The sequence below is a fragment of the Erythrolamprus reginae genome, chromosome 1 (genome assembly GCF_031021105.1).
Source record: "Erythrolamprus reginae isolate rEryReg1 chromosome 1, rEryReg1.hap1, whole genome shotgun sequence".
In the NCBI taxonomy this organism is placed as follows: Eukaryota; Metazoa; Chordata; class Lepidosauria; order Squamata; family Dipsadidae; genus Erythrolamprus; species Erythrolamprus reginae.
Window position 1 is genome coordinate 4,783,820 of NC_091950.1, and position 136,964 is coordinate 4,920,783.

Below are 136,964 nucleotides of genomic sequence, written 5' to 3' on the forward strand. Positions count from 1 at the left end.
AGAACAATTAACCAGAGGAACAGCTTGCCACCAGAAGTTGTAGGTGCTCCAACATTGATTATGCACATTTTAACAGCAGCTAGAATAGCATATGCACAAAATTGGAAGATGAATAAAATTCCAGACGAAAGAGAAATACTACGTAAGATTTTAGATTGTGCTGAAACGAATAGACTTACTTTTAAAACTTAAAGATAAAGAGGAGTGTGATTACTATAAGATTTGGGGAAAGTTTTATGAATGGTTGGAAACTCCAAATATTTGGGAAGTATTTTCTTTTACTTACCTTTGAAGAAATACATGATGATTTAATTTTAATCTATTAAAGACCCAGATGACGAAATAAGGACCAGTGGCAGCATTGGCTAAGGAGATGAAAGGATTAAATTAGATATTGAGTTAAGATGTTAACATGTTTATGTTTTATTATAAATAGAAAAAGGGAATATAAGGGACTGGATTTTATAATACTGTACTGTTATTTGTAGATGAAATATATCTCATGTGTGGTTAATTTTAATTAACTTAGCAAAGAAGAGTACATATTGAAAGTATTATTAGCACTTTTTTCTCTCTCTGAATGTTTAACGTATCTAAGAAATATTATTATTATTTTAAGCATTGATTCTGTGGTTTGCTTTTTTTAAATACATTTTTAATTGAAATTTTCCATTAAACAAAACATATAACATACCATCAAAAAGGGACAACAACAATTACCACAACCAACTTAAACTCAACCAATACAACAAGAGGGGAAGAAAAAGAAAGAAAGAAAGGAAGGAAGGAAGGAAGGAAGGAAGGAAGGAAGGAAGGAAGGAAGGGGGAATTAAAACAAAAATACATATTATACTTATTTCATATTTTATGGGTAGTAAGAAGGAATTAGAGAAACAAAAGACAAAGTCTAAATTTCATTTGTCGTTCGGCTAATGGATTATTGGTATTCGATCATTCTTTGGTTTTTTATTGCGCATGTTGTTTTATTATATGTTGAAATAAAAATAAAGAAAAAATTTATAACACCACCCCCCCCCCCAAAAATAAATATTGGAGGTTTTTTAGAAGATTAGACAGTCCTTTGTCTGAAATGGTGTAGGAAGGGTCTCCTGCTTGAGAAGACACCCAAAGTTCCTTCAATCTTCTCCTCTCCTCTCCTCTCTTCCCTTCCCTTCCCTCCTATCCTATCCTATATCCTATCCTATCCTATTAGAAACATAGAAACATAGCAGATTGATGGCAGAAAAGGACCTCCTGGTCCATCTACTCTGCCCTTATATTATTTCCTGTATTTTATCTTAGGATGGATCTATGTTTATCCCAGTTTAGATTCAGTTCCTGTGGATTTACCAACCATGTTTGCTGGAAGTTTGTTCCAAGCATCTACTACTCCTTCAGTCAAATAATATTTTCTCACGTTGCTTCTGATCTTTCCCCCAGCTAACCTCAGATTGTACTCCCTTGTCCTTGGGTTCACTTTCCTGTTAAAAAAAAAATTCTATTCTTCTATTCTAATTTTTTAAAAAAATTCTATTCTGGCCTCCTGAGGGCCTCCGGGGGGGGAGGGGAAGCTGTTTTCGCCCTCCCCAGGCACTGAATTATGGGTGTGGGCACTTGCGCATGTGCGATAGCTTTTTCGGCACTCAAGGGGAGAAAGGTTCTCCATCACTGTTATAGCATCTCCTGCTTGGACGGGGTTGAGCTAGATGACCTCTCGGAGCCCTATCCCGCTCTGTCCTTCTGTTACTGTTACTTGTGGGTCAGGATGTGATGCAATGCTTTGCCTGTCTGGAATAACCACACAAAGGAGGCTTAAGTGTGCGGTACCACAAACCTTGCTTTAGTCAGCCCCCCCCCCCCCGGGGACAATTGAGGATTCCACCATGGGACGAGCCGTGGCATGCCACGCTACAGCCCAGAGGTTTAAAAAGCTGCACCTCCCGAAACCACATCCTGAGTGTGCGCACGAGTGTGTTTGTGTGCATTTTCTCCCATTAAAATTGTGGTGCCCCCTTTGCATCTCTTGCCAGACGGGCCAAAGGAAGCAGGCGGTTGGCTGCTGAACTGAGTCTTCTCAAAATCCCCCAAGACCCCCCAAGGCAGTGTTTCCAAACCTTGGCAACGTGAAGCTATCTGGACTTAAACTCTCAGAATTCCCCAGCCAGCATTCCAAAGACAGGCTACAAAAATGGTGGAAGGTCTTAAGCATAAAACGTATCAGGAAAGACTCCATGGACTCAATCTGTAGAGTCTGGAGGACAGAAGGAAAAGGGGGGACATGATTGAAACATTTAAATATGTCAAAGGGTTAAATAAGGTTCAGGAGGGAAGTGTTTTTAATAGGAAAGTGAACACAAGAACAAGGGGACACAATCTGAAGTTAGCTGGGGGAAAGATCAAAAGCAACATGAGAAAATATTATTTTACTGAAAGAGTAGTAGATCCTTGGAACAAACTTCCAGCAGACTTGGTAGATAAATCCACAGTAACTGAATTTAAACATGCCTGGGATAAACATAGATCCATCCTAAGATAAAATACAAAAATAGTATAAGGGCAGACTAGATGGACCATGAGGTCTTTTTCTGCCGTCAATCTTCTATGTTTCTACCTTCAAGTTGCCAAGGTTGGGAAACACTGCCCCAAGGCAAGCAGGACCCACCTCTGCAGCCCCATACATCTGGCCCACACGGAAGGGGGGCAGAGAAGACCCCCTTCCTTCCTTCCCCCTTGAATCACTCCAAAAATGTAAGGTGGCTGCTATGCCATCCAAGCCCCCCCCCCATGGCTATTTCTCCCCCTCCCACCTGAAAATAGCTATGGGTGTGTGTGTGGCTTGGAGACTTTTGAACCCCCTAGACAGCCCCCCATTTCCAACCCCTTGCAATGGGGTTGTTTTCTTTGCCGTGGCTGGCCGGGCTCTCCATTGCCAGGGCTATTTGGAAAGCAGCCTTAGCGGTGATATTATTTTGGTCTCAAAGGAGAGCGTTTCCTCTCCTGCCCCAGGCAGAGGGTCCCGCAGAAAAAGGGGATGAGGACTAGAAACACCCTGGAGGAAGAACGTGCACACACACACAAACAGAGAGAGAGAGAGAGAGAGAGGAAGGGGAGGGAGGGAGGGAGGGAGAGACTTCCCCCCCATCCCATTCTAAGAGAGTGGACAGACGTTTTTTCTCCCTGCTTAAAAATTGTATTTGTCGAGAAAACTCTTTCTTTCTCCCTTTCTTTCTTTCTTTCTTTCTTTCTTTCTTTCTGTCTGTCTGTCTGTCTGTCTTTCTGTCTTTCTCCCTCCTTCCCTCCCTTCCTTTCTCCCTTCCTTCCTTCTCTTCCTCTCTCTCTTTTTTCTTCCTTCTTCTCATTTTTCCTTCCTCCCTTCCTTCCCCTTTCCTTTCTTTTCCTTTCTTTTCCCTTCCTTTCTTTTCCTTTCCCCTTTTCTTCTTTCCTTTCCTTTTCCTTTCCGTACCTTCTTTCCCTTTGCTTTCCCTTTTCTTCTTTTCTTTTCTTTCCTTTGGTTTTCCCCTTTCTTCTTTCTTTTCTTTTCTCTTTTTCCTTTCCTTTCCTTCCTTTTCCTTTCCCTTCCCTTTGACTCATTGTGTCCTTGGTTGCCAGAATGCATGGGAGGCGGGTGGGTTTCACAATCCGCCAACTGTGGCTCATTGGAGAATCTGATTTATGACCTGTCCAGGGAGAAAATGGGGCAGACAGCAGGTGGGGGATGTTTATTGAACACTTAATAGTTTTTTAAATTGTCCTTCCTTCTCTGGTACCTTAGTATGATCCTTAATTGCTTTTAAAATAGGAAATAATTACCCATAAACTCTTTAATCATTTTAATAAAACTGAACTTTTATAGCAATGAAAGAAAATCGAGCTACTTGCCTAATCTGTTATCATAAAGAACTGTGTGGATTCAGTGCAAAACCTTAAAATGTGACTGGGCTCTTCAACAAATAATGCTGTCTATCCTTTGTCCTTTTTGTGTCTGTTCAAATAATATGACTTAATCCACTGAAAAAGAGTCCAAGCACCTATTTGGAAACTTATCTTGGTCGGCAAGCCACTCCCACCCAGTCACATGACCTTTAAGCAAGCTGGTCACATGACAGCTACACCACCTCCAAACTGATTTAACTTTTTTATTTATTTTTATTTATTCATTTGTCCAATACACAATACATATGGAAGAGAATAGACATGAAGTAATATATATAAAGATAATATGTAAAAATAGAGGAGAAGATATATGAAAGGGAGTCTACAGAGAGGGGCGGCATACAAATCCAATAAATAAATAAATAAATAAAATATATATGATGTATGAGATAAAGGAAAGACAATTGGACAGGGGATGAAAGGCACACTAATGCACTTATGTACGCCCCTTACTGACCTCTTAGGAACCTGGAGAGGTCAATCGTGGAGAGTCTAAGGGAGAAATGTTGGGGGTTAGGGGTTGACACTATGGAGCCCGGTAATGAGTTCCACGCTTCGACAACTCGATTGTTAAAGTCATATTTTTTACAGTCAAGTTTGGAGCGGTTAATATTAAGTTTGAATCTGTTGCGTGCTCTTGTGTTGTTGCAGTTGAAGCTGAAGTAGTCATTGACCGGTAGGACGTTGCAGCATATGATCTTGTGGGCAATACTTAAATCATGTTTTAGGCTGTTGTTCATAAAATCATACATCACAATGTACTCCCTGTTGGCAACTACTTCACCTTTAACAACAACAACACAAGAGCATGCAATAGATACAAACTAAATGTAAATCGCTCCAAACTAAACTGCAGAAAATATGATTTCAGCAATAGAGTGGTCAACGCCTGGAATTCACTACCGGCCTCTGTTGTTTCCTTCCCCCAATCCCCAAATTTTCAACCTTACATTATCTACAATCGACCTCTCCCCTTTTCTAAGAGGTGTGTAAGGGGCGTGCATAAGTGCACCTTCGTGGCTACCGTTCCTGTCCTAATGTCTTTTTTTATCTTTTCTACCTCTACTTTATACTTATATTATGTTAAACATACTACAATCCAATACCCTTCACTCCTCCACTCGAAATAGAATACCCTATAAGACTAGACTTTCAATCCTGGGCCTAGAAAGTTTAGAACTAAGACGCCTTAAACAAGATCTAAGTATTGCCCACAAGATCATATGCTGCAACGTCCTGCCTGTCGGCGACTACTTCAGCTTCAACCACAACAACACAAGAGCACACAACAGATTTAAACTTAATATTAACCGCTCCAAACTTGACTGTAAAAAATATGACTTCAGTAACCGAGTTGTCGAAGCGTGGAACTCATTACTGGACTCCATAGTGTCATCCCCAAACCCCCAACACTTTACCCTTAGATTATCTACGCTTGACCTATCCAGATTCCTAAGAGGTCAGTAAGGGGCGAGTACAAGTGCACTAGAGTGCCTTCCGTCCCCTGTCCTATTGCTCTCCTATATCTCCTATACCTTTCCTCTATTCCTATATCTCTTCTTCTATTCTTTCATTGATATATTCTATTCCTATATCTTCTTTTCTATTATTTCTTAGATATATTTTACTATGAGTATCTCCTCTACAACCTTCATCATGTATTTTACTATGTGTATATTGATATATACCCACTAAAACCCTCATTGTGTATTGGACAAAATAAATAAATAAATAAATAAAATCAATAAATAAACTATATTTGTATGACAAATAAATAAAATAAAATAAGCCACTCCCACCCGGTCACGTGATCATTAAGCCACACCCACAGAACAAGCCACACCCACAATGTGACTGTAAAAATTTTGCCAGCCCATCACTGATGATTGTCCTGTGTAACTCAAGGCCACTAGACCTGGAGACACGGTGTTTAGGCAGATAAAATCAAGGATTCGAACAATTAGTCAGACATGCCATGCAATCAGGCATCTAATAATAAAGTTAATTTGGCACGCATCCGGCAAGGTTTGGTGGTGCGTGAGCCGGGCAGCATAAAAGGCAGGCGGAAAATCTGGACGGGCAACTTCGCTCCACTCCTTCCCTCTTCTTTCCTCTGCAGACGTCTCCTTCGGTTTGCTCACCTTGAACAGCATCGTTGGAGGAGTCAAGATGTTGCAAGTCTTTTCCTATCTCAGCTCCGAAGTCGACTGGTGCGAAGCCAACTTTGAACACTCCGAATATATTGCTGAATATTACAACTCGGTAATTCCTCCAGATAATGTGGGAGAATCTCTTTGCATAAGGGGTGGGTGGGGGGGTGGATGGTGCGTTTTCTCACCCCTATCTTTGGGGGGGGGGTTGAATTAGGGTGCTGGGTGGGAGCTGCATCATGGGATGAAGGTCTCCTTAAGGCAACTTGAAGATATCTGGACTTCAACTCCCAGAATTCCCCAGACAGCTGGCTGGGGAATTCTGGGAGTTGAAGTCCAGATATTTTATTTATTTATTTATTTATTTATTCATTCATTCATTCATTCATTCATTCATTCATTCATTCATTCATTCGTCCAATACACAAATACATAGGAAGAAGATAGACATGAAGTAATATATATATAAGGGTAAAGGTGAACTTAGAGGAGAAGATATATGAAAGGAAGAAAGTATATAGGAAATATAGGAAAGACAATTGGACAAGGGGTGAAAGGCACACTAGTGCACTTATGTACGCCCCTTACTGGCCTCTTAGGAACCTGGAGAGGTCATATCTTCAAGTTGCCAAGGTTGGGAAACACTGCCTTAAGGAATCCAATATCTCAGGGTTTGCCACAAAGAAGGAGTCAACCTATTCTCCAAAGCACCTGAGGGTAGAACAAGAAGCAATGGGTGGAAACTAAACAAGGAGAGAAGCAACTGAGAACTAAGGAGAAATTTCCTGACAATCAGAACAATTAACCAGTGGAACAGCTTGCCACCAGAAGTTGTGAATGCCCCAACACTGGAAGTTTTAAAGCAGATGTTGGATAACCGTTTGTATGAAGCGTTGTAGGGTTTCCTGCCTCAGCAGAGGGTTGGACTAGAAGACCTCCAAGGACCCTTCCAACTCTGTCATTATATTAAGGGGTTGCCACAAAGACGAGGGAGTCAGAGCTACTCTCCAAAGCACCTGAAGGCAGGACATGAAGCAGTGGGTGGAAACTTAACAAGGAGAAAAGTAAATTAGAACTAAGGAGAAATTTCCTGACAGTTAGAACAATTAATCTGCGGAACAGCTTGCCTCCAGAAGTAGTGAGTATTTAAAAAGATGTTGGATCACCATTTGTCTGAAATCGAATAAGGTTTCCTGCCTGAGCAGGGGGTTGGACTAGAAAACCTCTTCAAGGTCCCTTGCAACTCTGTTATTCTATGTCTCCTATCCTATCATTTTTTTAAAAAAGAATTAACCATTTTTATTTAAATTCAGATGTGCACTCATGTTCGAGGACAGGGACTATCTGTTTTCTTGCAAAATGCTGTTGCCAACATCCACTATAAAACATTAACCTCTCAGCCAACATCATGTTACTGTATAGTAAAGTACAGACATATTCAAGTGCCAAACCAATACACTTCTAATATTACCACAAATATCTCTTTAAAAAAAAATCCTATCCTTTCCATTCCATTCCATTCCTTTTCTATTCTATTCTATTCTGTTCTGTCTGTCTGTCTGTCTATATCTATCTATCTATCTATATCTATCTATCTATCTATCTATCTATCTATCTATCATCTATCCATCATTCCATCTATCCATCTATCCATCTAAGCATCTGTCCATCTATCCATCTATCCAGGAATTTCCTGGTCAACCAGCCCCCATCCTGAGGTCTAGAATCTTGACTTGTCACAGCATTAGCTCTTCACTTTGCTCCAGGGAACAACTTGAATAGTTATTTTTTATTTATTTATGCATTTGTCCAATACACAAATACATAGGAAGAAAAATATATATATATAAGGGTAAAGTGAACGTAGAGGAGAGGGTATATGAAAGAAAGAAAATATATATGGTAAGCGAGAGAAAGGAAAGACAATTGGACAGGGGATGAAAGGCACACCAGTGCACTTATGTACGCCCCTTACTGGCCTCTTAGGAACCTGGAGAGGTCAATCGTGGAGAGTCTAAGGGAGAAATGTTGGGGATTTCCCCTTCTGTGCCAACCGTATGTTTATCAACCTTGGGCACTTTAAGATGGATGGACATCAGCTCCCTTAATTAAAGCCTTAGTAAAACCACACCTGGAGTATTGCATCCAATTTTGGTCACAACAGCACACTCAAAAGTAGGTTGAGACTCTGGAAGGAGTGAGATGATTTATTGGACTGGAGGTTAAAACATATGAAGAACGGTTGCAAGAACTGGACATGGCTAGTTCAATGAAAAGAAGGACCAGGGGAGACAGGATAGCAGCCTTCCAATATCTCAGGGGTTGCCACAAAGAAGGAGGAGTCAAGCTATTCTCCAAAGCTCCTGAGGGTAGAACAAGAAGCAATGGGTGGAAACTAAACAAGGGGAGAAGCAACGTAGCACTAAGGAGAAACTTCCTGACAGTCAGAACGGTTGATCAGTGGAACAGAAGTTGCCTCCAGAAGTTGTGAATGCTGCAACACTGGAAGTTCTTAAGATGATGTTGGATAACCATCTGTCTGAAGTTTTATTTATTATTTTTATTTATTTATTTTGTCCAATACACAGTGAGGGTTTTAGTGGGTATATATCTATATACACATAGTAAAATACATGATGAAGATTATAGAGGAGATACTCATAGTAGTGTAGGGTTTCCTGCCTAAGCAGTGGGTTGGGCTAGAAGACCTCCAAGGTCTCTTCCAATCAAGGAGAGAACCAACCTGGAATTAAGCAGAAAATTCCTAATGGTGAGAACAATCAACCAATGGAACAGCTTGCCACCAGAAGCTGTAGGTGCTTCATCGGGGGAGGTCGTTAAAAAGATACTGATTGTATGATTTTTGTACAAAATGGGTGTGATTGATTTTTAATACAATCAGGGGTTTTAGATATCTATATAATTTTAATTTAATTGGATTAATTTTGTTGTAAATTACTGTTTTCCATATGTTGTGAGCCACCCCACGTCTTCGGAGAGGGGGGGCATAGATATCCAATTTAAAAAAAATAGTTAAAGAGAAACATTATAGTCCATATAACTGTTTTTCCGTTTTATACAATTCTTGTCAATAGGATTGCAAGATTACATACCTATGTTTACGTTCAATATTTCTTATGAATAATTTCTTATTATTAATAATAATAATTTATTAGACTTGTATGCTGCCCCTCTCCGAAGACTCGGAGCGGATGGTATACAGATCTAGGATGTGTTATTTGAACACCCAAATGACACATCCTAGATCGGAATGAATGAAATATTCTCATTGAATACTTTGTTCTGTACAAAGTTGAAGGTGCTGACAACAGCATGTGAAATTGATTGTCCACCAGTGTTGCTTCCTAAGGGGACAGTTTGATTTCACAGAAGTTTGATTTACTGGTGGAAGGTCTTAAGCATAAAAGGTAACAAGAAAGACTTCATGAACTCAATCTGTATAGTCTGGAGGACAGAAGGGAAAGGGGGGACATGATTGAAACATTTAAATATGTTAAAAGGTTAAATAAGGTCCAGGAGGGAAGTGTTTTTAATGGGAAAGTGAACATAAGAACAAGGGGACACAATCTGAAGTTAGTTGGGGGAAAGATCAAAAGCAACATGAGAAAATATTATTTTACTGAAAGAGTAGTAGATCCTTGGAACAAACTTCCAGCAGACGGTAACTGAATTGAAACATGCCTGGGATAAACATAGATCCATCCTAAGATAAAATGCAGAAAATAGTATAAGGGCAGACTAGATGGACCATGAAGTCTTTTTCTGTCATCAATCTTCTATGTTTCTACTTGGGGTTATATTGTGTTGTTTAAGTGTTCCCTTTATTATTTTTTGAGCAGTGTCTATGAGAAATCTAATTATTTTTTAAAACATATACAAAATTAATCCAAATCTTATGCAGTCATCCACATTGATCCAATTCAATCCTTCATATCGGCCGAGGACAATCTTGTGGCTGACAGTCCCCATGTACACAGGCAGAGATAGGCCTTCAGAGCTTTACAGAAGACCAGGAGGGAGGGAGCGGTTCATATCTTCGGAGGGAGTTCGTTCCAGAGGCTGGGGCCACCACAGAGAAGGCTCTTCCCCTAGGCCCTGCCAGACGACATTGTTTTGCCTATGGGGCCTGGAGAAAGCCAACTCTATGGGACCTAACCAGCTGTTGGGATGCATCAGGCAGCAGACCTGGGTAGATCGTTGGAGGCAAGAGGCTGAGTCTCTGTAAACCGCTTAGAGAGGGCTGTAAAAGCAATGTGAAGCGGTGGATAAGTCTCAATGCTATTGCTAAAACTATCCGGGTTACGCAGAGTCTGTGATGGAGCCGGTTTGCAATCTTGTACCTAGGTTTTTGGCACTAGGTGAGGCAAGAGTCTGATTTTACCCCCTTAGCTTAAGACCATAATTTAAGTTGCAAAGCTTCACTGGTGCTCAGCTTTCAAAATCGGTCACTTGAACTAGAGCAGAATGTTCTGGAAATGCTACCACATTTAAATAGGTTCAAGGGTTCAATAAGGTCCAGGAGGGAAGTGTTTTTAATAGGAAAGTGAACACGAGAACAAGGGGACATCATCTGAGGTTAGTTGGGGGGAAAGATCAAAAGCAATGTGAGGAAATATTATTTTACTGAAAGAGGAGTAGATGCTTGGAACAAACTCCCAGCAGACGTGGTTGGTCAATCCACAGGAACTGAATTGAAACCTGCCTGGAATAAACATACATCCATCCTAAGATAAAATACAGGAAATAGTTTTAAGGGCAGACTAGATTTTTAATTGTTTTAGTATTGGATTATGATTATATGCTGTTTTATTGCTGTTGTTAGCCGCCCCGAGTCTGCAGAGAGGGGCGGCATACAAACCCAATAGATAGATAGATAGATAGATAGATAGATAGATAGATAGATAGATAGATAGATAGATAGATAATTAAAAATAAATAAATAAATAAATAATCTAATCTAAATCTAACCTAATCTAAATCAAATCTAGTGTAATCTAATTCTAATTTAGCCGCCCTGAGTCTACGGAGCGGGGCGGCATACAAACCCAATAGATAGATAGATAGATAGATAGATAGATAGATAGATAGATAGATAGATAGATAGATAGATAGATAGATAGATAGATAGATAGATAAATAGACAGACCAGGAGGTCTTTTTCTGCCGGCAATCTTCTATGTTTCTATGTGTCGGGTACAAACTAAGGGGCTGCCAGGGTTTGAATTGTAGAATCCAAGGCTGGGGGGGGGGACTTTGAGGTCTTCTACTCAAACCCCCTTCCCAGGGCTGCAATCCTCAACTCATCTGATCTTTTCTTGGGAATTTCCCCGTGAAGAAGCATAGGTGAGAATAGAAGAGAGTAGAGTAGAATAGAGTAGAATAGAGTAGAATAGAGTAGAGTGGAGTGGAATGGAGTGAAGTGAAGTGGAGTGGAAAAGACTAGACTAGACTAGACTAGACTAGACTAGACTAGACTAGACTAGACTAGACTAGAATAGAATAGAATAGAATAGAATAGAATTCTTTATTGGCCAAGTGTAATTGGACACACAAGGAATTTGTCTTTGATGCAGATGCTCTCAGTGTACATAAAAAAAAAAGATACATTTGCCAAGAATCATGAGGTCCAACACTTAATGACTGTCATAGGGGTCAAATAAGCAATGAGGAAGCAATCAATATTAATTAGAAATCTTAAGGATCCAAGCAACAAGTTACAGATACAGTCATAAATGGGAGGAAATGGGTAATAGGAATGAGGAGGAAAACCTAGTAGTAATAGTAGTGCAGAGTTAGTGAATAATTTGGTAGTGGTGGCAGAATTATTTGTTTAGCAGAGTGATGGTGTTTGGGGGGGGGAACTGTTCTTGGGTCTAGTTGTCTTGGTGTGCAGTGCTCTGTAGCAACATTTTGAGGGTAGGAGTGGAAACAGTTTATGTGCAGGATGCGAGTGGTTAGTAGATATTTCCACAGCCCTCTTTTTGACTTGTGCAGTATACAAGTCTTCAATGGAAGGCAGGATGGCGGCCATTGTTTTTTCTGCAGTTCTGATTCTCCTCTGAAGTCTGTGTCGGCCCTGTTGGGTTGCAGAACGGAACCAGACAGTGATAGAAGTGCAGATGACAGACTCAATGATTCCTGTGTAGAACTGTCTCAACAGCTCCTTGGGCAGTTTGAGCTTCCTGAGTTGGCAAAGAAAGAACATTCTTTGTTGTGATTTATTTATTTATTTATTTATTTATTTATTTATTTATTCATTCATTCATTCATTCATTCATTCATTCATTCATTTATTTATTTATTTATTTATTTAGTCCAATACACAATGAGGGTTTTAGTGGGTATATATCTATATATACATAATAAAATACATGATGAAGGTTGTAGAGGAGATACTCATAGTAAAATATATCTATGAAAGAATAGAAGAAGAGTTATAGGAATAGAAGAAAGGTATAGGAGATATAGGAGAGCAATAGGACAGGGGACGGAAGGCACTCTAGTGCACTTGTACTCGCCCCTTACTGACCTCTTAGGAATCTGGATAGGTCAACTATAGATAATCTAAGGGTAAAGTGTTGGGGGTTTGGGGATGACACTATGGAGTCCGGTAATGAGTTCCACGCTTCGACAACTCGTTTACTGAAGTCATATTTTTTACAGTCAAGTTTGGAGCGGTTAACATTAAGTTTAAATCTGTTGTGTGCTCTTGTGTTGTTGTGGTTGAAGCTGAAGTAGTCGCCGACAGGCAGGATGTTGCAGCATATTAATTTGCTTTTAGTATTGGATTTTATTGTATATTGTTCATGATTGTTGTTAGCCGCCCCGAGCTTTCGGAGAGGGGCGGCATATAAATCCAATAAAACTTAAAACTTAAACTTAAATATATGATCTTGTGGGCAATACTTAGATCTTGTTTAAGGCGTCTTATTTCTAAACTTTCTAGGCCCAGTATTGAAAGTCTCGTAGGGTCTTCTGTTTCGAGTGGAGGAGATGGTTGAGAGGTTAAATTAGGTGTTAGAGAAGGGCCTAAGATTAATGTCTCTGACAGGTCAGGAAATTGCTCTCCATTTTGAGGCTGGCCATTCCTTCTGGGTGAGTCTCCCCTCGAATACAGACCACAATCACAACACATTCCTCCAGGCTTACTCTATGAATAGGAGGAAGTTCCTCCTGAGAAGGAGTCTCGTGCCGTGTTTTCATTCTTCCATTCAGTCTTTGCCAATTCTCGGAGGTTGCCCGGACAAGTTCCTGAAGTTTTTCTTCCTGCCAAGGTTTTCCCTCAACTTCTCCATCCTTCTCCCTTCGAGCCAGATGACTTTGTGCCCGGGGCAGGACTTGAACCCAGAGTTTCTGGTTTCTGACCTGGTGCCAGCAACACTATGCCAGACTGGCTCATCGCATCTCAGCATAACAAACATAACATAAAACATCACATCAGATCAGTGTTTTTCAACCAGTGTGTCGTGACACACTAGTGTGCCGCGAGACATGGTCAGGTGTGCCGCGAAAAAGGAAGCTCAGGTTCTGGTCTCGCAACATTTTGCTGAGAGAGAGAGTGAGAGAGAGAGAGAGAAAGAAAGAGAGAGAAAGAGAGTGTGTGTGAGAGAGAAAGAAAGAGAGAGAAAGAAAAGAGAAAGAAAGAAAGCAAGAGAAAGCAAGAATGAGAGAGAAAGAAAGCAAGAGAGAGAGAGAAAAGGAGAGGAAGGGCGAGAGAGAGAGAGAAATGAACAAAAAGGGGAGGAAAAAAGAGAAATGAGAAAATGATTGAGACAGAGAATGAGAAGAAAGAGAGAGAAACAAAAGAGAGGGAGAAGTGACTCTTGATTTAAAGCATATGATAAAAAGCACCCAAAGAATAAGAGAAAGAAAAAACCCAGCCCTCACCTGTTTTTGGAAATGGTTCAAGAGTGTGTATACACACACACACACACACATACACACACACACGGGTGGGGAGGAGACAGGGATGGAAAAAGAGAGGAGAGTGTCTTGGGGTGTCATTTTGTGTCATTTTGGTTGGTGGTGTGTCCCAGGATTTTGTAAATGTAAAAAATGTGCCGTGGCTCAAAAAAGGTTGAAAATCACTGCCAGATGACAGATCCAGATGACGAAATAAGGATTGGAGGCAGCATTGGATAAGGATTAAAGATTACAGAGATGAAAGGGTTAAATTAGATATTGAGTTAAGAGGTTAAGATGTTTATGTTTTATTATAAATAGAAAAAAGGAATATAAGGGACTAAATTTCATAATATTGTTATCTGTAGATGAAACATATCTCATGTGTATTTAATTTTAATTAACTTAGCAAAGAGGATAAAAAAGTACACATTGAAAGTATTATTAGCGTTTTTTCTTTCTGAATGTTTAACGTATCAAAGAAATATCATTAATTATTATTTCAAGCATTGATTCTGTGCTTTTTTTATTGCTCATGTTGTTTTATTGTATGTTGCAAGAAAAATAAAGAAAAATTTTATAACCCCCCCCCCCCAAAAAATCCCTTCACATCACATCACATAACCATAATATTGAACAGTTGTTGAGACTCTAGAAAAACTGCAGAGAACAGCAACAAAGATGATTAGGGGACTGGAGGCTAAAACAGATGAAGAACGGTTGCGGGAACTGGTCATGGCTAGTTTAATGTTTTTTTAAAAAATTATGTTAGAGTTTTAAAGTCTTTTAGCCATATTAATTGGATTTTTAGATGTATTGTTATGTTGATCTGATATGTTGTGAGCTGCCCCGAATCCTCGGAGAGAGAGGGGACATACAAATTCAATAAATAAATACGTAAATAATGAAAAGAAGGACCAGGGGAGACAGGGTTCCAGTATCTCAGGGGTTGCCCCAAAGAAGAGGGAGTCAAGCTATTCTCCAAAGCCCCTGAGGATAGAACAAAAAGCAACGGGTGGAAGTTGAACAAGGAGAGAAGCAACTTAGAACTAAGGAAAAACTTTCTGACAGTTAGAACAATTAATCAGTGGAACAGCTTGCCTCCAGAAGTCATCAATATTAAGCCGGAGGCAAGACAAGGTAATTAACAGTGGCTTATTCAATTCGGACATGGAAACAACCAGTACAAGCAATACACGAACAGAACAGAACCTGAGCTGCTGACAGCTCATTTATACTCCAGCCCATAATAACTCCACCAATTAACATGCAACATTGTTCCCACCAAGATTTGTCTCTACCCAGTGACAGGAACGCCCAATGGCTGTTCCTTTACTAGTCACTGGGCACAGACATAACCATCAATGCTCCAACACTGGAAGTTTTTAAGCAGAGGTTGGACCTCCATTTGTCTGAAGTGGTGTAGGATTTCCTGCCCAAGCAGGGTTTTTTATTTATTTCATTTATTTATTTTATCTGTCAAACAAGTATTAACCTAACATAAGTAAAAAGTAGTGATAGAAAGGATAAAAAGACATTAGGACAGGGACGGCATTCTGCCGGCGTGTCCCAACCGCCTGTAATTACAGGGTAATTAGTCCAGAAAGACACACACCACACGATAGAAAGAAAACCAAAAGTCTTTATCAACAGAAAAGCAGTCTGGAGGACAGAAGGAAAAGGGGGGACATGATCGAAACATTTAAATATATTAAAGGGTTAAATAAGGTCCAGGAGGGAAGTGTTTTTAATAGGAAAGTGAACACAAGAACAAGTGGGCACCATCTGAAGTTAGTTGGGGGAAAGATCAAAAGCAATGTGAGAAAATATTATTTCACTGAAAGAGTAGTAGATACTTGGAACAAACTTCCAGCAGATGTGGTTGGTAAATCCACAGTCACTGAATTGAAACATGCCTGGGATAAACATATATCCATTGTAAGATAAAATACAGGAAATAGTATAAGGGCAGACTAGATGGATCATGAGGTCTTTTTCTGCCGTCAGTCTTCTATGTTTCTATGTAAAACTCCCTGGTACACACAAGGCACAGGTTAAATGCAATCCAATTTCTCACCCAGTAACTGGGAAAATTGAGTCCAATTCCAAAGTCCAGAAAGTCCACACACAGTCTTGAACAAGGAAACAGCCAAAACCACGATCTTGACGAAACTATGAATCAGATAAACTTCCACAAGGCTAAACCAGCATGCTGTTCTTTTTATCTGTAGCACTAATTACAGCAGCCCCAGCCAACCACAGGTCGCCTCACTTATCTCCTGTAATAATCCTTCAGTTGTTCTCTCCTATGCATCACTCTACGCATGCGTGGATCTGTCATAAGTTCTTGTTCAGAATCCAGGGATGATAAGGATGATTGATCTCCTCCTGGGCTGTCTGCCAAACTCCCCCTTTCCCTGCTACTCACGCTTCCTTCGTCAGAGGAGACTTTGTCGGGAGATACTATCGGAAGCAAAACAGGCCTGTGGCATGTGGATGTTTCCCCCACATCCACCTCCACATTCCTTGGGGCAGGAGCTGGGCCAGAGCCAACCACAACAGACGGTAGGCATGAAGGTGTACTTGTGAACGCCCCTTACAGACCTCTTAGAAAACCGGAGAGGTCGATTGTAGATAATGTAAGGTTGAAGATTTTGGGATTGGGGGAAGAAACAACAGAGTCTGGTAGTGAATTCCACTCTATTGCTGAAATCGTATTTTCTGCAGTCTAGTTTGGGGCAATTTGTATTTAGTTTGTATCTATTAGTGCTCTTGTGTTGTTCTTGTTGACAAAGGTGAAGTAGACCCTAACAGGGAGTACATTGTGATGTATGATTTCATGAACAACAATTAAATCAGTTCGGAGGTGGCATAGTTGTAAATTTTCTAAACATGGTATTTGAAGTCTGGAGGAGTAAGATAATTTGTTATGTGAGGAGGAGTGGAGGACTCTTCTTGTGAAGTATTTCTGGACTCCTTCAATTGTATTAATGCCTGTTATGCAGCATGGATGCCATACAGGTGAGCTGTATTCAAGAATTGGTCTGACAAATGTTTTGTATGCTCTGGTTAGTAGATCAGTGTTTCTAGAGAAGAAGCTACGTAGGATTAAGTTTGATTAAATTCTTCCTTCCTTCCTTCCTTCCTTCCTTCCTTCCTTGCATTTTTTCTTCCTCCCTCCCTCCCTCCCTTTTTCTTCCTTCCTTCCATTTTTCTTCCCTCCCTCCATTTTCCTTCCTCCCTCCCTCCGTCCCTCTTTCTTCCTTCCTTCCATCTTTCTTCCCTCCCTCCCTTCTCTAGTTCAGCAACGTGGCCTTTTTCATCCTGGCTCCCATGATGTTGTGGCTTAACACCGATTACATCAGCTATCGTCCGGTGCCGATTCGGGGTTTCGTCATATTGCAGCTGTTCATTGGTAGGTACCATGAATAAGAACAATAATAATAATTTATTAGATTTGTATGCCGCCCTTCTCCAGAAACTTGGAGCTGCCAGCCCTGCATGGTTGATCAGTCAAACTTCAGCATCAAGAGTGTTAAAGTGTTAAGGAGTGTGCAGAGTAATCTGTTAGTAATCAATCTCTTAGTAAGTAATCAAATATACAAGTACACAGAGGAAACATGGAAATTTTGCAGATATCCAGCTGATAGCCCAGAGATACTAGTAATAATTCAGTAATACAATCCAGATACATTAAGTGTATAAAATTTATTTTTTCAAATGTATTACTGAAGAACAATCCTAGCCATACGCAATTACATGTCAATAACTCTCAATACATATGCAATACCATAAGCCTTACTTGTCCAGCTTACAAATACATAAACCCTCATTTGAACACACAGTTCTTACTACAGCATAGTCACAAAGAGAAGACAGAAATAGCAGAGAGAGAGAAAATCACGCTTCTGGCTCCCTCTTGTGGCAATCCATAACACTAGCGCTTAAAGCAATAGCGTTCTAATACATGTAAGCATACATCGTTGGTTTATTTTACATATTGTCTATGCTGACTAGTTATGTACATACCCTGTTTCCCCGAAAATAAGACGCACCCCAAAAGTAAGGCATGTCAGAGGTTTTGCAGAATTTGCTAATATAAGGCACCCCCCCGAAAATAAGGCGTAGTCAAGTTTACATATGGTACGGTGGAAAAACATACGGTACCATTCAAAGCTGTTCATAGCGGTACCGTAATAATGTGGCATCCCCTGCTGGCCCCTTCCATCGCTTTGTACCGTCCAATACAGCAGACACAATCTGCTGCTGTCTCACCGCCATTACAGCCTCCACTACAGTGCATAGACTGTAGCTCCTCTGGTGGCCGGAAGCTGCAATAGCGGGAGTATACTGTTGTACCATATAAGTGCCGTCATTTGTGTGTGGCTGCCATACTGACAGGTACTGTACTGTAATCAGTGTACTCTATGGTACACTTTCTTTAGGGGTGTCAGCTTTTCTGCCTGTGAATTTGTCTTATTTGAGAAATATAAGGCACCCCCCGAAAATAAGAGGTAGCACAACGTTTGGAGCAAAAATTAATATAAGACAGTGTCTTATTTTCGGGGAAACACGGTAGTACTAACAAAGAGAACTAGTTCCATCTTTATTCTAAGGCTAGATTATTTTCAGGAAGTCCAAAATTTCTGTTGCCAAGCTAGACAGGTGAGCTTTGCCCAGTTTTAAGGCCCTTTCCCGACCCCGTTGTTAAGTGAATCACTGCCGTTGTTCGGTGAGTCACACCATCATTAAGCGAATCCGGCTTCTCTGATGGACTTTGCTTGCTGAAGGGTCACAAAAGGGGGAAATCACTGCAACCGCCATAAATAATGACGGTCAATGGCCAAGCGTCGTAAAACGAAGCGAAGGTCCACCATCTCCCTCAGCAACATAAATTTGGGGCTCAATTGTGGCTGTACGTCAAGGGCACTTTGGAGAAAGGTCGGTCCTTGTTTTATGGCCATCATGGAGCCTGCCAGTTACGGTCATGTCAGGATGGTCCTAAAGCAGGAAGTGGATCGGGTGGGATGGCATTTTTTGTAAAGGACGGGGCCTCACCTGCAGCCCAGGTGCTTTGCTGATGAGGACCTGGCCTGTTTGAGTAGGGGGACTGGACTAGAAGACCTCCCGGGGTCCCTTCCATTAAGTCGCCCCCCTCTTCTCCCCCAGGCATCTTCTCCTTCTATTACCACATGACCCTGAGTTACGCCGGGCAGCTCCTGGATGAGCTCTCCATCCTCTGGACGCTCTGCATCTCCTACGGCTTCTGGTTCCCCACCCGCTACTTCCCTTCCTTCATCAAAAACAGGTAAGGAAGACACACAAACGCACAAAACACACACACACACTGGGAGATGAGGGGCCGAGGGAGCCCGAAAGCTATTGGGCTGAGCAGGCATCCAGCATCCAAGAGGCCAAAGGGCTCCTGCAGTTTTGGGAGTCAAGGAATCAAACCGGCAGCAACTTAGAACGAAGGGGAAGATTTCATGACGGTTAGAACAAGGAACCGACGGAACTGCCTGCCACCAGAAGTTATGGGTGCTCCAAAGCTGGGAGTTTTTAAGAAGAGATTGGACAACCACTTGTCTGAAAGGGTATATAGGGTCTCCTGCCTGAGCAAGGGGTTGACTAGAAGACCTCCAAGGTCCCTTCTTAATCTGTTATTTCATAATTCCATCTGTCTCTATTCTATTCTATTCTACTCTACTTTATTCTATTCCTCTCCATTCCATTCTATTGCTGATCTACTCTACTTTTACTCCTACTCCTACTCCTGCTCCTACTCCTATCCTATCCTATCTTATTCTATTATTCAGAAAGAGAAGGTTGTAGGGAGGAAGAGGAGGAGGAGGAGGAGGAAGAAGAAAATGTGGAAGAGGAGAAGAGGGAGAAGGGGAAGAAGAGGGAGGAGAAGAAAGAAAGAAAGGAAAAAAGAAAAAAAGAAAGAAAGGAAAGAAGGAAGGAAGGAAGGAAAGAATGAAAGAAAGAAAGAAAGAAAGAAAAGGAAAGAAAGAAAAGGAAAGAAAGAAAGGAAGGAAAGGAAGGAAAGAAAGGAAGAAAGAAAGGAAAGAAAGAAAGAAAGAAAGAAAGAAGAAGGATGATGGGGAGGGAGAGGAAGGGCCACTGTCTCCAGGGTCAAGGGCCATCTCTCCCCCCACCCCCAGGGAGCAGTTCCTGACCTTTGTGGCCACGGTGACAGTGACCAGCACCCTCATGTCCTTCGTCAAGCCGGCCCTCAACGCTTACGTCCTCAACTGCGCCGCTTTCCACCTGCTCTACCTGGCCTTCATAGAAGTCCGGAGGTAAGTCAGGGGGCTTCCTTTCAGGGGGGCACTGACCCTTGAATGGAAGATAGGGGTGGGGAGCTGAGATTTGGGCCGTTGCAACTCCGGTTCCTGAGCGAACGGTCGTATACTGAGGACTCCCTGGATTGTGTTGCAAAGTCCTTGCGGGAGGACTGATGCCAGCTGCCACTTAGCAAAGTGAGACCTGTGTGTATGTATGGGGGGGGGAGGTGTCCCCTATTTGGGGGGCAGCCCAGAGCTGGGACTCAGTCTGGGACCCAGTGGGGGGGGGGGCTGCCTGGGACTGGAAGCTCCCCCCCCTGCAGGACCACTGAGCCTTGACCCCCCTTGCGCAGGTGCAACAGCCCGGCAGTCAGGCGCGCGGCATGGACCATGACTTTCTGGTGGGGCATCGCCATCAGCTGCTGGCTGGTGGACAAATTCTTCTGCGGCTTCTGCCAAAGGCTCAACTTTTGCTACCTCCACAGCTTCTGGTAGGAGGGAAGGGGGGAGAGAGGGAGGAAGGAGGAAGGAGGAGGGGGCAGAGAGGGAGGGGGAGGGAGAGGAAGGGAGAAGGAGGGAGGGAGAGGGGGAAAGGAGAGAGAGGATAGGAGGGAGGGAAGGAGGGAGGGAGAGGGAAAGAGTGAAGCGGGAGGAGGAGAGGGAGAGCGAGAGAAGGAGGAAGAGAGGGAGGGAGAGGGAGAGAGAGAGGGAGAAGGAGGGAGAGAGGGAAGAAGGGGGAGAGAAAGGAGAGATGGGAGAAGAAGGAAGGAGAGATGGTAGAGGGATGAAGGAAGGAGGAAGGGAGAGACAGGGAGGGAGAGAGAAGGAGAGAGAGAGGGAAGGAGGAAGGGAGAAGGAAGGAGGAGGGAGAGAAGGAGGGAAGGGGAGAGAGGAGGGAAGGGGAGAGAGGAGGAGGGAGCAAAATAGGGGAGGGAGGGAAGGAGAGAGAGAAGAAGGGAGGGAGGGAGAGAGGGACAGGGAGGGAAGGTGGGAGGGAGGGAGAAAGAGGGAGGGAGTGGGGGAGAGGAAAAGGAGGAAGAGCGGGAAGGAGGAAGGGAGAGTGAGAGAGGGAAGGATGGAGGGAGAGAGAGAGAGGGCAGGGGAGAGGGAAGGAGGAAGTCTCGTGAGTTGGCGGAGGGGATGGTGTGGAAGTGACCGAGGCCCTGCTCCTTCCACCCACAGGCACGTCTTCATCAACATGGCCCTCCTGCACTGCATCACCCTCATCCTCTTCTTCGACATCTACCACGACCTGCCCAGCAGCGAGCCCTCCATGGAGCACTGGCCCAGCAGCAAGTTCCCCATTGCGCTGCCCTACGTCAAGTTCCAGAAGCCCATGAAATGGTGCTAGCGCAGCCCCCCCCCCCGTTGGGTCCTCCAGGATTGAATCTGCAGCTATTTATGGGGCCCTGGGAGGGTCCTGGAAGGAGGCGGCAAGGACCTTCGGCAGGCTGCCTCATCCCCGGCCCCCCATCGCTTGTGCCTCCACCCTAGGTCATCTAGGTCATGAATGTCCCAAAGGGGCTTTTTCCAAGAGCCAACTGGACTTTCTGTTTTTTTTCTTTGAAGACCTTTCGTTCCTCCTCCAAAAAGCTTCTTTGTTCTCTCCAAACTCATATTTAAAGGCATTTTGGTACCTTCAGATGAGAACATAGAATAACAGGGCTGGAGGGGCCTTGGAGATCTTCTAGTCCAACCGCCTGCAGAAGCTGGAATCTCCTCCCACACTGGACAAATAGCTCTCCAGTCCAGTGATGGAGCATCCACAGCTTCTGGTGGCAAGCAGTTCCACTGGTTAATTGCTTCATTCCAGTATACTCTGTTTTAGTTTCCACCCATTGTTTCTTGTCCTGCCTTGGGGTGCTTTGGAGCAGTGATTTTCAACCTTTTTTGAGCCGCGGCACATTTTTTACATTTACGAAACCCTGGGGCACATTGAGCGGGGGCAGGGTGGGGGCTAAAAAAAGTTTGGACAAAAAAATTCTCTCTCTTCCTCCCTTTCGCTCTATTTCTCTCTCCCTCCCTCTTTCTCTGCCTTCCTTCTTTCTCTCTCCATCCCTCTTTCTTTCTCTTCCTTCCTCCCTCTCTTTTTTGCTCTCTTTCTCTCTCCCTCCCTCCCTCTATGTCTTTCTCTCTCTCTCTCCTTCCCTCCCTCTCTTTCTCTCTCTCTCTTGCTTTCTCTCTCTTTCTTGTTCTCTTTCTCTCTCTCTCTTGCTTTCTTTCTCTCTCTGAGCTTCGTGGCACACCTGACTATGTCTCACGGCACACTAGTGTGCCGGGGCACACTAGTTGAAAAACACTGCTTTGGAGAGTAGGTGGCCTCCGTAGATAGCGGAATGCTGCTATCACGCTTCCCCCAAATCCTTCTTTTCATTCAACTGGACTTATCCAATTCAGTTCTTCATATGATTCAGCCTTCACACACACACACACACACACACACACACTGAATCCTCTATGTTGCTCTTCTCTGCACTCTTTCTAGAGTCCTGACATTTATTTATTTTTAATATTGTGCTGTATTCCAAGTGTGGTCTTATCAAGGCATTAGAAAGCGGTACTAACATTACACAGGGTCTTGGTTCTGTTAATGTATCCTTAATCAGAATAGAGCTAGAAGGGACCTTGGAGGTCTTCTAGTCCAGCCCCTGGCTCAAGCAGGAGACCCTATAGCATTTTAGAGAGCTGGCCCTCTGGCCTTTTCTTAAGTATGAAGATCCAGACAGTTACAAATCCATCTGGTGGTGATGCTGTCTTCTCCCACATTTTTCTAGCTTACAGAAAAGTAGGTTGCGGTCTACTTTGTCGAATGCCTTACTGAAGTCTAAGTATCCTGTCTCCACAGCATTTCGCTGGTTTGCGCATTTAGGCACTTTGTCAAAGGAAGAAATTAGATTGGTTTGGCATGATCTGTTTTTAACTAATCCATGTTGGCTACTAGTTAACAACTTTATTTCTTTCCAGATAGTCACAAATCTGTTTGTTGATTCTTTTGTTCCAGTATCTTCCCAGGCAGTTTGTTAAAGTTTTTTTTAAATGTTTTTTTTAAAGCCCATGTCCTAAATGGGGTTGGATTAGAATCCGAAAGGAGTTGGGCAGTTTATAAATCTAATAAATTAAATTAAATTAAATTATGTTTCTATGTTTCTGTTTCTCTGTTTCTATGTTTCTATGTTTCTATAATTAAATTAAAAATTGAATTGAATTGAATTGAATTGAATTGAATTAAATTAAATTAAATTAAATTAAATTAAATTAAATTAAATTAAATTAAATTAAATTAAATTAAATTAAATTAAATTAAATTAAATTAAATGAAATGAAATGAAATGAAATGAAATGAAATGAAATGAAATGAAATTAAATTAAATTAAATTAAATTAAATTAAATTAAATTGCACCCCAGGGAGAAAAGTAGGCAGGCACCCACTTCAAACACAATTAAGAGAAGTTTGCATAGGCAAAGGGTAGGCAAAGTTGGATCTTCTATGACTTGCAGACTTCATACCCCAGAATTCCTAAGTCCGTCATGCTAGCTCAGGAATTCTGGCAGTTGAAGTCCACATGTCATAGAAGAGCCAAGTTGGCCTACCTCTGGCATAGGCCAATTTAAAGGGAGAAAAACTCAAGGAGAAGACCCTATATGAGGCGTGTCAAACTCAAGGCCCACGCGGGATGCTTTTGGCCCTCAATGTGGTTAGATCCAGCCTGAGGACCGTTCTGGTCTATCCAATGTGAAGAGGAAAGATCAGGCCAGTGGGGCTCCAGCCCAGTCTACCCAGTGCAAAGGGGAAACATGCCAGCCCTTTGAGGAGTGTGGTGCCAAACTGGCCACGCCCACCAAATTGGCCACACCCACTGGGCCATGCCGGAGGGCCCCCTGAGGTCAGTCCTGATGGGGCTCTCAATGAAATTTCAGATAATTGACCATTGACCAGGCCATGGCATGCCAGAAACATGACATGAAGCCAAGCTGAAATCTGTGGGATGCAGGTGTTCTGTCCCAGCGATGGGTCCTCCAAGAAATAGGTCCACACACGCAGATTGGATGATATTTAAGCATGTAATTCTAAAAGTTTCAGCATAGCAAGAAATAAGTCGGTTCAGTTTCAGCTGTTCATTATAATCTCACTCCCAAATATTTCCCTTTGGTCATCCATCTCTTATTAACATGACTCACTCTGGGTTGGCAGGAAACAAAGATTCCTCTTTCTCAAGTTGTAATTCAACAACTTCTCCGACTTCTCCGGGTCCCGTCAACTAAACAATGTCAGTGGGCGGGCCCCAGGGGAAGAGCCTTCTCTGTGGCAGCCCCAACCCTCTGGAACCAGCTCCCCCCAGAGATTAGAACTGCCCCCACCCTCCTTGCCTTTCGTAAACTCCTCAAAACCCACCTTTGTCGTCAGGCATGGGGGAACTGAGATATTTCCCCCGGGCGTATATAATTTATGTATGGTATGTTTGTAAGTATGTCTGCTTAAAAATGGGGTTTTCTTAACTACTTTAAATTTTTAAATTGTAAATTATTAGATTTGTTATGAATTGTTTTATTGTGTTGTGAGCCGCCCCGAGTCTACAGAAAGGGGTGGCATACAAATAAATAAATAAATAAATAAATAAATAAATAAATAAATAAATAAATAAATAAATAAATAAATAAATAAAAAATAAATAAATAAATAAATAAATAAATAAAAAATAAATAAATAAATAAATAAATAAAAAATAAATAAATAAATAAATAAAAAATAAATAAATAAATAATAATCCAAGAGAGAGATCCGAGCAGCCGAGTTTTCGGAGAGGGGCGGCATACAAATCCAAATAATAAATAAATAAATAAATAAATAAATAATAAAATAAATTCTGGCACTATTGAACGTCCACAATAGCTTGTCACAAGACAATCCTTATACTGTATAGCCAAAAGGCGTGGCCAAGTGTTCTATAGAGCTAGTCACACATAGATCTTTTCCTGCTCAGCCATTCCTGCCTGCTAATACTTCTGAGCACTCTTGCATCGAGAAGAGGTGCCTCCTCTTCTCCTGAGTCACTTATGGGTACCTCTGAAGGTGCAACAGGCCCTGGTTGGCTTTCAGCCTCTGTCCCCACATCCTCTCCGACCTCCTGGCTCACAGACTCAGGTGCCGTCTCTCGGTCCTCGGAATGTGTGATCAGCTATGCGGGACGCGGACAAACCACAACAGCAGGCAGGATGTAAAACCATGCCCCCCTTCAGTCCACGGAGAAACTTCTCTGCATGGAACCGACCCCTGGGACCCCAAAGGTTGTTTCCAATTGCCCGCCCAGCCCCCTTGGTCCTTCCTTGACTGGTTTCTTTGGTCCTTCTGAACGCGACTCAGAATGTATATAGCACCATATTTAGAGCGGAGGGAATCTGACCCGTGTACAATAAAAGGGAACAAATTTGTGTTTTTTCTCAGAATCAGGAAATACCGTTCTGTTGAAGCTCTCTAAAATTGCATTCGCCTCCCCCCCACTTTGGAGCTTGATGAGAGTGTGGAGCCTGTTGTTGCCCTTGGGGTGTTCTCCAAGACTCTTGCATGGCAATTGATCCCCAAAAATCTCTTTCATCTTGCATGCAATTGACTTGAATTGTCTTGGGAGGGAGGAAGGAAATGGAAGGAGATTGGAACATGCACCATAGAATAATAAGGCTGGACGGGACCTTGGAAGTCTTGTAGTCCAACCTCCTTGCTCAAGGAAGAAAACCTACTATTTCAGGCAAATGGCAGGGAAGGAAGGGAGGGAGGAAAAAGAGAGAGGAAAGAGAGGGAGGGAAAAAGGAAGGAAGATAAAAGTGAAAGAGGAAGGAGGGAGGAAATTTCTCAGCCAGTATTTGTGGACCAACTCCAAGAATTCTCACTTTGGCTGGAAAATTCTGCAAGACCAGAAGTCTTAAAGTTGCCAAGTTTGGAGCCCCAGCCACTGGGACATTACCAAGCCAAGGAAGGCGTGGAGAAGAGGGGTTGGGCTAGTTCAGTGATGGCGAACCTATGGCACGCGGAGCCATATCTGCTGGCACATGCATGTGTGTGCCAGCCAGCTGATCTTTGGCTTGCACAGAGACTCTGGGAGGGCAGTTTTGGCTTCCAGAGAGCCTCTGCTTCCAGAGAGTGGGGATGGGGGAGGGCGTTTTTACCCTCCCCCAGCTCCGTGGAAGCCTTTGGAGACTGGGGAGGGTGAAACACGAGCCTACTGGGCCCACCAGAAGTTGGAAACAGGCCATTTCTGGCCTCCGTGGGGGGAAGGACTGTTTTTGCCCGCGATAGCATGCATCCATACTCTTTCGGCACCCAAAGGAAAAAAGATTCGCCATCACTGGGCTAGATGACCTATAAGGTCCCTTCAAACTATGATAATCTATAATCTGTAATCTGGGGAGGTGTAGCCATTTCTGAAGTTGCTTCAAGGTTTTATTTGGGGGTCCAGTAGAGGGAGGGAGCTTAAGGCAGCCGCAATTTCCGGTCACAATTCAAAGTGTTGGTTATGACCTATAAAGCCCTTCATGGCATCGGACCAGACTATCTCCGAGACCGCCTCCTGCCGCACGAATCCCAGCGACTGGTTAGGTCCCACAGAGTTGGCCTTCTCCGGGTCCCGTCGACTAAGCAATGTCGTTTGGCGGGACCCAGGAGAAGAGCCTTCTCTGTGGTGGCCCCGACCCTCTGGAACCAGCTCCCCCCGGAGACCAGGGTTGCCCCCACCCTCCTTGCCTTTCGCAAGCTCCTTAAAACCCACCTCTGTCATCAGGCATGGGGGAATTGAAATGTCCCTTCCCCTTAGGCTCATAGAATTTATACATGGTATGTTTGTATGTATGAGTGGTTCTTTAAATTGGGTTTTTTAAGATTGTCTTTTAATATTAGATTTGTTTACATTGTCTTTTCATTGTTGTTAGCCGCCCCGAGTCTTCGGAGAGGGGCGGCATACAAATGTAATAAATAAATAAATAAATAAAAGGAAGGTCAGCTGTAATGTCTAGTAATTAATAGCAGAACGGGTAACTGTAAATATATTTTAGCAAAAGCAGGAAATCAATCCATGGCAATTATCGTCCGGTAATTAATCTCAGGCTGAAAGCCAAAAACTCCTTAAATATTTTTCTTTGATCCAGTCTTTAATGACCATGACTCACAATGCCTTGACAGGAAGCCCGGATAGAAAAATTGCATCTTCTTCTTTTGTAATTTCACAGGAATAGTTCACAATCACGATCATCTCCGCCATGTCCCATTGTCGAACATTGACGTCCACAATAGCTCCTCATCAGACACATCCTTATATACCCAAAAGGTGTAGACAAGTTTTCTATAGAGCTACTCAGACATAGATCTTTTCCTGTTCAGCCATTCCTGCCTGCTAATACTCTGCGCACTCTTGCATTGAGAGGAGGCTCTTCCTCTTGTCCTGTCACTCATGGGCTCCTCTGGTTAGCTTTCAGCCTCTGCCTCCACTCTGACTTCCTCGCTATCGGACTCGGGTGCCTGGGATACCAAAACACACCCTTCTCTCAATCCTCACAATCCGTGATCAGCTGAGTGGGATGTGGACAGGCCACAACAATATATAGAAGAGTTGTTAAGTTACTAAAACAGTTGTTAAATGAATCTGGCTTCTGCATGGACTTTGCTTGTCGGAAGGTCGCTGTCAGGCCCAAGGCCATTATGTGAAGTTAGAGACTTTGGGCCTGCCACAATTAGCAGCGATAGAGAAAGGGGAGGGGTGAGAGAGAGAGAGAGAGATTGATAGCACCACACATTCCTTTACACAGAGTCTAAGGTCAAATAATAATAATAATAATATTATTATTATTATTATTATTATTATTATTATTATTATTATTATTATTATTATTATTATTATTATAGAAACATAGAAACATAGAAGACTGACGGCAGAAAAAGACCTCTTGGTCCATCTAGTCTTATTATTTATTGGATTTGTATGCCGCCCCACTCCATAGACTCGGGGCGGCTAACAACAATGATAAAAACAGCATGTGACAATCCAATAATAAAACAGCTAAAAACCCTTATTATAAAACCAAACATACACACAAACATACCATGCATAACTTGTAATGGCCTAGGGGGAAGGAATATCTCAACTCCCCCATGCCTGGCGGTATAAGTGAGTCTTGAGTAGATTAAGAAAGACGGGGAGGGTGGGGGCAGTTCTAATCTCCGGGGGGAATTGGTTCCAGAGGGCCGGGGCCACCACAGAGAAGGCTCTTCCCCTGGGGCCCGCCAAACGACATTGTTTAGTCGACAGGACCCGGAGAAGGCCAACTCTGTGGGACCTTATTGGTCGCTGGGATTTGTACAGTAGCAGGTGGTTTCGAAGGTAGTCTGGTCCAAAGCCATGTAGGGCTTTAAAGGTCATGACCATAGTTCCCTCTAAGCTGAGCAGTGAGCAATCGCTCACTTAAAAATCATCATCAACTCAGAGTTTTCCAAACCTGCCCAGAAGCCGAGAGGGAAAGAGTGAGAGGGAAGGAGAGAGAGAGGAAGAGAGAGAAACAGATAGAAAAAAGAGAGGAAGGAAAAGAGAAAGAAAAAGAATGGGAGTAAGGAAGAGAGAAAGAAAATCAAAATCTAGTTTGAAACTAGCTCAACTATTTAAGTGGCATTTTGATATTGATAGAGTTGCCCTATTATGAGCTCACTGTTATAGACACACAGTACAGTATTTTATTTTGAAATTCTCTGAGGCAAAACAGGGTGGGTTTTTTTTTTGTTTGTTTGTTTGTTTGTTGTTTATTTATTTATTATTTCTGTGCCGCCCAGTCCCGAAGGGACTGCCGCTCAGACACTATACTTTTCCGCCCACCCCCCAAAAAATTAGAGGGAACACTGGTCATGACCAACACATTGAATTGTGACCGGAAACTGATCGGCAGCCAATGCAAGCCACGGAGTGTTGAGGAAACATGGGCGAATCTTGGAAGCCCCACGATGGCTCTCGCGGCTGCGTTCTGCACGATCTGAAGTTTCCGAACACTTTTCAGAGGTAGCCCCATGTAGAGAGCGTTGCAGTAATCGAACCTCGAGGTGATGAGGACATGAGTGACTGTGAGCAGTGACTCCCTGTCCAAGGCGAACCTGGGCAAACGCCCTCCTCGCCACAGCCGAAAGATGATGTTCCAATGTCAGCTGTGGATTGAGGAGGATGCCCAAGTTGCAAACCCTCTCTGGGGGGTTCAGTAGTTTCCCCCCCCCCAGGGTAATGGACAGACAGATGGAATTGTCCTTGGGAGGCAAAAACCACAGCCACTTCGTCTTGTCTGGGTTGAGTTTGAGTTTGTTGACACCCATCCAGACCCCAACAGCCTCCAGGCACCGGCACATCACTTCCACTGCTTCGTTGACTGGACATGGGGTGAAGATGTATAGCTGGGTATCATCGGCGTATTGATGATACCTCACCCCATACCTCACCCCATGAACAAGCCAGTGAATCCCTGCACCAGATTGGTCCATGTGATTACACTTGTGGGTGTGGGGATGTGAGATGAACCTTAACCTGGATGGGGAACGGAAGATAATTTAGTGTCGGAATGACAGCTACGAATCCAACATGGCGAAGCTAATAAATCGAACCTTGTGTGAGAGCACAGGAGTGGAATGTGATTTATTTCTTAGATGCTATTTGGTTCATTGACAGCAAATTCCAACACTGCCATTTTCTTCGAAAACTTGAGCTCCCATCCGTCTGTTCCAGCCACGGACAGAGAGTAACTCAAGAGGAAAAATAAAATTACAGTCGCAAAGTGTTCTGTCTGGGTCCCCCCAGACGCCAACACCAACCAAAAAGAGTATCCAGACACACTGGTAAAAAGCAAAGGCAGTTTATATAATTCAAAGCAAACACAGGTAACAAAAACTGTTCTTACAGACAGGAACACTATGAAGCTTCACAGAGGTTTCACGAAGGCCAGGCAATAAAACAGGATTCTTGCTGGCAAAAACAACGCTGGAGATAATAAAACCCACGCCTCCCCCAAGTCTTCCAGACTTCTAGGCCACAAGCCAAGATCAGAGACGCCTAGAATCGAAGCAAGGTCACAGGACTCCCAGTTGATAACTCTCCACAAGACTGTAAGGGCGGGCCTGCCTTTTCAACCCTGCTGAGGAGAACCACACCCAAACCCAGCTGTTGCCAATTCAGGGATGGAAATACCTTTCTAATTGGCCCCGTCTTTGAGCTGCTCGTCGCTGCCTCATGTCTATTATAGCCTGTGCGTCTTCATCCAATGAATCCAGGCTACTAGCTGGGGAGAGCCCCCCCCGGGGGTCTCAGGCTGCTCTCCCTCCTCCTCTTCCTGACGTTCCTCTCCCCCGTCTGCCTGGTCCTCCCCCTCCTGTTCACTATCCTCCTCCTCTGGACATGGATCCGGCAGAGATCCAGCCGGTCCCTGAGGAGCCTCAGGCTGAATCACAACACAAAGAAGCAATCACGTGACCCTGGGACACTTCGATTGTGTCGTAAATATGACTCAATTGCCAAGTTTTTGAATTTTGCTCATGCAATTGTGGGATGCTGCAATGGCCATAAGTGGTGAAACTTGTACTTTTATGTGTACATAAAATGTTTAACTTTGAAACTCTGGTTCAAATCCAATAATCTCTGGGCGCCTGGTATAAGCAGATTTTTGCATTTTTACTGTCAAAGACGACACACAAGAAAGCGTTTTAGAGATGTAACTGATAAGAGGAAAATATTTGTAGTTCAGAGATGAGGTGTGAGGTCCTTGATAACAATGACAACAGAGTTGGAAGGGACCTTGGAGGTCTTCTAGTCCAGCCCCCTGCTTAGGCAGGAAACCCTACACTACTTCAGACAGATGGTTATCCAACATCTTCTTAAAAACTCCCAGTGTTGGGGCATTCACAACTTCTGGAGGCAAGCTGTTCCACTGGTTAATTGTTCTAACTGTCAGGAAATTCCTCCTTAGTTCTAAGTTGCTTCTCTCCTTGTTTACTTTCCAACCATTGCTTCTTGTTCTACCCTCAGGTACTTTGAAGAATAGCTTGACTTCTTTGTGGCAACCCCTGAGATACTGGAAGGCTGCTCTCGTGTCTCCCCTGGTCCTTCTTTTTATTAAACTAACCATGCCCAGTTCGTTAGTAACAACCTTAGCTATAGCCCTGATGGTATTACCTAGTTGGGTAATGAAACATCTGCAAAAAACCACCAAGCCTAGAGAGCACCAAAAATTCCACAGAAAAAGAAACTCAGATAGTTTATAGTTATAATTTATAGTTTATTAGATTTGTATGCCGCCCCTCTCAGAAGACTTGGGGCGGTTCACAGCATAGCAGTAATACAATACATTACAAATCTAACAATAAAAAATTAGATCCATTTAAAATACATTAATAACATAATAAAACCCCTGGCTATGCAGTCACACACATTCAACCTAATCTATCATGCAGTAAGGCCAAAAATATAATAAAAAGGGGGAAAGATGGTAATTATCCCCACGCCTGGTGACAAAAGTGGGTCTTGAGCATTTTACGGAAGGCGAGGAGGGTGAGGGCTATTTGAATCTCTGGAGGGAGTTGATTCCAGAGGAACGGGGCCACCACAGAGAAGGCTCTTCCCCTGGGCCCCACCTGCTGACATTGTTTGTTCGACGGGACCCGGAGAAGGCCAACTCTGTGAGACCTAATCGTCCGCTGGGATTCGTGCGGCAGGAGGCGGTCTCGGAGATATTCTGGTCCGATGCCATGTAGGGCTTTAAAGGTCATGACCAACACTTTGAATTGTGACCGGAAACTGATAAGCAGGGATTAACACCAGGCAAATAATCAAGCAATACCCTAATCAAGGAACTATCAAGAAAAAAACTGCTCCCCCACCAACACCGACAGGACAACCCATTAGTACATAAACAGAGAGAAAACCCCACATTCCCTACTAGCACCGCACCGGAATATAAAACACACATTAGTTTTTGGGGAGGAAAATAGGGGAAAGAAACTCCTTAGCACGTATTCATCTGGTTGGCGTCCTTGGTCTAGTCAGCTTCAGCACATTATTTTATCCCCTGGCTAAAGGCTTAATTTTTTTTTATTCAGAGAAAGTAACAACGAAAGAGCTTGCAAGCCAATAAGAGCTGGGAACATAATTAGCAGCTGGAAAGAAACATTTGGAGCAAGTAAAGCAATGGAAAAAACCCTGCGAAGACTTGGGGCTTGGAAAACATTCTTCTTTGCAGAGAGTGACAATGAAAGAGCTTGCAAGGTAAGAGCTGGGAACATCGTTAGCACATGGTTAGGGCTGGAAACATAGAAACATAGAAGATTGACGGCAGAAAAAGACCTCATGGTCCATCTAGTCTGCCCTTATACTATTTCCTGTATTTTATCTTACAATGGATATATGTTTATCCCAAGCATCTTTAAATTCAGTTACTGTGGATTTACCAGCCATGTCTGCTGGAAGTTTGTTCCAAGCATCTACTATTCTTTCAGTCAAATAATATTTTGTCACGTTGCTTCTGATCTTCCTCCCTATTAACCTCAGATTGTGTCCCCTTTTTCTTGTGTTCACTTCACTCAAGTTTTATGCTTGAGACCTTCCACCATTTTTGTAGCCCATCTTTCAACTCATTCGATTTTGTCAATATCTTTTTGTAGGTGAGGTCTCCAGAACTGAACACAGTACTCCAAATGTGAACGAAACATTTGGAGAAAGTAAAGCAATGAGGAAAAAAAATCTGCAAAGACTTAGGGCTTGGAAAACATTCTTCTTTGCACAGAGTAACAATGAAAGAGCTTGCAAAGTAAGAGGTGGGAAGATTGTTAGCACCTAGTTAGCTCTGGGGGGGGGGGAGAAGAACAAGGAGAAATAATTTGAGGTTAATTGGGAGGAAGATCAGAAGCAACGTGACAAAATATTATTTGACTGAAAGAGGAGTAGATGCTTGGAACAAACTTCCAGCAGACATGGTTGGTCAATCCACAGGAACTGAATTGAAACATGCCTGGGATAAACATATATCCAGGAAAGACTTAATGAACTCAATCTGTAGAGTCTGGAGGACAGAAGGAAAAGGGGGGACATGATCGAAACATTTAAATATGTTAAAGGGTTAAATAAGGTCCAGGAGGGAAGTGTTTTTAATAGGAAAGTGAACACAAGAACAAGGGGACACAATCTGAAGTTAGTTGGAGGAAAGATCAAAGGCAACGTGAGAAAATATTATTTGACTGAAAGAGTAGTAGATGCTTGGAACAAACTTCCAGCAGACGTGGTTGGTCAATCCACAGTCACTGAATTTAAACATGCCTGGGATAAACATAGATCCATCCTAAGATAAAATACAAGAAATAGTATAAGGGCAGACTAGATGGACCATGAGGTCTTTTTCTGCCATCAATCTTCTATGTTTCTATGTTCCCAGCTCTTACCTTTCAAGCTCTTTCATTGTTACTCTCTGCAAAGAAGAATGTTTTCCAAGCCCTAAGTCTTTGCAGGGTTTTCAGAGTATAAGATGCAGCCAAATTATTAGCCTCTTCCAGGGAAGAAAAAGGTCTGTCTTATACAGTACACCGAAAAATGTACTATGAAGAGAAAGGCTGCTGCCCCATTATATAAACCGAGAGCAAACCCCACACTTTCTATCACCAGTGATGCTGTTACCTAGTTGGGTAATGAAAAGTCTGCAACGAAACCCCCAAGCTCAAGGAATGAACAGAAAGAGAAACCCAGATAAACAAGAATACTGGACAAATAATCAAGCAACGTCCTAATCAATGAAGCACCAAAGAAAAACAAACAAACATTCCTCCACCAACACAGACAGGGCAAGCCACACCTATTAACAGAGAGCAAACCCCACACCTCCTATTAACACTGATGGTGTTGCCTACTTGGGTAATGAAACATCTGCAGGAAAACCCCAATTTAATTTAATTCAATTTAATTTATTTATAAGCTGCCCAACTCCTCCTGGACTCTGGGTGGCATACAACAACTTAAAACAATATACTGTATTTTCCGGAGTATAAGACTCACAATTTTTCCTTCCTAAAAGAGGCTGATAATTTGGGTGCATCTCATACTCTGAATGTAGCTCCCGCCCCCGCCCTAATTAGATGTTAACGGTCTCCACAGCACTTACCTTGCAGGCTCTTTCATTGTTTCTCTCTGCGAATAATGTTTTCCAAGCCCTAAGTCTTTGCAGAATTTTTTTTCATTGCTCTAACTTGCTCCAAATAAGTTTCTTTCCAGCCCTAACCAGGTACTAACAATGTTCCCAGCTCTTACCGGTTTGCAAGCTCTTTCATTGTTACTCTCTGCAAAGAATGTTTTCCAAACTCTGTCTTTGTAGGGGTTTCCCCCCCATTGCTTTACTTGTTCCAAATGTTTCTTTCCAACCCTAAGCAGGTACTAACAATGTTCCCAGCTCTTGCCGGCTTGCAAGCTCTTTCATTGTTACTCTCTCTGAATAAAGTTTTTAAAAAGCCTTTAACCAGGGGATAAAATAATGTGCTGGCTAAGGACGCTAGCCAGATGAGTACCCGGTAAGCAGATTCTTTTCCCCATTTTGCTCCCCAAAAACTAATGCGTGCCTTATACTCCAGTGCATCTTATACTCTGAAAAATATGGTAATAACAATTTAACACACACACACACCAAAATAAAGCATTCATATCTGTTTAGCCGAAGCTAGGTGGTAGAACTCATAGGCCCTAGGCCTGCCGGCAAAACCAAGTTTGCACGGCCTTCCGGAAGGCCAGGAGGGTGGGGATAGCGCGGATCTCTGTTGGCAGTTGGTTCCAGAGAGCTGGAACTGCCACAGAGAAGGCTCTTCCACATGGGCCCACCAACCAACGTTGTCTGGTCGACAGGGCCTGGAGGAGGCCGACCCTGTGGCCCCTAATCGGTTGCTGGGAGGTATGTGGCAGAAGACAGTCCCGTAAGTAGTCTGGCCCTGAGACATGTAGGGCTTTAAAGGTGATAAGCAACACCTGGAATTGCATCTGGAGACCAATTGGGAGCCAGTGAAGCTCGTGGAGTGTTGGTGTGATGTGGGTGTACCTAGGCAAATCCACAACAGCTCACATGGCTGCGTTCTGGACCCGTTGTAGTCTCCAAACGCTTTTCAAGGGTAGCCCCATGTAGAGGGCGTTGCAGTAGTCGAGGCGCGAGATGATATGGGCATGAGTGATGGTGAGCAGAGACTCCTGATCCAAGTAGGATCGCAACTGGTGCACCAGGTGGACCTGTGCAAAAGCCCCCCTAGCCACAGCTGAGAGATGTTGTTCCAGTCTCAGCTGCGGATCTAGGAGGACGCCCAGATTGCGGACCCGTTCTGAGAGGGTTAATATCCCCCTCAAGCTAAGGATGGACGGATGAAATAGTTCTTCAGAGGCAACGCCCACAGCCACTCCATCTTGTCGGGGTTGAGCTTGAGCCTGTTAACTCCCCTCCAGACCCTCACAGCCTAAAGGCACCGGCACATCACCTCCACCGCTTCAATGAATTGATACAGGGTGGAGATGTAAAGTTGACTATCATCAGCGAATTGCTGGTACCTCACCCCATGTTGCCAGATCATCTCACCCAGCGGTTTCATGTAGATGTTAAATAGGAGAGGAGAGGGGACCGACCCCTGAGGAACCCCACAGAGGAGGGGCCTAAGGGTAGACCTCTGTCCCCCCACCCCAAGACCGTCTGCAACCAATCGGAGAGATAAGCGGAGAAGCCCTACAACACGGCGCCTCCTACTTCCATCCCCTCCAGTCCTCTGCAAGCCCAGAACCCAACAAGGACGCCTATAAAGATGCCACTGATTGAAAGGGCAACACATTCAAAAAACAAGACCCAGAGTCCCATGGGGATTGGGCTCCCTCCCTGGAGACCCCTCTCTGGAGACCCAGAAAGGGCCGGCCCATGGACCGACTCTAACTGTCACACCAGAGCTTCGAGTAGATGGCCAGGGCGGTCATCTTGTCTTTTTTGGACTGTCCCTGCAGGTTTCATGGATGTGGGGAGGGGGATACACCTCAGATTTGGGGGGCGTACTCTTGATTCTTCCCTTCCGTAGACTCTTGGAACATCTGAAGGAGGACAATGGGTGCTCTGGACCTTCTGCCCATACCCCTGAGTCCCTTTGCCCCACCTTGGTTCTTTCAATAACTTTTTTGGGGGGCCCTTCTGCCCCCCCCCAGCCCCTTCCTCTCTCCCCCACCCACCCATCTGCCCCACAGGGGTCAAGGGATGCAGAACCTTAAAGGACCCACCTGGAACCCGTTCCTGAGTAACCATGCAAACAGAAGAAGGGAGCCATGGCAACGGACTCCAGGAAGCCACGCCCCTCCCTCCACGGGGGTCCAGATGGGAAGACGGGTCCTTCAGCCCCCAGAAGGAGCATGCAGCAGCCCAAAGTCTTCTATCCCCAGCACGAGACCTACACCTCTCGACCCTTAGAGCGACCTGACGGGCAGCAGCACAACCGAGGCTTCCCGGCGTTTGTCTTGCCCGAAAACCTTGCCTCTGTAGGTAGGCATCCCTTCCTCGACCCATAGCTGGAGTGACAGCCCTGGGGAGGGCTCGTCTGTGCCTTCCTTGGCTTGGACCCTCTTCTAGGAGGGCTCCAGGCCCCATTGCAACTTCCTGGACCCACCGGACTTGACCGAGGTCCCCCTGGAGCCCTCAGCTGCTGCCCTGACGAAAGGAATGAATCTGTTTTATGGGTTAATCCCCCTCCTGGGTTCATTCTCAATGGGGCCTCCTTGCTTTCCTGCCCTCCTTGAAGAGGCAGGGGTGCAACCCCTTTCTTTCACTGCTTGGACCCCATTTTTTAACCCAATTGGCCCACTATTATAATAATAATTAATAATAATTTATTAAACTTGTATGCCGCCCCTCTCCGAAGACTCGGGGCGGCTCAAAACAATTATAATGCTTTAATTTAAGTTTGGGTTGTAAGCGAAGGTTGCAAGTGCTATTCCAAATTGCTCACCCCACTTAAGGTCTTGGTAAGGCCACACTTGGAATCCTGCATTCAGTTTTAGTCGCCACAATGCAAAAATGATGTTGAGACTCTAGAAAAAGTGCAGAGAAGAGCAACAAAGGTGATTAGGGGACTGGAGGCTAAAACATAGGAAGAATGGTTGCAGGAACTGGGCATGGCTAGTTTAATGAAAAGAAGGACCAGGGGAGACAGGATAGCAGTGTTCCAGTATCTCAGGGGTTGCCACAAAGAAGAGGGAGTCAACCTATTCTCCAAAGCACCTGAAGTTAGAACAAGAAGCAATGGGTGGAAACTAAACAAGGAGAGAAGCAACTTAGAACTAAGGAGGAATTTCCTGACAATCAGACTGGTTGATCAGTGGAACAGAGGTTGCTTCCAGAAGCTGTGAATAAGGGTCATTTATTAATTATCATAAATTTAAATGACTTTAAATAAATTTAAATACGTAACTTTGAATGTTAATTCAAACAGACTAAGGACCTGCAGAGCCAAACTAACGGGGCGGAAATTCCTACCATAACATTCCTTGGCAACATTGGGCAATGAACTCCTTGCTGAACCAGGTGGAGGTACCACCTTCACCTGGATCAAACCACGCCCCTTCGTCGTGTGGGAGGAATTCACCCTCCAATCCCCGGGGGAGATTGGATCCGGTGATTCCCAACACTGGAAGTATTTAAGCAGATGTTGGATAACCATCTGTCTGAAGTTGTGTCAGGGTTTCCTGCCTAAGCAGGGGGTTGGACTAGAAGACCTCCAAGGTCCCTTCCAACTCTGCTATTATTATTATTATTATTATTATTATTATTATTATTATTATTATTATTATTATTACTTTGAGAACAATTGGGGGAAAAAACAAGGAACAGAAGGCTACATCAACTGAAGGTTTCTCACCCCTGCAGAAGTTTGCAAGAAGTTTTGTGTCTCCTTCCAAGTCTCATTTTTTGGAAGGGTGGAAAAGAGGTGGTAGGAAACCATCTACATCCTGGGGGAAGGGGCATCTTAAACCACCACTACCACCACTCTCACCTACAAAAAGATATTGATAAAATTGAACAGGTCCAAAGACGGGCTACAAGAATGGTGGAAGGTCTTAAGCATAAAAGGTATCAGGAAAGACTTTATGAACTCCATCTGTAGAGTCTGGAGGACAGAAGGAAAAGGGGGGACATGATCGAAACATTTAAATATGTTAAAGGGTTAAATAAGGTTCAGGAGGGAAGTGTTTTTAATAGGAAAGTGAACACAAGAACAAGGGGACACAATCTAAGGTTAGTTGGGGTAAAGATCAGAAGCAACGTGAGAAAATATTAGATTAGATATTAGATATCAGATTAAATAAATATTAGGGTGGTAGATTTGCACCATTGCTGCCAAGAAAGTATCCATCTGGACCCTTTGCTCTCAACATTGACCCCTCTTCAAATCCCCTGGTGGGATGCAGGGTTTGGGCGGTGTTTTAAGATGCCCCTTTATCCAGGAGGTCGTTGGTTTCCTATCACGCCTCTTCCACCCTCCTAAAATTTGAGTCTTGGCAGGAGACACAAAAGTTCTTGCAAACTTCTGCAGGGGTGAGAAACCTTCAGCTGATGTAGCCTTCAGTTCCATCTTTTTCTTCCAGTTGTTCTCAAAGTGGGGTGGCCAATTTGAAGTAGCATTTACAACGTTCGTTTACAACCCAAACTTAAATGAAACCGTTATAATAGGAGGCCAGCGGTGTCAAAAATGAACTTCAGAAGGCCTGGTCGAGCTAAACCAGGATTCGCCACCCCTAAATGCTTCCAGGTACACTTAACATCCGAAACTTACACTGCTTAAAATGGGAGTCCAGGGTTTTAAAAACTCAACCAGAAGCGGTAAACGAGGGGAAGCCACCAATCCTGGCTTAATCGAAGGAACCCGGAAAGTGGCTGAACCGTCTTGTGTTGTCGTTACAGGAACGCCCAGTTTGTACCACCCGCCCAGTCAAGATCTATGCGCAGCACCCCCGGCAGGTAAATCTGACAGTCTCAAAATGGGTGAACAGTGCAGTCAGGCGGTAGGGAAAGCAAGTAGGAGGCTTGGCTGCATAGCTAGAGGTATAACAAGCAGGAAGAGGGAGATTGTGATCCCACTGTATAGAGCGCTGGTGAGACCACATTTGGAATAATACTGTGTTCAGTTCTGGAGACCTCACCTACAAAAAGATATTGACAAAATTGAACGGGTCCAAAGACGGGCTACAAGAATGGTGGAAGGTCTTAAGCATAAAACGTATCAGGAAAGACTTAAAACCCTGCTGTTCTGTTCGGGTCGTATGCGACCTGAAGCCAAGTTTGAGTCCCTGTAAAAAAATTTCCCTGCATATCTGAAACTTGAAATTTCATGACTTTTCATCATTTCAGGGGTTCTCTCTATGAGAATTTTTTTTGGGGGGTGGGGGGCTTAGTTTTTGCTGGGCAAAAAAAGTTACAAATCTTCTGTTCGGGTCACATACGACCCGGACCGAAAACTCTTCATTTGAAGTGCTTATGTTTGGTCAATTTGAAAACCTTTTTCACTTGGAAAGTAGTCTGAACATTTCTGCACACAATGATATGAAAATTGAAATGAAAAAAGTAAATCTTATTGGTTTATTTTGCGGATATAATGCATGCCCCCCCCCCCGTTTTTGTGAATTTTTTTCAATTTATGGATAGTTTTGCTTGCAAAATCCATTCTATTTTACTAAAGTTGGTGTGGGATTGGTAGCTTGAACATTTCTAAATATAAGAAAAATATAAAGGAACTGAAAAAAATGAATCCTATTGGTTTTTTAACATCAGAAATAAGCCCCTTCCCCTCGGCTGCTTGCATCCATTTTCACTTTTTATTTTTTTATGCTCCAAATCCGAAATATTCTTTAAAATCTTAGGCATTCATTTACTCAATTTAACAATGCTGATCATCAAAAAATATTTTTGGGGTGGTGGCTAATTGTTTTCTGGGCAAAAAAAAATCATCACTACGAGTCTGTTTCTGTTCGTATATGACCGGACCAAAAATATTTTTTTTAGGTACTTGAATTTGATCTTTTTGAAAACTTTTTCAACTGGAAAACTAGTTTGAACATTTATGAACATAATGATATGAAAATTGAACTGGAAAAATTGAGACTTATATTTTTATTTTGATCAAAAAGCCCCTCCCCCCATCCTTTCTGAATGTTGTGTCAATTTCTATTTTTTAAGGCTACAAATCCCTAAGGAATTTCCCCCCAAAAGGTTTGATATACTAAATTGAACAGTCCTGAACATAAGAAAAATATAAATGAACTGAAAAAAATGGTTCTTATTGGTTTATTTTTGCCACAAAAGGGCCACCCCCCCTCGGCCTTGCTGTGTGCCATTATTGTCACTTTTTATACATATTTGGCTAGAAATATTTGGAATATCCTTTTGAAACAATCCTGAACATAAGAAAAATAGAAATGAACTGAAAAAAATGATTCTTATTGGTTTATTTTTGAATATAAAACCATGTTGTCTTATACTCGAGTTATAAGCCGACTCGAGTATAAGCCTATTTGAGTATAAGCATGGGGGCCCATTTATGTGCAAAATAAACCAATATGCATCAATTTTTCCAGTTCAATTTTCATATCATTATGTTCAGAAATGTTCAAGCTACCAATCCCACACCAACTTTAGTAAAATAGAATGGATTTTGCAAGCAAAACTATCCATAAATTGAAAAAAATTCACAAAAATGGAGGGGCCGTGCATTATATCCGCAAAATAAACCAATAAGATTTACTTTTTTCATTTCAATTTTCATATCATTGTGTGCAGAAATGTTCAGACTACTTTCCAAGTGAAAAAAGTTTTCAAATTGACCAAACATAAGCACTTCAAATGAAGAGTTTTCGGTCCGGGTCGTATGTGACCCGAACAGAAGACATGCAACTTTTTTCGAACAGAACAGCAGGGTTTTAATGAACTCAATCTGTAGAGTCTGGAGGACAGAAGGGAAAGGTGGGACATGATTGAAACATTTAAATATGTCAAAGGGTTAAATAAGGTCCAGGAGGGAAGTGTTTTTAATAGGAAAGTGAACACAAGAACAAGGGGACACAATCTGAAGTTAGTTGGGGGAAAGATCAAAAGCAACATGAGAAAATATTATTTTACTGAAAGAGTAGTAGATCCTTGGAACAAACTTCCAGCAGACGTGGTAGATAAATCCACAGTAACTGAATTTAAACATGCCTGGGATAAACATAGATCCATCCTAAGATAAAATACAGAAAATAGTATAAGGGCAGACTAGATGGACCATGAGGTCTTTTTTGCCGTCGGACTTCTATGTTTCTATGTTTTTGTGGTGCGTAGAAAGTGGCCATTGTGGTGGAGTGGTGTTTGTGCACCACAAGGAGACAGGTTACAAGCGGTGTGCCACAAGGGTCTGTTCTGGGTCCTATTCTTTTTAATATGTTTGTGAGTGACATAGGGGAAGGTTTGGTAGGGAAGGTTTGCCTATTTGCCGATGACTCTAAAGTGTGCAATAGGGTTGATATTCCTGGAGGGGTCTGTAATATGGTAAATGATTTAGCGTTACTAGATAAATGGTCAAAGCAATGGAAACTGCAGTTTAATGTTTCCAAATGTAAAATAATGCACTTGGGGAAAAGGAATCCTAAATCTAAGTATTGCATTGGCAGTTCTGTGTTAGCAAAAACTTCAGAAGAGAAGGATTTAGGGGGTAGTGATTTCTGACAGTCTCAAAATGGGTGAGCAGTGTGGTCGGGCAGTAGGAAAGGCAAGTAGGATGCTTGGCTGCATAGCTAGAGGTATAACAAGCAGGAAGAGGGAGATTGTGATCCCCTTATATAGAGCGCTGGTGAGACCACATTTGGAGTACTGTGTTCAGTTCTGGAGACCTCACCTACAAAAAGATATTGACAAAATTGAACGGGTCCAAAGACGGGCTACAAGAATGGTGGAAGGTCTGAAGTATAAAACGTATCAGGAAAGACTTAATGAACTCAATCTGTATAGTCTGGAAGACAGAAGGAAAATGGGGGACATGATCGAAACATTTAAATATGTTAAAGGGTTAAATAGGGTTCAGGAGGGAAGTGTTTTTAACAGGAAAGTGAACACAAGAACAAGGGGACACAATCTGAAGTTAGTTGGGGGAAAGATCAAAAGCAACATGAGAAAGTATTATTTTACTGAAAGAGTAGTAGATCCTTGGAACAAACTTCCAGCAGACGTGGTAGATAAATCCACAGTAACCGAATTTAAACATGCCTGGGATAAACATATATCCATTGTAAGATAAAATACAGGAAATAGTAAAAGGGCAGACTAGATGGACCATGGGGTCTTTTTCTGCCGTCAGTCTTCTATGTTTCTATGCTGGCTTGTCCCCTTTTTGTTTTTGCCCACCATCGTGGTTATCGTCTCATCTCCACAAAGTTTTCATCCACCGCAGTTGAAATCCACTGGCGCAACATTTTATGGGCTTTGTGGAGGGGGTGCATAAAAGCGACCATTATGGGATGGATACATCCATTCACAGAGCTTGCTGCCCACTATAACCCTCTCGGCCTAACCGTTTTTGGAGGCGGGTGTGAACAGTGAATAAAAGTAGATGTGATGAATGGGTGAGCAAAACCAAAAAAAGAGGAGGGGGAGGATGGAGGACAATAGTTACTAGTGTAAAATCCAGATGTGGAACCAGACGGGAGGAAAAGGAAATTGGAAAAGGAAATTTGTAAAAAAAAAAAAAAAAGTTATTTGCAGGAAAATGGAGAAAGTTGGACAGGAACTTTTTGGGGTCCTGAGGATGTGGGGGAGGGGTTGAATCACCCTCCCCATTTTGGAGACAGAGCTGTGCTCACCCCATCTCAGGGAAAACATCAGGATCATAAATGTTCCTCTAACGCACAAAATAAATGATGGATGTTGCAATTAACTCCCGCCACCTATCTATCCATCATCTTTCTTTCTTCTCTCTCTCTCTCTCTCTCTCTCTCTGTATCTATCTATCTATCTATCTATCTATCTATCTATCTATCTATCTATCTATCTATTTCTATTTATCTTCTATCTATCCATCCATCTATTTTCTATCTATCTATTATCTATCTATCTATCTATCTATCTATCTATCTATCTATCTATCTATCTATCTATCTATCTATCTATCTATCTATCTCTATCTAATCTATCATGCCGAGCTTCTCGTTAACAGCCCCCAGTGAAAGAGGAATGCAAAGTCAAACACACACATATGCAGGCCAGAAGAAATAAAAGTAGTTTATCTGAAACAGTGTTAAAAGCACACAGGTTTAAGCAGAGTCAAATTTCACTCATCCAGATAACAGAGAGGGAGGGAGGGAGAGATAGCGAGAGAGAGAGGGGGGGAGGGAGAGAAAGAGGGAGAGGGTGGGAGAGAGGGACAGAGGGAGGGAGAGAGAGAGGGAGAGAGGGAGGGAGAGAGGGAGGAAGATCAAGAGAGAGGGAGGGAGAGAGAGCAAGAGAGAGGGATGGGATGGAGAGAAAGTGAGAGAGGGAGGGAGAGAGAGAGGGAGGGAGAGAGAGGGAGGGAGAGAAAGAGAGAGAGCTCCCTGGCGTTGTGGGGAAAAGATTGCTGCTTCCAGTATAAAAAGCAGCTAAAAGCAGAAGACACAATCTCCTTTGCTCTCTTCCCTTGTCTTACGGTTTTTATGCTTTTCAAAAACGGGAAAGATAATAAATTGATAGAATTGCCGGACTGGGAAGCAATACACAAAAACAAACGTTGAGGTAAAAGTCAGTAGAGACTTTTCATTCCTCCGTCATCCGTTCCCCCCCTCCCCTTGTCAACTTTACCAAAGTTATAATCTGGTCATTTGGGACAATTCCCAACCAACGGCACTGCGCACTCCCAGTTGGGCTCAGGCCCCAGATCAGTCCTGTGGTTGTGCCCTCCTTTGACGGAGCTCCTCTGGTCATTCGTGACGTTTTGCCTCTCGTTGCAGGATTCCACATGGCGCCCTGCGGCTGCTTCTTCGACCCCCGGATCTACCGCATCGAATGGGCCACGGCCAACTTCGTCCAGCCCTCGGTGTACAAACTCCCTGGCGGGCCCAACCCTCAGAACTCGTACCTTCTGGACAACCAGAAGTATCTCAAGGGCTCGGTCCAGCCGCTGCCCTACGCCCCCTACCAGCCCGTGGCCAGCAACTCCACGTTCGCCGTGCCCTTCTTCAAACCCGAGGGGTCCCCCGCCAAGCTGACCGACCACGTGGGCTTCGTGGCCAACTTGAATCACGGACCCCCATTTGTGGAGATGCCCCGCCTGCCGGGCGAAAGCCTGATGCCCGTGGAAGAGCACAAACTCTTGGCGGTGGTCCCGAGTTCGAATCTTAAGGAGCAGCAGCATCACAGCCAGGTGGGGCCCTACCAGCCTCTCGACACCAGGCCCGGCTTGGCCTTCCCAGTCTTCAAGGGTTTCCCCGCAGAGGAAGCCACCGACTTCAAGGTCAGCGAGGTCCCTCTAGGGATGGGGGAGCCCCCACTGAGCCCCGGCGTCCACTCTGAAGAGCCAGTCCCCTGCGGGGGGATGGAACAGCTGGAGCCTTGCGTCAGTCTGGAGGGGGTTCTGCCCCGGGAGCCCCCCTTGCTGGAGGAGCCGGCCGAGGCCTTTCAGTTGCTGGACCAGGTCCCTCTGGAAGATGCCATGAAGCTGTTTGACTGCTCGCCCATCCATTCGGACACCGAGCCCCCCCTGGAGGAGCTGGGCATTGGGGGCCAGGCGGCCCCGCCAGGGGAGGCCCTGCAGGAGGGCGGCTGCTTCTCCGCCGAGGACTCGTCCAGTGACATCCGCTCCCTCAACTTGCCGGACGAGCTGCTCTCCTTCGACTACAGCGTGCCCGAGATCCTCAGCGCTGTGACCAGTTTGGATTACCTCTACGATGTGAACTCCTTCGGGGAGGAGCCCCCCTGGGAGAGCCGGCTGGGCTCCCCGATGCCCCTCCCGAGACTCCTCGGCTCTCCCGCCGGCCTGGACGAGAAGAGGAGGAACCTGGCCCCCAGCAACAGGGCCAGGAAGCCTGAACGGGCACCCATGCAGGGGGGCGACAGGGAGACTCCGGAGGGAAACTCTGCCCTGATGGCCCTCTGAGACGGGCAGGACCTGGACGTAGCTTTTGATCATAGAGAGAGTTGAATTCAGATGGTGCATTAAAAAACCCCAAAACCACGTATCCTGAAATGTAGCGACCCCTGCAATGCGTTATGACTCCTTTTCTGTATTCGGCCGTGTTCGGCTCCGCGGGAACCTGGTTGACCACTGGGAATTGTAGTTGTCTTGGAAGCCTGGAATTGTAGCTTTCTCCGAGGGCATCTAGCCCAAACCCTCCCCCCCTGGGTTGGTGCAGGGATCGAAATGGGAGTTTCCACGGAGGCCTCTGCGCACGGGGCCAATGGGACATTTTATCATTCAGGGGGATTTTGAAAGAATCTCAGGTGAACCATGACAGCCTTTCACCCACTAATGGCACAATAGAATAATAAGAATAGAACAGAACAGAACAGAATGTGAGAAAATAGAATAATAAGAATAGAATAGAAAGAATAGAATAGAATAGGAAAGAATAGGAAATAGAAGAAAATAGAATAGGAAAGAATAGATTAGAAGAAAACAGAATAATAAGAACAGAACAGAATATGAGAAAATAGAATAATAAGAATAGAAAGAATAGAACAAAATAGGAAAGAATAGGAAAGAATAGAAGAAAATAGAATAGGAAAGAATAGATTAGAAGAAAACAGAATAATAAGAATAGAATAGAATAGAATAATAATAATAGAATAGGAAAGAATAGAAGAAAATAGAATAGGAAAGAATAGGAATACAATTTATGCATGGTATGTTTGTGTGTATGTTTGGTTTTTAAATTAGGGTCTTTTAAATTATTTTATATATTAGATTTGTTATATGTTGTTTTACTATTGTTGTTAGCAGCCCCGAGTCTACGGAGAGGGGCGGCATACAAATCAAATAAATAAACAAATAAATAAATAAATAAATAAATAAACAAATAAACAAATAAATAAAAATAGAATAATAAGAATAGAATAGAATAGGAAAAAACAGAATAGAAGAAAATAGAATAATAAGAATAAAATAGAATAGAATAGAATGTATAGAACAGAATAGAATAGAACAATAACAATAGAGTAGAATAGAATAGAATAGAAAATAGAATAAGAATAGAATAGAATAGAAAATAGAATAATAAGAATAGAATAGAATAGAAAATAGAATAATAAGAATAGAATAGAATAGAAAGTAGAATAATAAGAATAGAATAGAATAGAAAGTAGAATAATAAGAATAGAATAGAACAATAGAATAGAACTGAACGGAACAGAACAGAATAGGAAAGAATGGAGTTGAGTAGAGTAGAATAATGGAATGAAGAATAGAATTCTTTATTGGCCAAGTGCAGATGTTCTTGACTGGCTGTGCTAGGCAGGGAGTTACACCCAGCCCAGCGGTTGGGGGGGGGTATTCAGTGGGGGAGAGCAGTGGCAGCGCCGTGCTTGATGATTTTAATAGTCTCGGCTTGTTTAATTTCCTGTTTGTCTGAAGTGAGCCACCCACGGATATTATTTCTTTCTTTCTTTCTTTCATTCATTCATTCATTCATTCATTCATTCATTCAAACTTTTCCTTTTAATGAGGTGAATACCGGGTGAGTGTGCCAGTAGGACACTTCTATTAAAGCGACCTTTGAGGAACTCAAGGGCCTCGGAATCTGACTTGCAATGGATTTACTACTTGGAACCCTGACACTGTCAAGCCGGTGCAGACGTGGGTGAGAAATTAATGGCTTAACACACTAAGGCCTGATGTTGATGGGGACTTGGGAAGAGGAATTTTCAGGAGGGAACAGATGCAGCCACAAAGCATTCTTTCGAGGGGTTCAAGGCCATCCTACGCCCACCCACCTGGGTGGAAGCGGAAGGAGGACCGGCCACGCTGGCACAATCTGAGTGGGCAACGTGACAAGTTTGTAGGTGGGAGAACAAAGGATGAGAACTTTCAACTGGGTTGAAAACTCAGAATTGGAAGTTTGACAAGTACTTTGACTGGGACTCTGATTTAGTTTGGATGCTACCTGGGACCTTGACGGACACATTCATTCATTAAAAGAAAAATCTTTTCTTTCTTTCGTTTCTTCTCTGTTCTTTCATTTGATGTGCCACCCATGTCAATAGCAGTAGCAGTTAGATCTACTGTATGTACCACAGTGCTTTTCCAGCCCTCTCTAAGCAGTTTACAGAGCCAGCATGTTGCCCCCAACAATCTGGGTCCTCATTTGACCCACCTCGGAAGGTTGGAAGGCCTTGAGCCGGTCAGGATCGAACTTCTGGCAGTTAGCAGTGAGATAGCCTGCAATACTCCATTCTCACTATTCCACCACCAGGAATCTTGCAAGAGAAAAGAAGGAAGAGAAAAGAAGGAAGAGAAAGAAAGAAAGAAAGAAAGAAAAAAAAGAGTGGAAAGGGAGGGAAGGAGGAAAGGAAAGAAAGAATGAAAAAGAAAGAGGAGGGTGACACGAAGGAGAGGAAAGGAGAGCAAAAGAGAAGGGGAAGAAGAGAAGGAGGGAGCAGGAGAGAAAGAAAAAACAGAGAAAAGGAAGAGAAAGAAGGAGAGAGTAGGGAAGGAAAGAGGAAGAAAAAGAAGGGAAGGAAGGAGAGATGGAGGAAAGGAGAGGGAGAGAGAACAGCACTAGCACTTAGACTTACATACCACTTTCCAGCCCTCTCTAAGTGATTTAGAGTCAGCCTTTTGCCCATAACAATCTGGGTCCTTCATTTACTGACCTGGGAAGGACGCAAGGTTGAGTCAACCTTGAACTGGTGAGAATCGAACTGTGGGCAGTTGGCAAAATTAGCAATACTGCATTCTAACCATTGCTCAATGTTGAGCGATTCTTTGGGCTCCTTAAATCTTTTAAATTATTATCTCAATTATGAAAACAAATGAACGAACGAATGAATGAATGCATCTAACCAATAAAATACACCAATATTTTGCAGGCTGCTTTGTTGCTGCATTCATAGCCCAGCTCGTAACTTTGGGGTCTTCAGTTAACTTGTGTAACTTCAGGGTGTCCAGGGGGAAAGCCTTTTGAAATTCCCTGATGTTTCCCTGTACCTTGCGATCTAGTTAAGGCACAGTCGTAGATGACATCATACCAAACAGCTAAGCCATGGAGAAATATCGGAAGTTGAGGAAGCAAGTTGTTGCCACAGTTGTGCTCATTTTTGCTTGACTCTGCCAGGCAGTGTGATCCGTTGCTTTTTTTAACTTGATTTTTCCCTGATTTTTAAACATTTTAATAGTTAGGTTTTTTATCCTGATTTATTAGAAACATAGAAACATAGAAGTCTGACGGCAGAAAAAGACCTCATGGTCCATCTAGTCTGCCCTTATACTATTTCCTGTATTTTTATCTTACAATGGATATATGTTTATCCCAGGCATCTTTAAATTCAGTTACTGTGGATTTACCAACCACGTCTGCTGGAAGTTTGTTCCAAGGATCTACTACTCTTTCAGTCAAATAATATTTTCTCATGTTGCTTTTGATCTTTCCCCCAACTAACTTCAGATTGTGTCCCCTTGTTCTCGTGTTCACTTTCCTATTAAAAACACTTCCCTCCTGAACCTTATTTAACCCTTTAACATATTTAAATGTTTCGATCATGTCCCCCCTTTTCCTTCTGTCCTCCAGACTCTACAGATTGAGTCCATTAAGTCTTTCCTGATACGTTTTATGCTTAAGACCTTCCACCATTCTTGTAGCCCGTCTTTGGACCCGTTCAATTTTTTCAATATCTTTTTGTAGGTGAGGTCTCCAGAACTGAACACAGTATTCCAAATGTGGTCTCACCAGCGCTGTATATAAGGGGATCACAATCTCCCTCTTTCTGCTTGTTATACCTCTAGCTATGCATCCAAGCATCCTACTTGCTTTTCCTACCGCCCAACCACACTGTGGGGTTATGGTTATTCTGTCGGGATGTGGTTATTCTGGGTTTTTTTTCACGAATTCCCTGATAATTCCCTGATATTTCCCAAATCGCCGATTTCCCTGATAATTCTGACTTCCCTGTTTTCCAGGTTTGCTGACAACCTGTTGCACACCTGCAATTGAAAGTTGTGTGCAGTTTGCAATTGTCCCAACTCGTAAACAGGGCAGCCGTTCTCCCAGGTTCACCCGGGCATGCTGAGGATTGTGGGGGAATCTGCAGAAAGATCCCGGCCCGAGAACGTGGGGAATTCTGGGAAGTTTGCTTGCAGGAAAGAGGATTTTGCCATTCTGACAACCAGAGTCCTTGACTTAAGACCTTTAGTGAGCCCAAAATTACTGTCAGCAAGCGAGGCACTTGGTTCAGTGGAGGAAGGCCCTGTTTTACGACCTTGTCTTGTTGTCGTTGTTATGGGAATCACTACAGTTGATCGGTTGGTTAATAACCCTTTTGTTAATTGAATTTGGCCTTCCCTGTTGACTTTGATTGGCAGGAGGTCGCAAGAGGGGAATCACTCTGGGACATTGCAACCAAGCTTTCTGAGACCACCCAAGAAAGGGACCTTGGGGATCTTTTGGTGGACAGCTCAATGAAGATGTCAACCCAGTGTGTAGCAGCAGTAAAAAAAAAAAAAGCAAATTCCACGCTTGGCCTCATTAGGAAGGGAATCGAAAATAAGTCAGTAAGTGTTGTGTTGCCTCTGTACAAATCGATGGTGAGACCACACTTGGAGTCCTGTGTACAGTTCTAGTCACCGCACCTCAAGAAGGATAGAATGGAACTGGAAAATGTGCAAAAAAGGACAACAAGAATGATGAAGGAAATGGAGCCCCTCCCTTAGGAAACCAGGTTGCAATGCCTTGGTCTCTTCAGCCTTGAAAGGCGGCGTTGAAGGGGGGACTCGATCAAAGTGTATAAAATCCTGCATGGGATAGAAAAGGTGGATAGAGAAAAATCCTTTTCTCCCTCACACAATACTAGGACGAGGGGGCCCTCCCTAAAGCTCATAGGTAAGAAAGTGAGGACAAATAAAGGGAAATATTTCTTCACCCAGAGGATCCTTGGTTGATGGAATTCCCTTCCAGAAGAGGTCGTGACGGCTGTTAGCCTGGATATCTTCAAAGCAGGATGAGTCAGATTCATGGATGCCAAGTGCATCGGTGGTTATTGAAACGGATGTCCATGTGCCGCCTCTATGTTGGTTGAGGCAGGCAGGGTTCCCTTGAGTACCACTTGTTGGGGGTCCAGGGAAAGGGAGGGTCTTGCCTTCTCTTTCTGCTCAAGATCCCCATGGACAATTGATGGGCCACTGTGTGACACAGAATAGAAACATAGAAACATAGAAGACTGACGGCAGAAAAAGACCTCATGGTCCATCTAGTCTGCCCTTATACTATTTCCTGTATTTTATCTTACAATGGATATATGTTTATCCCAGGCATGTTTAAATTCGGTTACTGTGGATTTACCAACCACGTCTGCTGGAAGTTTGTTCCAAGGATCTACTACTCTTTCAGTAAAATAATATTTTCTCATGTTGCCTTTGATCTTTCCCCCAACTAACTTCAGATTGTGTCCCCTTGTTCTTGTGTTCACTTTCCTCTTAAAAACACTTCCCTCCTGAATCTTATTTAACCCCTTAACATATTTAAATGTTTCGATCATGTCCCCCCTTTTCCTTCTGTCTTCCAGACTATACAGATTGAGTCCATGAAGTCTTTCCTGATACGTTTTATGCTTAAGACCTTCCACCATTCTTGTAGCCTGTCTTTGGACCCGTTAAATTTTGTCAATATCTTTTTGTAGATGAGGTCTCCAGAACTGAACACAGTATTATTCCAAATGTGGTCTCACCAGCGCTCTATATAAGGGGATCACAATCTCCCTCTTCCTGCTTGTTATGCCTCTAGCTATGCAGTCAAGCATTCTACTTGCTTTTCCTATTGCCTGACCGCACTGCTCACCCATTTTGAGACTGTCAGAAATCACTACCCCTAAATCCTTCTCTTCTGAGGTTTTTGCTAACACAGAACTGCCAATACAATACTCAGATTGAGGATTCCTTTTCCCCAAGTGCATTATTTTACATTCGGAAACATTAAACTGCAGATTCCATAGCTTTGACCACAAGGGAACAGAATATCTCTTTGAGACGACAAGGGAATTGAAGGACCACGACGGATGCTCACGGTTGGCCACAAGTGTCCCTTTATTTCGCAAGAGTGGGAGTGGGACTCCGGGAGGCCGCCCTCCCTCTTCCCCGGCGAAGCACAGAATCGACCGGGCGGCCTTGGGCGGCTCACAGTGGCACCTCGGCAGTTTGTCCCTCTTGGGGAGCGGAGTCAGTTAAGGCAAAGCGTTAAGAGTTAAGGCGGGAGGATGGGGAGGATGGGGCCGGCCGGAGGTCCTTGCCAAGGGAAGGACCAGCCAACTGTTGAGGAGGTTCTCGTGTCTTGCCGGACACCGGCCCGTCTTTGGCGAAGACCCGTAAGCAACGAGGAGGAGGAGCAGGAGCAGGAGGAACGTAGAGGCACGGCGTCGTCCGGGAGGGCCGGGCATCCTCGCAGGGCGTCGTTCAGAAAGCTTTGGCACTCTTGGTGGAGTTGGGACAGAGGGGCCGGCCTAGATCTCCTGCAGGGAAGAGCCGGGGTCGCTGTGCTCGCGCTTCACCCGAGGCTTCACCCGGACTCCAGCTTCGTGGCCCAGGCTGCCGAAGGCGTCTGCGGGACAAGGGGAAAAAAGGAAGAGAAAGATGGAATGTCCAGAATTGTCAAAATTGACCAGGGAGGTGCAAAATAGGGATGAATCCGACTTCTACAAGGCCTGGAGAGATGGTACCATTGGCTAGGACAGTGATGGCAAAGCTTTTCTTCTCTGGGTGCCGAAAGAGCATGGGAGCATGCTATCGCACATGCGCAAGTGCCCACGCCCATAATTCAGTGCCTGGGGAGGGCGGAAACAGCTTCCCCAGCCCACAGGAAGCTCTCTGGAGGCCGGAAATGGCCTCTTTCCCAACTTCTGGTGGGGCCATTAGGCTCATGTTTCGCCCTCCCCAGGCTCCAAAGGCTTCCCTGGCACTGGGGAAGGTTAAAAAGGCCCTTTCCCACCCCCCTGGGGCTGAGCTAGGCCAAGGGCTCATGTGCCAGCAGATATGGCTCTATATGCCACCTGTGGTGCCCGTGCCATAGGTTCGCCATCACTGGGCAAGGACAAAAAAATACCTAAACATTATCAAAAAAAGAAGACTGCTCAACGATGACTTCACGCACTGACAACACATCATGAAATGAAAATAATCCTTTTACATAATTCACAAAAGACATTGATCGACACAACTTGTAGACGGACAACAAATCTTACGAACAAAACCCCAAAATATTGATTCCATAGACAAAAATATGCCCGTTAGGCAAGTACTACCTATACTTATTAAATCGAATTAACAACACACCACGAACAAATAAAAATCAAGGGAAACCTCCGCCAGCTGCACATTTAAATCAGAGGTTGCATAGACAGCACATCTTCTCCTTCCCCCTCTCTTTTCTAACACCCCCTTTCTTTCCCCCCCTAATCCCGTCTTTCTACTATATCTTCTTTATTCCCCCCCCCTTTCCTTTCTTCTGTTTCTGTCTTAGTATAATACATATGATTGTTGTACCATGCATTATATTTATTCCTGTTTCCTTTTTAATGTATATACTCAATAAAGATTATTTAAAAGAAAAAGAAAAAAGAAAGACGGGCCCAGCCATGGCCTGGGAGACGGGTGGGAGGGGGAAGCCCCCACCCCCCCAAAAATGGCCTGGGCAAGCCCCCCACCCCATGGAGGAAGGCCCAGAGGTCTCTGTACCTTTCTCGAAGGCAGCCGGAGAGAGGGAGGCCAGGTCGCTGAACTGAAAGAGAGAAGACAGACGGAGCTTCAATGGGGGCAGCATTCGGATTGACAGCCCTGTGGAGCCAGGGGGCCGAAGGGAGGGGGGTCTTTGGATTGAGGAGACCCCTCCCTGGAAGGGAGAAGGGTTTTCCCGTCTCTCAGGGGGAGGGGGTGCTTTTAAATGGAGCTGGCCCACCCACCTGGGCAGAAGCGGAAGGAGGACCGGCCACGCTGGCACAACCTGAGTGGGCAACGTGACATATTTGGGGGGGACGAGGACGAGGGAGGTAAAGTTTCAACTGGGAGGGAAACTCGGATTCAGGTTCCCCAGTGTAGGTGCCAGGAGGGCTCCGTAGATACATTGGAGGAAGACTTTGTTTCGGACTCTGATTTCTGTCCGGATGCCACCTGGGACCTTGACGTTGGGCTCGTTCCCTGCAGGGCGGATGGGAAGCCGCGCCCGGCACTCACCTCTCCCATCACGGCGATGGGCGTCTCCCCCGTGGCTTCGGCCACCCGGTGCTCCACCAGGTAGAACATGTACTCGTCGTACAGGAGGCGGATCAGGTGGAAGGAGCCGAAACTGGCGGCACTGCGCAAGGTGAGGTCGCGGATCACCATGGAGCTGGGGGGGGGGGAGAGAAAAGGATGCTAGGTTAGCTCAGCCTGAGACGGGGGGGGGGGGGGTAGGGGGGTTTGGAGAGGAGGAGGAGGAGGGTAGGGCCTTTGGTGGTCTGTGAGATTGGCCATTTTCTGATAGAGGTTTCATTACCCAACTCGGTACCGTCATCAGGGCTAGGAGGGAGTGGGGGTTTGGGGAGAGGAGGAGAAGAAAAATAACAGGGGAAGAAAAGAGGGGTAGGAGGAAGAGAAAGAAGAGGAGTGGGAGAGGAAAATAAGAGAAGAAAGAGGAGGAGGAGGAGGAGGAGGAGAACAGTGGGGAGAAAAGGATATTGGGCAGCTCAGTCTGAGACCTAAGTGGGGGGGTTTATGGGGAGGAGAGTAGGGTCTTTGGTGCTCTCTGAGCTTTAAATGTTACCCAACTCAGTACCATCATCAGGGCTAGGGGGAGTGGGGGTTTGGGGCAAGGAGGAGGAGGAGGTAAAGCGCTGTGGGGAGAAAGGGATGTTTGGCGCCCAGCCTGAGACCTGGGTGAATGGATCGGAGGACGTGAAATGGGCCTTTTCCTGCCCCAGGAAGGGCTCTTCGCAAAGCAAAGAGGGTGGGTGTGTTTGTGTGCTGAGGGAATATTTCTAGGGTTGAACGAAGAGGTCCTTAGTGAGGTCCTTTGAATGGGTCCAAAGACGGGCTACAAGAATGGTGGAAGGTCTTAGGCATAAAACGTATCAGGAAAGACTTCATGGACTCCATCTGTAGAGTCTGGAGGACAGAAGGAAAAGGGGGGACATGATGGAAACATTTAAATATGTCAAAGGTGTTAGTAAAGGGTACATGGTTGTTAGGGATTGCCATTGTAAACTGCATATTGTACACTTGTACCAAACTTGTACTTAAAGAGTTAATGTGCACTTAAAGGGTTAACTTGTACTTGAAGAGTTAATATTCAAGGCTGTTTCGTCACTTCCTCATTGAAGCTATAAAAGCTCATTATTCTGCTCAGTCACTTCCTTTACTTTTGCCTGAGAGAAGGGGGAGTTGTGTCTAAACTCTGTGCTTGTATAAGCTTTATGCTTATTATCTATATGGTATTTTGCTTTGTGCTTCTAATCTTGTAATTGCTCAGTGCATATTATTCTGTATTTGCTTCGTGCTTATTCTGGATTGTTTATATTGTGTTTATATGTAAATAATACTTATTTAACTAAGTCTGTGTCTTGGCTTTATCACACATCCACGCTCTGTTAAAATTCTCTGATCGGTGATGTTGAAGGTTTCATAGCCTAGCTAACCGGGACAAGCCAGCAAAAGGGTTAAATAAGGTCCAGGAGGGAAGTGTTTTTAATAGGAAAGTGAACACAAGATCAAGGGGACACAATCTGAAGTTAGTTGGGGGAAAGATCAGAAGCAACGTGAGGAAATGTTATTTGACCGAAAGAGTAGTAGATGCTTGGAACAAACTTCCAGCAGACGTGGTTGGTCAATCCACAGGAACTGAACTTAAACATGCCTGGGATAAACATATATCCATCCTAAGATAAAATACAGGAAATAGTATAAGGGCAGACTAGATGGATCATGAGGTCTTTTTCCACCGTCAGTCTTCTATGTTTCTATGCTTCTAGTGCTCTCCAAGCTTGATGTTTCATTACCCACTAAGTAACGTAATCAAGACAGGTATGTCTTTGTATGTGTGTGCGTGTGTATGTATAACTTGGTGGCATAACGACAGGCTCTTCCAGGTGAGAGGATCCTCCCCATTGAGAAAGCCAGCAGATACAGATGGCAGTACCGGTCACTTTCCCTCTGGCCCTCTGTTCTCGGAGGAGGAAGGGCAGAGAGGGGGCCGAGGGCTCACCTGTAGAAGGACCACTTGAGCAGGAACTGCCGGGCCGCCCGGGGAAAGCTGACGGCGCCCTCGTGCGGCTTCAGCACCCGCGTCACCACCTCGTCCAGCCACCTCGCCCACTGGTCCAGGGAGCTCTGCTGCTGCAGCGTCGCCTTGAAATCCTGCTCCAGTTTTTGCACCAGGCCCTCTTCACACTGGCACACCCAGGAGGCTTGTTCCTGCAAGGGGGGCAGCGACCCACAGGAGAGGAGAGTTGTAGCTCAGGAGCTTGGCACTTTTCTCTGCAGGCGTTTTATGACCCAATAAGTAACATGATCAATGCTAGGTGGCTGGATGGGTTGGAGGAGGAGGAAGAGGGAGGGAGTGGGAGACAATAAAATTCCTTGTGTGTCCAATTGCACTTGGCCAATAAAGAATTCTATTCTGTCCTGTTCTAAACAGCCAACAATCATTGTAAAGTTGCTTTGCATTTTATAATGCTCTGGACCAATCAGATTGCAGTTGACATCCTATGATACAGCATTCATTACTGTTTAACATGCTTCTTTCACCTTAAATGGTAACATAATGGAATATCACCTAGGATTGAGCTAATCCTTGGCGACACTCCCCACCCTTAGGAGACCCTCCCCCCAAGACCCCAACTGACCTGGACGTTGGCAAAGTCCACCCGGTTGAGATCGCTGAGCATCTGGTTGATCTGCGAGGTGTTCTGCAGGACGGCCCGCGCGGCCTGGGCCAGGTGGTTGAGGGAGGTGTACCTGCGCAGGGTCTGGGCGAAGGCACCCACCACGCTCACCTGGGGGCAAGAGAGAGGGTGAGGCCACCCAGGAAGGAAGCAGGGGGCAGGGAGGGGCCCACAGGGCCCTTTCCACACACACACCCTGAAAGCAACCCCCAGGTATTTATCATATACCCCTTTCAAATTCACATTCTAATTTGAAAAGAAACATTTGGCTTTTTTTCAAAAGTTTTTTTATTTTTCTCCACCTTCACAAATACAGATTCAACATGTATATATCTTCCGGTATTACATACAAAGTTCATAATTGTACATTTTTGCCCTTTATTGATAGACCCCTATTTAATTTTTTTTAAAAAAAATTGATATACAACAGCAGCCTGCCCCTTTAATTACCCTTCATACAACTCAACTCAATTCAATTCAATTCAATTTATTAGATTTGTATGCCGCCCCTCCCCGAAGACTCGGGGCGGCTCACAACAGTAATAAAACAATATTACAGTGGTCCCTCGATTTTCGCGGGTTCAAACTTCGCGAAACGGCTATACCACGGTTTCTCAAAAATATTAATTAATAAATACTTTGCTGTTTTCCCCCCTATACCACGGTTTTTCCCGCCCGGTGACGTCATACGTCATCGCCAAACTTTTGTCCGCCTTTAATAAATTTTTTTAAAAATAAACTTTAATAAATAAACATGGTGAGTAATAACCTAAATGATTGCTAAGGGAATGGGAAATTGCAGTTTAGGGGTTTAAAGTGTTAAGGGAAGGCTTGTGATACTGTTCATAGCCAAAAATAGTGTATTTACTTCCGCATCTCTACTTCGCGGAAATTCGACTTTCGCAGCCGGTCTCGGAACGCATCCCCCGCGAAAATCGAGGGAACACTGTATAGCGAAACAAATCTAATATTAAAAGAAGTATATAAACTCCTATTACATCCACCACTGCAACCACCCACAAAGCACTAACCACCAAACCACTAAACCACAAAGCATTAACTACAAACCACACCCAGGCAAGGATGTTATTCCTTTTATATAGGTTACAGCCAATCAGGTTGCAGCACAGTTACCAAACCCATGATTACCTAATGATTATGGCTTACGACAGCCTTGCCTATGGTTACAGGCCATTTTCTTGCATTGTAATATTGCCACCAGAAATGAACTTATCTCTGACCGGTCCGGCCTTTTGTCTCAGCTTGCTTACCTTGCTCTGGACCACGGGCTGCGGGAACTCGCTCATGGCGGTGATCAGCCAGCCCTCCAGGCTCTTGGCAAAGTTGCGGATGGCTTGGGTCAAGGTGCCTGCGGGGGGAAAGAGAGTGGCGTGGCCTCAGTCAAGACCCGGAGCTGTGGGCACCCCGACTGGAAGACCCAAAGGTGCTTTTATTTCACAAGAGGCAACGGGACTTCCTGGGTTTTTTTTTTCTGTTGAAGAGGTTTCGCTTCTCATCCAAGGAGCTTCCTCGGCTCTGACCGGATGGTGAGGAATGGAAGGATTTGTGCTCCTTGCTGATAGCTGCAAGGATCTTCAGCCCAATACAACAAACACGCACATTCCCAACCCAAGTATACATGAAGGCGGAAGCTTGTCAAGCCCAAAGAATAAAACACCCGGACACAAACATAGAAACAGAAGATTTTCGGCAGAAAAAGACCTCGTGGTCCATTTAGTCTGCCCTTGTATTATTTCCTGTATTTTATCTTAGGATGGATCTATGTTTATCCCAGGCATGTTTAAATTCAGTTACATGTCTGCTGGAAGTTTGTTCCAAGCATCTACTACTCTTTCCGTCAAATATTTTCTCATGTTGCTTCTGATCTTTCCCCCAACTAACCGCAGATTGTGTCCCCTTGTTCTTGTGTTCACTTTCCTATTAAAGACACTTCTCTCCTGAACCTTATTTAACCCATTAACATATTTAAATGTTTCGATCATGTCCCCCCTTTTCCTTCTGTCCTCCAGACTCTACAGATTGAGTTCATTAAGTCTTTCCTGATACGTTTTATGCTTAAGACCTTCCACCATTCTTGTAGCCTGTCTTTGGACCCCTTCAATTTTGTCAATATCTTTTTGTAGGTGAGGTCTCCAGAACTGAACACAGTACTGTATTCCAAATATGGTCTCACCAGCGCTCTAACAGTGGGATCACAATCTCTTCCTGCTTGTTATACTTCTAGCTATGCAGCCAAGCATTCTAGTTGGTCTCCCTACCGCCTGACTTCACTGTTCACCCATTTTGAGACTGTCAGAAATCAATACTCCTAAATCCTTCTCTTCTGAAGTTTTCTGCCAATACAATACGCAGACTGAGGATTCCTTTTCCCCAGATGTATTTTACATCTGGAAACATTAAACTGCAGTTTCCATTGCTTTGACTATTTATCTAGTAAAGCTAAATCATTTGCCATATTACGGAAACGGAGCAATCTGTTACATGCAACACAATGCATTGAGGCTTGTGCAGATATGGTGCACCATTTGCGGCCCTATTTGGACCGGGAGTCACTGCTCACAGTCACTCATGCCCTCATCACCTCAAGGCTTGACTATTGTAACACTCTCTACATGGGGCTACCTTTGAAGAGTGTTTGGAAGCTTCAGATCATGCAGAAGGCAGCTGCGAGAGCAATCATGGGCTTCCTTAGGTATGCCCATGTCACACCAACACTCCACAGTCTCCATTGGTTTCTGATCAGTTTCCGGTCACAATTCAAAGTGTTGGTTATCACCTATAAAGCCCTTCATGGCACTGGACCAGATTATCTCCGGGACCGCCTTCTGCTGCACGAATCCCAGTGACCAGTTAGGTCCCACAGAGTTGGCCTTCTCCAGATCCCGTCGACTAAACAATGTCGTCTGGCGAGACCCAGAGGAAGAACCTTCTCTGTGGTGGCCCCGACCCTCTGGAATCAGCTCCCCCCAGAGATCAGAATTGCCCCCACCCTCCTTTCGTAAGCTCCTTAAAACCCACCTCTGTCGTCAGGCATGGGGGAATTGAGATATTCCTTCCCCCCAGGCCTATACAATTTATGCATGGTATATTTGTGTGTATGTTTGGTTTTAATAAGGGTTTTTATTTATTTTAAATATTAGATTTGTTATATGTTTTTTTATTATTGTTGTTAGCCGCCCCGAGTCTACGGAGAGGGGCGGCATACAAACCAAACCAAACCAAACCAAACCAAACCAAACCAAACCAAACCAAATCCATACATAAGTCCGAGCCGAATGGGGAAGAGGATGGAGGGGTGGGGTTCGTGCCTGGAGGGGCGGGCTTCGCAAAGGACACCCCCTCCCCCTTTTTACGCACCGGGAACAGGCCGGAGAACGTCCGGGATGAGAATCTCCACCAGGGTTTGGTACAAGAGGTGGTCACAGCTCCGCATCCAGGCCAGGACGGACTCGTGTTTGCAGAGGCTGATCAGCTGGTGTCTCGGGAGGGTGGCTTCGTAGGACGCTTCGCTGCAAAGGGAAGGCGGGAGAGCGTTTCGGTAAGAGCATCCGAGCTGCCCCTCTCCCTGAAAACCTGTCCAAGGACTCGTCTCTGCATGCGGGGCCACCACTTCCGAGGCAGAGTTGAAATTACAGGTAGGCCTCGCCTGACCATTGCTCACTCAGCGACCGTTTGATAACAGCACTGGAAATTAAGCGAACTTAGCAGTGTTTCTCACACTTCATGGCTGTTGCAGCATCCCAGTGGTCAAAGTTATGCCCTACATGGCATCGGACCAGATTACTTGCAGGACCGTCTCCTGCCGCATGAGTCCCAGCAACCGGTCAGGTCCCACAGAGTCGGCCTTCTCTAGGTTCGGTCAACTAGAAAATGTAGCTTCACGGGGCCTAGGGGAAGAGCCTTCTCTGTGGGGGCCCCGGCCCTCTGGAATCAGCTCCCCCTGGAAATTCGTACTGCCCCCACCCTCCTCGCCTTCCATAAGAGTCTTAAGACTAATTTGTGCCACCAGGATTGGGGCCAAGAGACTGTCGCCCCCTGGCTGACGAATGTTTGTATGATTGTTGTATGAATGGGAGTGATTGATTAGTTTAATTAGGGATTTTAGATTGCTCTGTAATTTTAATTTAATTAGATTGATTTCATTGAAATGTATTGGTTTTTATATGTTGTAAGCCGCCCCGAGTCTTTGGTGAGGGACAACCTAGCAATCCAATCAATCAATCAATCAATAAACAAATATTATTTCCATTTTCCATGATTTGTATTTCTTTCATATTGTGGTTTTGATGCCCTGAAAGCTGCCTTGAGCCGCCATATGCGAGTACGTGGCAAAATAAAATTTTAAAATAAAATCATCATAAAATAAAAGAAAATAATAAAATAAAAATAAAGTAAATAAAGTAAAATAAAATGAAATAATAAAATAAAATAAAATAATAAAGAAAAATAAAATTCAGCAGATTCTAACAGGTTCTGTAGAACCGGTAGCGGAAATTTTTAATAGTTCAGAGAACCAGCAAATACCCCCTTGGGCTGGCGGGATGGGAATGGAGTCTTCAGAGAGGGGCGGCATACAAGTTTCATAAATAATAATGATGATGATGATGATGTCAATACAACACAGCAAATGAGATCACTATGCTGGATTTCGTATTTCATCACCAGTCGGGCGCTTCCCAAGCACCTAGGACTGTGTGATGTAGCGGCGAATTATGTTTGCCGATCCCTGTAAAGCGGCCTTTTGCAATTGACAGATGGAGATTTTGTCAATTCCAATGGTTTTCAAATGTCCGCTGAGATCCTTTGGCCCTGCGCCCAGCGTGCCAAGTACCACTGGGACCACTTTCACTGGCTTGTGCCAGAGTCATTGCAGCTCGATTTTTAGATCTTCGTATTTCACTAATTTCTCTAGCTGCTTCTCCTCAATTCTGCTGTCTCCTGGGATTGCAATGTCGATGATCCATACTTTCTTTTTATTATTTTTATTATTTTTATTTTTTATTATTATTTATTATTATTTATTATTATTATTTATTATTATTATTTATTATTATTATTATTTATTATTATTATTTATTATTATTATTATTATTATTTTTATTTTTTATTATTTTTTATTATTATTTATTATTATTATTATTTATTATTATTATTTATTATTATTATTATTATTTATTATTATTATTTATTATTATTATTTTTATTATTTTTATTTTTTATTATTTTTTATTATTATTTATTATTATTTTTTTTTATTATTATTTATTATTATTATTTATTATTATTTATTATTATTATTTATTATTATTATTATTATTATTATTATCATGCAGTATCCTTTCCCTGCCACGCCCACCAAGCCACGCCCATGGAACCAGGAGTAAAAAAAAATATTGGATCCCACCCCTGCTTTGCGCCCGATTGTCAGGAGAGGCGGAGAGGCCACCTGACCATGGCGATACCTGGCTGCCCCGGCGCCAGAAGCCCCCGTCCGGCTGGGGAGGGATTCGGAGTTCCAGAAGGCGCGCCAGAGTTTCTCCAGGAACGGCAGCTGGAGGCTCATCACCACCTCGACGTTGGCCTGCAGGGAGAGAAGCCCCCCCCCATCAGACCCGCTTCCAGAAAGAGGGCCCCCCTGTGGTGGCCAAATAGTCGCCCCAATGGTGAAGCAAACCCAGGCAGGTCCTCTTCAAACCCGGCCCCCTTTCGGGCGGCGCATGAGCATCACCTCGCAATGCCGGCGGTAGAAGAGCTGCAGAGCCTGGAGGTCACGCGGCTCGATGCCCTCCTGCAAGTGGACGCTTTCCAGATTCAGGGCCGGGAATTCGGGCAGGACGTGAGTGACATCTGCAGGGGGGAGGGAGAAAATTTTATTTATTTATTTATTGGATTTGTATGCTGCCCCTCTTCAGCAAAGCCTTTGATACGGTTCCACATAAAGAGCTGATAGATAAATTAGTGAAGATTGGACTTAATCCCTGGATAGTTCAATGGATTTCAAGCTGGCTGAAGCGTAGACATCAGAGAGTCATTGTTAATGGCGAGTATTCTGAGCAGAGTCAGGTTACAAGCGGTGTGCCACAAGGGTCTGTTCTGGGTCCTATTCTTTTTAATATGTTTGTGAGTGACATAGGGGAAGGTTTGGTAGGGAAAGTTTGCCTATTTGCCGATGACTCTAAAGTGTGCAATAGGGTTGATATTCCTGGAGGGGTCTGTAATATGGTAAATGATTTAGCTTTACTAGATAAATGGTCAAAGCAATGGAAACTGCAGTTTAATGTTTCCACATGTAAAATAATGCACTTGGGGAAAAGGAATCCTCAATCTGAGTATTGTATTGGCAGTTCTGTGTTAGCAAATACTTCAAAAGAAAAGGATTTAGGGGTAATGATTTCTGACAGTCTCCAAATGGGTGAACAGTGCAGTCAGGCGGTAGGAAAAGCAAGTAGGATGCTTGGCTGCATAGCTAGAGGTATAACAAGCAGGAAGAGGGAGATTATGATCCCACTATATAGAATGCTGGTGAGACCACATTTGGAATACTGTGTTCAGTTCTGGAGACCTCACCTACAAAAAGATATTGACAAAATTGAAGGGGTCCAAAGACGGGCTACAAGAATGGTGGAAGGTCTTAAGCATAAAACGTATCAGGAAAGACTTAATGAACTCAATCTGTATAGTCTGGAGGACAGAAGGAAAAGGGGGGACATGATCGAAACATTTAAATATATTAAAGGGTTAAATAAGGTCCAGGAGGGAAGTGTTTTTAATAGGAAAGTGAACACAAGAACAAGGGGACACAATCTGAAGTTAGTTGGGGGAAAGATCAAAAGCAACATGAGAAAATATTATTTTACTGAAAGAGTAGTAGACCCTTGGAACAAACTTCCAGCAGATGTGGTAGATAAATCCACAGTAACTGAATTTAAACATGCCTGGGATAAACATATATCCATCCTAAGATAAAATACAGAAAATAGTATAAGGGCAGACTAGATGGACCATGAGGTCTTTTTCTGCCGTCAGACTTCTATGTTTCTATGTTTCCATAGACTCAGGGCACCAGTAGTAAAAGCTGAACTGTGCACAGAGCTTTGGGTCTCCTGCTCGTACGCGTCCCAGTGTGTTTTCGCTTCTGCGTATGGGCAGGAACCAAAATCTTGTAATGTTTGCGAGATTTTGGCAATTTTTTTGCTTCTGCGCATGCCCAGAGGCAAAAACAAAATCACCAAAATCTCACACCACGCACGTCCCCTTATGGGATCTTTGTTTCCTGTGCATGCACAGAGCACGGATGGTGGTGAAAACAGGAATCCACCCCTGCAAACGACCCCAACAGAGAGCCAAATTTCCGTGGTTTATACGAATGTCTGCATAGCAGAAGGCTCTCTGTTCTTCAAAGCACTGTACGAATCTGAGTTCGAGGCGCCGGCTTTGAGCCTGGGGTTCAAATTTATTTATATACCGTATTTCTCGGAGTATAAGACGCACCCTAGTTTTGGGGGAGTAAAATTGGGGGAAAGAATCTGCTTACAAGGTCTTAATCTGGCTAGCGTCCTTAGCCAGCACATTATTTTATCTCCTGGTTAAGGACTTTTAAAAAAACTTTATTTGGAGAGAGTAACAATAAAAGAGCTTGCAAGCTGGTAAGAGCTGGGCACATCAGTAGCACCTGGAAAGAAACAATGGGAAATACCCTGCAAAGACTTGGGGCTTGGAAAATATTCTTTGCAGAGAGTAACAATGAAAGAGATTGCAAGCTGGTAAGATCCGGGAACATCAGTAGTGTTGTACATCTTCTGGTCAGTTGGAGGATGATGAAGAAATTGAGGACTCTGATACAGATAGTGTTTATGAGTTAGTGGTGGGCCCGGGGTTACAGGTAGTAGAACAGGTGGGATGCCAGCAACAGGATGGGGCTATGAGTCCAGAATCTAGCGAGGAAGAATCAGGCGTTCGCTGGGTAAATCCTAAATTCAGAAGGGTCCAAAAATGTAAGGAACAGGTGTTTGGAAGAAGATATTAAGGGGAGGCATGGGTTAAATACTGTAGTGATGTATTTGGTACGTCAGGGGGGGTCAGTGGGGAAGAAGGGTGGAGTTTCAACGTTGCAGAGTGAATGATGGAAGTTTTTCCGTTCCACTTCCAAGCAAGCAAAAGCATTCTGTGTTGATTTACAGTCATATTTCTGCTGTTTTAGACTCATGCTGTGAATACGGGAGAAGGTTAAAAAGAATGCGAGGAATGCAATTAAGAAAGATAACAGGCTGAGAGCAATGTGCTAGAATGAACTGTATTTGAATCCGGAAGAGAAGAGAAACTAAAATGGAGTTTCTTTGTTTACGAAATACTGCATTTAGTAAGAGTTATTTGTAATTGCTAAAGTTCTAACAGAAATCAGAACAAGTAGCACCTGGAAAGAAACATTTGGAGCAAGTAGAGCAATAGAAAAAAAAAACTGCAAAGACTCAGGGCTTGGAAAACATTCTTTGCAGAGAGAAACAATGAAAGAGCCTGCAAGGTAACAGCTGGGAAGAGTGTTAGAAGATAGTTAGGGCTGGGAAAAAACCTACATTCAGAGTATAAGACTCATCCCAATTATCAGCCTCTTTTAGGGAGGAAAAGGTACGTCTTATACTCTTAAAAATACGGTATATTAAATTTATAGGCTGTCTGCTCCCAGGGACCTCCTTCATCTGTGCTTTTCACCCCTTTGGTGTAGGCTTCCTGCTCTCCCCCTACCTCCTCAAAGGTTTCTTCCAAATTTACTGGGTTTTTCATCCACTGGCTTGGACAGTGAGATGGGGGTGGGGGGAGTAAATTTAATCAATAAACCAAAAGAAGGTAAAATCTGAAGCATTTGGGGGTCCTGTTAACATGCACTTTATTGAAAAAAAGACACAGATGGGGAAATGCAGAAACTTTTCTCACCGATGAATTGCTGGTGATGTTGACACTGGGCAGCTACGGATTCTTCGGGGGTGGTGTGGGGGGAGCTGATGGCCGATCCCTCGGACGCCCCATCCAACTTCTGGGAAGGTCGGTACCTGCAGAACGAGAAGGGGGAAAAGAAGCTGTGGAGGCTTTCAAGGAAGGAAGGGAGGAAAAAGGGAGGGAGGGAGGAAGGAAGAGAAGGAAGGAAGAGGAGGAAGGAAGGAAGTGAAAGAAGGAAGGAAGGAAAAAGGGAGGAAGGAAGGAAGAGAAGGAAGGAAGAGGATGGAGGAAGGAAGAGAAGGAAGGAAGGGAGGGAGGGAGGGAGGAGGGAGGGAAGAAAGGAAGGAATGAAGGAACAAAGGAAGGAAGGAAGGGAGGGAGGACGGAAGGAGGGAGGGAAGAAAGGAAGGAAACAATGAAGGAACAAAGGAAGGAAGGAAAGAAGGAAGAAGAAAAGGAAGGAATGAAGGAAAGAAGGAAGAAGGGAAGGAAGGAAGGAAGGAAAGAAAGAAGGAAGAAGGGAAGGAAAGAAGAAAGAAAGAAAGAAAGAAAGAAAGGAAGGAAGGAAGGAAGGAAGGAGAGAGTAATTGAGATGGAAGGGACCTTGGAGGTCTTCTAGTCCAACTCCCTGCTTAGGCAGAAAACCCTATACCATTTCAGACAAATGCTTATCCAATCTCTTCTTAAAAACTTTCAGTATTGGAGCATTTACAACTTCTGGTGGCAAGCAGTTCCACTGGTTAATTGTCTGCACTGTCAGGAAATTTCTCCTTAGTTCTAGGTTGCTTCTTTATTTGATTAATTTCCATCTTTTTCTAACCTTAGGCGCTTTAGAGAATAGAATCACAGAGCTGTAAGGGGCCTTGGAGGTCTTCCAGTCCAACCCCTAGCTGAAGCAAGACCCACTATATTGTTTCAGAGAAATGGCCGTCCAGGCTATTGACCCAAGTAGGTGACGTGTTCCAAGTTAGAAGGCAGTGAGGTTTACTCTCTGTCTAGATACAAGTGGGTTGCCCTGTCAGTGTAGCTAGGAGTATTGATTTCTTCTCCGTAGTTCCTGGAACAGGCTAAATTGCGGCCCTATCTGGACCGGGACTCACTGCTCACAGTCACTCATGCCCTCATCACCTCGAGGCTCGACTACTGTAACGCTCTCTACATGGGGCTACCTCTGAAAAGTGTTCAGAAACTTCAGATCGTGCAGAATGCAGCTGCGAGAGCAATCATGGGCTTTTCCAAATATGCCCATGTTACACCAACACTCCTCAGTCTGCATTGGTTGCCGATCAGTTTCCGGTCACAATTCAAAGTGTTGGTTATGACCTATAAAGCCCTTCATGGCACCGGACCAGATTACCTCAGGGACCGCCTTCTGCTGCACGGATCCCAGCGACCAGTTAGGTCCCACAGAGTGGGTCTTCTCCGGGTCCCATCAACTAAACAATGTCGATTGGCGGGACCCAGGGGAAGAGCCTTCTCTGTGGCGGCCCCGGCCCTCTGCAAACAACTCCCCCCAGAGATTAGAATTGCCCCCACCCTCCTTGCCTTTCGAAAGCTACTTAAAACCCACCTCTGCCGTCAGGCATGGGGGAACTGAGATACTCTTTCCCCCTAGGCCTTTACAATTTTATGCATGGTATGTCTGTATGTATGATTGGTTTTTATATAATGGGTTTTTAACTGTTTTTAGTATTGGATTTTGTTATATACTGTTTTATTGCTGTTGTTAGCCGCCCCGAGTCTGCGGAGAGGGGCGGCATACAAATCCAATAAATAAATAAAATAAATAAATACGCTAGGGAATTGTGTTAAGACTCAGACAGAGCAGCCATCAACAGGCACAGAGAGATAAACAACACATACACACCAGTCAAAAAAGCTAAAATGGAAACCACGGGGCCACAAGGCGAAGTCTGGGACTTGGAAGTCCACCCGTCTTAAAGCAGGTGAGACTGAGAAACCCGGCCCTAGGGCTAGGATCTGCATTTTGGAACCTTTCGAACGTCTAGTGGCCAGCTGTTCCACTGGTTAATTGTTCTCAGCGTCTCCTTATTTCTAGGTTAGATTTCTCTTTGATAAACGTCCATCTGTTACTTCTTGTCCTGCCCTCGGGTGTTTTGGAAAATAGGCTGATCCCTGGAGGTGTGCGTTTGTGTGTGTGAGCCTGTCAGATGGGATTTCTGGAAAGAAACATAGAAGTCCGAAGGCAAAAAAAGACCTCCTGGTCCATCTAGTCTGCCCTTATACTATTTTCTGCATTTTATCTTAGGATGGATCTATGTTTATCCCAGGCATGTTTCAATTCAGTTACTGTGGATTGACCAACCACGTCTGCTGGGAGTTTGTTCCAAGGATCTACTACTCTTTCAGTAAAATAATATTTTCTCATGTTGCTTTTGATCTTTCCCCCAACTAACTTCAGATTGTGTCCCCTTGTTCTTGTGTTCACTTTCCTATTAAAAACACTTCCCTCCTGGACCTTATTTAACCCTTTAATATATTTAAATGTTTCGATCATGTCCCCCCCTTTCCCTTCTGTCCTCCAGACTCTACAGATTGAGTTTATTGAGTCTTTCCTGATACGTTTTATGCTTAAGACCTTCCACCATTCTTGTAGCCCGTCTTTGGACCCCTTCAATTTTGTCAATATCTTTTTGTAGGTGAGGTCTCCAGAACTGAACACAGGATTCCAAATGGGGTCTCACCAGCACTCTATATAGCTCCACTCTATATATATATCTATATAGAAACTGGAAGCTTCCAATTTCCTCAAGAGACACTGGGCATTTAGGCTGGAGTGATGGGACTGGTAGTGGCCCATTGACTTCACATTAATTAAAAAACGGGGAATTGCTTCCCATTCTTCTGCCCGGATTTGAAAGGCCTTCCAGGCAGTTCCCTGAGGACTAGCAACATGAGGTTGCAATGCGCCGCTAAGGGCCCGGTGGTGGTGGTGGGCTGTTACCTCTGCTTCTGGAGGGCCGGCTGCTGTCTCATGGCCATGTACTGGGCATCTTCCTGCAAGCGGTTCAGAGGCGACTCCGGCTTGAGACGGATCCCATAGTAATGGTACTTGGAGTTCCCCCTGCAGAGGATAATGGGCCGTGGGTTATTTCCAAGATCTTGGAGGGTGGGGGGAGGGGGTGGGGGGAAGGCAGCTGCCATCCTGAGAATGGGATTTGGGGAGGGGGCTTTGCAAACCTCCCCATAAAGACCCTGGACTCTCAAGGCCTTCTGCGGATTCTGACCCTTCGGCAGGGGGTCCTCGACGTAGGACCATCCTTTTAGTGACCGTTCAAAGCTACCACTAAAAAAATTGGCTTTGATGTCTCATTTTTCTCTCTTATGACTGTGACTCAGCAGCCGGCTCACATTTATGGCATCGGACCAGAATATCTCTGAGACCGCCTTCTGCCGCACAAATCCTAGCGACTGATTAGGTCCCACAGAGTGGGCCTTCTCCAGGTCCCGTCAACTAAACAATGTCGGTTGGCGGGCCCCAGGGGAAGAGCCTTCTCTGTGGCGGCCCCAACTCTCTGGAACCAGCTCCCACCAGAGATTAGAACTGCCCCTACCCTCCTCGCCTTTCGCAAACTCCTTAAAACCCACCTTTGTCGTCAGGCATGGGGGGAACTGAGATATCTCCCCCGGGCCTATACAATTTATGTATGGTATGCTTGTGTGTATGTCTGTTTAATAATGGTTTTTTTTAATATTTTAAATTGTAAATTATTAGATTTGTTATAAACTGTTTTTATTGTGTTGTGAGGTGCCCCGAGTCTACGGAAAGGGGCGGCATACAAATATAATAAATAAATAAATAAATAAATAAATAAATTTATTACTGTTATTATTAATATTATTAAACTGATTTGTTGCTTGCTTCCGCAAATGTAGAAACGTAGAAGATTGACGGCAGAAAAAGACCTTATGGTCCATCTAGTCTGTCCCTTCCTGTATTTTATCTTAGGATGAATCTATGTTTATCCCAGCCAGGTTTAAATTCAGTGACTGTAGATTTACCAACCACGTCTGCTGGAAGTTTGTTCCAAGCATCTACTACTCCTTCAGTAAAATAATATTTTCTCACACTGCTTCTGATCTTTCTTGTTGGGGTCAAGAGGCTAACCCCAAGAGGCTGTAAGAGCACTAGGAAGCGGTAGATAAGTTCGAGTGCTATTGCTAATATCAGGAGGCGGGGGGGGGTATCGAAAGAAAGGGCAAGGTTGTAGCTGCCGAAGGGGCAGGATTTCCCAGAAAAAAAGTGGAAAGCCCCCCCACCTCCCACCCCCCAACATCCAGGCTGGAATGGGAGAACTCTTTGTGGCCACCTGTCCTCGGAACAATTCAAGGATTTAAAACAAGGAAAGAAAATACACTGCTCAAAAAAATAAAGGATACAATGATACCTCGTCTTACAAATGCCTCGTCATACAAACTTTTCAAGATACAAACCCGGGGCTTAAGATTTTTTTGCCTCTTCTTACAAACTATTTTCACCTTACAAACCCACTGCCGCTGCTGGGATGCCCCACCTCCGGACTTCCGTTGTCAGTGAAGCACCCATTTTTGCACTGCTGGGATTCCTCTGAGGCTCCACTCCATGGGAAACGCCACCTCTGGACTTCTGTGTTTTTGTGATCCTGCAGGGGAATCCCAGCAGCACAAAAACGGATGCTTCGCTGGCAATGGAAGTCCAGCGGTGGGGTTTCCCATGGAGGGGAGCCTCAGTGAAATCGCAGCATCACAAAAAACACAGAGGTCCGGAGGTGGGGTTTCGAGGACTTCAGTGTTTTTGCGATGCTGCGATTTCACTGATGCTCCCCTCACTGGGAAACCCCACCTCCGGACTTCCGTTGCCAGCGAAGCACCCGTTTTTGCGCTGCTGGGATTCCCCTGCTGGGATTCCCCTGCAGCATCATAACAACACAGAAGTCCGGAGGTGGAGTTTCCCATGGAGGGGAGCCTCAGGGGAATCCCAGCAGTGCAAAAACAGGGTGAATTTTGGGCTTGCACGCATTAATCACTTTTCCATTGATTCCTATGGGAAACATTGTTTCGTCTTACAAACTTTTCACCTTAAGAACCTCGTCCTGAAACCAAATAAGTTTGTAAGACAAGGTATCACTGTAGTTTGATTTCACAGAAGTTTGAGTTACTTGGAGTTATATTGTGTTGTTTAAGTCAGTGTTTCCCAACCTTGGCCACTTGAAGACATCTGGACTTCAACTCCCAGAATTCCCCAGCCAGCATTCGCTGGCTGGGGAATTCTGGGAGTTGAAGTCCAAATATCTTCAAGTGGCCAAGGTTGGGAAACACTGGTTTAAGTGTTCCCTTTATTTTTTTGACCAGTGTATTTGAATCCTTGTCATTCACGTTTGACTCTGTCCCTCCTTTGAGGATGAGGCTATTCCCAGGTTTCTCTGGAATTACTGCAACTCTTAGTGTCCCGTGGGGAGGGGCCCCCTGGGGGGGGGCGGTCCTTGAGACTCCTTTGCAGACCTGGTGCCCAGCCGACGCGTCCTCAGGCCCATGAAGACGGAGCGGATCAGCTTCCCGAAAGAGGCGGCGTTGACCGGATCCAGCTTGTGCTCCTGGCAGTGGCGCAGGTAATGGTTGTAGAGGGAGCTGCGGGGCAGGCTGACCCCTTCCGCCGTCTCGTAGTTGTCCAGCAGCCACTGCAGCTGCTTGGAGGAAGGGGAGATGGAGGGTTGGCGGGGGAGAGGAGATGAAATGAGGGAAGGGAAGGAGAAGGGAAGAGAGAAAGAGAAAAGGGAAGAGAAAGTGAGAAGAAAAAGAGAAAAGAAAAAAGAGAGGAAAGAAGAGAAAGAGAAAAGGAATGAAAATAAAAGAAGAGAAAGGGAAATAAAATAAAAATAGAAATAAGAAAGAGAAGAGAAGTAGAAGAGAAAGAGAAGAGGTTGAATAGAAATAGAAACCAAAGAATAGAAAGAGAATAGAAAGAAAAAAGAGAAAGCGGAAAGAGAAGAGAAAAGGTGAGAAAAGAAAGAGGAGAAAAGAGAAGAGAAGAGAAAAAAGAAAAGAAAGAGAAGTGGAATAAAAATAGAAATAGAAGAGAAGAGAAAGAAATAGAAAAAGAGAAAGAGAGAAAAGAAAAGAGAAAAAAGAGAAAAAAGAAGAGAAAGAGAAGTAGAATAAAAATAGAAACAGAAGAGAAGAGAAAGAGGTTGAACAGAAATAGAAACAGAAGAGAGATAGAACAGAAATAGAAGAGAAGGAGGAAGAGAAGAGAAAGAGAAGACAAGAGAAGAGAGAAAAGAGAAAGCGAGAAGAGAAGAGAAAAGGGGAGAGAAGGTGAGAAGAGAAAGAGGAGAAAAGAGAAGAGAGAAAAGAGAAACAAGAAGAGAAAGGAAAAGAGAAGAGAAAAAAGAAGAGAAAGTAGAATAAAAATAGAAATAGAAATAGAAGAAAAGAGAAGTAGAGAGATAGAAGAGGTTGAATAGAAATAGAAACAGAAGAGAAGTAGAATAGAAATAGAAAAAGAGAAAGAGAAGAGAGGGCAAGAAAAGAAAGAGGGAAAAAGAGAATGAACAAGTGTCTCACTTAGCAACAGAAATTTTGGGTTCAATCATGGCTGTATACCGCAAGGAAACTCTGCACTCCGACTGCCAGGGGTTCAATCCTGACTGGCACCAGGTTAACCCAACCTTCTGAGGTCAATAGAATGAGGACCCAGATTGGGGGGCTAGGGGTGTGTGGGCCAAAGTTCCCATTCTGCAAACAGTTTAAATTCCAACTTTTTCACCTTGGCGGCCTGGCTCACTGCAGGGTGGGGCATGTGAGCGCCAGGCATATACGCACCCACCCTCCCCTCGTGTTTTGTGCATGAGTAAAAAAGGGCTTGAGTTTCGTACACACACGATTACGGATTACCCGTTGCTTTTGGGGCCTGATTTGAAATTCGAGGTGGCCTGGCAGTGAGTGGCAACCCGGGAATGGTGGGGGTGTTCATGGATCCAAGGAGTATTGGATGTCCCCCTGCCCAAGGCATCCCACCAACCTGTCGGAGGCGCCGAGCCTCAGAGGCAGAGGGAAGGAGAAGCCAAGCGCCAGGCAGAGAAAGGCGGAGGGGGGCAGGTGAGAGAAAGAGGAGGCTTCTTTCAGGGAGGGGGCTCCTGAGTAGGGATGGGTGGGTGTGTTAGAAGCCAAGAGGGCTCGGAGGCCTCTCTCCAACTTGGGGCCAAGACCAACAGAGGCAGGACAGGGGGTCATGGGTGACTGGCTATGCAGCCCCCGGAGGGGAGAGGAGGGACAGGCTTTGGAATGGAAAGGAGGCTGGGATGCGACTGGAAGTCTGAAATGGACCCAACCCTTCAAGCCAGGTCTCCGAGGGAGAAGGGAACCTTTCCCAAAAGATGTACGGAGAGGGGCGGCATACAAATCAAATCGAATCGAATCGAACTGGAAAAGGTGCCAAAAAGGGCAACAAGAATGATCAAGGGAATGGAGCCCCTCCCTTAGGAAACCAGGTTGCAACGCCTTGGTCTCTTCAGCCTTGAAAGGCGGCGTTGAAGGGGTGACTCGATCAAAGTGTATAAAACCATGCATGGGATAGAAAAGATGGATAGAGAAAAATTCTTTTCTCTATCACAACACTAGGACGAGGGGGCCCTCCCTAAAAGCTCATATGCAAGAAAGTGAGGACAAATAAAGGGAAATATTTCTTCACCCAGAGGGTCCTTGGTTGATGGAATTCCCTTCCAGAAGAGGCTGTGACAGCTGTCAGCCTGGAGAGCTTCAAGGCAGGATTAGACAGATTCATGGATGCCAAGCATATAGATGGTTATTGAAACGGATGTCCATGTGCCACCTCTATGTTGGTTGAGGCAGGCAGGGTTCCCTTGAGTACCACTTGTTGGGGGTCAAGGGAAAGGGAGGGTCTTGGCTTCTCTTTCTGCTCAAGATCCCCATGGACAATTGGTGGGCCACTGGGTGACACAGAATGCTGGACTTGATGGGCTTTGGCCCAATTCAGCAGGGCTCTTCTTATGTGTGTATGTGTGTGTGTGTGGAGGGGGAGGCCTCAATGACTCTCTGAAAAGGATGCACATGACCCGTTGTGTGTAGCCACCTCCACCCTGGAGGACGGTTCTTCCCTCCGAGGACCACGGCAGGGGAGGGAGGGAGGGAGGGGAGGGGAAAGAGGAAGGGAAGGGGAGGGCGATCAAGACTTACATGACTGTTGAGCAGGGTGCTTTTGTGGGACGTAATGCCTTCGTTTTTTTGGAGGTTCTCAATGGCCATTTCGAGCTACCCGAAGGAAGACGGACGGAAAAAGAGAAAGAGAGAAAAAGAAAAAGGAAGAAAAAAGGCAAATCAGACACGGGGGTACAGGCTGAGCTCCCGCCAGGGCAGGGCCTTTCTGGGGCTTTCCCTCCCAAGCGAAACTCCGGAAGGCCGGAGAGGGTTAGTGCGGCAGGGGACGGCATGCGGAAGAAGCCACACGGCACAGCAGCAGACACAAAAGGCAGGGGGATGTGGGGCAGGGGAAGGGCAGCGTCTGCTCGCCACTTGCCACGTTTCTAACCCTCAGTGAGTTCCCAAAAAAGGCAAAACCTCCCACCAGACCTGGAGATTTCATTTGGTGTCTACATTTCCGTGGTTCTCTCGGCGACACAAGAGGAGGGGGCTTCCCGTGGCTCTGTCTCGCCACCCTGGTTTAGCCGACATTTCTGGGGCTTGGTGGATTTCTTGCAGACATCGTTTCATAAAGTCAACTAAGCAATGCAGGTTGGTGGGACCGCAGGGGAGGGCCTTCTCTGTTGCTGCCCCGGCTCTATGGAATCAGCTCCCTCCCCCCCCCGACGGCCATACTGCTCCCACACTACCGGCCTTCCCTAAGGCCACAAAGACCTGGCTATGCGGGCAGGCCTGGGGGTCTTAAATCAACCATTAGTTTGACCATGGGTACGAATTGGTATGAGTGGCAAGTACGCGTGTTGCTCAATTGTCTTTATGAGTTTTAATTAGGGTTTTAGAATTTAGACTGTTCTTTTCTTGACTTCTTTTTATTGTTATTTGTATAAATAAATACATAAATTTGCCTGTCATCTGCACCTCTATCACTGTCTGCTTTGATTCTGCAACCCAACAGGACCGACACAGACTTCAGAGGAGAATCAGAACTGCAGAAAAAACAATGGCTGCCAACCTGCCTTCCATTGAGGACCTGTAGACTGCACGAGTCAAAAAGAGGGCGGTGGAAATATTTATTGACCGCTCACATCCTGGACATAAACTGTTTCAACTCCTACCCTCAAAACGTCACACAACAAGATAACTAGACACAAGAACAGTTTTCCCCCCCGAACGCCCTCACTCTGCTAAACAAATAATTCCCTCAACACTGTCAAACTATTCACTAAGGCTGCACTACTATTACCACTAGTTTTTTCTCATCATTCCTATCACCCATCCCCTCCCACCTAGGACTGTATGACTGTAATTGTTGCTTGTATCCTAAGATTTTTATAAATATTGAGTTTTTCCTGATTGCTTATTTGTACTCTATGACAATCATTAAGTGTTGTACCACATGATTCTTGACAAATGTATATTTTCTTTTATGTCCACTGAGAGCATCTGCACCAAAGACAAATTCCTTGTGGGTCCAATCACATTTGTCCAGGGAAAAAAATTCTATTCTATTCTATTCTATTCTATTCTATTCTAGACAAATGTCTCTTTTTCTTGTATGTACACTGAGAGCATCTGCACCAAAGACAAATTCCCTGTGTGTCCAATCACACTTGGCCAATAAATAATCCTATTCTATTCTATTCTATTCTATCCTATTCTTTATATTGGACATCTTTTTATTATTAACTGTATTTATATTTTATTATTAACTGTATTTATATTTTGTTGTAAGCCATCCTGAGTCTTTTGGGATTGGGCAGCATAGATGTTGAATTAATGAATGAATAATTATCAAAGCCCTGATGTTGTTACCTAGTCGGGTAATGAAACGTTGGCTAAAGAACTACCAAGCTCAGAGAGCACCGAGGACAGTTCATTCCTCTCTGGAGCAGAATATGGCTGCTTTAAGGCTGTGGACTTCAACTCCCAGAATTTCTGAGCCAGGAATTCTGGCTCAGGAATTCTGGGAATTGAAGTCCACAAGTTGTTAAAATGGTCAAAGTTGCCCACCATCCCTGGTCCGTAAACCCACTTGAATAAAGGATGCTCCTGCCCCAGTGGGAATATGCAATTGGGAAGGTGAGTCTCCCCACCACCCCAGAACTGCCCCCCCCCCCGGTCCTCTTGACTTACCGTGGCCGGAGAGGAGCGGGAGGTGTGGGACAAAGAGTGCCGGGCGTTCTCCATCCCGCCATGGATGAGATAGGTGCCGGAGCTGGTGACGATCTGGCTGGGGCCGGCGCTGGCCAGGGCGAGGCCCACCATGCTGTGGGGAGGGATGCCGGTGGGGGAGGAGGCCCCCGGGCTCACCTGAGCGCTGCCCCCTTGCGGCTCAAAGTAGGCCGTGGCGCTGCCCGGCGCGTAAATCTGGGCCTCCGTGTTGTAAGTGTAAGCGGCGCGCCTGTTTGGGAAGAAGGAAAGGAGAGACGGGGGGGAGGAAAGGAGAGGGGCTCCCTTAGCTTGCGGAACTGACGGACACTTGAATCAAGGCGGATGAAATCCCAACAGAGGAACAAGAGAGAAAGAGGGAGGGAGGGAAAGAGAAAATGAGAGAGTGAGAAAGAGAGAAGGAGAGGAAGAGAGGGAGAAGGAGAGAGAGAGAAAATGAGAGGGGAAGGGAGAGGGAATAGAATATGGAATGGAATAGAATAGAAGAATAGAATATAGAACAAAAATAAGAATAAGAGAATGGACTGGAATGGAATGGAATAGAATATAGAGGACAGAATATAGAATAAAATTAAGAATAAGAGAATGGAATAGAATAGAATAGAACATGGAATAAAAATAAGAACAAAAGAATGGAATAGATGGAATAGGAGAACATAGTATGGAAGGGAATTCTTTTATTGGCCAAGTGTGATTGGACACACAAGGAATTTGTCTTTGGTGCAGATGCTCTCAGGGGACATAAGAGAGAGAGAGAGAAACAAAGGGAATGAGAGAGAGAGAGAGAGAGAGGGAGGGAGAGAGAAAGAAGGAGGAAGAGGCACAGAAAGAGGGAGAGGGGGAGAGGAGGGAGGGGGCACCTACAGAGTCCCGTTGGCGTAGACGGCCTCTCCCCCCTCGATATACTGGACTTCGGCTGGGTACACGTGCTGCACCGTCTGCACCTGGAGGAAACGGGGAGAGGTCAAAGCCCCTCTGCAGATGCTCTGGGAAAGAGTCTGGGGGGGGGGGTTTTAACCCAGCCCCTCACCGCATAAACATCAAAAGCAAATCCCCAGAAGCCCAGCGGACGATCCCTTTGGGGGGGGGGGAGGGAGGGAGGGAGGGAGGGAGGGGGAAGCTCTCAGTTTGCAAAGACCTCCTCCCCTTTTGGTGCCTTTCAGTGGACAGAGCTTGGGGGCAGGTGTCCACTGGGGCAGGGGGGTGTTGTGTGGTCGAAAGGAAAGCAAGGTGAAGGGATGGCCGTGGGGGCCATCTTGACTTTTTTGACCAAGGCCGGCCCCTTCGGCTCTGCAGGAGGAGGGAGGCGGAGTGGGTAGAGCGCCCAAAGGCCCTGAAAACAACAACACTCGGATCCTTTTTGACATCATCCAACCCAGCGCTTCCTTCTCTCCCTGCTTTCTCTCCCTCTCTCTCTCTCTCTTTCTTTCTCTCTCCCTCTTTCCTTCCTCACTCCCTTTCTTCTCTCTTTTGTTCTGTTCTTCCCCCTCCCTCCTTCTTTCTCAATATCCTTCTGTTTTTCTCTCTCCCTCCCTCTTTTCCCTTTTCTCCCTTCTTTCCTCTCCCCCCTTCCCTCCCCTCTTTCCTTCTCTTCTGCCTCCCTCCCCTTTTCTCCTCCCCTTCCCTTCTGTTTTTCCTCCCTCCCTCTTTTCCCTTTCCTCCTTCCTTCCTCTCCTTTCCCCCTTTCCTTCTCTTCTCCCTCCCCTTTCCTTCTCTCTCCTTCTCTTTTATAAAAAAAACAAAGCAGTCTTTTCTGGCCACAAGGTGGCAGTAGTAACCAGGCCATACACAACTAATCCTCAACTTACAACCACAACGGACACCTGAAATCTCCTTTGCTAAGCGAGGCCGTTGTTAAGTGAGCTGGGGTGGCGCAGTGCTTAGAGTGCAGCACTGCAGGCTACTTTGGCTAACTGCTAGCTGTCGTTCAGCGGTTCAAATCTCAGCCTCCCATCCTTCCGAGGGGGGGGGTGTCAAAGGAGGACCCCGATTGTTCGGGGCAAGAGGCTGACTCTCTGTAAACCGCTTAGAGAGGGCTGGGAAAGCAGTAGGAAGTGGTATAGTAAAAGCACTGGGGAGGCTAGTAGTAGTTTGTATAAGCATAAGTAAAAGGTAGCCATAAAAAGAGGACATATAGGGCAGTAGGAGAGGGTGCGCTTATGCACGCCCCTTATAGTCCTTTTAGAAAGGGGGAGAGGTCAATTGTAGATCTAAGGGGAAAATTTGGGGGGTCTGGGGAAGAAACCACAGAGTCAGGTAGGGCAGTGTTTCCCAACCTTGGCCACTTGTTGCAGATACTTGGACTTCAACTCCCAGAATTCCCCAGCCAGCGAATGCTGGCTGGGGAATTCTGGGAGTTGAAGTCCAGATATCTTCAAGTGGCCCAGGTTGGGAAAAACTCAGGTAGGGCCTTCCAGGCATTGATCCCTCTGTTGCTGAAGTCGTATTTTCTGCAGTCGGGTGTTGGAGCAGTTTCCGTTGAGTTTGAATCAATTACGTGCTCGTGTGTTGTTGCGGTTGGAGGTGAAGTAGTCCTCAACAGGAAGGACATTTTGGTAGATGATTTTTATGAACTACATTTAGATCAGGTTGCAAATTCCCGGCCCCATTAGTAGCTCCTGACACTGAGCGCCTGGTTCCGGGGGAAGGCAGGGTTGTGCGTGGGGCAGCAGGGAGACGACACCCCCCCCCCCATCCCAAGAATTTACCTGCTGGGCTCTGGGCAGAGTCAGCTCTGGCATTGCCACACCTTTGGGAGCGGAGCTTGTGGCTTGGACCAAAACTCTCTGGGAAACAAGAGGAAAGGAAGGGGGGGGGGTCAGTTGGCTGACACATTCACCCCTTGACCAGCAGCACTTCAGCCACAGGGCATCAGGGTAGAAACGCCCCTTCTGCTCAGACGGGGACGACAACCGTTTGTCTGAAATGCTGCAGGGTTTTTATTTATTTTACTTATTTATTTATTAGATTTGTATTCCGCCAATCTCCGTAGACTCGGGGCAGCTAATAACAATAATAAAGCAACATATAACAAATCTAATATTTAAAATTACTAAAAACCCTTATTAAAAACCAAATATACACACAAATATAGCATGCATAGAAACATAGAAACATAGAAGTCTGACGGCAGAAAAAGACCTCCTGGTCCATCTAGTCTGCCCTTATACTATTTTCTGTGTTTTATCTTAGGATGGATCTATGTTTATCCCAGGCAGGTTTACATTCAGTTACAGTGGATTTATCTACCACGTCTGCTGGAAGTTTGTTCCAAGGATCTACTACTCTTTCAGTAAAACAATATTTTCTCATGTTGCTTTTGATCTTTCCCCCAACTAACTTCAGATTGTGTCTCCTTGTTCTTGCGTTCACTTTCCTATTAAAAACAGCATAAATTGTATAGGCCTGGGGGAATGAATATCTCAATTCCCCCATGCCTGACGACAGAGGTGGGTTTTAAGGAGCTTACGAAAGGCGAGGAGGGTGGGGGCAATTCTGATCTCTCCTGCCTTAGCAGGGGGTTGGACTAGATGACCTACAAGGTCCCTTCCAACTCTGTTACTCTGCATCTGTTATGGGTGAAATGAACCATAGTTTCTAAACCTGACTCTCTGGGTGGTTGAAATAAGCCACCCGTTTCGTAGGATGCTTTCGGCTCACAATGCATGTCCTTTTTTCAAACTTTGTAACTCTGAAAAGACGTGGATTTCAACTCCCAGGATTCCCCGGCAGGCTGGGGAATTCTGGGAGTTGAAGTCCTTAAAGTTCTTAAATCTCTTAAAGTTCTAAAGGCTGGGAAACATCACCATAGAATAGAATAGAATAGAATAGAATAGAATAGAATAGAAAAGAAAGAATAGAATATAATAAGGATTAGACTAGACTAGAAGAGAAAAGAAGGGAAGAGAATAGAATAGAATAATATTAGAATGAAGAATAGAATAGAATAGAATAGAATAACAGAGTTGGAAGGGACCTTGGAGGTCTTCTAGTCCAACCCTCTGCTTGTCCAATTTCTTCTTTTAAAACTTCCAGCGTAGGAACGTTCTCAACTTCTGGAGGCAAGGAGTTCCATGGATTAATTGTCCTTTCTGACCTGGTCACTCAATGCCACCCCGGTCCTATCATGCAAATCTCATCACTGGGCCTCTTGAAGGAAGGCGGTGACGTCAAAGCAGCAAACCAGAAGACGTCAGCCTTCCATCCTTCCGGGGTGGGTCAAATGAGGACCCGGATTGTGGGGGCAAATATGCTGGTTTTGTTGAAAAGTGCTATGGCTAACATGTTGTAAGCCGCCCTGAGTCTAAGGAGAAGGGCGGCCAAAAAAAAAAAAAGAAATGTCTCCGGGACTGCCTTCTGCCACACGAATCCCAACGACTGATCAGGTCCCACAGAGTGGGCCTTCTCCTGGTCCTGTCGACTGAACAATGTCGTTTGGCGGGTCCTAGGGGAAGAGCCTTCTCTGTGGTGGCCCCGACTCTCTGGAACCAGCTCCCCCCGGAGATTAGAACTGCCCCCACCTTCCTTGCCTTCTGTAAACTCCTTAAAACCCACCTTTGCCGCCAGGCATGGGGGAATTGAGATATCTCCCCCAGGGCCTATACAATTTATGTATGGTATGTTTGTACGTATGTCTGATTAATAATGGCGTTTTTAAAATGTTTTTAAATTATTAGATTTGTCATGAATTGTTGTATTGCTGTTGTGAGCCGCCCCGAGTCTACGGAGGGGTGCGGAATACAAATCTAATTAATAAAATAAAATAAAATAAAATAAAACAAAATAAAAAAAATAAAATAAAATAAACCAACCAACCAATCAACCAAACAAACAAACAAACAAACCAGAAGACGTCAGCCTTCCATCCTTCCGAGGTGGGTCAAATGAGGACCCGGATTGTGGGGGCAATAGGCTGGCTCTGTTGAAAAGTGCTATTGCTAACATGTTGTGAGCTGCCCTGAGTCTAAGGAGAAGGGGGGCATAAAAATCGAAGAAATAAAAAATAAAAATGAAATGAGGCCACGAAAGACCAACGGGAGGAGAGAGCTTCCCTGTCCAGGACCACTCTATCTCAACCCGATCAAGTCTCTTGCAACTTGAGAGTCATTCGGCCCTAGTGGGGAACCTCCCTGCCTTTTTTTGGCTCAACCTGCCCCCTCAAAGAAGGCGGCATCTAAAACAGCCTTTCCAACAGGCGGATTTTATTCAGAAAGTAAGACACTCAGGTGAGCATGGAATAAAATTTGCGGTGTGGAAAAGATGTTTCCCTCAGATTCCTTCTGACTGTTTTGTGACCAGAATAAGAGAGTTGCGTGGTAAGTGTTGGTCATGACCTATAAAGCCCTTCATGGCATCAGGCCAGAATATCTCCGGGACCGCCTTCTGCCGCACGAATCCCAGCAGCCGATAAGGTCCCACAGAGTTGGCCTTCTCCGGGTCCCGTCAACTAAACAATGTCGTTTGGTGGGACCCAGGGGAAGAGCCTTCTCTGTGGCGGCCCCGGCCCTCTGGAATCAACTCCCTCCGGAGATTAGAACTGCCCCCACCCTCTTTGCCTTTCGTAAGCTACTCAAAACCCACTTATGTCGCCAGGCATGGGGTAACTGAGTTATCCCCTAGGCCAGTGTTTTTCAACCAGTGTGCCGTGGCACACTAGTGTGCCGCGAGACATGGTCAGGTGTGCCGCGAAGCTCAGAGAGAAAGAAAGAAAGAGAGAGAGAGAGAAAGAAAGAGAGAAAGAAAGAAAGCAAGAGAGAGAGAAAGCAAGAGAAAGAAAGAGAGAGAGCAAGAGAGAGAAAGAAATCAAGAGAGAGAGAGAAAGAGAGGGAGGGAAGGAGAGAGAGAGAAAGACATAGAGGGAGGGAGGGAGAGAGAAAGAGAGCAAAAAAGAGAGGAAGGAAGGAAGAGAAAGAAAGAGGGATGGAGAGAGAGAGAGAGAAAGAGGAAGGAAGGGAGAGAAAGAGGGAGGGAGAAAGAAATAGAGTGAAGGGGAGGAAGAGAGAGAGAGAATTTTTTTGTCCAAACTTTTTTAGCCCCCCCCCCCCCCCCGCTCAATGTGCCCCAGGGTTTCGTAAATGTAAAAAATGTGCCGCGGCTCAAAAAAGGTTGAAAATCACTGCCCTAGGCTATGGTAGATTTGTGTATGGCATGACTGAGTTGTTTGGTTTTAATAATGGGCTTTTTTTGTGCTTTTTTAACAAATGCTTCCCTGGAGCTGGGGGAGGGTAGAAACGCCCTCCCCCATCCCCTCGGAGGCTCTCTGGATGCCAAAAACGCCCTCCCGGAGCCTCTGTGCGAGCCAAAGATCAGCTGGCCAGCACACACATGCACATTGGAGCTGAGCTAGGGCAACGGCTCACGTGCCAGCAGATATGACTCCGCACGCCACCTGTGGCTCCCGTGCCATAGGTTCACCCTCACTGCCCTAGGGGCTCTGTTTTAGCCTCCAGGGGCCCCTTGGTGGCTCTTCTCCGCACACTTAAAATCTCAACCTTTTCTTTTTCTAAAAAAATATTGTGGCGACCAAAACGGGATGCCGAGTCGACCCTTGACGGATGCAATTCTGCAACCCTGCATCCGACTGTCTTTTCCGAGTCAAGAATTTGGAGGTTTTATACCCACCCACCCCCCTCCCGCTCGAGGTAACCGGAAGAGTCCGGGCCCTTGGCGTGAAAAGGTGGGAGTCTGGGGGTAGAGGGTGGTGAGGAGGGAATACAGGTGGGTCCCATTGGGACAGAGGGGAGAGGCCGTACCTGCTGGGAAGCTGGGCCGGGCTGGGCCGAGGCCGAAGTGCGCAGCGCCACGGGGGCGGCTGGGTTGGAACCCTCCTCGGACGTCTGCATGCTTGGCTCTGGCAGAGGGAAGGAGAGAGGGAGAGAAGGTCATTTCTTCAGGAGTCCTTTCAGTCTCTTTTAGAAACCATCTGGGTTTCGTCTGGAGCCGCTGGCGGGCAGCCATGAGCGAGAATCCAGAACCAAAAGTTCTGGGGCAACTCAGCAGCATAACCCTTTGAATCGGTCATTACTTCAATAGTTTTCTCTCTTTCTCTCTCTCTCTCTCTCTCTCTCACACACACACTCTGTCCTTCACTTTTCTCTCCCTCTCCTCCTTTATCTTTCCTCTCGTTCCCTTTCTCTCTCTCTCCCTCACTCTACTCCTTTATATTCCTCTTTTCCTCTCCCTCTTTCTTTTTCCCTTTCTTTTCATTTTTCTCTTTTGCTATCTTTCTCTCTCCTCTCTTCTTTTCTCTCTCTTTTTTCTCTTCCTCTCCCCCATCACTTTTTCTCTTTTCCACTTTCTTTCTCTGTCCTCCTTTATCTCTTTTCATCTCCCTTTCTCTCTCTCTCTCCCCCTCTTTTTCTTTTCCTCTCTCCCTCTTTCTCCCTTTTCTTTCTCTCTTTTTAATCTGTCATTCTCTTTTTCTCTCTCCATCTTTCTCTTTTTTCTCTCCCTCCCTCCCTCTCTTTTTCTTTCTCTTCCTTCATCTGTCTCTTCCTCTTTCTCCCCCGTTTTCTCTTTTCTACTTTCTTCCTCTCTGTCCTCTTTTATCTCTCTTTCCTTTTCCCTTTCTCTTGCCCTCTTTTTATTTTTCTCTTCCTCTCTTCCTCTCGTTCTTTCTCACTTTCTTTCTTTCTTTTATTTTTTTATTTTTTCTTTCTTTTTTATCTGTCCTTCCCTTTCTCTTGCTCAATCTTTCTCTCTTTTCTCTCCCTCCCTCATTTTCTCTCCCTTTTTTCTTTCTCTGCTTTTCTTTCTCTCTTCCTCCTTCTGTAATCATCTTTCTTCTCTTTCTCTCTCTCAATCTGTCTCTTTTTCTTTCCCTCCCCTTTCCCCCCTCCCTCTCCTCCCTTTCCCCCCCTTTTCTCTTCCTACCTCTCCTTCTCTCCCCCCCCATCTCTCTCCATGTGAGAATTAAACACCCTCAAAATTGTTAAAAGTCCCACTGAGAATTCCTTGGCACAGGTGAAGTACTAACCCACCATTCCTTTTTTAGGAGGGAAGCCACCAACTTCCTGACATAACCAAGAATACTGCAAGAATTATTTTTGTGCAAATGAAAGGAAATAATCATCAAACAGGGAAATCCTCCTGGCAACCTCTGATGTTCACCAGACCCAAGAACCACAGAACGAGGGAGGATCTTCCAAGCTGAAATAGGAATCCGGAAAAGAGGCTTAGGCCCTGTTCTTCCCCCAAAAACGAACCTTCCCATCCGCACCAACAGCCTTTCTGGATTATATGATGGATTAACAACCCATCACAATCAGAATAGAGCTGGAAGGGACCTTGGAGGTCCTCTAGAGTCTAGTCTAACCCCCTGCTCAAGCAGGAGACCCCAAATCAACTTCTGGTGGCAAGCCGTTCCACTGATTTAATTTATGTTTTAATTGTCAGGAAAATTCTCGTCAGTTCTAAGTCGCTACTCTGCTGGTCTCCGGATCTTGAGTAGTAACCAGGATAAAACTCAGCCTTTGGGATAAAAGTTTGGCCTTAACTATCCCGGAGCAGACTATGTAACCCTCCACACTAATTTCTGGACATCTGCCACTCGAGTAAACACAGAAAAGCCCCTGTAGAAGGAAGTCAGAATAAGAGATTTGGAAGGGGCACTTTGGAGCTGCATGAGGAACTCTGGGAGTTGAAAGTCCACCAAAACAGAGTTGGAAGGGACCTTGGAGGTCATCTAGCCCAAACCACTGCCCAAGCAGGAGACTCTACATCTGTCCCTAACCTAGGATCGAACTCACAACCTGATGATATAGTGAGACAATAGCTCCACCTTTAGGCCACCAGCAGAAGCTGAGAAGTCTTAAAATTGCAAAGGTTGGAGACCCCTGTTCTATTCCCCGCCATTCCATTCTGGACAAACGGTTATCCATACCCTTCTTAACTCCTCCCTCCCCCCAGTGATAAAGCACCCACAACTTCTGGTGGTGAGCTGTTCCACCGGCTCATTGTTCTCACTGTCAGGACGTTTTCCCCTTTAGTTCTTTAAGTTGGATCGCTCTTTGATTTAATTTCCAGCCATGCTTTCTGGTCTTTTTGCCTTCTGGCGCTTTGAAAAAATAAAATCAGTCGGCCAGAATAGCCATGGAAGGAACCACTGGAGGTCTAGTAGTCCAACCCTCTTGGTCAAGCAGGAGACCCCACTTGACCTCACCCCTCTCTTTCTGGTAGCCCCTCGTTTTAGGGTGAGACGTCTTGAGATGGGCGGCTAACCAGAGCAGACAACACAAGAACACAAGAACAAGGGGACACAATCTGAAGTTAGTTGGGGGAAAGATCAAAAGCAACATGAGAAAATATTATTTTACTGAAAGAGTAGTAGATCCTTGGAACAAACTTCCAGCAGACGTGGTTGGTAAATCCAACATGCCTGGGATAAACATAGGTCCATTGTAAGATAAAAATACAGGAAATAGTATTAGGGCAGACTAGATGGACCATGAGGTCTTTTTCGGCCGTCAGTCTTCTATGTTTCTAGACAAAACATTTGCCAGACCAATCCTAGAATACAGCTCACCTGTATGATCCCACACTGCATATCTGACATTAATATAATCGAAGAGTCCAGAAATATTTCACAAGAGGAGTCCTCCGCTCCTTTTCCCGCAACAAAACAACTGACTCCGCCAGACTTGAAATTCTCCGATTAGACAACTCACAACTCCGCATCTCCGTTCCGACTTAACTATATAGTTCATAAAATCATTTACCAAAATGTCCTTCCCGTTAGTGACTACTCCACCTTCACCTGCAACAACACATGAGCACGTAATAGATTTAAACTCAATGTCAACTGCTTCAAGCTAGACTGCAAAAAATACGACTTCAACAGCAGAGGGATCAATGCCTGGAACGCCCTACCTGACTCTGTGGTTTCTACTCCTCCTCACCCCAAAACCTTTAACCTCAGATTATCTACCATTGACCTCTCCCCCTTTTCTACGAGGTCTGTAAGGGGTGTGCATAAGCGCACCATTGTGCCTACCGTCCCTGCCCTACTGTCTTCTATCATGACTTTTCTAATGCAGTGTTTCCCAACCTTGGCAACTTGAAGATACCTGGACTTCAACTCCCAGAATTCCCCAGCCAGCGTTCGCTGGCTGGGGAATTCTGGGAGTTGAAGTCCAGGTATCTTCAAGTTGCCAAGGTTGGGAAACACTGTTCTAATGTTATGCTTACACAAATTACCATAGAAACATAGAAGACTGACGGCAGAAAAAGACCTCATGATCCACCTAGTCTGCCCTTATAATATTTTCTGTATTTTATCTTAGGATGGATCTATGTTTATCCCAGGCATGTTTAAATTCAGTTCCTGTGGATTTACCAGCCATGTCTGCTGGAAGTTTGTTCCAAGGATCTACTACTACTCTTTCAGTCAAATAATATTTTCTCACGTTGCTTTTGATCTTTCCCCCAACTAACTTCAGATTGTGTCCCCTTGTTCTTGTGTTCACTTTCCTATTAAAAACACTTCCCTCCTGGACCTTATTTAACCCTTTGACATATTTAAATGTTTCGATCTTGTGCCCCCTTTTCCTTCTGTCCTCCAGACTATACAGATTGAGTTCATTAAGTCTCTCCTGATACGTTTTATGCTTAAGACCTTCCACCATTCTTGTAGCCCGTCTTTGGACCCCTTCAATTTTGTCAATATCTTTTTGTAGGTGAGGTCTCCAGAACTGAACACAATATTATTCCAAATGTGGTCTCACCAGCGCTCTATATAAGGGGATCACAATCTCCCTCTTCCTGCTTGTTATACTTCTAGCTATGCAGCCAAGCATTCTACTTGCTTTTCCTATTGCCTGACCACTCTGTTCACTCATTTTGAGACTGTCAGAAATGCCTACCCCTAATCACTACCATCCTATAATTGTTTGACATATATATATATGGAAGAGCCTTCTCTGTGGCAGCCCCGACCCTCTGGAACCAACTCCCCCCAGAGATTAGAATAGCCCCCACCCTCCTTGCCTTCCGTAAGCTCCTCAAAACCCACCTCTGCCGTCAGGCATGGGGGAATTAAGATAATCTTTCCCCCTAGGCTTCTTCAATTTATGCATGCTATGTTTGTATGTATGATTGGTCTTATAACAAGGGTTTTTAGCTGTTTTAGTATTGGATTTTTATATTCTGGTTTTTGTCACTGTTGTTAGCCGCCCTGAGTCTACGGAGGGGGCGGCACACAAATCCAATCAATCAATCAATCAATTAAATAAATCAATAAATCAACAAATAAATTAAATAAATTAAATAAATTAAATAAATAAATAATTATCAAATCAATCAAATCCAAATCCAAATCGGGTGGAGGAGAAGCGCCAGGCCGAGGTCCAAGCTGCCCCTCCGTCCCCCATGGGGGCTTCCTGCACTGGCTAAAAAGGCGGCTCTCCTGCAAACCGCTTGCGTCATTCATCACACCAGGCAAACGCCGCCGCCGACAACCAGAGCCGCACCGGACAGATGGAGTCGCTAGCAACCGTCTGTTTATTGCTGACCTGCCACCGGTCTCCAGGCAGAGAGCGTGCAAGAGGGAAACACAGCCCCCCTTTGCAAAAGGCAGAGAGAGAGAGAGAGAGAGAGAGACAAAAGGACAAGGCAGGAAGGGGAAGGAAAGAACTTTCCTTTGGGAGATTTTCCAGCCCCTCCTGTGACTCAGGACAAGCACACACACACACACACACACACACACACACACGTGCACCATTCAGGATTTCTGGATGTTGCTGAGCTCCCCGGCCTCTGCTTTGCTTGTAGACTCTGAGTTCGTTTTATTACCGAAAGAAACAAGCAGCGAGGATGACAGTGTCAGAAGGGACATTGGAGATTCCTATTTTGGTACCGGCTGTTTTTAAAATCAATGTATTTCTTTTATTATCCAACTCCATTTCAACAAGTCCCATATTATAGTGAAATAAACTTGTTTCATTTAGTCATTGTAGTAATCTAGAAACTAGTAATTACAAACTATTATGATACCCTGCATAATAAATAATAATAATAACAACAACAACAACAACACTAGTCAACAACAACCAAATTGGAAGGGACCTTGGAGGTCTTCTAGTCCAGGTCTCTGCTCACTACTACTACTACTACTACTACTACTAATAATAATAATAATAATAATAATAATAATAATAATAATCTCATAATAATCTCATAATAATAAAAAAATAACAATAACAACAATACTTAATGTCTATATATTACTTTCTATCTTTATATATATTACTTAATGTCTATTCTCTTCCATATGTATTGTATATTGGACAAAGAATAAATAAATAAAATAAAATAAATAAAATACTAGTCGTCAACAACAACAACAAAGTTGGAAGGGACTTTGGAGGTCTTCTAGTCCAGCTCCCTGCTCACTACTACTACTACTACTACTACTACTACTACTGAGTGGAAACTAAACAAGGAGAGAAGTAACTTAGAACCAAGGAGAAATTTCCTAACAGAACGGTTGATCAGTGGAACTACCTGCCTCCAGAAATTGTGAATGCTCCAAGACTGGAAGTTTTTAAGCAGATGTTGGACAACCATCTGTCTGAAGTCGTGTCAGGGTTTCCTGCCTAAGCAGGGGGTTGGACTAGAAGACCTCCAAGGCCCCTTCCAACTCTGTTGTTGTTGTTACTACTACTATTATTACTATTGTTGTTATTATTGTCATCATCATCATCATCACCTTTTTATAGTGTGGTGTCCAAAACTGGATGCAGGATTCTATCTGTGGCCTAACTAAGGCTTCACAGAGTGGAATTTAATCCCCCCCTCTATTTGAAACCCTTCCTGATTTTGTCCCCAGGCCTGCAAGGTAGTCCAGGCTGGACCGGGCAGCCATCATCAGCCAACCAATCTCAGGTAGCCCAAAGTCTTCTGAATCTCCGTCTCCTCCCTCTGAATTCAACAATATAGTCTAAAGGGGGGGGGGGGAAAGAATTGGGGGGACATCGTAGCAACATTCCAAGATTTGAGGGGCTGCCCCAAAGAAGAAGAGGGGCGCTAGCTATTCTCCAACGCACCAGAAGGCAAGACAAGAAACAAGGGAGGGAAAGGAATCAAGGAGAGAAGCAACCTGGTTCTTTCAGGAGCTCATTTTCGCTGGCCGGTGAATTGTATATATATTGAGCCCTTGGGCCACCACAGGTGCTGCCTGTTAAGGAGTCTGCAGAACGGCCCTTGAGTTATCAAGGACATACACATAAGGGCAGAGGAGAGGGACCATGAGGCGGTAGGGAAAGCAAGTAGGATGCTTGGCTGCGTAGCTAGAGGTATAACAAGCAGGAAGAGGGAGATTGTGATCCCCTTATATAGAGCGCTGGTGAGACCACATTTGGAATAATATTGTGTTCAGTTCTGGAGACCTCACCTACAAAAAGATATTGACCAAATTGAACAGGTCCAAAGACGGGCTACAAGAATGGTGGAAGGTCTTAAGCATCAAACGTATCAGGAAAGACTTCATGAACTCAATCTGTATAGTCTGGAGGACAGAAGGAAAAGGGGGGGACATGATCGAAACATTTAAATATGTTAAAGGGTTAAATAAGGTCCAGGAGGGAAGTGTTTTTAATAGGAAAGTGAACACAAGAACAAGGGGACACAATCTGAAGTTAGTTGGGGGAAAGATCAAAAGCAACATGAGAAAATATTATTTTACTGAAAGAGTAGTAGATCCTTGGAACAAACTCCCAGCAGACGTGGTAGATAAATCCACAGTAACTGAATTTAAAGATGCCTGGGATAAACATATATCCATCCTAAGATAAAATACAGAAAATAGTATAAGGGCAGACTAGATGGACCATGAGGTCTTTTTCTGCCGTCAGTCTTCTATGTTTCTATGTCTTTTTCTGATTGAGTTCTATGTTTCTAAGAAAACGTGGGATTCTATTTTCTATTCCCCCTTTTCTTTTTAGCACTAACACATATTAACTGAGATTGATGTGAGCTCCTGGTTTTCCCATTATTTGTTTCTACCTATGTGCTATAAAACTAAAAACTATTAAGAATGTATACCAAAAATGGGCAATGACCTGTATATGGATGTATTTCTATATGTAATAAAAACAAAAATAAAACATTAAAAAAAACATGGGATTCCAGCAGATATCCAGGAGATATGAGTAATTATCCAGTCATACAAGACAGATACATTAAAGTGTATAAAGTAGTGTTTACTTTTAGAAATAGCAGAGTCAAGTTAAAGAGTCAATATTTAATTTAATTTATTAGGTTTGTATGCCGCTCCTCTCCAAGGACTCGGAGCAGCTCACAACAACAATACACCATGTATAAATCTAATGTTAAAAACAATTTAAAACCCTTATTATAAAAAGAAAATAATCACACAACCTAACAGACAGTACACAAACCATAATAGCTAGGGATATATCAGTTTCCCCATGCCTGGCGACAAAGGTGGGTGGGTCTTCAGCAGCTTTCGAAAGGCAAGGAGGGTCACCCAGTCACATGCCAACTGGTCACGCCTACCCAGTCAGGGAACTGGTTAAGTTATTCAAGTCCGACCACTGGCCAAAGTGCCTCAGATAGAAAGCCCCTACAGAGAGTGATAAAGACAGTGGAGAAGAACATCCCTTTATTCAGGATGCTGCTTACAACCCACTCCAGGGTCTGTTTCTGTTGCTCCCCTCTGGGAGGGGGTTTCAAAGTATTTGTAGCAGGACTATCCAATTCTGCAACATCTTTGTCCCCTAGGCCAAAGATTCATTTGTCTCACCTTGTACAGTGAAATACATCTGAGTGAGGCTCTGTTGTTTCTCGTGTTATATATCAGGGTACATGCAAATGTTTGTATTTTTTATTTATCTTGTCATGCATAGATGTTTTTATTAGAGGTGAAGACCCTTTGAGAGCAGTATGCAGTACAATTTTATTTTAATGTATTAGTGTATTCAAAGTGACAAGGTATTCTATTCTATTCCATTCCATTCTGCATTCTACTCCTATTCTTTCTTCTTTTCTCATCATTATTCTATTCTATTCATTCCTCTATTCCATTCCATTCCATTCTGCATTCTACTCCTATTTTCTCTTCTTGTCATTTATCTACTTTGTTTTATTCTGTTCTGTTCTATTCTATTTCATTCCATTCTATTCTGCATTCTACTCCTATTCTTTCTTCTCTTCTTGTCATTCCTCTATTCGATTCATTCCTCTATTCTATTCGATTCTATTCTGTTCTATTCTATTCCATTGCATTCTGCCTTCTACTCCTATTCTTTCTTCTGGTCATTCCTCTATTCTGTTCAGTTCTATTCTGCACTCCTCTTCCCTTCCCTTCCCCCTTCCTTCTCTCCCCTCCCCTTCTCTCCCAAAAGATGGATGGGAAAAGGTTGTTTCCCCGAGAATATTGTTGCAAAGCGCCCGGCTCCTCCGCCGTCTCCGTGCAGAGAAGATTTCATTTAAACTCCCCCCCACACACGCTACCTCCCCCCCCCCCCCGAAAGACCTGACCCGCCAGCCCGGTCCATTTCGTGCGCTTCAAAGGGCGGGCGGGGGGAGGGAGGGCGGGGGAACGGAACAGCTTTTTTGTTTAGTTTGGGAAGCTTTCTCTCCGTCGCCGGGGCAACCGCCGCCGGGAACCAATCGGGAGGCGAGCGCGTCTCCCGGGGCAACCGTTGTTACTCGGTCAACAATGCGGCGGCTCCCGGGATTAATTGCACATCTGCAGGCTGCGCTCCGGCTGCTTCTCTCTCCCGCCCCCCCCCCCCGCGGTCCACGTGCGGCCCCCTCCCTCGCCCCGGCAGCCCAGGCCTGCGCTGCGCGGTGCTTTCGCTGCGCTCCAGGCGCGAAGTTGCGCGGGAGAAGTAAAAACAGAGAAGCTTTCAAACTTTTAATAACAACAACAACGGAGTTGGAAGGGACCTCGGAGGTCTTCTAGCCCAACCCCCTGCTTAGGCAGGAAACCTTACATTACTTCAGACAGCTGGTTCTCCAACATCTGCTTAAAATCTTCCAGGGTTGGGGCATTCACAACTTCTGGAGGCAGGCAGTTCCACTGATTAATTGTTCCAACTGTCAGGAAATTTCTCCTTAGTTCTAAGTTGCTTCTCTCCTTCTTTAGTTTCCACCCATTGCTTCTTGTTCTACCCTCAGGAACTTTGGAGAATAGGTTGACTCCTTCTTCTTTGGGGCAACCCCTGAGATATTGGAAGGCTGCTATGATGTCTCCCCTGGTCCTTCTTTCCATTCAACTAGCCGTGCCCAGTTCCTGCAACCGTTCTTCATATGTTTTAGCCTCCAGTCCCCTAATCACCTTAGTTGCTCTTCTCTGCACTTTTTCTAGACTTTCAACATCCTTTTTGCATCATGGAGACCAAAACTGAATGCAGAATTCCAAGTGTGGCCTTATAAAGTGGTATTAACCCTTCACGTGATCTTGAGTCTCTCCCTCTGTTAATGCAGCCTGTTAGACTGTTACAGAATCATAGAGATGGAAGGGATCTCAGAGGCCATATAGTCTGACCCTCTGCTCAAGCAGGAGACTGATACAGAATTATAGAGATGGAAGGGACCTCAGAGACCATCTAGTCCAACCCTCTTCACAAGCAGGAGAATTGGTCTCCCGGTCAAATTTCTGGGCTGCTAAATTGGATGGTGGAACTCCCTGCCTCACAACATGCTAATCCTTAATAAGCTAATTTGGGAAACCCATCAGATTGGTCCTCACAAAAGAGGGGTGGGAGAGAGAGCTAGGTAGCATCCTCTTAGCAAAGAAATTACTGGTTACCGTCTAGGGCCCCTTTATGACCTGGTCGCCATGGTAATCTGTGGAATTTTTACGATGCGTGCAGGCTGATGAAAAAGGAACAAGCGGTTATGACAAAACAAACTAGAGGGAATCTAGTCCAACCCCCTTCTCAAGCAGGAGACCCTTACAGAATTGGATGGGACCTTAAGGAGATCATCTATAATCATAGAGATCATCTAGTCCGACCCCCTTCTCAAGCAGATTTCTACAGAATCTGAAAGATGGAAGCAGGAGATTTCTACAGAACAACAGAGTTTGAGGAGACATCAGAGGTCATGTAGTCCAACCCCCTGCCCAAGTCGGAGGTTGTGAAGAGGACTACATGGTCTATGAGGTCCCTTCCGTATTTGTAGGTGTCGCCCCCCACTTTGGGGACTCTCCACATGACCATAGTAGGGGGTAAAAAAGGTATGGGATCGTCTAGATGCCCAGAGCATGAACAGACCTCTCTCTCTCTAAAAACAGGGAGGTATCATTAGCCCTCCAACTCTTTTTCTCCAAGGTGGGTCAGACTAGATGGCCTCTGAGGTCCCCTCCACCTCTACTATTCTGTATTAGTCTCCTGCTTGAGCAGGGGGTCAGACTAGATGGTTTCTGAGGTCCCCTCCATCTCTATCATTCTTTATCAGTCTCCTGTTTGAGCAGGGGGTCAGACTAGATGGCCTCTGAGGTCCCCTCCACCTCAACCATTCTGTATTAGTTTTCTGCTTGAGCAGGGGGTCAGACTAGATGGTTTTTGTGGGTGTGAAAGAGCTCCCAAAGGCCATTCCCACCACACACTTTGGGGACCCACAACATGAATAGAAGAGGGGGTAAAAAAGGCATGGGATCGTTTAGATGCCCAGAGCATGAACAGACCTCTCTCTCTGCAAACAGGGAGGGATCATTAGCCCTCCAACTCTTTTTCCCCAAAGGGGGTCGGACTAGATGGCCTCTGAGATCCCTTCCATCTCTATGATTCTGTAACAGTCTCCAGCATGCGAAGGGGGTCAGACTGGAACTGGTGTGTGTGTATCTGTCTATGAAAGTGCAAACTGTCCCATTCTTTCCTTCCCAAAGTCGTATTTTGTTAGGACTGTTCTGATTGGATGGAGGCGAAGTGTCCCATGTAGCCAAGAGGCTGAAGGTGGACCTTTGTGATGAAAGGGGTGGGGCCAATAGCTAGGGGCCTTTGGGCGAGGGAGACAACGCAGCGGCCAATCAGCTGCTGGGGAAGAAAGAGCTTCATGCAACTGGCGGAGGCAAAAAGTCCCACCCCCCTTCCGAACCAATAGGCAAGGTAAATAGATATCACCCCTGGGTTGGAGATCTCCAATGCCCCTTCCATTATTATTATTATTATTATTATTATTATTATTATTATTATTATTATTTATTAGATTTGTATGCCGCCCCTCTCTGGAGACTCAGAGCGGCTCACAACAACAAATACAGTACAAATCGAATTATTTCCGGTCACAATTCAAAGTGTTGGTTATGACCTATAAAGCCCTTCATGGCACCGGACCAGAATATCTCCGGGACCGTCTTCTGCTGCACGAATCCCAGCGACCAGTCAGGTCCCACAGAGTGGGTCTTCTCCAGGTCCCGTCAACTAAACAATGTCGCTTGGCGGGATCCAGGGGAAGAGCCTTCTCTGTGGCGGCCACGGCCCTCTGGAACCAACTCCCCCCAGAGATTGGAATTGCCCCCACCCTCCTTGCCTTTCGTAAGCTTCTTAAAACCCACTTTTGTCGTCAGGCATGGGGGAACTGAGATATCTCCCCCAGGCATATACAATTTATGTATGGTATGTTTGGTTTTTATAATAATGGGTTTTTAACTGTTTTTAGTATTGGATTATTATTATATGCTGTTTTATTACTGTTGTTAGCCGCCCCGAGTCTGCGGAGAGCGGCGGCATACAAGTCCAATAAATAAGTAAGTAAGTAAATAAGTAAATAAATCAATCAATCAATTAATTAATTTAAAAACCAGGGTTTTTTCCCCAACTCTTGTCGTTCTTTAGATCACCGCACACGATTATTCCCCTCGATTCCTTCCTGGCCCCCTCCCTGGGCAGACACAGGGGTTCCACACACGCGTGCAGACGGCTGCCAAGTTTCCTCCCTGTAAATAACTTTCGCAGGCTCCTCTCGTTCCACGGAGCATCGCGGCCTGACTCAGCAGGACTGCAGCGCGTGGCGGCCCCACCCACAAGGCCAGCAACTAGGGAAGTAAGCAGCGGTTGCTGTTTATAGGGCGGAGATCTTGCGGGCACACACACAAACACACACACAAACACTCCCTTCTCGATGCCAGCAATTCAATCAGGAACTTCGGCCTCCTGTTTGTAAACCTTTTCTGACATGGCCCGGAGGTTGTGAGTCATAGAAACATAGAAGATTGACAGCGGAAAAAGACCTCCTGCTTCATCTAAGTCTGCCCTTATACTATTTCTTGCATTTTATCTTAGGATGAATCTATGTTTATCCCAGGTATGTTTCAATTCAGTGACTGTGGATTGACCAGCCACGTCTGCGGGAAGTTTGTTCCAAGCATCTACTACTCTCAATCAAATAATATTTTCTCACGTGGCTTCTGATTCTTCCCCCAACTAACCTCAGATTGTGCCCCCTGGCTCTTTTGTTCACTTTCCTATTAAAAACACTTCCCTCCTGAACCTTATTGAACCCTTTTACATATTTAAATGTTTCGATCTTGTGCCCCCTTTCCCTTCGGTCCTTTAGATCAGTGTTTCCCAACCTTGGCAACTTGAAGATATCTGGACTTCAACTCCCAGAATTCCCCAGCCAGCATGCGCTGGCTGGGGAATTCTGGGAATTGAAGTCCAAATATCTTCAAGTTGCCAAGGTTGGGAAACACTGCTTTAGATTACAGTACAGTGGTACCTCGAGATACGAGTTTAATTCGTTCCGGACCTGGGCTCTTAAGTCGAGCAGCTCTTATCTCGAACGACTTTTCCCCATAGGAATTAATGTAAATAATTTTAATTGGTTCCAGCCCTCAAAAAACTCACAAAGTTAGTCTAAATTATGCAGAAAGACATGTTTTTAATGAAGAAATGTACATGTACATATAAATGAATAATGAAGTTTCTTTCATTTAACTTGTAAACTTTCTTAAACTTTTAAATTTACATATGTTCAACTTCTCTGCCACCCAATCCTGTAGGAAAGAGGTCCCCAACCCTTTTTGCACCAGGGACCGGCTTTAAGCGATCAAGAGAGGAATGGGTGAATGAATGGACGGAGGGTGGGAAGGAAGGAAGGAAAGAGGGAAGGGACAGGAACAGAGGAAGGAAGCAAGGAAACTTATGAAAGGGGAGAGTAAGAGAGGAATGAGTGAAGGGAGGGAAGAAGGTGGGAAGGAGAAAGAAAAGAAGAAATAGAGGAAGGGAAGGTAAAAGAGAGAAAGAAAAAGAGCAAGAAAGAAAGCAAGAAAGCAAGAAAGCAAGAAAGCAAGAAAGCAAGAAAGAAAGAAAGAAAGAAAGAAAGAAAGAAAGAAAGGGGGAAGGGACAGGAACAGAGGAAGGAAGCAAGGAAACTTATGAAAGGGGAGAGTAAGAGAGGAATGAGTGAAGGGAGGGAGGGAGGGAAGAAGGTGGGAAGGAGAAAGAAAAGAAGAAATAGAGGAAGGGAAGGTAAAAGAGAGAAAGAAAAAGAGCAAGAAAGAAAGCTGCAAGCACCCCCCCGAGCCCCCCAGGCCGGCTGCAACCTTTTAAAACACGCGCGCCGCTTCGCAGCTGTCTCTTGAAGCCGAACGCGGAAGTTAGCGTTTGGCTTCAGGAGACAGCTCCTTGGCGCTTGTATCTCGAATTTGGGCTTGTAAGTAGAACAAAAATATCTCTCCCCTCCCAGCTCTTATCTCGAGTTGCTCTTAAGTAGAGCAGCTCTTATGTCGGGGTTCCACTGTATATAGATTGAGCTCATGAAGTCTTTCCTGATACGTTTTATGCTTAAGACCTTCCACCATTCTTGTAGCCCGTCTTTGGACCCGTTCCATTTTGTCAATCTCTTTTTGTAGGTGAGGTCTCCAGAACTGAACACAGTATTCCAAATGGGGTCTCACCAGCGCTCTATACAGCGGGATCACAATCTCCCTCTTCCTGTCTCTCTAGAAACAGAGTCAGCTGTTGTGTCTGGAAAGCAAACCCCTTGGAAAAACCAACCACAAACACACCAGAGGCACACACAGAGATCTGACAGTGCCACAGAGGCCAGACGGGTAGAGGGTGGAGTCCTGCCAAGTGTTGGTCTATGGGTGGTGGAGAAACATAGTAGGATTGTTGAGGACTAGCCTCTTGGGTTTTAACATGACAGGCCTGCCTGCTTCTAACTTACACACACACACAGATAATGAAATAATAATAATAATAATAATAATAATAATAATAATAATAATAATAATAATTATTATTATTATTATTATTATTATTATTATTATTATTAATTAGATTTGTATGCCGCCCCTCTCCGAGAACTCGGGGTGGCTGCTATTTATGAGATAAATGATATGGGTTTTGCATTCGGAATCACAAACAACCTTACTCCTCCAGACTTCAAATAGGGTCATTCTTTGTCAAGTGGACCAGGTGAAATTGAAGCCCTATTTGAAAAGAAGCCATCACACAAACAACATATATGATAGGAAAAAAGTGCTCTTTCTAATGAAATAAAAATGAAGATGATTGAAGTTGAGAAAACAGAGAGGGATAGAAAAACAACTTGTTCTTTCTAATGAAGACAATTGAAGGTGATGAAACAGAGCTCTCTCTTTTCTCACCTTCCATCATCTTCATTTTTATTTCACTAGAAAGAGCACATTTTTTCCTATCATATATGTTGTTTTTGTGATGGTTTCTTTTCAAATAAGGCTGCAAAAATCAGTCAGGTGGATACCTGGTCCACTTGACAAAGAATGATCCTATACTACGGTTAGACAATTTACGTCCCCTCCAAACTGATTTAACTGTTGCTCATAAAATCATACACTATAACACCCTTCCTGTTAGTGACTACTTCACCTTCAACACCAACAACACAAAAGCATGTAATAGATACAAACACAATCACTCCAATCAAACTTGTTTTCGGAGAGGGGCGGCATACAAATCCAAATAATAAATAAATAAATAAATAAATAAAATATGACTTCAGCAACAGAGGGATCAATGCCTAGAATTGCCCAGGTTCGCCTGCTGCACCAGTTGTGGCCCTATCTGGACCGGGACTCACTGCTCACAGTCACTCATGCCCTCATCACCTCAAGGCTCGACTACTGTAACGCTCTCTACATGGGGCTACCTTTGAAGAGTGTTCGGAAACTTCAGATCGTGCAGAATGCAGCTGCGAGAGCAGTCATGGGCTTCCCCAGGTATGCCCATGTTACACCATCACTCCGCAGTCTGCATTGGTTGCCGATCAGTTTCCGGTCACAATTCAAAGTGTTGGTTATGACCTATAAAGCCCTTCATGGCACCGGACCAGAATATCTCCAGGACCACCTTCTGCCGCACAAATCCCAGCGACCGATGAGATCCCACAGAGTTGGCCTTCTCCGGGTCCCGTCGACTAAACAATGTCATTTGGCGGGACCCAGGAGAAGAGCCTTCTCTGTGGTGGCCCCGACCCTCTGGAACCAGCTCCCCCCAGATATCAGAGTTGCCCCCACCCTCCTTGCCTTTCGCAAGCTCCTTAAAACCCACCTCTGTCGTCAGGCATGGGGGAATTGAAAAATGTTTCTCCCTTCCCCCTAGGCTTATAGAATTTATACATGGTATGTTTGTTGGTATGATTGGTCTCTTAAATTGGGGTTTTTTAGATTACTTTTTAATATTAGATTTGTTACATTGTTTTTTATTGTTGTTAGCCGTCCCGAGTCTTCGGAGAGGGGAGGCATACAAATCTAAATAAACTAAACTAAACTACCTGACTCTGTGGTTTCTTACTCTAACCCCAAAATCTTCAACCTTAAATTGTCTACTGTTGACCTCTCCCCTTTCCTAAGAGGTCTGTAAGGGGCGTCCATAAGCGCACCGTTCTGCCTACCGTCCTTGTCCTTCTGTCCTATTGCCCTTTTTATCACTTCTTTACACTTTGTTAATAACAAACTATACTTCTAATTCTTTGACAAATACAGTGTTCCCTCGATTTTCGCGGATTCGAACTTCGCGAAAAGTCTATACCACGGTTTTTCAAAAATATTAATTAAAAAAAATACTTCGCGGGTTTTTCCCCTATACCATGGTTTTTCTCACCCAATGATGTCATATGTCATCACCAAACTTTCATCGCCTTTAATAAATATTTTTTTAAAATAAACTTTAATAAATAAACATGGTGAGTAATAATAATCTAAATGGTTGCTAAGGGAATGGGAAATTGTAATTTAGGGGTTTAAAGTGTTAAGGGAAGGCTTGTGATACTGCTCATAGCCAAAAATAGTGTATTTACTTTTGCATCTCTACTTCGCGGAAATTCGACTTTCGCGGGCGGTCTCGGAATGCATCCCCCGCGAAAATCGAGGGAACACTGTATACTAAATAAATAGACCATATGCTGCAACATCCTGCCTGTCAACAACTACTTCAGCTTCAACCGCAACAACACAAGAGCACGCAACAGGTTCAAACTTAATATCAACCGCTCCAAACTTGACTGTAAAAAATATGACTTTAGCAATCGAGTTGTTGAAGTGTGGAACTCATTACCAGACTCCATGGTGTCAACCCCCAACCCCCAACGTTTTCCCCTTAGACTATCCACGGTTGACTTCTCCAGATTCCTTAGAGGTCAGTAAGGGGTGAGCATAAGTGCACTAGTGTGCCTTCCGTCCACTGTCCAATTGTCTCTCCTATATTTTATATATATCTTTTCTCCCATCCATATATCCTTCCTCTACTTACTACATTGATGTATTCTATTCTCATATCTCTTCTTCTATCCCTTCCCTGATGTTTACTACTACACGTTTTTATTCTCTTTAACTTTCCCTTTGTATTGGACAAAATAAATAAAAATAAAAATAAAAACAGGTAAATCAGAATCGAGCTGGAAGGGACTTTGGACGTCTTCTAGTCCAGCCCCCTGCTCAAGCAGGAGACCCAAAAACAACCAAATGACCTTACAAATAAGGGGAGGTCCTGCCTTCCCAGTCCTCTGGAGAAAGCAGAACTCTTGAAACGAGAGCCAGAGGAAGCTTTTATTGGGAGACTGGGATCGCAAGAAGAGGTCGGTAGGAACTAACTTTCCCCCGCTCCAAACGTTAGACTGACCCACTGCAGACAGAGTCCCTCTCAAAGTCTCCTTCGTCCTCCAGCCAATCCTGAGGCATGAAGATGTTATGGGCAACTCAGGCCGAGAAGGTGATAAAAGCCGGTCTCCACGGCAACGCTGCAGCTGGAGATAAGGCAGCTGACTTCCTTCCCTCCTTCCCAAGGTCCCGAAAGTTACAGCAAGGCAAAGCAAGGAATAGAGAGAGAAACACCACACAGGGATCCCTCCCCTGAGCCTCCCCTATCCTACCAGAATGACAGCATCCCTATAGTCCAGCGTCTTCTTAAAAACCTCCAATGAGGGAGCATTCATAACCTCCGGTGGCAAGCAGGTCCACTGGTGAATTGTCCCCACCGTTAGGAATTTTCTCCTTAACCCCAGGTTGTTTCTCTCCTGGATTAGTTTCCATCCATGGGTTTCTTGTCCTGCCTTCTTCTTTGTGGTGCTTTGGGAAACTCTTTTATAAATGAGTTTTACACAATTTATTTATTTATTTATTTATTTATTTATTTATTTATTATTTATTTATTTATTTGATTTGATTTGATTTGTATGCCGCCCATCTCCGTGGACTCAGGGCGGCTAACAACAGTGATAAAAACAGAATGTAACAATCCAATACTAAAACAGCTAAAAACCCTCGTTATAAGACCAATCATACATACAAACCTACCATGCATACATTGTAGAAGCCTAGGGGGAAAGATTATCTTAGTTCCCCCATGCCTGACGGCAGAGGTGGGTTTTGAGGAGCTTACGAAAGGCAAGGAGGGTGGGGGCTATTCTAATCTCTAGGGGGAGTTGGTTCCAGAGGGCCGGGGCTGCCACTGAGAAGGCTCTTCCCCTAGGCCCCACCAACCGACATTGTTTAGTTGACGGGACCCGGAGAAGGCCCACTCTGTGCGACCTAACTGGGACCTAATTTTATAAACGAACTCTTGATAAATGAGGAGAGCGAAGAATTTTAAGCCCCGAATACGGGATTGAAGACTTGGAAGGGACATTAGAGGTCTTATAGTCCAACCCACCTACACCCCCCCCAAAACAGGAGACCATATATCACACACACACACAGCCCAGTGATGAGCACCCACAACTTCTGGAAAGGAGCCCTGGGCCAATGATGAATCATTCTTGCTGTCAGGAAATTTCTTCTTAATTTTAGGTTGGAGCTTCCTTTAAAAAGCTTCCACCCATTCGTTCTTGTTCTGCCCTCGAGGGCTTTGGAAAATAAGATTTACAGATGTTTGATAAAGAATTATCGAGAATTTATAGAAGTTTGATAAAGAATTGAGTTAAGGCTGCTAGTCCCATGGAATTGGGCTGCATGGAAATCAAATAAATTAAATTGAATTAAATTACCATCCCCGCACTTCCAATCTTCAGGCTACTTCCCAAAAATGTCCCCCACCCCAATTTTACGGGGAAATCATCCCATCCAATGCATTTAACTGGATGCCAATCAATCCCGCCGACGTGAAATCAACAGCCGCTTTCAATCCAGTCTTGGCTAGAAAGAAACCAAACGCAGATTTAGGCAGCGGGAAAGAAAGTTGTAGTAAAAGCTACTTAAAAGAGGGGGGGAAACTTGCACTAAAGTTACAGCGAGGCCTCCTTGTGCTAAAGGCCACCCCCAGGAAGCCGTATCCAGAGAGAGCTCCGAGGAATGCCATCGCTCGGGAAAATCCACATTTTTTACTTTATGGCCCCAGACTGAATGGCCTATGAAAGGAAGCCTGCTTTGGGGCCAGGAAGATTTCCTTGGGATAAAGAGTTAACGGGAAGTTCTTTTTCCCATTTGAGTTTCCCCACATCCTTTCCAGAGAGAGAGAGAGACAGACAGAAGGCAATTAAAACCTCATTTAGGGGTAGTGATTTCTGACAGTCTCAAAATGGGTGAACAGTGCAATTTCTCAATGCAAGTATCCCTGATTGCCCTTTAAAAGCAGAAAGGAAACACTGTATTTCCTTAGCGTTGTAGAATCTCTAGGGCTTGGGGGAGAGCCCTTGAGGCCATCCAAACCCACCCCACCTCTGCCCCCACTTGCCCAAGGCAGGGATCCTTTCCCCCATGTATTACTGTATTTCCCCCCATTTATTACTGAAACCTGGCTGGGCCCAGAGGGAGGTGTTCCTCTCTCTGAAATTTGCCCAGCCGGGTTTCAGATATGGCATCAACCTCGACCCCAGGGAAGGGGGGGAGGAGTGGCTATTATAGCCAGGGAGAACCTTTGCCTGCGTAGACTCATTGCTCCGGAAATTGCGGGTTGCGAGTCTCTCTTGATGAAGTTGGACTTAGGGGTTCAGGTGGGCTTATTTCTCACGTACCTGCCTCCCAGCTGCGTGTCAAAAGCCCTGCCTGTGTTACTCGAGGAGGTAGCCGGGTTGGCGGTGGAGTTCCCCGGACTCATCGTCCTGGGGGACTTCAACCTGCCGTCACTCGGCGAAACCTCTGGGTTGGCACAGGAGTTCATGGCCACCATGACAGCCGTGGACCTGACTCAAGTAGTACAGTGTCCGACTCACGAGGGAGGGCAAGCACCTGACATGGTATTCCTTTCCGAGCAACTGAGTAATGGTCTGAGACTAAGGGGCTTAGAAGCATTGCCTTTGTCATGGTCAGACCATTTTCTACTACAGCTCGACTTCCTGGCTCCAATCCTTCCCCGCAGGGAGGCGGAACCAATGAAGATGTTCTGCCCCAGACGCCTGATGGACCCAGAGGGCTTTCAGACGGCGCTTGGGGTTATTCCAGAGGCACTCGTCCACAGTTCGGCGGAGTCTCTCGCGGAGGCCTGGAACAGGGCTGCGGCGGGGGCTCTTGACCGGATTGCGCCTTTGCGACCTCTCCGTGGCGCTAGACCCCGTAGAGCCCCATGGTTCAACGAGGAGCTCCGGGAGTTGAAACGCCAAAAGAGACGTCTAGAGAAGCGATGGAGGAAGAGTAGGTCTGAATCCGACCGAACACTTGTAAGAGCTTTTATTAAGACTTACAAAGTGGCGCTCAAGGCGGCAAGATGCGCGTATCATGCCGCCTTGATTGCATCAGCGGAATCCCGCCCGGCCGCTCTGTTTAGGGTGACCCGCTCCCTTCTCAACCAGGGGGGAGTTGGGGAGCCCTTGCAGAGTAGTGCCGAGGATTTTAACACGTTTTTCGCTGATAAAGTCGCTCGGATCCGGGCCGACCTCGACTCCAATTGTAAAACAGAGTCGACTGACAACGAGTCAGTCGAGGTGACTGGGGCACGTACTTGTCCACCTGTCTGGGAAGAGTTTGATCTGGTGACACCTGATGAAGTGGACAAGGCCATTGGAGCTGTGAGTTCCGCCACCTGTTTACTGGATCCGTGTCCCTCCTGGCTGGTTTCGGCCAGCAGGGAGGTGACGCGGAGCTGGGCCCAGGAGATTACCAACGCTTCCTTGGGGAGGGGAGTTTTTCCATCACTCTATAAAGAAGCGCTCGTGCACCCCCTCCTCAAGAAGCCCTCCCTGGACCCAGCTGTGCTTAACAACTATCGTCCAGTCTCCAACCTTCCCTTTATGGGAAAGGTTGTCAAGAAGGTGGTGGCACTCCAGCTCCAGCGGTCCTTGGAAGAAGCCGATTATCTAGGTCCCCAGCAGTCGGGTTTCAGGCCCGGTTACAGCACGGAAACCGCTTTGGTCGCGTTGATGGATGATCTCTGGCGGGCCCGGGACAGGGGTTTATCCTCTGTCCTGGTGTTCCTTGACCTCTCAGCGGCTTTCGATACCATCGACCATGGTATCCTTCTGCACCGGCTGGAGGGGTTGGGGGTGGGAGGCACTGTTCTTCAGTGGTTCTCCTCCTACCTCTCTGGCCGGTCGCAGTCGGTGTTAGTGGGGGGTCAGAGGTCGGCTCCTAGGTCTCTCCCTTGTGGGGTGCCTCAGGGGTCGGTCCTCTCCCCCCTGCTATTCAACATCTACATGAAACCGCTGGGCGAGATCATCCAAGGACATGGGGTGAGGTATCATCAATATGCGGATGATACTCAGCTTTACATCTCCACCCCATGCCCAGTCAACGAAGCAGTGGAAGTGATGTGCCGGTGCCTGGAGGCTGTTGGGGCCTGGATGGGTGTCAACAGACTCAGGCTCAACCCGGATAAGACGGAGTGGCTGTGGGTTTTGCCTCCCAAGGACAATCCCATCTGTCCGTCCATTACCCTGGGGGGGGAATTATTGACCCCCTCAGAGAGGGTCCGCAACTTGGGCGTCCTCCTCGATCCACAGCTTACATTAGAAAAACATCTCTCAGCTGTGGCGAGGGGGGCGTTTGCCCAGGTTCGCCTGGTGCACCAGTTGCGGCCCTATTTGGACCGGGACTCATTACTCACAGTCACTCATGCCCTCATCACCTCGAGGTTCGACTACTGTAATGCTCTCTACATGGGGCTACCTTTGAAAAGTGTTCGGAAACTTCAGATCGTGCAGAATGCAGCTGCGAGAGCAGTCATGGGCTTACCTAGGTATGCCCATGTTTCACCATCACTCCGCAGTCTGCATTGGCTGCCGATCAGTTTCTGGTCACAATTCAAAGTGTTGGTTATGACCTTTAAAGCCCTTCATGGCATTGGAGCAGAATATCTCCGAGACCGCCTCCTGCCGCACGAATCCCAGCGACCGATCAGGATCCACAGAGTGGGCCTTCTCCGGGTCCCGTCAACTAAACAATGTTGGTTGGCGGGCCCCAGGGGAAGAGCCTTCTCTGTGGCGGCACCGGCCCTCTGGAACCAACTCCCCCCGGAGATTAGAACTGCCCCTACTCTTCCTGCCTTCCGTAAATTCCTTAAAACCCACCTTTGCCGTCAGGCATGGGGGAACTGAAACATCTTCCCCTGGGCATGTTTAATTTATATATGGTATGCTTGTGTGTGTGTCTGTTAGTATATGGGGTCTTTTAAATCTTTTAATTTTAAATTTGTTAAATTATTTATGATTTGTTTCCACGTGTTGTGAGCCGCCCCGAGTCTTCGGAGAGGGGCGGCATACAAATCTAAGTAATAAATATATAAATAAATAAATAAATGTTCGAAATATGGATTTCAAAGGGTTGTAAAATGGGGCAAAGTTTACTTATCTGTCTCGTTTAGCAACAGAACATTTTGCAATTGTCCTTAGATGAGGACTTAGATGAGGAATTTCTGACAGTCTCAAAATGGGTGAGCAGAGTGGTCGGGCAGTAGGAAAAGCAAGTAGGATGCTTGGCTGCATAGCTAGAGGTATAACAAGCAGGAAGAGGGAGATTGTGATCCCGCTGTATAGAGCGCTGGTGAGACCACATTTGGAATAATACTGTGTTCAGTTCTGGAGACCTCACCTACAAAAAGATATCGACAAAATTGAACGGGTCCAAAGACGGGCTACAAGAATGGTGGAAGGTCTTAAGCATAAAACGTATCAGGAAAGACTTAATGAACTCAATCTGTATAGTCTGGAAGACAGAAGGAAAAGGGGGGACATGATCGAAACATTTAAATATGTGAAAGGGTTAAATGAGGTTCAGGAGGGAAGTGTTTTTAATAGGAAAGTGAACACAAGAACAAGGGGACACAATCTGAAGTTAGTTGGGGGGAAAGATCAAAAGCAACGTGAGAAAATATTATTTTACTGAAAGAGTAGTAGATCCTTGGAACAAACTCCCAGCAGACGTTGTTGGTAAATCCACAGTAACTGAATTTAAACATGCCTGGGATAAACATATATCCATCCTAAGATAAAATACAGGAAATAGTATAAGGGCAGACTAGATGGACCATGAGGTCTTTTTCTGCTGTCAGACTTCTATGTTTCTATCCCATTAAGATAGAATCTGGGCCTTTTCCAAAATTCCCTTCCAAGCAGATGTTGGGGCTGGAAACTTTACCCAGAAAAGAATCAAGAGCCCACTTGTACCTGAAACCTTGGACCCAGTAATGGGTTGCAGCGAGTATGGCTGGAATTTATTTAACAATAACAACAGAGTTGGAAGGGACCTCGGAGGTCTTCTAGTCCAGGAAACCCTACACTACTTCAGATAGATGGTTATCCAACATCTTCTTAAAAACGTCCAGTGTTGGAGCATTCACAACTTCTGGAGGCAAGTTGTTCCATTGGTTAATTATTGTAACTGTCAGGAAATATCTCATGGGTTGCCACAAAGAAGAGGGAGTGAAACTGTTCTCCAAAGCACCTGAGGGTAGAACAAGAAGCAATGGGTGGAAACTAAACAAGGAGAGAAGCAACTTAGAACTAGAAACATAGAAACATAGAAACATAGAACTAAGGAGAAATTTCCTGACAGTCAGAACGGTTGACCAGTGGAACAGCTGGCCTCCAGAATTTGTGAACACCTCAACACTGGAAGTTTTTAAGCAGATGTTGGATAACCATCTGTCTGAAGTGGTGTAGGGTTTCCTACCTAAGCAAGGAGTTGGACTAGAAGACCTCCAAGGTCCCTTCCAACTCCTGTTGCTGCTGCTGCTGTTATCTACCCACCCATCCATAATCAATGAATCAATTATCTATCTATCTATCTATCTATCTATCTATCTATCTATCTATCTATCTATCTATCTATCTACCTGTCCACCTACCTGTCTAACTATTTATCTACCTACCTACCTATCTGTCTACCTACCTTACTTACCTAATCTATCTATCTACCTATCTACCTGCCTACTTACCTACCTATGCTGCCCAATTCTGTAGGACTCAGGTTGGCTTACAGCAAGAATAAAACCAATATCAATATTAAATGCAACAATTAAAAGCACTATAAAAACCCTTAAATATACCATTACAGTCATACTATCAAACACGCTAATCGAATCACACTTCTAGGCTGGATGAGATGTCAAAACCCACGGCCCCTAGGCTGCTGGCAGAGCCAGGTCTTCAGGGCCTTTCGGAAAGTCATTAGGATGGGGTCGGTATGGACCTCAGTGGGTAGTTGATTCCAAAGAGCCGGGGCCGCCACAGAGAAGGCCCTCCCTTGTGAGCCCTCCAACTGACACTGCTTAGTCAGAGTTAGACCGACTCTACAGGCTCTAATCGGTCGCTAGGATGTATGTGGCAGGAGACGGTCTCGTAAATAGTCTAGCCCTGAGCCATGTAGGACTTTATAGGTGACAACCAACACCTTGAATTGTGACCGGAAACCACGTTTTAGCCAGTGCAACACACAGAATGTAGGTGTAATGTCGGTGTACCTAGATACACCCACAACAGCTCTGCGAGACCGCCTTCTGCCGCACGAATCCCAGCGACTGGTTAGGTCCCACAGAGTGGGCCTTCTCTGGGTCCCGTCGACTAAATAATGTCATCTGGCGGGACCCGGGGGAAGGGCCTTCTCTGTGGTGGCTCCGACCCTCTGGAACCAGCTCCCCCCCAGAGATCAGGATTGCCCCCACCCTCCTTGCCTTTCGTAAACGTCTTAAAACCCACCTCTGCCGTTAGGCATGGGGGAATTGAAACATCTCCCCCTTGCCCATGTAGTTTTTGGGTATGATTCGATTGTGTGTTGTTTGTTATATGTTGGGGTTTCTTTTTTGGACTTTTTAATTCAAAACTGTAATCTAGATTTTTAAATATTAGATTTGTTACTATGTACTGTTCTTCACCATTGTTGTGAGCCGCCCCGAGTCTGCGGAGAGGGGCGGCATATAAATCCAATAAATTCAAGGGTAGCCCCATGTAGAGCACATAGCAATAATCAAGACTTGAAATGATCATTGTGTTCATTCCCAGCCGTAATAAATCCCACAGAAGTCTTTTGGAAGGAGGCTGATACACACCAACCTTTATCGCTCTTGACACACTGCGAAAGACCTAACTGGCACACACCTTTGCGAGGCCAAACGCAAACACGGAGTCAGAAATGCTGAGACACGAAGTGAACCAAGTTGCTTCCTACAATGAGCACATCCATTTGCTCCACTTTTATGTCATAGAAACATAGAACCATAGAAGACTGACGGCAGAAAAAGACCTCATGATCCATCTGGTCTGCCCTTATACTATTTCCTGTATTTTATCTTACAATGGATCTATGTTTATCCCAGGCAGGTTTAAATTCAGTTACTGTGGATTTATCTACCACGTCTGCTGGAAGTTTGTTCCAAGGATCTACTACACTTTCAGTCAAATAATATTTTCTCATGTTGCTTTTGATCTTTCCCCCAACTAACTTCAGATTGTGTCCCCTTGTTCTTGTCTTCACTTTCCTATTAAAAACACTTCCCTCTTGGACCTTATTTAACCCTTTGACATATTTAAATGTTTCAATCATGTCCCCCCTTTTCCTTCTGTCCCCCAGACTCTACAGATGGAGTCCATGAAGTCTTTCCTGATACTCCCATATGTCCTATGGGAGGGCCAATCATCAACAAGCCTTACTCCCGAGTAGCCCCCTTTCCCCCGTAACTGTTCTTGCCTTCTGGCAGCTGTGTATGCGCACACTGGGAACAGGCTCCCCCTGTTTCTCTGCCTCACTCATGTCAGCCTATGGAGTCAGCACAGAACTGCCAGATGGCCCTGGCTCCCTCTCTGCCTCGGACGCCGAGCCTTCTCCAGACTCCAGGCCTGGCCCAGGTTCCTCCTCAGCCTCCTCGCTGTCCAGCTCTGCTGCCAGCTCCACAGGGGGACCACAACACTGGCTAAGCAGCTGTTAGTAAAATGCTTCGGAGAGGGGTGGCATATCAATCAATCAATCAATCAAACAAACAAATCGACTTTGTTGATTTTTTCTCTCTCTCTCTCTCTGCACCAGTGGTTAGAATGCAGTACTGCAGCCTACTTCTACTGACTGCCGCCAGCAGTTCAATCCTGACTAGCTCAAGACCGCCTTCAAATCTATCTGTGGTGGTGCAATACTGCAGGCTACTTCTGCCGATCACCGCTTGCCAACAGTTTGTCAGATCAAATCTCACCAGGCTCAAAATTGACTCAGCCTTCCATCCTTCTGAGGTGGGTCAAATGAGGACCCACATTGTTGGGAGCAAGAGGCTGACTCCATAAACTGCTTGGAAAAGGCTGTAAAAGGGGGGACATGATCGAAACATTTAAATATGTCAAAGGGTTAAATAAGGTTCAGGAGGAAAGTGTTTTCAATAGGAAAGTGAACACAAGAACAAGGGGACACAATCTGAAGTTAGTTGGGGGAAAGATCAAAAGCAACGTGAGAAAATATTATTTTACTGAAAGAGTAGTAGATGCTTGGAACAACCTTCCAGCAGATGTTTTTTGGTAAATCCACAGTAACTGAATTTAAACATGCCTGGGATAAACATATATCCATCCTAAGATAAAATACAGAAAATAATATAAGGGCAGACTAGATAGATCATGAGGTCTTTATCTGAGTCGGGGTTGGGCAGCAGGTAGAGTGCTGTACTGCAGGCCACTGAAGCTGACTTGTAGATCTGAAGGTCAGTGGTTCAAATCTCATCACCGGCTCAAGGTTGACTCAGCCTTCCATCCTTCCGAGGTGGGTAAAATGAGGACCCGGATTGTGGGGACAATAGCCTAGCTCTGTTAAAAAAGTGCTATTGCTAACATGTTGTAAGCCGCCCTGAGTCTAAGGAAAAGGGCGGCATAAAAATCGAATAAATAAATAAATATCCATCTTAAGATAAAATACAAAAAATAGTATAAGGGCAGACTAGATGGATCATGAGGTCTTTTTCTGCCGTCAGTTTTCTATGTTTCTAAAAGCACTAGGAAGCGATATGTGAGTCACGGACGGAAGGAAGGAAGGAAGGAAGGAAGGAAGGAAGGAAGGAAGGAAGGAAGAAAGAAAGAAAGAAAAAAAGGGGTGGTGCAGTGATTAGAATGCAGTACTGTAGGCTAACTCTGCCCAATGCCAGGAGTTTGATTTGACCGGCTCAAGATTGACTCAACTTTCGATCCTGCCGAGGTGGGTGAAAGGAGAACTCGGATTCTTGGGGGCAAGCGTCTGTAAAGTGCTAAGAGAGAGCTATAAAGCTCCCTGAAGCAGTATATAAATCTAAGGGCTAGTGTTAAGTGGGAAGGGACAGAGGGAAGGAGAGAGGGAAGGAAGGAAGGAGAAAGAATGGGTGGGAGGAAGGGAGGGAGGAAGGTTGCCTTTTGTCATAAGGATGAGTCTTTCACCTTTATGAAGGTTGCTAAGAGAGTGAGCTCTTTTACGAATGGGGAATCTCAAACACTCAAACACTGGGCTTTTCGCAATGTGGGGATGCAGAATCCAGGACCCACTCTCCAAAACATTGCCATCCATCTGATTGCAGGGTTTGAAATGACACAAAAAGGAAAAGTTAGTAGGTGCCATGAGAGGCGTTCGTATTAAATGATAATTACTTAATGACAGAGTTAGATTTAGGCGCAATTACATTCAAACGCAAAGGTTTGATTGATCGGAAGGAGAAAAAAGTGGGCTCTCTCAAGGGAACTGGGCGGAGGGAGGATGATGGTTCTGGAGACCTCACCTACAAAAAGATATTGACAAAATTGAACGGGTCCAAAAACGGGCTACAAGAATGGAGGAAGGTCTTAAGCATAAAACGTATCAGGAAAGACTTCATGGACTCAATCTGAAGAGTCTGGAGGACAGAAGGAAAAGGGGGGACATGATCGAAACAATTAAATACGTGAAAGGGTTCAATAAGGTCCAGGAGGGAAGTGTTTTTAATAGGAAAGTGAACCAAGGGGACACAATCTGAAGTTAGTTGGGGGAAAGATCAAAAGCAACATGAGAAAATATTATTTTACTGAAAGAGTAGTAGATCCTTGGAACAAACTCCCAGCAGACGTGGTTGGTAAATGCACAGTCACTGAATTGAAACATGCCTGGGATAAACATAGATCCATCCTAAGATAAAATACAGGAAATAGTATAAGGGCAGACTAGATGGACCATGAGGTCTTTTTCTGCCGTCAGACTTCTATGTTTCTATGATGGTCTGGCTTTCTTCGTGGCTTGTAAGTGACAAACTATGTTATTCCTCAAGGCTGCAGTACAGGCAGGGGAACCTGAGGTTGGGTGTCCTCACCCAAAGCGTTCTCCTGCCTTAGAAGAGGACTGGCATCCGCTCTCTCTATTTGTTATTTTATTTATTTACTTTGTCACGTACGTATTGGTGGTATACAAAGGTATAATAATATTTATATACATGATTCTAGTAAAAGAGAAAGATGAGGTCAGAGGACGGAAGGCCTGCTGGGGCCCCTTGCCCTCTTTTCCCCCTGCTTCTTTCTATTTATTTGTTTATGTTATTTATTCACATGCTTTCTAGGGCTTGAATTGTACCTTCTCCAAAGTCATTCAAGAGCGAAATGGGAGGCCTCTTAAGTTTGATAAATAAATTAAAAAAGAAAAGAAACTGAAACACCAGACAGAAATATATGTGTGTGTGTGTGCCTTTTGTCCTAAGGATGAGTCTTTCACCTTTCTGTAGGCAAGAAAAGAGGGAGGGGAACTGACGTGTGTGTGTGTGTGTGTGTGTGTGTGTGTGTGTGTGTGTGTGGAAGAGACTTGTAGAACAGATAATGTTACCTAGCTGGGTCATAAAAGGTCTGACCCCCCCCCCCCCCCAAGCTGAGAGGGCACCGAGGAGGACCTGGGTTCTGACGGACGAGCACAATATAAAGTGCATTGACAATGTCTCCTCAAATGGTGACAAAACATAAAAAAATATGACTTTAGCAATCAAGTTGTCAAAGCGTGGAACTCATTACCGGACTCAGTAGTGTCAACCCCTAACCCCCAACGTTTCTCCCTTAGACTATCCACGATTGACCTCTCCAGGTTCCTAAGAGGCCAGGAAGGGGCGTGCATAAGTGCACCAGGGTGCCCCTGTCCAATTGTCTCTCCTTTATCCCATATATCTTTTCTTCCTTTCATGTATCTTCTCTTTTCTTCTATCATTTTCTTTATATATATTACTACATGCCTATTCTCTTCAATGTGTATTGTGTATTGGACAAATAGATAAATAAATAAATAAACCAAATTGCCAAGGTTGGAGCTCAAACCAATGGACAAAACTCTATAGGGCAGTGATGGCGAACCTATGGCACGGGTGTCACAGGTGACACATGGAGCCGTATCTGCTGGCACACGAACCATTGCTCTAGCTCAGCTCCAACGTGCATGTGTGTGCCGGCCAATTGGTTTTTGGCTCGCATAGAGGCTCTGGGAGGGCGTTTTTGGCTTCCAGAGAGTCCCCGGTGGGGGGGGGTGGAGGAGGGCGCTTTTACCTATCTGGCTCCGGGGAAGCCTTTGGAGCTTGGGGAGAGCAAAACATGAGCCTACTGGGCCCACCAGAAGTTGGGAAACAGGCTCTTTCCAGCTTCCAGAGGACCTCCAGGGATGGGGGGGAAGCTATTTTCACCCTCACCAGGCATTGGGTGTGGGCACTTGCGCATGAACGTGTGTGCATGCTCTTTTGGCACCCAAGGTAAAAAACGGTTCACCATCACTACTAGAGGGTCTCCTGCTGGTGGAGAAACGTGGAGTAGAAGTTCTCCAAGGTCCCTTCCAACTCTTATTTTCATTTTATTTATTTGCCAACTACGTATTTGTAATGTTGATAGATATAATATGGTTTATATACAGTGTTCCCTCGATTTTCGCGGGGGATGCGTTCCGAGACCGGCTGCGAAAGTCGAATTTCCGCGAAGTAGAGATGCGGAAGTAAATACACCATTTTTGGCTATGAACAGTATCACAAGCCTTCCTGTAGCACTTTAAATCCCTAAATTGCAATTTCCCATTCCCTTAGCAACCATTTAGATTATTACTCACCCTGTTTATTTATTAAAGTTTATTAAAAAAAATATTTATTAAAGGCAAGCAAAAGTTTGGCAATGACATATGACATCATCGGGCAGGAAAAACCATGGTATAGGGAAAAAACCCCATGAAGTATTTTTTAATTAATATTTTTGAAAAACCGTGGTATAGACTTTTCGCGAAGTTTGAACCCGCGAAAATCGAGGGAACACTGTACATGACATGAAATAGGTACTAATAAGAGAGAAATATTAAGACAGGGGTGGTAGGCAGGCTGGTGCACTTATGCAGGCCCCTTACTGACCTCTTAGGAATCCGGTGAGGTCAACAGTGGACAGTCTAAGGGTAAAGTTTTGGGGGTTTGGTGATGATACTACAGAGTCTGGTAGTGCATTCCAGGCATTAACTACTTGGTTGCTACAGTTGTATTTTCTACGGTTGAATTTGGGGCGGTTCAAATTTGAGTTTGTATCTGTTGTGTATTTGTGTGTTGTTGTGGTTGAAGATGAAGTAGTCATTGACAGGAAGGATGTTGTAGCAGATAATTTTATGGGCTACGCTTAGGTTGTGATGAAGGTAACGTAGTTCTAAGCTTTCTAACCCTGGGATTTCAAGTCTGGCTGCATAAGGCATTCTGTTGTGAGTAGAGGAGTGGAGGGCTCTTCTAGTAAAGTATCTCTGGACACTTTCTAACGTATACAGTGTTCCCTCCATTTTTACGGGGGATGTGTTCCGAGACGGCCCGCAAAAGTCGAAATTCCGCAAAGTAGAGATGCGGAAGTAAATACACTATTTTTGGCTATGAACAGTGTCACAAGCCTTCCCTTAACACTTTAAACTCCTAAATTAAAATTTCTCATTCCCTTAGCAACCAGTTAGATTATTACTCACCATGTTTATTTATTAAAGTTTATTAAAAAAAATATTTATTAAAGCGGACGAAAGTTTGGCGATGACATATGACATCATCGGGCAGGAAAAACCGTGGTATGGGGGGGGAAACCGCAAAGTATTTTTTAATTAATATTTTTGAAAAACCGTGGTATAGGCTTTTCGCGAAGTTCGAACCCGTGAAAATCGAGGGAACACTGTATATGTCCGAAACGTGGTGTGGGTTCCAGACACATGAGCTGTATTCACGTATTGGTCTGGCGAATGTTTTGTATGCTCTGGTTAGTATTGTGATATTACCGGAGAAGAAGCTACGTAAGATTACGTTAACGAGACTTGAAACCTTTTTGGCAACGCTGTTGCAATGGGCTTTGGCACTTAGGTCATTGGATATGAGTATTCCAAGGTCTATGACGGAGTGAGGGTCCTCTGCAAGGTCTTGGCCATTCAGCTTGTGTTTGGTGTTCAGAATAATAATAATAATAATAATAATAATAATAATAATAATTATTATTATTATTATTATTAATTGGATTTGTATGCCGCCCCTCTCTGTAGACTCGGGGCGGCTAACAACAATGATAAAACAACATGTAACAATCTAATAATAAAAAAACCAACTAAAAACCCTTATTATAAAACCAAACATACACACAAACATACCATGCATAACTTGTAATGGCTTAGTGGGAAGGAATATCTCAACTCCCCCATGCCTGACGGTATAAGTGAGTCTTGAGTAGTTTACGAAAGACAGGGAGGGTGGGGGCAGTTCTAATCTCCGGGGGGAGTTGGTTCCAGAGGGCCGGGGCCGCCACAGAGAAGGCTCTTCCCCTGGGGTCCGCCAAACGACATTGTTTAGTCGACGTGTCCCGGAGAAGGCCAACTCTGTGGGACTTTATCGGCCGCTGGGATTCGTGCAGTAGCAGGCGGTTCCGGAGATATTCTGGTCCAATGCGATGTAGGGCTTTAAAGGTCATGACCAACACTTTGAATTGTGACCGGAAACTGATCAGCAGCCAGTGCAGGCCACGGAGTGTTGCAGAAACGTGGGCGAATCTAGGAAGCCCCACGACGGCTCTCGCGGCCGCGTTCTGCACAATGTGAAGTTTCCGAACACTTTTCAAAGGTAGCCCCATGTAGAGAGCGTTGCAGTAATCGAACCTCGAGGTGATGAGCGCAGGAGCGACCGTGAGCAGTGACTCCCTGTCCAAATAGATTCTTTTTGCCAACTCTGTTATTCTGCTTCTTGGGATCTAAAACTTTGCAGCTTTCAAGGTCTGCACCAGCAATCCAACCCGGATGTAGTTCAGGCACTTTGCTTTACAAAGTGAAAGCAAAAACATCGGCCAGGAAGCATCAAGATAGCAGAAAGGGGGGGGAAAAAACATGAAGGGGCGGGGGGGGGGGGTGAGGGAGAGGGCTGCCTGTTGCAACACCAGGGCAGTGAGGCTTCACTTCCCCATTCACTGACACCGCAGTGAAACGAGGACAGCAGACAGGGGGCGTCTAAGGAAAGTGGGTGTTGTGCTCTGGATGAGCCAAAGCCAGCCAGTGAAAAGGACCGGGCTTTCCAGCGTGGCATCAAGGCTTTTCTCTCGTCCACTTTACACTCAATGGCTTTATTAAACAAACTTAATTGGGTTTGAAGTGGGTGCCAGCCTGCTTTTCTCACCGGTTTGCCATTTAGGACATGGCATTTAAAAAACAACACTTTAGAAAACTTTTAAAAAACTGCCTGGGAAGATACTGGAACAAAAGAATAAGCAAATAAATGTGTGATGATCTAGAACAGAGGTCTTCAAACTTGGCAATTTTAAGACCTGTGGACTTCAACTCCCAGGATTCTCCAGCCGGCATATACAAGCTATGCTGGCTGGAGTATTCTGGGAATTGAAGTCCACAAGTCTTAAAGTTGTCAGGCTTGGGGACCCCTGATCTAGAAAGAAAGTTGTGTATCTATTTATTTATTTACTTATTTATTTATTAGATTTGTATGCCGCCCCTCTCCGTAGACTCAGGGCGGCTAACAATAATAAAAACAGCATATAACAAATCTAATATTTAAAATGACTAAAAAACCCTTATTAAAAACCAAACATACCCACAAACATACCATGCATAAACTGTACAGGCCTAGGGGGAAAGAATATCTCAGTTCCCCCATGCCTGACGACAGAGGTGGGTTTTAAGGAGTTTGTGAAAGGCGAGGAGGGTGGGGGCAATTCTGATCTCTGGGGGGAGCTGGTTCCAGAGGGTCGGAGTCATCACAGAGAAGGCTCTTCCCCTGGGGCCCGCCAAACGGCATTGTTTAGTCAACGGGACCCGGAGAAGGCCAACTCTGTGGGACCTAACTGGTTGCTGGGATTCATGCAGCAGAAGGCGGTCCCGGAGACATTCTGGTCCGATGCCATGAAGGGCTTTATAGGTCATAACCAACACTTTGAATTGTGACCGGAAACTGATTGGCAACCAATGCAGATTGCGGAGTGTTGGTGTAACATGGGCATATTTGGGGAAGCCCATGATTGCTCTCGCAGCTGCATTCTGCACAATCTGAAGTTTCTGAACACTTTTCAAAGGTAGCCCCATGTAGAGAGCATTACAGTAGTCGAATCTCAAGGTGATGAGGGCATGAGTGACCGGGAGCAGTGACTCCCGATCCAGATAGGGCCGCAACTGGTGCACCAGGCGAACCTGGGCAAACGCCCCCCTCACCACAGCTGAAAGATGTTTCTGTAATGTGAGCTGTGGATCGAGGAGGACGCCCAAGTTGCGGACCCTCTCAGAGGGGGTCAATAATCCCCCCCAGAATGATGGACGGACAGATGGGGTTGTCCCTGGGAGGCAGAACCTACAGCCACTCCGTCTTATCAGGGTTGAGTTTGAATCTGTTGACACCCATCCAGACCCCAACAGCCTCCAGGCTCCGGCACATCACATCCACTGCTTCGTTGACTGTTATCTAGTAGCCAGCACCGGTTGGTTGAAAACAGGTCTTGCCAAACCAATCTCATTTCATTCTTTGACAAAGTGCCTAAACGAGCAGACCAGCGAAATGCTGCTGAGATAGGGATACTTCAATAAGGCATTCGACAAAATAGACCACAACCTACTTCTCAGTAAGATAGAAAAATGTGGGAGAAGACAGCATCACCGCCAGATGAATTTGTAACTGGCTGGAAACACCGTCCTTAAGAAAAGCCAGGAGGGCCAGCTATCTGAAATTTATTTATTTTATTTATTTATTAGATTTGTATGCCGCCCCTCTCCGGAGACTCGGGGCGGCTCACAACAATAGTAAAAAACAATATTATGGCGGAACAAATCTAATATTAAAAAGAAGCATATAAAAACCCTTTCATATTTAAAAAACCAAACAACACATACACCACACAACACTATATGCTATAGGGCTGGGATGGCAAGCCTACGGCACACGTGCTACAGGTGGTACACACAGCCATATTTGCCGGCATGTGAGTTGTTGCCCTAGCTCAACTCCAGTGTGTATTCGCCAGCCAATTTTGGGCTTGTGTGGAGGCTCTGGGAATGAGTTTTCGGCCTCTGGAGGGCCTTTGATGGGGGGAAGCCGTTTTCACCCTTCCCAGGTTCCAGAGAAGCCTCTGCAGCCTGGGGAGGGCGAAAAACAGGCCTACTGAGGGAGCAAGGAAGGGGTTTTTTTGCGTGGATGCACAAGGCAGCCCCAGGGAATTCGCACACACAGGCGTAAAGGCATGGGGCGCATGGGGTCATTGAATTATGGGTGTGGGTACAAGAATAATAACAGGCTCAGACTTAACCCTGACAAGACCAAATGGCTGTGGGTATTGCTTCTGAAAAATTATATTGACTGTCCGTCATTGGTACTGGGAGGGGAAAAATTACACCACTCAGAACAGGTCCTCCTTTCAGCACCTGAGGACAAAAAGGTTCGCCATCACTGCTTGGGCCAGGGGCTGGACTATAAGACCTCCAAGGTCCCTTCCAGCTCTATTCTGACGAAACCTCTCAACTCTTGTCCAGGTGCCTCTTCTTAATTGCATGCTGAGACCAGTAACCATAAAACTACAAACACATTAAAGCAGTGTTTCCCAACCTTGGCAACTTGGAGATATCTAGACTTCAACTCCCAGAACTCCCCAGCCAGCATTCAGCATCCCCAGTCCAAATATCTTCAAGTTGCCAAGGTTGGGAAACACTGCATTAAAGCCATAAACACGTGCAGCCAATTGCATCTCGGCTTAATGAGCAGAGGTAGGTGTCAGCTTTAGGCACAAACGGGACCTGTCGCTCCCAATCTCGGGTCCTCGGAGAGGGGCGGCATACAAACCCAAATAAATTAAATCCAATTAAATAAATCTGTCAGTTTCCACATCTGGATGAAAATGGACTAAAATCGACTAAAAAGATTCATCAAAGCAAAAAAAGAAGAAGAAGAAGAGTTATCTCAGTTTCCTGAGCTCTGGTTTGATCCTCTGTGGTGGCGACTGTGGGAGGGTCTTGTGGACAGATAAGTGGACCCAGCCGTCATAAACGCTCGTCACAAACGCTCTTATCGTTCACACAACGGGAGAGGAGCTCCAGGAAAGGCAGAAGCCCTCCCTCCCCTCCCCCTTGCATCATGTCAATCTGCGTCACGCCCGCTGAGTTCACTTCCAAATGTTTGCAAAGTGGCTCAAAGCTCGTCCTGAGCCCGTCTGTACGTTTCTCCCAAACCCCAAGGCCGAGCGGGCTGGCCCTCTTCCTGCTCCCCTCTCCTTCAATCCCAGAGACAGAGAGACAGACAGACAAGGATCAGCCCAGCAGGCAATGGAAAAGGAAGGCCGGATTCGGCTTAGGTGAAATCTAATCTCCCAACCACGACGAAGGGAGGAGGAGGAGGCAGCAACAAGTCCTGGCAGGCCAAGCCAGACAGAAGTCAGCCCCAGCAGGAATGTCAGCCAGACTGGAAGAGTGCTGGCATTTGAGAGGGGAGGGGATGTTTTAAATAGATCTGGGCGGCTCTGGCCAAGACCCCTGGGCTGCCTGGAAGAAAGAGCAGCGGGCTCTGCACCCCAGACCGAGTCCAGTCTGGATTCCCCCACCTTCCTTTCCAGAGAAGCCAGGTGGGGAAACCCCCAGAAAGGGTGAAGCCTCGGGGTTTCTCTACTTCTTTCTTTCTTCCTTTCTTTCCTCTTTCTTTCTCTCCTTCCTTCTTTTCTTTCTTTCTTCCCTCCTTCATTCATCCTTTCTCTTTCTTTCCTTCCTTCCTCTCTTGCTTTCTTTTCCAACCTTCCTCATTCCCTTTCTTTCTTATTTCTTTCTCTCTCTCCTCCCTTCCTCTTGCTTTCTTTTCTAACTTTCCTCCTTCCCTTTCTTTATTTCTCTCTCTCTCTTCCTTTCTCTTTCTCTTTGCTTCTTTTCTTCTCTTCTTTCCCTTCCATTCTCTTTCCTTCTTTCCAACTTTCCTCTTATTTCTCTATCTCCTTTTTTCTTTCTCTTTCCTTTCTCTCTTTCTTTCTTTCATCCTTCCCTTTCTTTTTTCTTTCTTTTTCTCTCTTCTCCCTTCCTCTTGCTTTCTTTTCCAATTTTCCTCTTTCCCTTTCTTTCTCCCTTTCTTTCTTTATTCTCTCTCTCTCTCTCTTCCTTTCTTTCTCTCTGCTTTTCTTCTCTTCTTTCCCTTCCATTCTCTTTCCCTCTTTCCAACTTTCCTCCCTCTTCTTATTTCTCTATCTCCTTTCTTCCTCCCTCTCCCCTCTTTCCTCTCCTTATCTCCTTCCTCCTCTCCCCTTTCCTCTTTCCCCCCTCTTTCTCCTTCTTTCCCCTCTCCTCTTCCTCCCTCATTCTCCTCCCTCCCCTCCCTCCCCACACACCAGCCTTGGACCTAGCAAGAAAGCAAATTGACAGTTTGCACAATTCAACCATCATTTTTTTCCTTTCCCCGCCAAACCAACGCGGGACGCTGGCACCAGTCCCTCCCCATGCAAGGATTTATTTATTAATTCGACTTCTATGCCGCCCAGTCCCAATGGGACTCAGGGAGGCTAAATCAGGATGTCATTCCCCCAGATTTAATGTGCAAAGGCGAGAAGGGGGGAATTCACCCTTAAAAAAACCCACAGGTGCTTTGGGAGCCCAGGAGAGTCATGGAAGCGGAAGTGTTTGGGGGGAAAAGTATCCTTCAGCAACTTTCAAGACTTGTGGACTTCGACTCCCAGAATCCTCCCAGAATGCAAAGCCGGCTGAGGAATTCTGGGAGTTGAAGTCCCTCCATCTTAAAAAGTTGCTGACCTTGCCAAACACTGCCGGGGGGGGGGGGCTCGGTTTAATCGTCCCCACGCCCAAAATAAAGGGTGGGTGGGGCGTCCTGAGGCAGCCCCCCCCGTAGGGAAAGCTTGCAAACCCCCCCCAGCCAACAGGTGGGTCCTTGGTCCCCATATTATGGGGGGGGGAAGCGCCCTGCAGGCCACCTGCGGACCCTTCTTGCACGGAAAGCGCCCGGGGGCCACCTGTTGCAAACTTCCTCCGGAGTCACTCCGGATTAGCGCGGCCTCCTCCTCCTCCTCAGCCTCCCCCCCCTGCAACTCCGGTCCGGCTGGGAAGCGCCCGGCGGTCCCGCCTCGGTGGAGCCCCTCCGGAGGGGAACCCGCGGCTTCCTTACCTGCTCTCCCCGGGGCTCCCGGGCTCCCCGCGGGGCTGCGCTGGGTTCCGGCGGCCGGGGGGTGCAGGCGGCGCCGGCGGCGGCTCCCGTTGGCAAGTAACCGTCTCCAGGGCTACGGTCACTATGGCGCCTCCTCGCGCGGGGTTTCGAGGGCAACTGTTGCTAGCCTGCCCCCGTGACGTCGACGGCCACGCCCACCCCCGGGCGCCTCGCTCCGATTGGGCGGCCGTCGAAAGGCGGGCGGGGGAGGAGAGGAGGGCGGGCCCGGCGGTTGCCGCGCGTTTTTGGCGCGAAAGCGCCTGAGGAGAATTTGGGGAGGGGGGGAGGCGGGTGCTGAGGGCCTCTGGGCATGTGCAGAGCGCCTCGGACGACGAGTAAAGCCGAACACAGCAGGCTCATGCATTTATTAAATTTAATGAATAATAATAATAGTTAATTTAATTTAATTTATTTATTAGATTTGTATGCCGCCCCTCTCCGCAGACTCGGGCGGCTCACAGCAATAATAAAAAACAATGTAAATAACTAATCTAATATTTAAAAATATCTAAAATCATGCAGAATGCAGCTGCGAGAGCAATAATGGGATTCCCTAAATATGCCCATATTACACCAACACTCCACTGTCTGCTTTGGTTGCCGATCGGTTTCCGGTCACAATTCAAAGTGTTGGTTTTGACCTATAAAGCCCTTCATGGCATCGGACCAGAATATCTCCAGGACCGCCTTCTGCCACACGAATCCCACAACCGGTTAGGTCCCAGAGTTGGCCTTCTCCGGGTCCTGTTGACTAAACAAGGTCGTCTGGCGGGTCCCAGGGGAAGAGCCTTCTCTGTGGCGGGCCCCCGACCCTCTGGAACCAGCTCCCCCGGAGATTAGAACTGCCCACACCCTCCTCGCCTTTTGTAAACTCCTTAAAACTCACCTCTGCCATCAGGCATGGGGGAATTGAGGCATTCCCTCTCCCCCGGGCCTATACTATTTATGTATGGTATGCCTGTGTGTATGTCTGGTTTAATAATGGGTTTTTGAATGTTTTTTAAATTTATTAGATTTGTCATGAATTGTTTAATTGTATGCTGTGAGCCGCCCCGAGTCTACGGAGAGGGGCGGCATACAAATCTAAATAATAATAATAATAATAATAATAATAATAATAATAATAATAATAATAATAATAATACCCCTTATTTAAAAACAACATACACACAAACATACCATACATAAACTACATAGGCCTGGGGGAGATATCTCAATTCCCCCATGCCTGACGGCAGAGGTGGGTTTTAAGGAGTTTACGAAAGGCAAGGAGGGTGGGGGGCAAATCCTCAGTCACTGACTTTAAACATGCCTGGGATAAACATATATCCATCCTAAGATAAAATAGAGGAAATAGTATAAGGGCAGACTGGATGGATCATGAGGTCTTTCTCAGCCCGTCAATCTTCTGTTTCTATAATGATGATGTTATCCATTCAGCTGGGGATGATGGGACTTCGGGTGTACAGAGGTTATCTGCCTGCCTCAAAAGTGCTTTTTTTTTTTTACTTCAAGAGGCAACTGGCCTTTTTGGGGGGATGGGGGAAGTTTCCTTGAAAAAGACCGTTGAACTTACCTGAACGGTCTTCTCGATGCACTGCAAGGAGAGTCCAAGATGGTATTCTTCAGTCTGATTGGTAGGGACTGAGTTTTAATTTAAATATTAATCACTAGGCAGGCACCGCCTCCCCCTTAGCCCTCCAGTCTAAAATAAAGCGAAGGAGCAGTAAAGCAAAAACCATTTATTAAACAATATCAAACTGCAACCTTGAACCGTAACCAGAAACCCACACCCCCACGGGAACCCTGGTCCCAGAGTCGGGAGGGTTTGGACTCTCCTTGCAGTGCATCGAGAAGACCGTTCAGGTAAGTTCAACGGTCTTTCTCCAATGCACTTGCAAGGAGAGTCCAAGATGGGATATGCCCAAGTTATAATCACAGGGAGGGACAGGACTGGACCAGGGGTTCCGAGTAGGAACAGACCCCTTGTAGTACCCTCCTCCCAAATGCTGCTTCCGCCGAAGCAAACGAGTCAATCCGATAGTGTTTGATGAAAGTGGACGGAGCCGCCCACGTGGCCGCCCTACATATGTCCTCCAAGGAAGCTTGGGTTCTCCAGGCCGATGAAGTAGCCGCACTTCGAGTTGAATGTCCAGTTATCCCCGGTGGAACTGGGGAACCTTTGGTCCTATACGCCTCTGAAATACATTCCCTTAACCAGCGGCTGATAGTCTGAGAGGACACCTTGGTGCCCATGGTTCTAGTGGAAAAGGACACAAACAGGCCTTCTGACCGTCTAATAGGCTGAGTCCTCCTAACATAAATTTTTAGGACTCGCCTCACGTCCAGTTTATGCCACCTCAATTCAGAGGGAGGAGTCCCATGAGAACAGAAGTCAGGGAGTACTATATCTTGAGTCCTATGAAAGGATGTGTTTACCTTCGGGATAAACGCCGGATCCAGTCTAAGAACTACTCTGTTTGGCTCAAAACGGCAAAGGTCTGGTCTTGTGGACAAAGCGGCTATCTCAGAGACCCTTCTGGCTGAAGTGATAGCAACCAAAAAGGCTGCTTTAAAGGTCAGTAGCCGTAACGAAATCTGGCGTATGGGTTCAAACGGAGGACCTGTCAATGCATGTAACACCAAGGGTAGGTCCCAGGAAGGAAAACGATGAACCGTTGGTGGTTTAAGATTGGCCGCTCCTTTCAAGAAGTCCCTGATCCAGGGATGTCTGGTAAGGGAATGGTAACTATCTGTTGAGATGATGGTGGCCAGAGCGGGCGACATGACGACGTAATGTGTTTGGGGCAAGGCCCTTCTCCAGGCCTGCCTGCAGAAAAGTTAGAACAACAAGCGGAGAGGCCGTCTGAGGATCTATCCCCCGCTGTTCACAAAACTTGTAAAAAGCAGCCCAAGTGGTCTGATAAATCCTCCTGGTAGAGGGTCTGCGGGCTGCTTGAATAGTGGCAATGACCGTGTCTGGCAATGCTTGGCGTTTTAGATGTTCCCGCTCAAGTGCCACACGGTCAGTTGCCACCACTGTGGCTCCGGATGAGACAAGGACCCCTGGGTCAGGGAGATCTGTCGGTCCGGGATCCTCCAGCTGGGTGACGTCGAAAGTTGCACCAGGTCCGCGAACCAGATGCGGCGAGGCCAATACGGGGCTATCAGTAGCACCTCTGCTCTCTCCTCCAGTATCTTCCGTATCACCCTGGGGAGAATTGATAGAGGCGGGAATGCATATAGAAGGCCCCGAGGCCATTGAAGAGTTAGGGGCGTCCACTCCTTCTGCACCAGGGGATGGGTATCGAGCGAAGAAGCGAGGAAGCTGGGTGTTGAGGCTGGTTGCAAACAAGTCCATCACCGGATCTCCGAATCTCCTCACCACTTCCTGGAAGATCTTGGGATCCAGCCGCCATTCGCCCGGGTCGAGTGTCTGACGGCTGAGCCAGTCCGCCCACACATTCTCCACTCCCGAGATGTGTTCCGCTGACAGAGAGGCCAAGTTTTCCTCTGCCCATCTGAGAAGTGATGTTGCTTCCTTCATCAGTCTCCTTGACCGTGTTCCCCCTTGTCTGTTGATGTGGGAACGTGTGGATACGTTGTCGGTCAGGACACGTACATGTCGACCCCGTACCAGATGCGCAAGGCTGTGGAGGGCCAAAGAAACAGCCTTCAGCTCCAGGAAATTTATATTGACCTCTTGCAGGTCCTGAGGTTCCCAGAGGCCCTGAACCATGTGTGAGGAGAGGTGAGCTCCCCACCCTATCAAGCTGGCGTCCGTTGTTATTATAATAGGGTCCATATCCAGGAACGTGGAGCCCCTGGTCAGTGAGGGGGAACCCCACCATTTTAAAGAGTTGCGTACCCTGGCACTGAGGGAAACTCTCTTGTGGGAGTGGCTTGTCTTTCGTCTTTGGTATGGTAGCAAAAACCATTGGAGTGGTCGTAGATGGTGTCTTGCCCATGGCACTATATCGATACACGAGACTAGAGTTCCTAAGATCTTTGACAGTAGGGCAAGACTGGGATATCGATGATGTTCCAGCTCCCTTATCAAGTTCCTGATTGTCTTTTGTCTCTCCTGGGACAGAAAAACCATACCCAGGTCGGAGTCTATAGTGGTGCCCAGGTGGGCAAGACGGAGTGTAGGTATTAGGTGACTTTTTGTCCAGTTGACTGTAAAACCCTGGTTCTGTAGTGTCTGGATCGTTAGCTGTGAGTCTCTGTGTGCCTGCTCTCTGGTTCTTGACAAAATGACGATATCGTCGAGGTACGCCATCACGCGTACCGACTGGCGTCTGAGACTGGCCGTGAGGACGTCCAGTAGTTTTGTGAACGTCCTGGGGGCGGAGGAAAGTCCAAAGGGCATTGCCTTGTACTGGAAATGTGCCCCGTTGAAACAGAATCTCAGGAACTGTCTGTGATTCGGGAATATGGGTACATGGAGGTAGGCCTCCTTCAAGTCTATAGATGTCATAAGGTCGTCCTGCCTTAATGGAGGCCAGGATGGACTTTAGTGAGTGCATTTTGAATCTTCTGTATTTTACGTAGAGATTCAACTGCCGAAGGTTGAGGATCATCCGGACTCCTCCTGAGGATTTTGGCACGAGGAAAATTGCCGAGTAAAAACCCCTGCCCTGATGAGCTGGGGGTACCTCCTCTATAGCCCCTATCTCTAGAAGGTGGGATACCTCTTGGTATAGGAGCTTCCTTTTTTGTGGGTCTGACGGGATGCGACATGGCAGGAAGCGTTGAGGGGGAGGTCGAAGAAACTCGATCCTCAGGCCCCGGGAAACCGTGAATGTCGCCCAAGCGTCTGAGGACGTGGTTTCCCAGATGCCCGAGAAATGCAGCAGCCTGCCGCCTAGGGGTGCAGTGCCCAGTGAGTCATTTGTTCCTTCTGAAGCCTCTGTTGGCTCCTCTGAAGGGACGGCGTCCCTGGTAGGACCTATTTCGATCCGCCTGGGATGTCCTGTCCGACCTGAAGGATCCCTGGTTGAAGGAGCCCTGGAAGTATGGCCTCGGTGTCTGGGAATTGCTCGAGGAGGGCTCCGTCCGAAAGGGTTGTCTTCGCTGATAGGGGGTGAAGCGCCTATCTTGTCGTCTGTTAGCTCTGGGCATCACTTTCTTCTTGTCCTTGTCCTCGATTAGGACATCATCGAGGACCTCTCCAAATAGCTTTTTCCCCTTAAACGAGGAGGAGGCTAGACTCCATTTGGACTTGACATCCGCCTGCCAGTTGCGGAGCCAAATGAGTCTGCGCGACGCCACAGAAGAGGCCATTGCTCGTGATGCAAACTTTGCGGCATTCACTGTGGCATCCGCCGAAAACTCCGTGGCCGCCAACAGTTTGTTGAGGTCCTGACGAAGTCTGCCATCCTCTGGGTCAGCTCTGGCCTGGATTTCTTTAATCCAGAGGATCATGGCCCTGTTGAAGAACGAGGCCGCCGAAGCGGCACGCACGGCCCAGGCTGCCATCTGGTGGGTCCTGCAAGCCACGTTTTCCGCCCTCTTGTCCTCGGCCTTCAGACCTTCCTGCGACTCAGACGGTACGAGGGCATTGGACACCAGGCTTGTGACAGGCTTGTCCACGGCTGGAAACTCCAGCAGCTCCTCCATCTGCTGGTCGAAAGTATAGAACTTGCGGTCAAGGTTGGAGGGTCCCTGGGCCGCCGCCGGGTTCTCCCATGGGCGTTGGATGGTTTCTAGAAACAGGTGGGAAGATGGGATGTTCACCATCTCCTGTTTGGGGAAGACAAACAGACCTCCCGCGGGTTGTGCCTCATCAGAGGGTACCGCCTGACTGTTCTCTCCCGCCTGATCGATGGTTAACTTAGCCTTATTCAGGAGCACCCTGAAGAGGGAGGATTTAAACAAGCCCGTGTAACTGGGTTGCTCAGGTGGCTGGTCATCACCAGACAGGTCATCTTCAGCGGCGCTGAAGTCATCTCTATAGGAATCCTCCTCCTCAACTGATTCCATCCAGGACCGCGTAGCCGGGTCCCTCCAGGGGTCTCTGGGCCTCATCTGAGGGGGTCCCACTGGAGCCTGCTGAAGCTGTTGCGCCCCCGTAGCTATGCCTTGGTTATATGTGTTAGTGATCAGGTCTTGGAGGGCCTGGGGCATGCTCTGCCAGGTATCCTGAGAATCGCGAAGGCCTGCAGCCGTAGGGGTGAAAGTGGCTGCCTGCGCGTGGTGAGAGGAAGGGTAATTAGTAGGCCAGCCTGTTGGTTGTCTCCCCAGGCTATAAGGGTCCGCCCTGGATGATGACCAGGCCTGGGCTCCTCTTTCAGGGGACCAATCCCTCTCAGATGTTGAGGTCCCCATCCCCTGGTAGACCATAGGGGGAGATATGGAGGAATTGGCAGACAGTTGCTGGCTAGGGGGCAAGGCCGGCCCCGATGCTCTTTGTGAGGCCTCTAGTTGCTTTTCGAGCGCTCTAATGCGCTTCTCCTCATCCCTCAAGGAAGATCCCTGGGCTGACTTCGCCTTAGAGGCTTTTTCTTTGGGGGTACTGGGCTTGCTAACAGAAACCTCATCCCCAGCAGGTGGCGCCTGGTCTGCCATGCCTGGATTGTTAACTCACGATCACCGATTGCAGCCTGTAATGCACCTGCGTTCCCCACCGAGCTCCTTAGTGTCGCGGCAGCCTCCGGGAGAAACGAAAACGAAATCGGGGATGAAAACCCCTTCTGCGCCTGCGTGCCCAGTGTCGAGCCGGCGACCTCACCAACATGGCCGCCGGCCGGTTCCCATGGCAACCGGGCTTAATTTGGGCGCGAGAGAAGCAGCTGCCGGGGGCCTACGGACCATCTCAAGATGGCCACCTGACCCCACCAAGATGGCTGCCAGCCGGTTTCCTAGGCAACCGGACGCTTACTCTTGGAGGCGGGCGGGAAAAAGACCGCCGATTCCCGCTCTCCGCAATCGCCCCACGATGCCTCCTAATGTTCTGAAGAGCCGATCCGCCGCTGCGAGCCTTCGACTGAGGCGCGGATCCGCTCCCGCCTGCCTTCCGTTGGGGGGGGCGGGGGCGCCAGCCTCCCCTGCGGGCCGCTCGGAGCGAAACGTTTATCCAGGCCCGTGGTATGTTCGCCGGGGGAGGGACGGACCCCCCGAGGCGGCAACCACCTCCTCGTCCCCCGGGTGCCACCGCGGAGGTAGGCTACCCGGGCGCTCACTCCCAGACCCGGGATGGCATCTGCAGATCTTCTGCTGTCTGTGAGGGTCTTAAGCCGGGAGGAGCTGCAGGCAATTGGGTTAAACCCACTGGAGGTTTGGAACCCAGGCCCGCCCGAGGTATTATTCCCCCAGCTGCACCTAAGGGGAAAAAGGAAAAAGAGAGAAAAAAAGTTAGTACAATATAAGTATAAACTATCTAACAATAATAAATATACCTAAGAGAAGTAACTCAGGAGTCCCTTTACTGCGACTGAGTTTTTTAGACTGGAGGGCTAAGGGGGAGGCGGTGCCTGCCTAGTGATTAATATTTAAATTAAAACTCAGTCCCTACCAATCAGACGGAAGAATACCATCTTGGACTCTCCTTGCAAGTGCATTGGAGAAGGTTTCGCTTCACATCCAAGAAGCTTCTTCAGCTCTACAAGACTGAGCAGAAGAGTGTTGTGGTTCCCCTGAAGAGCTGGCAGCAAAGTTGGACAGCGGGGAGGCTGAGAAGGAACCTGGGCCAGGCCTGGAGTCTGGAGAAAGCTTGGCGTCCGAGGCAGAGAGGGAGACAGGGCCATCTGGCAGTTCTGTGCTGACTCCATAGGCTGACACAAGAGAGGCAGAGATTTGTTTTTACATTGTCTTTATTATTGCTGTGAGCCGCCCCAAGTTTATGGAGAGGGGCGGCATACAAATCTAATAAATGAATAAAAATAATAATAATAATAATAATAATAATAATAATAATAAATACTTCAGAGAGATGGTTATCCAACATCTGCTTAAAATCTTCCATTTTTGCCTGAGCAAGATTGATTGGTTGATTGGTTGATTTTATTTTTCTATTTATTTATTTTTATTTATTTTTTTATTAATGAATGAATGAATGAATGAATGAACAAATGAACATAAGAGCATAAGAAGAGCCCTGCTGAATCAGGCCAAAGCCCATCGAGTCCAGCATTCTGTGTCACACAGTGGCCCACCAATTATCAATGGGGATCTTGAGTAGAAAGAGATGGCAAGACCCTCCCTTTCCCTTGACCCCCAACAAAGGGGACTCAAGGGAATCCTGCCTGCCTCAACCAACATAGAGGCGGCACTTGGACATCCGTTTCAATAACCATCTACAGTATATGGTTGGCATCCATGAATCTGTCTAATCCTGCCTTGAAGGTATCAAGGCTGACAGCTGTCACGACCTCTTCTGGAAGGGAATTCCATCAACCCACGACCCCTCTGGGTGAAGAAATATTTCCCTTTATTTGTCCTCACTTTCTTGCCTATAAGCTTTAGGGAGGGCCCCCTCGTCCTAGTATTGTGGGATAGAGAAAATAATTTTTCTCTATCCATCTTTTCTATCCCATGCATGATTTTATACACTTCAATCGAGTCACCCCTTAAGCCATCCCGAGTCTTCAGAGAGGGGCAGCATACAAATCTAATAAATTATTATTATTATTATTATTATTATTATTATTATTATTATTATTAAAAGCCACCTTTCAAGGCTGAAGAGACCAAGGCGTTGTAACCTGGTATCATAAGGGAGGGGCTCCATTTCCTTCCTTCCTTCCTTCCTTCCTTCCTTCCTTCCTTCCTTCATTCGATTTTATGCCGCCCTTCTCCTTAGACTCAGGGCGGCTTACATGTTAGCAATAGCACCTTTTAACAGAGCCAGCGTATTGCCCCCACAAGCCAGGCCCTCATTTTACCCACCTCCGAAGGATGGACGGCTGAGTCAACCTTGAGCCAGTGATGAGATTTGAACTGCTGACCTACAGATCAACAGTCAGCTTCAGTGGCCTACAGTACAGCACTCTACCTGCTGTGCCACCCCAGCATGCACAGGAAGCGAAATCTCGCGAGATGATATGTGTGTGTGTGAGAGAGAGAGAGATTTTGGCCATTTTTTCCTTCCGCGCATGCTTAGGAGCAAAAGAATCACGGAAATCTCACATAGCCGTGCGTGAGATTTCGCTTCATGCGCAGAAGCCAAATTTTGCTCAGACACGTGTGCGCCCGCCGAACACCTAAAGCTATGCACGCATCGCACCGGTAGCGGCAGTAAGTAAATATCCTGCCTGGATATATGCATATTTATTTACACAGACACAAACACACACACAGAGGTGCAGTGGCCTAGAGGTGGAGCTCTTGCCTCACAATCAGGAGGCTGCGAGTTCGATCCAGGGTAGAGGCAGATATTTCTCTCTCTGCGCACAATGAGCATAAATCTGCTGATCAAAACTGCATTGGAGACAGGAATGGCAGCCGGCCAGGAAATACTGAGGACCATTCAGTTGCCCAGACTCTACCCCGCAAGGCATTATGGGGTCGTTACACACACACCATGTTTCTGTAGTGTGCATAGGAGGTGACGATCCTTTGAGAGCTGTATGGAATTTAAATTTCATTTTAACATCTTCCGATTACTGCAGTTAAAATGACAATAAAGGTATTCTCAGTCTTTTTTCAGTGCCGTTTGTTGTATCTCCCAGACCGCCTTCTGCCGCACGAATCCCAGCGACCGGTGGGGTCCCACAGAGTTGGTCTCCTTAAGGTCCCGTCGACCAAACAATGTCGACTGGCGGGACCTAGGGGAAGAGCCTTCTCTGTGGGAGCCCCGGCCCTCTGGAATCAGCTCCCCCCCGGAGATTCGCGCTGCCCCCACCCTCCTCGCCTTCCAAAAGAGTTTAAAAACTTATCTTTGCCGCCAGGCTTGGGACTTTTAGATCTTTTCCCTGACCGATGAATGTTTTCAGTATGATTGTTGAATTCTTGGTCTGATAGGTTTTCTTTTAATTGAATTTAATGGTTGTTTTAATGTATTGTTCTACGGAGAGGGGCGGCATACAAATCTAATAAACAAACAAATAATTATTAATTGGATTCATATTATTGTTCTGTTTTTGTACGTGCTGTGAGCCGCCCCGAGTCGTCGGAGAGGGGCGGCATACAAATCCAATTAAATAAACAAATAAACTTTGAATGGCCACTAAATGAACGACTTCCTGTGGGCCTTCTGCCTGTCCCATGGTTTTGCCAGGTTTGTGGTGTTTTACGGCCTTTCAGGCTCTTGGGGGTCAGTGCCTGAAGGGGAAGTTGCACCAAGGTCCAGCTCAGCCTGCCACACCACTCCTGTAGGGCTGTGTTGGCTGCAGGCAGAGGTTCACCCGGGAGGGACATCCTTGAGAGAGGCTACAAAAACACTCAAGACCGGTTTTCAGCTTGCATCTTTTTTTTATTCCGAAATATTTTCCTGACATGATTCAAAAAGGCCTCAGACAAACCCGGGACCACATAAAGCACAGCATGTCCGGAAACATGGGTGAAAAAATATGCAGAATTTTTACTTAAAATGTCTTTTTTTAACCCCAGCTCCTCCCCCCCCCCCTGGCTTTTGCGTCCTGATTTGCTGGTGGCTCCACTTAGAGAAGCTGGACGATGAAGAAGCCGGACCGCAAAATGTGAGAGGCCACACTAAGCTTGGGAAGGCGAAATCCAAAGCTCAACATAACCACATCTGCAAGGAAAAAGTGAGTCTGAAAAGCTCTAAGCCCACATCTGCATATTTTGCAAATATATATATATATATATTTTAAAACTCACAGACCTTGTTACAATATGCAGTGACCATCCCCAGAGCTCTGGACGGCCTTGAAAAAAACTTTTCAGAAAAAACACTAATAAATATGGACAAATTCATCACATTTGATTCCTTACGACAGATTTCCTTTGCACCTAATTCATAAATACAGGGAACTCTCACTATCACATTTACAGGGAAAAGCAGTCCTTAAGTCTTCCCACGAAAACAGCCCTACTAACCTTTATCAAATATGGCCCCTCCCCTTATGTTTATACACTAGAAGTTAAAAGGGATTTGGTTTGGCTCACACTGTTGAAAATTATAATCCATGATTGCACCCCACCCTTCTTTTAAGACACCCCTCCCATTGCCTCTTCACCACAATTCTTCGCAAACATCCACATTAAATAATCCCCTCTGTGCATAGAAAAGCGGCTCGAATTCGCAAGGGCACGTTTTTGGCTCTCCTACACAATTTGGTTTTCCAATCCAGAGCATTGTGTGTGTGTGTGTGTGTTTATGTAGATTTAATATGGAGCAGCCTAACACCACCACTACCCCCACGCGATATAACTTGGCTGGAATGTAAGTCTTGGGTTCTACGTGGAACAAGTGCAGGTTAAAGTTTGACTGAACCCTAAAAGCTGAAGTTGGATGCTCACCAAATGTATTCCCAAGACACCTGTGAGCAAAGTAGATTTCTGCCCATTTCCTTCCTTCCCCACTGGGAAATTAGTCCCCTGGCACGAGAGGGGCAAAATGGAGCCCCTGATCTGCTCTCAAGTTGAACCTCGCTAGGTAAACACCCCCCACCCCCAAAGTAAAAACAACGAGAAGACTTTTCAGTGTGGCCAGACTTCCTTGCAGGAACAAACGTTGCTGCCGGGTTTGCAACACGCCTGTGGAAGGAGAAAAAAAAAAGCCCCATGCAACGACTCGCCAACGAGCACCCCAAGAACACATAGTGTTCACCCAATCTGTGGATAGCTGCAAAGTTTTCCTTTGGTAAAAAGAAAAAAAGAAAGAATGGGAAGGAGGAAGAAGAAAGGGAGGAAGAAAGAAGGAAAAATAGATAGAGAAAGAAAGAAAGAAGGAAGGAAGGGAAGGAAGGAAGAAGGAAAGGAAGAAAGAAAGAAAGAAAGAAAGAAAGAAAGAAAGAAAGAAAGAAAAAAAGGGAAAAAAGAGAGAAACCCTGAGGTTGGTACATTCATTTCGGGAAGAGGGACACTGGGGTCAAAGAGCCAGCCAGGGCCTTCCTGAGGCTTCCAGAGTCCGAAGTGCAGGGGAGTTTCCTGTCTTGGGGGGGGAGGCAAGAGGAGACGACGGCTTTATTGAAAAAAACTTCATTTATCAAGGGAAGCGACGGTGCAGGAAGACTCCGGTAAAGGTGCTGCACTTTGAGCAGAGGCCGGGGGAGAGACGGGCATCCTCCTTCACAAATTCAGCGTTTCTGCGTAGAGCTGTTGTATGTGTTCTTGATACATCTTGACCACCACGGGCCTCTTCAGCTTCATGGTTGGGCCTGGGAAGGAGACACAGGGGGTCACGTTAATGCCGAAGGCCCCCGCACCCTGCCCTCTATCCCCCCCCTTTCAACTTTTCCCAAAGCTCTGCAAAGCCGAGATCCAGAGGAAATTGCTCCCAACGTTTGGATGGAGGGGAATGCTCCTTGCTCCCTTAACATAATGGGGATGGGCTACTAGCCCCCTGCCCAGATGGGTGCTGTCCGCATGGTGGACAACCCAGAACAACTAGGAACAATTTTCCTGCGGTCGCCTTAAAATATTTGAAGATACCCCCAAAGGTTAAGTGTTGTGGTTGGCTCTGGCCCAGCTCCTGCCCCAGGGCATGTGGAGGTGGAGGCAGGGGAAACGTCAACATGTCCTAGGCCTGTTTTGGTTGCCGGCAGAGTCAGGGAGTGCAGTTTCCTCGGACGAAGAAGAAGGTGGGGGTGACTTGGGAGAGGGGGGGCTTGGCACACAGCCCAGGAAGCCAATCTCCATTATCTTCAGTCGACCTCGGATGAGGAAGTGTGTAGACCCACGCAGGCGCAGACTTATGCATAGAAGAGACCAATTGAGGACATACTACAGGAGATAAGAGAGGCCACCTGTGTTTGGGTGGGGCTCCAGCAATTAGAGCTGCTGATATAAATAGCAGCGTGCTAGTTTTGGCCGTTGTGGAAGATTATCTGATTGCAGTTCTTCAGGATCGTGCCTTGCTGTGTCTGAACTTTGTTGGTGGATTTTTCACGCCTTTGACACCAAAGCAGAGTAAAGTGTGTGTGTGTGTTTCACTTTGTGGGAAGAAGGAGGGCTGTGACGTTAATTCACAGCTACTAGCTAAGTATTTAAGGACTGATTAAGGGACTTGTACAGCCGACAAGGTTGTTTTGGGGAAGAGTGCTCTTTGCAATACAAAAAGGGTGCTTGGTTTCTTTTGAATTTGTGATAAAGGACATTGTTTTGAATTTTCAAGCGTGTGTGTGTGGCTGAAATTTGTACCCGTGAATTTTTCGGAGGCTTCTACCAGAGAGCCCGGCAGAACAGTTAAGATTCCACCCAGGAGCAACCACTTTTGTTTGGAAAAGAGAGCTGAGGCTGGTCCTCTGTTAATTTAGCATCTCAAAGGCCCACCGTCCGCAGGCCTTTCTCTCCATAAGACGTGACACATCTCTTTGGGCAGGACTTGTCTTTCCGAATGAAACGGCTAAGATTCTCAGCCAAGTGGAATCTGGCCTGAACTCCAACGGATCTTCTATACGATCCCCTTTCAATTCTACTCCCCAAATTCGGCCCCTTGAAGATGGGAGGGGGCTTCAACTCCCGGAATTCCCCAGCAGGCAAAGTGCCATCTGACCCACCCACCCTTACCCAGCAGCCTTTGCCCACCAATAACCCCCCACCACCACCGTGAGGAATGGGGAGCCACGCCAGACCCTTACCGAGCTCGCCACTCTGGATGGAGAAGTCCTTGTTCAGGATGACCCACTTCTGGATTTTCTGAGCGTTGGAGGTGGCACGGTCGTTGACCTTCATGACGCCTTTCTGGATGGCGGTGTACACAGCCACGTCTTTGTTCTCCACGATGTCGGACACTTTGGTGGATTTGCTGCCCAGTTTCTGGCAAAACTCCACTGCTTCGGCCGTCAGTTCGTCTTCGGCGAGCCCCCGTTTCTAAGTTCATGTTGCTCTAGAAAAGCAGGGGAGCATTGGGGCAGGATTAGGAAGGGGTGCGGTGCCACCCTCTGGTGGCGGCTGGCCCTGCCCTAGTGTTTGCCCTAGAAGGGGGGGGGTAGCTGAGAGGAGCTGTGTGTGCTCCCCGGCTGCCAGCAGTTTGGCAGATCGAATCCTAGTAGGCTCCAGGTTGACTCAGCCTTCCGTCCTTCTGAGGTGGGTCAAATGAGGACCCAGATTGTTGGGGGCAAGATTCTGTAACACCGCTCAGAGAGGGCTGGAAAAACACTGTGAAGCGGCATATACGTCTAAATGCTATTGCTATTATCTCTCTTCAAAAATAAAATTAGAAATGACCTCCTCTCTCTCTCTCTCTCTATCTATATATATTCATATATCTTCTCTTTTTATATCTTTTCTTTACATGTAATACTTCATGTCTATTCTCTTCAATATGTATTGTGTATTGGACAAAATAAAGAAACAAACAAACAAACAAACAAACAAATAAATAAATAACTCAAGGCAGAGGCCAGAAACGTTTACCCACTTGGAGACTATTTCCGGACCCTCAGAAAAAAGATATTTTCCCACCAGTGATTGTTGGAGCACAGAAGGGCAGGAGGACTTTCTCCCTTCCCCCTGTGCATAGGATCAGCCCCATCCTATAAACATAGAACATAGAAGACTGCCGGCAGAGAAAGACCTCATGGTCCATCTAGTCTGCCCTTATACTATTTCCTGTATTTTATCTTACGATGGATATATATGTTTATCCCAGGCACGTTTACATTCAGTTACTCTGGATTTACCAACCACGTCTGCTGGAACTTTGTTCCAAGGATCTACTACTCTTTCAGTCAAATAATATTTTCTCATTGTTGCTTTGATCTTTCCCCCAACTAACTTCAGATTGTGTCCCCTTGTTCTTGTGTTCACTTTCCTATTAAAAACACTTCCCTCCTGAACCTTATTTAATCCTTTGACATATTTAAATGTTTCGATCATGTCCCCCCTTTTCCTTCTGTCCTCCATCCTAAGTCAAGCAACTCCCTGGGAGCATTTATGACTTCAATAACCAAGCATTAGACCAGTGTTTCCCAACCTTGGCAACTTGAAGATATTTGGACTTCAACTCCCAGAATTCCCCAGCCAGCGAATGCTGGCTGGGGAATTCTGGGAGTTGAAGTCCAAATATCTTCAAGTTGCCATTAGACGACTTAAAATTCTCTGCAGAAGGACAGGATTCTGCAAAACTGAAGAATAGACTCCCCATTATTCCAGCTTTCAGTTCAAGATCCTAGCCCTCAAGCTTTCAAATCCTGAAGAGTTCTGAAAGGTGATTTAAAAAAAATAAATAAATCTGGATAGACACCCTCAAATTATGCTTTCCCCAAATGGGGGACTCCCAGGTCAACAGAGCAGCGTTTCTTCATTTTGGCCACTTTAAGATGGGTGGACTAAGACTCCCAGCCAAGTGGGATCCCCAGAGATCCTGTATATCGGCCCCCTTTCAATTGCACTCTTTGCGTCCCCAACCTTGGCAACTTGAAGATGGGTGGACTCCCAACTCCCCAAATTCCCCAGCTAACCATAGTTGGTGAGAGAATTCTGGGAGTTTATTTATTTATTTATTTATTCGATTTTTATGCCGCCCTTCACCTTAGACTCAGGGCGGCTTACATCCTGTTAGCAATTGCACTTTTTAACAAAGCCAGCATATTGCCCCCACAATCTGGGTCCTCATTTTACCCACCTCGGAAGGATGGAAGGCTGAGTCAACCTTGAGCCGGGGATGAGATTTGAACCGCTGACCTACAGATCTACAGTCAGCTTCAGTGGCCTGCAGTACAGCATTCTACCTGCTGCGCCACCCCTGGAAATCCGCCATATCTTTTATGCTTTATCCATACATTTTATGCTTAAGACCTTCCACCGTTCTTGTAGACGGGCTACAAGAATGGTGGAAGGTCTTAAGCATAAAACGTATCAGGAAAGACTTCATGAACTCCATCTGCCTAGTCTGGAGGACAGAAGGAAAAGGGGGGACATGATCGAAACATTTAAATATGTTAAAGGGTTAAATAAGGTCCAGGAGGGAAGTGTTTTTAATAGGAAAGTGAACACAAGAACAAGGGGACACAATCTGAAGTTAGTTGGGGGAAAGATCAAAAGCAACGTGAGAAAATATTATTTTACTGAAAGAGTAGTAGATCCTTGGAACAAACTTCCAGCAGACATGGTAGATAAATCCACAGTAACTGAATTTAAAATATGCCTGGGATAAACATAGATCCATCCTAAGATAAAATACAGAAAATAGTATAAGGGCAGACTAGATGGATCATGAGGTCTTTTTCTGCCGTCAGTCTTCTATGTTTCTATCTTAAAACTCCAAAACAGTACTCTAGAATCTGGCATTTGGGAAGCCCAATTTGGATCACTAAAGATCCGATTGGGGTCGTGATGGCACCCCCCACCCCCACCCTCTGGGTCCCAGGGTGCCTAGGGGAGGCAGTAGAAGACCCGCCACTCACCTTAAGGGTCATCAGCATGACGAGATACTTGGCTTTGTCTCCCACCAACATGACGTTGCTGAGGATGGGGACTGCCTCCTTGACGGCATCTTCAATCGGGACTGGGGGAATATTCTCTCCCCCCGCGGTGATGATTAGCTCTGGAACAGAAATGGTGGAGGCCTTGACGTCAGAACACCCCGCCCCCAAACACACCTTAAGAAAAGCCACACGGTTTACGCTTGCAGTCAATAGGATAAACCACAACTTGTTGGCTGCAGAAACTGGTTAATCCTCGCCTCCCAACCATTCCAAAATTGCAATCACCCTAGAGCAAGTGACTTACAGGGTGCAGTCCAAAAGTAATACAATTATTTTTTTTACAGTAATTTATTGAACAGATTTGCACAAACACTTAAAAT

At 45.6% G+C, this 136,964-nt stretch overlaps 4 protein-coding genes across 5 annotated transcripts in view; 2 read left to right on the top strand and 2 right to left on the bottom strand.

Moving 5' to 3' along the window:
• Nucleotides 1–6,102: 6,102 nt before the first annotated feature.
• Nucleotides 6,103–21,644, top strand: ACER1 (alkaline ceramidase 1). Its single transcript, XM_070731942.1, has 6 exons — nucleotides 6,103–6,195; nucleotides 17,307–17,421; nucleotides 19,176–19,314; nucleotides 20,171–20,308; nucleotides 20,647–20,784; nucleotides 21,476–21,644. Exons 1-6 carry the CDS (start codon nucleotides 6,103–6,105, stop codon nucleotides 21,642–21,644), a joined length of 792 nt encoding a protein of 263 aa, XP_070588043.1.
• A 15,059-nt stretch (nucleotides 21,645–36,703) lies between these two features.
• On the top strand, nucleotides 36,704–45,441 carry PRR22 (proline rich 22). The gene is made up of 3 exons (XM_070731956.1): nucleotides 36,704–36,833; nucleotides 39,249–39,305; nucleotides 44,297–45,441. The coding sequence occupies exons 1-3, from the start codon at nucleotides 36,704–36,706 to the stop codon at nucleotides 45,439–45,441; spliced, it is 1,332 nt and encodes a 443-aa protein (XP_070588057.1).
• A 6,114-nt stretch (nucleotides 45,442–51,555) lies between these two features.
• Nucleotides 51,556–120,183, bottom strand: RFX2 (regulatory factor X2). Of its 2 annotated transcripts, XM_070743914.1 has the most exons (18): nucleotides 120,050–120,183; nucleotides 82,433–82,530; nucleotides 78,389–78,466; nucleotides 76,545–76,624; nucleotides 75,645–75,912; nucleotides 73,548–73,622; nucleotides 70,854–71,035; nucleotides 68,317–68,436; nucleotides 65,349–65,464; nucleotides 62,146–62,264; nucleotides 61,880–61,998; nucleotides 59,775–59,926; nucleotides 57,668–57,765; nucleotides 56,358–56,507; nucleotides 55,718–55,926; nucleotides 53,713–53,866; nucleotides 53,218–53,260; nucleotides 51,556–52,084 (listed from the first exon to the last, which is right to left on the bottom strand). In XM_070743914.1, the coding sequence occupies exons 2-18, from the start codon at nucleotides 82,520–82,522 to the stop codon at nucleotides 51,987–51,989; spliced, it is 2,151 nt and encodes a 716-aa protein (XP_070600015.1). In that variant the 5' UTR covers nucleotides 82,523–82,530; nucleotides 120,050–120,183; the 3' UTR covers nucleotides 51,556–51,986. The 2 variants fall into 2 exon arrangements, with proteins under 2 accessions (XP_070600015.1, XP_070600023.1); XM_070743922.1 differs by lacking the exon at nucleotides 68,317–68,436 and having other exon boundaries at nucleotides 120,050–120,174.
• A 10,298-nt stretch (nucleotides 120,184–130,481) lies between these two features.
• The window catches only part of LOC139158178 (long-chain-fatty-acid--CoA ligase ACSBG2-like), a 63,587-nt gene continuing 57,104 nt past the window's right edge, over nucleotides 130,482–136,964 (bottom strand). The window contains 4 exon segments of the mRNA XM_070735597.1: nucleotides 130,482–132,372; nucleotides 133,795–134,014; nucleotides 134,016–134,042; nucleotides 136,564–136,758. Of these exon segments, the coding sequence (XP_070591698.1) occupies nucleotides 132,284–132,372; nucleotides 133,795–134,014; nucleotides 134,016–134,042; nucleotides 136,564–136,758 (531 nt within the window). The 3' untranslated portion in view covers nucleotides 130,482–132,283.

Excerpts from the sequence above, each read along its gene's own strand:
- ACER1 (XM_070731942.1), top strand. The coding sequence starts at position 6,103 with ATGTTGCAAGTCTTTTCCTATCTCAGCTCCGAAGTCGACTGGTGCGAA. Across the intron at positions 6,196-17,306 it reads TTGCTGAATATTACAACTCG|TTCAGCAACGTGGCCTTTTT; the intron begins GTAATTCCTCCA and ends TCCCTTCTCTAG. Across the intron at positions 20,785-21,475 it reads TGCTACCTCCACAGCTTCTG|GCACGTCTTCATCAACATGG; the intron begins GTAGGAGGGAAG and ends TTCCACCCACAG.
- PRR22 (XM_070731956.1), top strand. The coding sequence starts at position 36,704 with ATGCAGCAGCCCAAAGTCTTCTATCCCCAGCACGAGACCTACACCTCT. Across the intron at positions 36,834-39,248 it reads CGAAAACCTTGCCTCTGTAG|GAACGCCCAGTTTGTACCAC; the intron begins GTAGGCATCCCT and ends TTGTCGTTACAG. Across the intron at positions 39,306-44,296 it reads ATGCGCAGCACCCCCGGCAG|GATTCCACATGGCGCCCTGC; the intron begins GTAAATCTGACA and ends CTCTCGTTGCAG.
- RFX2 (XM_070743914.1), bottom strand. The coding sequence starts at position 82,522 with ATGCAGACGTCCGAGGAGGGTTCCAACCCAGCCGCCCCCGTGGCGCTG. Across the intron at positions 68,437-70,853 it reads ACGCGTCGGCTGGGCACCAG|GGGGAACTCCAAGTACCATT; the intron begins GTCTGCAAAGGA and ends TATCCTCTGCAG. Across the intron at positions 53,261-53,712 it reads CCATCGCCGTGATGGGAGAG|TTCAGCGACCTGGCCTCCCT; the intron begins GTGAGTGCCGGG and ends TCTCTCTTTCAG.